The sequence below is a fragment of the Petromyzon marinus genome, chromosome 11 (genome assembly GCF_048934315.1).
Source record: "Petromyzon marinus isolate PM22_M1 ecotype Great Lakes invasive population chromosome 11, UKy_Petmar_22M1.pri1.0, whole genome shotgun sequence".
Classification (NCBI taxonomy): domain Eukaryota; kingdom Metazoa; phylum Chordata; class Hyperoartia; order Petromyzontiformes; family Petromyzontidae; genus Petromyzon; species Petromyzon marinus.
Window position 1 is genome coordinate 6,269,454 of NC_133677.1, and position 133,391 is coordinate 6,402,844.

The 133,391-nt window shown below is 42.6% G+C and overlaps 4 protein-coding genes across 13 annotated transcripts in view; 3 read left to right on the plus strand and 1 right to left on the minus strand.

The window, feature by feature from the left end:
* The first annotated feature begins 14,901 nt into the window (after positions 1 to 14,901).
* On the plus strand, positions 14,902 to 23,567 carry LOC116941296 (C-signal-like). Of its 4 annotated transcripts, XM_032952194.2 has the most exons (5): positions 17,196 to 17,531; positions 19,963 to 19,997; positions 20,092 to 20,497; positions 20,771 to 20,939; positions 22,846 to 23,567. In XM_032952194.2, exons 3-5 carry the CDS (start codon positions 20,141 to 20,143, stop codon positions 23,130 to 23,132), a joined length of 813 nt encoding a protein of 270 aa, XP_032808085.1. In that variant the 5' UTR covers positions 17,196 to 17,531; positions 19,963 to 19,997; positions 20,092 to 20,140; the 3' UTR covers positions 23,133 to 23,567. The 4 variants fall into 4 exon arrangements, with proteins under 4 accessions (XP_032808088.1, XP_032808086.1, XP_032808085.1 ...); XM_032952197.2 differs by lacking the exons at positions 17,196 to 17,531; positions 19,963 to 19,997 and adding an exon at positions 14,902 to 15,363; XM_032952195.2 differs by lacking the exons at positions 17,196 to 17,531; positions 19,963 to 19,997 and adding an exon at positions 16,520 to 17,178.
* Positions 23,568 to 29,793: 6,226 nt separating this feature from the next.
* LOC116941295 (uncharacterized) lies at positions 29,794 to 52,715 on the plus strand. 6 transcript variants are annotated; one of them, XM_076066338.1, is made up of 15 exons: positions 29,794 to 29,815; positions 32,461 to 32,559; positions 33,105 to 33,198; positions 35,096 to 35,440; positions 39,463 to 39,616; positions 39,935 to 40,019; positions 42,604 to 42,691; positions 43,688 to 43,923; positions 45,875 to 45,939; positions 46,574 to 46,751; positions 47,369 to 47,455; positions 47,877 to 48,044; positions 48,331 to 48,476; positions 49,375 to 49,507; positions 49,948 to 52,715. In XM_076066338.1, the coding sequence occupies exons 2-15, from the start codon at positions 32,482 to 32,484 to the stop codon at positions 50,062 to 50,064; spliced, it is 1,974 nt and encodes a 657-aa protein (XP_075922453.1). In that variant the 5' UTR covers positions 29,794 to 29,815; positions 32,461 to 32,481; the 3' UTR covers positions 50,065 to 52,715. The 6 variants fall into 6 exon arrangements, with proteins under 6 accessions (XP_075922453.1, XP_032808080.1, XP_032808079.1 ...); XM_032952189.2 differs by lacking the exon at positions 29,794 to 29,815 and adding an exon at positions 29,940 to 30,043; XM_032952188.2 differs by lacking the exon at positions 29,794 to 29,815 and adding an exon at positions 29,948 to 30,076.
* Positions 51,304 to 106,934, minus strand: PLA2G4F (phospholipase A2 group IVF). Of its 2 annotated transcripts, none has more exons than XM_032952187.2 (21): positions 106,342 to 106,934; positions 105,664 to 105,832; positions 97,265 to 97,334; positions 92,487 to 92,623; positions 81,682 to 81,810; positions 79,306 to 79,346; positions 76,017 to 76,059; positions 73,045 to 73,105; positions 72,334 to 72,512; positions 62,695 to 62,802; positions 62,407 to 62,444; positions 61,594 to 61,726; positions 60,520 to 60,656; positions 59,625 to 59,856; positions 58,891 to 59,005; positions 58,453 to 58,590; positions 56,849 to 56,959; positions 55,692 to 55,862; positions 55,329 to 55,495; positions 54,461 to 54,647; positions 51,304 to 52,981 (listed from the first exon to the last, which is right to left on the minus strand). In XM_032952187.2, exons 2-21 carry the CDS (start codon positions 105,829 to 105,831, stop codon positions 52,752 to 52,754), a joined length of 2,595 nt encoding a protein of 864 aa, XP_032808078.1. In that variant the 5' UTR covers position 105,832; positions 106,342 to 106,934; the 3' UTR covers positions 51,304 to 52,751. The 2 variants fall into 2 exon arrangements, with proteins under 2 accessions (XP_032808078.1, XP_075922451.1); XM_076066336.1 differs by lacking the exon at positions 106,342 to 106,934 and adding an exon at positions 106,041 to 106,148.
* A 20,983-nt stretch (positions 106,935 to 127,917) lies between these two features.
* The window catches only part of NPY2R (neuropeptide Y receptor Y2), a 12,617-nt gene continuing 7,143 nt past the window's right edge, over positions 127,918 to 133,391 (plus strand). Inside the window, exon 1 of the mRNA XM_032952185.2 lies at positions 127,918 to 128,111. The gene's annotated coding sequence lies outside the window, so the exon portion shown is untranslated. The remainder of the gene's footprint in view (positions 128,112 to 133,391) is intronic.

Here is a 133,391-nt window from a genome sequence, read left to right on the forward strand (position 1 = left end):
GGCTCCCCTTCTTTCAAAGTGAGTTGAGCGACTCGGGATGGAAGATGCATAGATTATTCAATTCCTATTGAAGAATGTATCACGCTTATCAACAGCAGCCATGACCAAGCAACTGCTGGATGAAACCCTCCCCAAGGCAGTTAATTCTGAGCGGTCCTGAAACGCAAAAATCATTGAGATCTAGCACACGACACCTCCACTATCTTAAAATCACAATGTAAACCGCTCAATCAATCCACCTGATGGATGAAGGCCACCCCACGCCATGCCAATCAGTAATGAGGGTTGTTTGTCCATACTTCACCACAATGGTAAATACGGGTTAATGAATGCATGTTGTGTATTGAGGATGGTTGTCCCCGGACCGATTAAAATATGTTATCAGTGGCGGGGAATCTATTCAGATCCCCGATCATTCATAGTGAGTGTGCTAACTCCTGCGCCACTGTTTATATCTCATCATCTTAAATAAGTAATATTTAAAAACACTTTTTTTAAACACGCTTTAATGAAATGTACCGTACGAGTAACGGCAGAACTCCACGACTCCAGGAAGTGGCCCCGAAGCTTGCCACAACGTAAGGGGGCCATGGTCAATTACAGCCAACGTCAGTCGACAGTGGACAATTAGAGCCAAGCCGAAGCATAAGCTATAAAAAAAGATTGCTTAAAAAAATATTTATAATGATAGAATGTAGTATTGTCATCAGTATGACATACGTATACCAAGTTTGCAGCCGATACGACGTTGGGAAGTGGGTTAAAATTGAGTTACGAGATTTGAGGATACAACAGACAGAGTTGAGGATACAACAGACAGAGTGAGTTAAATAAAAGCGTGTCAAGACAAACACGATAGAGCACGTACAGCACTCCGTTTTGTGTTCTCGGAAAATAAAAAAAAACGTGTTTTAGTCCTATGAGATTTCCAGACCAATAAGCAAGCGAACTCTGGACCGGTTTTCAACATTCTGGGTCTCATCAGTAGAGTCGGGCATGATATACAAACGCTGCTGCTGGATTGGCAGATGTTATTAGCAAGGGTACTTCAGATAATTGCCACAAATGAACCAAAATACCTCGCCGCTGATCTCGTCAAGGAGTAGAAACCATCATGCACACTCCCGGTCATCCTCGACAGAGGTTTTTGGCTCAGCCATCGAACTAAAACGGTGACTGCATCGCGCGCTTTCAAAAGCGCTTCTGCGGCCGTCTGGAACGCTCTTCTTTCCTATATTAGGAAGCCACTGGAGCTATGCGCTTTTAAATTCAGATTTTAAAAAAAAACTAATTTCTTTAGAACTGATATTCATGTTTAGTTTGTTGTCATTCCCCCGCACCTCCGATCCGCACGGTCGGCTTCGTAAGAGGTTCAACATACAAATGAAATAGTTTTTTTGGGGTTATTTTCTTTGAACCTATTTACGTGACTTTACCGAAAGCCACAAAGAAAAGAATATGAATTCCTGCAGTCACGAAAGCTTTAAGTCAAGATTTGGACCCAATACCCTACGGTTGATGCACAACAGCGGAGATCTGCATGGCTATACCACTGTATATGCGTGGCATCAAGGCTGTAGCCATGGAGTCAACATTGGGGGGGACCAAATCTTCCAGGTGGGCTGGGGTCCCCCCCCTAGAAAAAAATCAAAATTTGAAAATAATTTCCTGCCTAAAATATATAAAAAAATTCACTAACGCATAGGATGGACTTTTTATTTATTTTTTACAATAATGTCTAATAGTGTTATTGTATTACATTGCTCTGTTTTTATTTTCTTGTTTCATTGTATGTAATGGCACAGATTAGGGATTAATAAAGTACAACCATAACCACAATCATATAAACATAATCTATTTTATAGCAATATTTTGGGGGGGCATTTTGAGCATATTTGAATATTAGGGGAATGTGTCCCCCCCCAATATATTATAATATATTATAATTACGGCCTTGCATGGCATCCTCTCGCCATGCGAGAGGATGCCATAAACCTTGCGTGTTGACGTTTCGCCAAGATAAAAAAAAGGGGGCGAGCTTCTAATATTTGCCTGTTGCAAGTAGCCATGGCGACTGAAACGCAAGATACAAAAAAAACTATTTAAACCGCGTGTTGACTTGGCCTATCCAGCGTGTTGGTATCGGGGCAACCCGAGTTTTCTCTCGCCCCCCCCACCACCGTCATATCACCTACACTGGAGGTTGATTCGCCCCGTCAACAAGAAATATGACCATTGCCAGTTGTATGCAAACAGGATTTGTGTGTATGTGTGTCTGTGTGATGAGAGTGGGAGTGGTGGTGCAGCGGTTAGCGCGCAGCCCTATGAACCTGGCGACCCGGGTTCGATTCCCGCTCACGGCGAACACCGGTGGTGACGATGATTATCTGAGCCAGTCCTGGGCCTCCCCTAGGTCGCCTCAGCCTCAAATGAGTACCCGGTGCGATGTGCGAACATCGCCGCTAGGGAGACAAAGGCGGCCGGGCGTGGTGTTGGCCACCCACCAACTCGTGTGCCGTGTCGGTCTTTATAGGTGCTGCTCGCTAACAGCACTTGCCCCTACAGTCTGTTACAGGCTACACGGGGGATCTTTTTTTTTGCAATAAGAGAGAGAGAGAGAGATCTAAAGGTGGGGAAAATTACACAGTGGTTCGTGCACTACAAACCCAGCTGCCCCGCTTTAGATTTTCCTCCACGGCTAACATCAATCAGTGGTGATTTGAAATGTAATGCGCTACAAACCATGAATTCGATTACAGGGCCATGACCAACAGTGGTTCATGATTTGAACCGATCGACTCTGAATTCAATTTCCTGGATCTCCGCTAGGCCGACTCTGCCCAGTGTATACTCTTTGGTTCTATTCGGTAAGGTCACGTAGGTAAAAAATAAAACAACAAAATTCACGACGTTTCGGCCACAACACAATTGGCCTTCATCAGGTGAAGGGACCGGACTGTCTCGAGGACAGCGCTGGAGTGAACACAGCCAAGCTCAGACCGCGACCTTTAAGCTTGTGTGAGAGGAATTAAGGTGCCTTGAAAAAGGAATTAGCATAAAAAAATAGCATTTAATTGGCGGACTTAGCATGGTGAACGGTGTAGAGGAGGTGAACATGTGCAGACCGGCGAGGGGGAGAGGGGGAGTTTACATATTGATGGTGTGAAAAGGGAATTTAAGCTGCTGCCAAAGTTTGGGATACCACTACTTGAAAAAATATACTGTACCATTGAAAATTAGTTTAATGTTTGGTTCGATTTAGAACATCTTTCCAATGTTTGCTTAATTTGAAACCATCTTCTCGGCTGAAATTGTGTCTGTGTTTGTAAATCTGAATTGCCTCGTGAACAAATCTCTGATAAAACCCGTGGGGGTGTAAAACCATCAGCAGTGGGGAGACAAAGGCGGTCGAGCATGGTGTGTTGTACTGAACACACCACCCAACTCCTACGCTAATATGTGCTCGCAAAAAAAAACGCTTGTGTAAGAAGGCTGGCTCTCTAGTGTTTGAATACAAGACTTTACATAGTGAGGGAAAAAAGTATTTGATCCCCTGCTGATTTTGTACGTTTGCCCACTGACAAAGAAATGATCAGTCTATAATTTTAATGGTAGGTTTATTTGAACAGTGAGAGACAGAATAACAATAACAAAATCCAGAAAAACGCATGTCAAAAATGTTATAAATTGATTTGCATTTTAATGAGGGAAATAAGTATTTGACCCCTCTGCAAAACGTGACTTAGTACTTGGTGGCAAAACCCTTATTGGCAATCACAGAGGTCAGACGTTTCTTGTATATGGCGACCAGGTTTGCACACATCTCAGGAGGGATTTTGTCCCACTCCTCTTTGCCGATCTTCTCCAAGTCATTAAGGTTTCGAGGCTGACGTTTGGCAACTCGAACCTTTAGCTCCCTCCACAGATTTTCTATGGGATTAAGGTCTGGAGACTGGCTAGGCCACTCCAGGACCTAAATGTGCTTCTTCTTAAGCCACTCCTTTGTTGCCTTGGCCGTGTGTTTTGGGTCATTGTCATGCTGGAATACCCATCCACGACCCATTTTCAATGCCCTGACTGAGGGAAGGAGGTTCTCACCCAAGAAGTGACGGTACATGGCCCCGTCCATCGTCCCTTTGATGCGGTGAAGTTGTCCTGTCCCTTTAGCAGAAAAACACCGCCAAAGAATAATGTTTCCACCTCCATGTTTGACGGTGGGGATGGTGTTCTTTTGGTCATAGGCAGCATTCCTCCTTCTCCAAACACGGCGAGTTGAGTTGACGCCAAAGAGCTCCATTTTGGTCTCATCTGACCACAACATTTTCACCCAGTTGTCCTCTGAATCATTCAGATGTTCATTGGCAAACTTCAGACGGGCATGTATATGTGCTTTCTTGAGCAGGGGGACCTTGCGAGCGCTGCAGGTTTTCAGTCCTTCACGGCGTAGTGTGTTACCAATTGATTTCTTAGCGACTATGGTCCCAGCTGCCTTGAGATCATTGACAAAATCCTCCCGTGTAGTTCTGGGCTGATTTCTCACCGTTCTCATGATCATTGCAACTCCACGAGGTGAGATCTTGTATGGAGCCCCAGGCCGAGGGAGATTGACAGTTCTTTTGTGTTTCTTCCATTTGCGAATAATCGCACCAACTGTTGTCACCTTCTCACCAAGCTGCTTGGCAATGGTCTTGTAGCCCATTCCAGCCTTGTGTAGGTCTACAATCTTGTCCCTGACATCCTTGGAGAGCTCATTGGTCTTGGCCATGGTGGAGAGTTTGGAATCTGATTGATTGATTGCTTCTGTGGATAGGTGTCTTTTATACAGGTAACAAGCTGAGATTAGGAGCACTCCCTTTAAGAGTGTGCTCCTAATCTCAGCTCGTTACCTGTATAAAAGACACCTGGGAGCCAGACATTTTTCTGATTGAGAGGGGGTCAAATACTTATTTCCCTCATTAAAATGCAAATCAATTTATAACATTTTTGACATGTGTTTTTCTGGATTTTTGTTATTCTGTCTCTCACTGTTCAAATAAACCTACCATTAAAATTATAGACTGATCCTTTCTTTATCAGTGGGCAAACGTACAAAATCAGTAGGAGATCAAATACTTTTTTCCCTCACTTTATATATTTTTGGTATTTTATACGCTTGTGCAATTAAGTGTGCGCTGTTCAAATGCTCACAAACAAAGCACTTGAATTTTATTGCATACGAGCGGAAAGTACCCTGCGTTGCCCGGGGGGAAATATATTTCAAAACTTCTCTTAAAACCTATAACATATACATAAATACTAAGCTATCGTGAAAGCCCGGCGTGCCGTATGTCTGTCCTTTTGTCCGTCAACAAAATTATAAGAGGCTTGCAGGAGTCCAAAAAGTTATAGAAAGTGGGGGGTATATATTTGATCTAAAAGGTTTCCGAAAATTGTCGATCCCCACCCCACCTCAAAAATAATTTTACCCCCACGTAGGCATATATACCTATACACCATACATGTGTAAGGGATCTGCGAGCCACCCTTACGCACACGCACCATGCAGACACGAAATCTCCGCTCTCACGGACACGCACCAATCACACGCGCGGGAATACGCTGGACGGGGGTCAGGGGTTAAAGGGCAAATGACGGCACCCGGTCCAAAGGCGTACTAGACGTGGATGTGTATTGGAAGCAAGGGCGGAGAGGTTAAAAGGGGGCTGTGGGGCGTGTGTTCGGGGTTGGTTTGGAACGAGTGTTGCTGTGCGTTGTTGAATTAAAGAAGTGGTTCAACTATTATCCGACTCCTCTTCACATACAATAGATTGAGGAGTATCTAGTATATTCTAGTTGCTATAGTAGTATCTGGCTCTACAGTAGTATCTACTGACTCTATAGTGGTACATATTCACTCTCTAGTAGTATCCACTGACTATAGTAGTAACTACTAACTCTATAGTATCTGCTGACTCTATAGCAGTGTCTGCTGACTCTATAGTCATATCTACTCTCTGCAGCAGTATATACTGACTGTTGTGGAATCTACTGACTGTAGTATTATTGACTGACTGTAGTAGTACCTACCGACTCTATAGTAGTATCTACCGACTCTACTGTAGTATCTACCGACTCTATAGTAGTAACTAATGACTGCAGTAGGATCTAGTGACTATAGTACCTACTGAATCTATAGTAGTATTTATTGACTCTATAGTAGCAACTACTGACTATAGTAGTATCCACTGACTATAGTAGTAACTACTAACTCTACTGTAGTATCTCCCGACTTCACAGTAGTATCAACCGACTCTACAGTAGTATCTACCGACTCTACAGCAATATCTACCGACTCTACAGTAGTATTTATCGACTCTATTGTAGTAACTACTAACTTTGTAGTAGTATCTGCTGACTCTATAGTAGTAGATTTGAAGCTTTCGTGACTGCAAGGATCCATACTCTTTGGTTCTATTCGGTAACGTCACGTAGGTGAAAAATAAAACAACAATCTATAGTAGTAACTAATTACTATAGTAGTACCTACTGAATCTATAGTAGTATATATTGCCTCTATAGTAGTATCCACTGACTATAGTAGTATCCACTGACTATAGTAGTAACTACTAACTCTACAGTAGTATCTACCGTCTTTCCAGTAGTATCTACCGACTTTCCAGTAGTATCTACCGACTCTGTAATAGTATCTACTGACTCTAGAGTAGTATCTACCGACTCTATAGTAGTATCTTCTCACTATAGTAGTACCTGCTGACTTTATAGTCGTATCAACCAACTCTATAGTAGTATCCACTGACTATAGTAGTATCCACTGACTATAGTAGTAACTACTAACTATAGCAGTAACTACTGACTCTATGGTAGTATCTGCAGACTCTATAGCAGTATTTGCTGATGTTATAGCAGTACCTACTCACTCTATAGTCGTATCTACTGACTCTACGGTACTATCTACCGACTCTATAGTAGTAACTAATGACTGCAGTAGGATCTAGTGACTATAGTACCTACTGAATCTATAGTAGTATTTATTGACTCTATAGTAGCAACTACTGACTATAGTAGTATCCACTGACTATAGTAGTAACTACTAACTCTACAGTAGTATCTACTGATGCTATAGTAGTATCTACTGACTATACTCCTTGGTTCTTTCGGTAAAGTCACGTAGGTATAAATTAAAATAAATCACAACGTTTTGGGCGCAACACAAGCGTCCGTCATCAGGTGGGAAAGCATGATCTGCTGCTGAGGCAGACTGTTTTAAAAGGTTTGAAATGGGTGTAACCCAAGGGTCATAAAGAAGTGGGCGGCGCTAGTGATGTTAATGTGAGAAATTAGCATGTAAATAGAAGATCGGAGAGCGGCCTCCTCGACGAGGGCACGGAAGTGGCTATGTTAATGTGATAAATTAGCATGTTAATGTAAGATCGAAGAGTGGTGCAATCCAAAGGCATGAGAGTGCAACCCAAAGGGTGCAATGCAAAGGGCATGTGAGCATGAGAGTGCGATCCAAAGGGCATGTTAGCATGAGAGTGCAATCCAAAGGCATGAGAGTGCGATCCAAAGGGTACAATCCAAAGGGCATGTGAGCATGAGGGTGCAATCCAAAGGCACGAGAGTGCAATGCAAAGGACATGTGAGCATGAGAGATCTAAGAGAGAGTGGCAGAGAGTGACAGAGAGTCGGAAATAACAGCTGACATAGGCAGGTAGGATGGAAACATCACAGTCAGTTAAGACTTTACCTGGTTAATAACTTCCTTCAAATGATTGCTCAGTTTGTACCCATCCTCTCGGTTGAAGTTGCGTCTGTGTTTATATATCTGGATGGCTTCATGAACAAATCTCTGAAGGTAGCCCGAAAGGTTTGCAGAGTACCTCCGTCTTGGAAAAATCTATTTTGTATGAGCCCACAGCGTTAAAACAATGATCAGCAACGGCAGAGGTTTTGGTCCTACCGTGTTTCAGATCTTCCTTGTGTTCACGAACGCGGTCCGAGACATGTCGTTTCATTTCCCCAATTTAACTGTTGCTGCAACCACAATTCAGTTTGTAGACACCAGGGTATTGCATGTCAGGAATAACATCCTTTACAGATGGGATTAAATCACAGATTTTGTGTACTGTGTTGAAACGAACCTGGATGTTGTATTCGTTTAAAATATTGGAAATCTTTTTGGTAACCCCTGATATGTACGGTAAAGTGATGGTTTTGGTCGGATCCTCAGAAGGTTGTCTCCATATGGCTGGGGAGACAGCTTTGCGGATTGTACGCTCCGAGTATCCGTTCATCCTGAGGGCTTGGTGTACGTGCTCCAACTCACTGGCTAGGTGGTGCTAGTCGGAGATGCAATGGGCCCTATGGTGTAGTGCTTTGATGAGGGAATTCTTCTGGGCTGGATGGTGGTAGTATTTACTGACCATAGTAGTATCTACTGAGAGTAGTAGTATCTACTAACTATGCAGGAGTATCTACTAACTCTATAGTGGTATCTACTGACTGTAGTAATATCTACGGATTGTATAGTAGTATCTACTGACTGTAGCAGTACACTCACCCACCTTAATAACTATTGCTACAGCCTACATTATAGACTGTCAGTACACTCACCAAACTTAATAACCAGGCTACAGTCTACATTATAGACTCCCAGTCCACTCACTCCGATTAAGAACCAGGCTACAGTCTACATAATTGTTTATTTTATTTTAATTATTTTTATTCACTTTATAACTATTATTATTTTTCTCTCTACATGTCTTTACCGAAAGAACCAAAGAATATGAATTCCTGCAGTCACGAAAGTTTTAAGTCAAAGTCTAAAATAATACTACCTTCACAGAGTGTAGTGGTGAGGCCTAGTCCCGTGCAGAGCCGCCGGCCTCACCTAGATTGCCCAGCCGGCCGAGGTGGCACCTTGGCAGGCTGGGGCTGGGCTGCTACCCCGCACCCCCCACCCACCAACCCCCTGCCCGCTCTCGAGTAGTATCTACGGCCGATAGTAGTAGCATCTACCAACTCTATAGTAGTAACTGCACACATTGGGGTGGGGGGGAGAAGAGGACATCACACTGTGAAGAATTTACCTCAGTCTTGTGTGTATTTATTTAGCATTTTTAACGCAAATGAGAATTTTCCCCGGCCCCCACCAATCGCGTGTGTGTGTGTTGCTAGGGGCAACCACCGGTCAGTTTTCACGCGCATGCGCAGATACGTGCTCTGGCGCTCGCTCAGCGTAGTAATATAATAATAAATAGTACTAAATTGTTCATTTAACTATTTGAAAGTTGACGGAATGCGAAATACGAATAGCACTGGCTCATCCCCGGGCTTATCGCGTGGTACATGGGTACTCTTTTTTATATACGTATACCCCACGGTTCGCGAGTTAAATCCGTAGCAAGTTTCGTCCACACACAGACAGACAGACAGACAAAAATACTTTCTAGGTAAGATATTAGTTAATTGATTACTTTTAATGTATGCACACCATCTTGCATTCGTGCCAAGTATTGCATATCTCGCACACACAGACGGCTTGTATTGTTATACAAACAACGAAGTGTGACTTATTTACATTTCTAGGAACAAATAAACCATTCATATTTGATTGTATATAGTATATGGATTCATTGGAGTTATTATACACATACGCATTGATGTGGCTTTGATGTGTATGCAAAAAAGTGTTGGTCAACATTCCTCGAGCAAAATTCCACGTGACATTTAATTGTGGGCCTGATCGTCTGCCATTTTTGAATCGCTACTTTAATTGGGCCATTCCATTGCTTTCGTGGCCACGTAACGATTACTCTAATCATGATCATTAGCCATTATCTAAACACTGCTCTATGAAGGCCTTCCCAAGCCACCGGCACTGCCATCTACTCTCATGCTTTTGCTCCTTTTACACTTGAGCTTATTTCATAGCTCCAATAACCCACGTTGGACGTATTCTGGTGTGTTCTCTCCTTTGGCGACCACTCTGTCGTGAGTCTTGATCACCGGCCATCGTTCCTTTTTAAGCGACGTGTCCTACCCAAGCCCGCATGCTTTTCTCAATCGTCAATATAACGTTTCTAACTTGTGTTCGATCCACGATTAAATGTATCACTCTGTCCAAGCATTCACTTCCCAAGTGCTTATCTGTGCACTTTCCAGCTTTTGTAAAAATGTTGTTGTCAATATCAATGTTACTAATCCGTATGTCATAGCAGGTAATACAGAATTGCTTTTTTATTTCTGAGCTCAGTTTTACAAAAGCACTTCAACCTGTTCTGGCCCATCTCTTTATTTCATCATTTTTTCTCAGGTTGGCATACCATATGCTATCTAATTATATAGGATATATATGAACTGTGCTTTCGATAATAAAAAATGGGGTATTGTGTTGGAAATGATGCGTAAGCTCAAAAAATAACCTTGCCTCATTGGTCAAAAGCACTGCCTTAAATCATACAAATATAGAATAGGCTGACGTTTCGGTCAATGCCCTGCAGAGTTTTTAAATTGTTTCTGTGAAAACATTTATTGCATTGCATTTTGTTTGCTAAATAACAGATTGCCTTAAACTGAGTTTAGTGCTTATACTGTTTTGATTTGGGGATGAAATCAGAGAATGGCAGGGAAAAGACAACTTTCTTGACAATGGTAGGTTGGGAGTGCAGTGGTTTGAGCAACACGCCATGAACCTGGCGACCTGAGTTGGAATTTCGAGCCATGCTAACATCAGTGACCAGCATGGTGAAGTATGGTAAAAAAAAACATCTCCAACACAGCATGTGGAGGCCTACATCCAGCAGTGGATTGAGAAAGGGCTGGACATGATAACAGGGATATGTAGTGGCTCCAACTCAGTTTTTGTATCGAGTTATGGTTTAGAATTATGGGTTTGGATTTGGGTCTAAGGTTAGGGATAGGGGATACGGTTTAGGGTTATGATTTAGGGTTTATATTAAATAGATTGGGTTTATGGCTAAAGGACAAGAGTTAGGGATTATGGTTATTGGTTAGAGTCAGAATCTAAGGTTAAGGTTTAGCAGTTAGGGATATATGTTAGTGCATAGGGTTGGGGGTAATTGTTTAGAATGAGGGTTTATGAGTTAGGGTTTTACGGTTAGTTAATCGTGTCTTGGACTGATTTTTTCCCACGAATCTGTGAGGACAGTTTTCTTCACTGGCGGAGCTCATCTGTCGTCACTCTTCGTGGGTCAGGCAGTGCGTCACTGACTGACCCGGTTATCTAGTTCCTCGTTGTGGTCTAATTTATTCGTGGCGGTCACCACCTACGTCGTTATCGTTTATGCAGTTACCCTGTTGGGGTGTTAGAATAAACGTGTTGCCTCCAAGTTAAAGTGTGTGTGTCGCCATGGAACCCACTCCACATATATTAGTCACTATGCTAGCTACAAATTATGAGATTCATTGGGGTTATATATCATTGCCACACATTCTGGCTGACCACAAATTGATTCCCAATGTTTGTTTCAGTTGTTATCAGTGAAACTTGCGAAAGTAGCATATGCTTAAATGTAAGCCCTCCAATTAAGTATTAACGTGGCATTAATTAGTTATAGAAAAAAGATGTGCAGCCCTTTGTCAATCAAATGATGGATAAATGTCTCCCATGCTGTGTCAGCCGTGAGGGTTTGTTTGACCATACTACTTGTCAATGTGGGAGGAACGGTTTAAAGATCACTCGCCACTGATGTTAGGCATGGCTGGGAATCAGTCAGACCGGAGGGCTCAGAGCACAATGCAAACCTCTGCACCTCTGCTCCCCCCAATTAATTGAATGCACACCCTAAGATATAGAATATATAGAGATCCTGCAGATGTATGTGTAAATGGCAGATGCATTGGTGCTGACATGAATAAAATAGGTTCCATACTGCTTAATTTGCAGATATGATTTGTGAGAGTACAGTACACAAGTAGCTTCCCTGTGCAAACGGGAATTGGCTGTAGAGGTGGTACTGTATGATGCAAAGTCAATCTTGTCATCATTCTGAATACAATTTAGATTGGCAGCACAAAGTTTCGAGTCAATTCAAAGGTGTGTATATATAGATAAGCTGCAAATGCGTAGAGGGATTTGATCATGATGGGCGTTGGTAAACAACACCTCTGCATGCTGGATTCTGCTGGCCTGATCAATAAGTGTTTTCACTGGTGTTTGTTTACTTTGTGGAAAACAAATAAGTATTCATAGCTTTTAAGAATGTGGCTGTTTACTAGCCTGTATATCGGAAAGGGAGACGGGGGTGGGGAGGCTGTGTTATAGCAAGCGGTGCAGTGGTTAGCACTGTGCATTGAACCTTGGGAGTTGAGTTCCCCATTCCTGGCCACAGTCAACATCAGCGACGAGCGATATCTGGAATAATTCTGCCCCCTCTTTTACACCAGCGAGCACTGACGAGTCTGATGAAGTGTATTTAAAAAAAAACACATGACTGACATGGCATGGGGAAGCTATCCATCAGTGGAATGACAAAAAGCTCTGAATGGTTAATTATAGTTTCGATTTGACTTAAGACTACATAATAAACGTGAAATGAAGCAATATCACATTTTACATTGCCAAAAATTCATAATTTAGGAAATGCTGCAATGAATGTGTCCCTTGTTACTAAAAGCTGCTTTTACTTCTTACATTTTTGAAGTGCACTTCCATGAGATGGCTTAACTGCGGCAAGATGTAAAGCGGCTACGATGGATAGATATACAGCCTCATGTTCTACAATATCTGACCTCTGGCTCTCAACTCACAAACTGGGAAGAGGCTTGGGATTGCATGACAAGGTCTCTCCACTGCTGGATGGCTCTGTGGTTACCCAACAATGTATGAATCGCTGAAGAACACAACAGTATAAGCCCCTCTCTTAACTATGTGTCCGGTGTGCTTGCGTTGATGTCACTGACGTCTGTTGCGTGATGTCCACAGCATAAATAGGTCCCTTAATGAATACATAATGTAAATAACCTATCTTCGTCCTCATGGTTGATCGTGTAGAATATTCCCATACGCATTGGGAGTTGTGTGAAAGTGATCATCATGTAAATCGATCACGTGCAGTGTCAGTGATCACTGGCTAAATGTCATCATCATCATTGTCCAAGAACTACCCACTGCTGGATCTCTGTGGGCTCTGGCTAAATTGTCCTGGCGGTTAATTACGCGTTGGAATTGTTGCTAGCTCGTTGTACTTTATTTATAGTGCATTTATCAAATGACAATGTTATGTGGGGTGCCTGAGCACCCGGTACACCTCGATTCGAACACAGAGCGCTCGTATGTATGTAGAACTTCTTTCGCGCCGTACCTAGCAAACCGTGATCGAGCACAAGGACGTTGCAGAAGGATGACAGCAATGGGCCAATTGATGAAGCAGAAGTCACGGGAGCAAAAGCTTCCCTCGGCAGGAAATTCCACCCTCAAATGTTGTCCAGTGATGTTGTGAAGTCTGGAAAAATATCAAAAAGCATTTGCAAATGTAACGATCGTAGCCTGTGGTGAGAAAACGTGCTATGTAAACTAAAGCTTTTGGGGTAACGGGACTGGAAGTGATAACATAATGGTTGTTGTAGTTGTTGTAGTTGTTGTTGCTCATGGTGGTAGTGGCCGGTGTGATGCTATGGTATGGGTGTGCGCGTTTTGTGTGCTTAGGTTGTAAATAAACGTAACGTACTAAACAAAAATTAAAATGTTGTGGATTCACTCATCAACACACCGCTGGGATAAAGCAGTGAACTATTTTGTCTTTTGTCAACGTGACATTTTTTTTACTGATTGGCCGTGTCGGGTGGTGGAGGGTTACGACACATTTATAAATAACGCGACCCAAAAACCTTTTATTATGAAACGTAACTTTTTGTTTCATAACTTGGACCCCCATCTGTCTGAGTTATTACACTTTTATGGCATGCCCACGTGGTTCCTTTACTGCAATGTAAAGTCCCATTTACTACAGCACCATATAGCATGCTCACATTTGGCTCCAGGAACCTTGAATTGAAATCCAATTTCGACCTCCTGTAATGTGCACTGCAGGTACTTTATCAAATGAGTGCCTGCTCTTGTTCTTTTGCTACGAATAGCATGTTGTGGCGAAGAGTAATCTATTGTCGTATATTGATATTGCCACACGAGATAAGGACGCCCATTTGCACGTAAGTTAGATATCAGGTTGTATTTTAAATGTTATTGTTGCTCGGGCAGAAATGTACCAGAACCGCACTGCAACGTGTAACATCCCTTGTTTCAATCCACCACTACTGGACCACAGTCTCCGAATAGAACGACAGGGGAATGGTTTATTATTGTTTGGCCGTACATGTACATCAGCACGCTCCGTCAGTGCGTGTTGAAGGTTTGGGGGAGGCATAGACGTTAGGGGCTTAGTACATTGCAACGATAGTGGTGGTTTCGATTTAAAGCTTTCGTGACTGCAAGGATTCATCTTCTTTGGTTCTTTCGGTAAAGTCACCACCACGTAGAATGAGAATAAAGTAATAAATTGATAAAATAAAATAACACAATAATACGGCGCTGGAGTGATTTCGGCGCTGTCCTCCAGACAGTCTCGTCCCTTCACCTGATGAAGGCCGCTTGTGTTGTGGCCGAAACGTCGTGAGAATATTATTGTGTTATTATATTTTATCAATGTATTATTTTATTCTCATTCTACGTTGTGGTGACTTTACCGAAAGAAGCAAAGAGGATAGTGGTGGTTTTTGTTTAGTCCCCACTGGCCTCTGCTGACAATGTGTTTATGCATGTTTGGCTTCACATTCAAACACTACCCAGGCTCTATAAAGGTGCATATGACAAAGGTGATTTAATCATAGTCACAGCGTCTTGACCAGCGACTCTACCCCTCGAGCGTCGCCTCGGGCATCGTGACATATAGCGCTGGGACAAACAAAAATATATATACATGATATATATATGTGTGTGTGCGTGTTATTGAAGTAATTACGGCATATCAGATTGCCGCTAGGCAATGTTGTTAGCCGTATTACTTTAAGGCTGTAATCGAGTGATGTCATTTAAAATATTCGAGGAGTACTAGAAAGCTGAAATCTGGCACAATTAAATTTGCGAACATTACGCACAATCGGCAAAGATCGGAGGTTCCAATCATTTTCGATTGTTTTTGTGCGCCCTCAACCTGTGGAACTGAGAGACGTGTTAGTCAAGCCTGTTGAAATATTTTATGATCTTATCGTAACATGGCATCGGGTTCCCGAGTGCAATAACCACGGAGTTCTTGGGCTCCCGTAGTTTTTGGAGCAAACATTTCGATCTTGGTGTTGTTGTTTTTTGTCATCTCAAACCGCAACCGCTGTCTGCAAGATACTGTACGTGTGAGATACTGCACGTGTAAGATACTGTGAGATACTGTACGTGTAAGATACTGTACGTGTAAGATACAGTACTGTAAGATACAGCACGTGTAAGATACAGTACGTGTAAGATACAGCGCGTGTAAGATACTGTACGTGTAAGATACAGCACGTGTAAGATACAGTACGTGTAAGATACAGTACGTGTAAGATACAGCACGTGTAAGATACAGTACGTGTAAGATACAGCGCGTGTAAGATACTGTACGCGTAAGATAAGCACGTGTAAGATACTGTACTGTAAGATACAGTACGTGTAAGATACAGCACGTGCGAGATACTGTACGTGTAAGATACAGCACGTGCAAGATACTGTACGTGTACGATACAGTACTGTAAGATACAGCGCGTGTAAGATACTGTACGTGTAAGATACAGCACGTGTGAGATACAGCACGTGTGAGATACAGTACTGTAAGATACAGTACTGTAAGATACAGTACTGTAAGATACAGCACGTGTGAGATACAGCACGTGTGAGATACAGTACGTGTAAGATACAGTACTGTAAGATACAGTACTATAAGATACAGCGCGTGTAAGATACAGTACTGTAAGATACAGCGCGTGTAAGATACAGCACGTGTAAGATGCAGTACTGTAAGATACAGTACTGTAAGATACAGTACGTGTAAGATACTGTACGTGTAAGATACAGTACGTGTAAGATACAGCACGTGTAAGATACTGTACGTGCAAGATACAGCACGCGTAAGATACTGTACGCGTGAGATACTGTACGCGCGAGATACAGTACGCGCGAGATACTGTACGTGCGAGATACAGTACGTGCGAGATACTGTCCGTGTAAGATACAGTACTGTAAGATACAGCACGTGTAAGATACTGTACGTGTAAGATACAGCACGTGTAAGATACAGCACGTGTAAGATACAGTACTGTAAGATACAGTATTGTAAGATACAGCACGTGTAAGATACAGTACTGTAAGATACAGTGCTGTAAGATACAGTGCTGTAAGATACAGTATTGTAAGATACAGCACGTGTAAGATACAGCACGTGTAAGATACAGTACGTGAAATATACAGTACTGTAAGATACAGCACGTGTAAGATACAGTACTGTAAGATACAGTATTGTAAGATACAGCACGTGTAAGATACAGTACTGTAAGATACAGTATTGTAAGATACAGCACGTGTAAGATACAGTACTGTAAGATACAGTACGTGTAAGATACAGTACTGTAAGATACAGTATTGTAAGATACAGCACGTGTAAGATACAGTACGTGTAAGATACAGTACGTGTAAGATACAGTACGTGTAAGATACAGTACGTGTAAGATACAGCACGTGTAAGATACAGTACGTGGGCACTGCCCACACCTTACACACCGTGCCGGATATTTTTTTTCACCTGAGGACGGTCCCTTGTGTTGCAATGGAAACGTCGTGATTTAATATTCATTTTCTTCTTCTATCTACGTGACTTTGACCGAAAGACCCAGAGAGTATATTTGACCATACTTCACCACGATGGTCAGTGCGGGTTTGTGAAGGTGGTGGTTGTGCTGAACGACAATGGATTTTGTCTTCCAATTCCTCCACCAAATAAAACTCAAAAATCCGATGTTTTCCATAACTTTTTTCCCGGTACTTTTATATATATATTTTTGGGGGGGTGTTTTTTTGTATTTGAAGAGTGTGTGCGGTTTCTGAAACCAGCAATGAAGCGACGAAGCAACGCCACCAGACGACCGTGCCTGGAATCTGGAGGGTTGAACACTCGGGTTGCCAAACACAAGGTTTGTTAGCTTTGGGGGGACCCCTTGACATCCATCGGAAGGGATACATTAGACATTTACCCTCCTGCAATAACCATCAAGGACAACGGTGGTAGTCGGCGGACGGTATAATCGCGCACAGGGAGCTCGGTTTGGCACACGGGGCTTGGGTTAACTAACGTTGTCTGGCTTTTCACCACTTGCACCGCTTTCGGGTGCCTCGCTTTTGCCATTTGCGGGCTCCGTGCCAAAGTCACCGTCACCCCACTTTTACGTAACGCGCGCATTCGTCACCCCTTGAGCTTTACACAACCGAGTTACGATCATAATTCGCCTGCCCCTGGGAAGCCGCGCTCGTAACTTGCCACGGGAAGGTACAATTAGGGACCGTCTGGCTCCGGCGTGGAAGGGCTCAAAGTGTCGACGGGGAATCTTTTTTTGGGCCCTCCCTCGAGTGGGGCTGTTGGGTGGTGGGGCTGTTGGGTGGTGGGGCTCTTGGGTGGTGGGGCTGTTGGGTGGTGGGGCTGTTGGGTCGTGGGGTTCTTGGGTGGTGGGGCTGTTGGGTGGTGGGGCTGTTGGGTCGTGGGGCTGTTGGGTGGTGGGGCTGTTGGGTCGTGGGGCTGTTGCGTGGTGGGGCTGTTGGGTGGTGGGGCTGTTGGGTCGTGGGGCTGTTGGGTGGTGGGGCTGTTGGGTCGTGGGGCTGTTGGGTGGTGGGCCTGTTGGGTCGTGGGGCTGTTGGGTCGTGGGGCTGTTGCGTGGTGGGGCTGTTGGGTGGTGGGGCTGTTGGGTCGTGGGGCTGTTGGGTGGTGGGGCTGTTGGGTCGTGGGGCTGTTGGGTGGTGGGGCTGTTGGGTGGTGGGGCTGTTGGGTGGTGGGGCTATTGGGTCGTGGGGCTGTTGGGTGGTGGGGCTGTTGGGTCGTGGGGCTGTTGGGTCGTGGGGCTGTTGGGTCGTGGGGCTGTTGGGTGGTGGGGCCCTTTTTTGGGCCAGCAGTGGCCCAAGCAAGCGCAGTGGTCGCAATTGTGCAAGTCCTGCCTTTATATATATCCTTGGCTCTTTTGGGTAAAGTCACGTGGAAGGGGAAAACAGTATAATAATAAAAATATATTGTTTTATATTTTTTTATTATTTTATTGTTTCCCTTCTACGTGGCGGTGACTTTACCGAAAGAATCAAGAATATGAATCCCTGCAGTCACGAAAGCTTTAAATAAAAAAAAATTCAAGTCCGCCTTGTTCATCAAACCCGAGTTGGATGCCTGGCCACGGCTAACACGGGTGGCTGAAGCGGGCCTTAGGAGGGGTGGGGGTGGGCCTTGCTTCGTTAAACCGGACTGACCGGCGCGGTGAAGTATGGTCAACGATCCCCCACGACCGACCGACAGCGTTGGAGAGGCCTTCGTTTATCACTGTATACCATGCAGCACGACGATGTTTACAATGGGCTGTGGTAACCGATGCAGCCACTGGAAGCGCTACAATTAACTGAACCACGACAAATCGAACCTGGACGGTTAAATATTTTCTACTCGGTGGACTAAGAAAGGCCGAAATGTCTCAGTACAGTATTGTGTTGATTGGGGAGGCTTTCATCCAGCAGTAGGATTATTTAAGGCTGAATGTATTTCCACGACAAATCTAATCTTCGTTGCGGTTCTAAACTTGCCCGAAAGAGCCTCGCGGTTCAGTGCCATGCCAGAGGAGTTCAAATTCTGTTCACGGTGACAAGCGTGGAGCGTGTGGGCACGGAAGAGATAAGTGCCCAAATGTTACCGTATTAACCGGATTATAAGACGCACACTTCCCACTGTTCTATGCTGCACTTGTAATCTGGAGAGTACGGTAAGCGTCTACTTGAATGCAACAAATTCGAGTTTTTTGCGTGGATTCTGTGTTACTCTAATTGATCGTAAGATGGTAAATGGAGTGTATATGACGGTAATCTATTGATAGATGCCCCACTGATTTTTTTTCATGATCTGAACATGCTATTGAATATTGTGAAAGTGATGGCTTTATCTTACAGAGAAGTTGTTGAACTATTTATCAAGTGCATTAACACATTTGATAATGCTCGGAGATGTGTAGAGGCATTGCATTTTTTCCCCCTATAAATATATCCCTATTATTTTCGTGAGGTGTATGTATAAACGGACAACCTTTGTGCTTGTTTTTGGGCTGCTAAACTAATTTACTGACATCAAATTACAAGTACACTGTGGGGAAGATTGCCACTCACGCATCGGTCTTGACAGCCACAGGCACACGCACAGGACTTACTGTCAGCATCGTCATCTTCAGCCTTGTAGAACACCAGGCTTTGGAAATCCCTCTGAGCGTTACGCATGAATGTAGAGTTGTTGGCCAGCATAATTTTTCGGGGTGAGTAAAATGCCAGCATTCTCTGCAATTCCTTCCGGTTTATCCATGTTGGTTATACAGTCGCGAAAGCGGTGCTGGGATGTTGCCCATGGTGTAATGGTTACCACAATGGACTTGCAATGCAGAGGCCACCGGTTAAATCTCCACCCAGCAGTATCGATTAGTACACAGTCGATCGGCAGGTCACATGTCGTGGGGTAAAGTGTGGGTACTTCCACTTCTTTCAAAATATATGGCCAGCATGGAAGAGGAGGCCAGATATTCTCTAGTGGGGGCCCTTCTGCCAGCAGTGGCATAAATAAGCCATTGCAGGGATGTACTTTTACCTTTCACCTTTACCTACTGGTTTGCGAATTAACAGATGGCGAGTAGAGAGATGGCTGTTGCTCTAACACATTTTCATCGATTAACTTGGTTTCGTTGCAGAAGACATCACAAGAACATTACACTAAAATCACAAGGTATAAATATCGATGACCTTTTTCATAATCATGAATCCTGCATGAGGTCACGGGCAATTGTGACTTACTGCTTGTCGTGATATACATTCTGCAGCCGAGGAGCTGACTGAGCCTGCAGGTGGAATTGAACATTGCGGGAGCTGATGGCTGTGGCACTGATACAAGGCGCGAGCCGTGGCCTTGGTCTGGCTTTCTGCCGCCATCTCCTCGCACGGCCTGGCTTTGGCTCCCAGGGAGAAGAACCTCAAGTTGTGACTGTGATCGCCACCTGCCGAGACCCTGATGGTGCTCGTGAACTGCAGGCGCTTCAGCACCCATCTAGCTCATCTCACAGCCGTCTGCAGATGCTCAGGCTGGACGTGACTCAAGAGGATGAGATCCGACGGGCGGCGGAGATGGTTGCCCAGCAGCACGGCCACGTGGATTTGCTCATTAACGTGGCTGCCATGCTTCACCCAAGCGGCAGGGGAGAAACGAGCCTGCGGGATGTGACAGCTGAGGTTGGCATGGCAGGCGCAGCATGTGGTGCTTAACTTTGCTCTGACGAGGGTTGCTCTGTAGGTGAGAGATGAGTTTTTCAACGTGGGGTTTTTACGTTGAAAATAGAAGGCTGGACAAGCTGCTTTAAAAGACATTGCTGAATTTGAGAGGTCATGCAGAGCAGACATAGTTAAGTGATGTACATGTGGGCAATGTGATGAATGTGACATTTCACCCGAAGTAAAACAAATGTACTTTGTAAATTAATGTAAATTCATCTTTTTGACATTAAGGGGCTGACAGCGACTCTGGCTGTGAATACATTGGGACCCCTGCTCATGGCCAAGCATTTTGCTGGGCTCCTGCAAAAAGGGGGTGGGCACTTTGGGCAGCAGATGGGCAAGGGCCACAATGCTGTGCTTGTGAACATTTCTGCCAGAGTGGGTTCCATCGGAGACAACGGTAAGCATTGGCCTGAGACACAGAACATATGCTTCTCAATCTATCATATTTTGACATGGCATGATATTTTGCAGAGCACTTAAATTATTTATGAACAATGTGTACATTAGTGACAGCACTTGGTAGTACATGCCCTGGACATTAACATTATGCTGGTGGTTTTTTTGCAAAAGAGTGTGCATAATACCCATATCTTTAAAAAAGTATTCATTCTCTGGAGACAACAGTTTCAGTGCCGTTAATTCGGATCTGATCCAAATGTTCTCCGTGACTAACTACTGCCGTTAACAATAAAAAATAGAGGGAAAGCTCCTCAATGAGAAGGAAATAAATATGGATATAAAAAAGCAGGATCAGCTGTTATAACGAAATTAGTGGATATATATACCAAGCAGTTACACACAAAATAAAATACCTCAATTGTGGAATGACGGCTTAATCATTCGTAAATTCAAACAGGGACAAAACATTTTGATTATTATAGACCCATTAACTTACCACACAAGTTTATGAAGATGTTAGGAAATTCATGATTGGACCAGAGGCCAACCATCCACATGAGAAAGCTGTATTTTAAAAAAATCCTTTCATTTACATATACATCACAGATTAACATTGAAATAAATGAGCAAAACAAAAGGCAAGTACGATAAGTTGGCTAAACCAAAGAAAATTGTTGGAGGTACAATACTTAAAAATACAGCTGAATAGTGGAATTATTTAAGGCAGGTCAGGGTAAACATTAAATAAGACGACTTAGAGCAGATTGGAATACTTTTAAAAACTAAATTTGAAAATATCCAAATACCAACGAATACAGTTTTAATCAATGTTGTACTCCCTGCTTTTATATATCTGAAGCATGGCCAGAACATGGAACAAGAGATGAAAATGCATATTGAAAGCATCGGGAGGTGCATGCTAGCAATTGAACAAAGACAGGAACACATAGATTGGAGAACATGCAAATTAAAGACATTTACTGTCAAGAAAAGTAAGTGGGCTTGGGTAGTATGTAACTTTGGAAGGGATACTGGCCGATGAGCGAGACTGGTCATAGAGTTCAAACCCAAAGCGGGAATGTCCGAGTGGATGCTCATCACGGAGAAGAAGTGAGATCAGCCCATGCAGGAGCGTGAAAGTGTGGCATCGCTCGACCTGGAGAGATGGCATTGGCGAGGAAAGGTCTTATCAGCAGCAGATAGATTAGGGCTCATAATAATTAATCTATATTATTAGTCGGTTGAATCTTAAAACATTTTGGAGTATGGTTAGGTAATTTGTTTAATGGATCTTTCCAACCTATTCCATTGCCTTCCAGTATAAGGGTGTATGGTTGTGGATATTTTTTTTACCCCACTATCAAGGCCACTACTTATTTTATATACAGTATGTGCTTCAAATCTGCCACCTACTGGATTAAAAAGGAAATGCACCATCCGTCTGCAATGCTCATTAAATTTTTCGTATGTACAGTAATTACCTATGGTGACTTCGATTGCGAATATTTTTCGCTAAATTTAAAATAATGTTTTTATCAAGGAAAATTCTTGCTGAGCCTCAAGATTTTTTTCAGAGGTCGCAACATTTGGATCTTGAGCCAATTCATTTTGAATGATTGGAGAGAGCCTGAGCACCCAGAGAAAACATATATAGGGGATAATATTTAAAAGACCACACATAATGTTCACAGACCAATTGCTTTACTTCCATTTCCTAGCTCCATTGCAACCTTTGGATTTATGAGTTTCCACAAATCTATGGTCCACCAACTCTTGCCTTCAAAGCGCTAAAATCTTGGGGCGCACAAGCACACCCACTTTCAAAACATCCGCACCTGAGCCACAGGTGCCACCACTGGTTGCATTCTTCTGCCGTTGACCCTTGTCATTTGTTCTGTATGCAGCATTGGGTGGCTGGTACAGCTACCGTTTGTCCAAGGCTGCTCTTAACATGGCCACGCGTAACCTCGGCGTGGAACTCAGCCGCGGGAAAGGACGTGTGGTCTGCATCAGCGTCCACCCGGGCACAGTTGACACGGACCTGTCTCGGGCTTACCACCGCAACGTCGCACCAAACAATCTGTTCACGCCTGAGAAAGCTGTGCAGCACATCATGAATACAGTGAACAAACTCGGTTTTGAGCAGACAGGCAAATTCTACGCATGGGATGGCACTGAAATCCCATGGTGACAGAGGGGACGAAGATATTGTCAGTTATTACATTACATTCTTTGTTAAATAAATGTGGCTATGGTGCTGGTCTGTCAGCCTGCTTAATTGCTTTTCAGCTATTCTAATGAGTATATATTAGTTATAATAAAGGATTCTCTCGACCTTTTGTATCAGACCACCATGAATAATGTTTAGTATGTGTTGAGTACAATTCCATTTTTTATTGAGCAATCAATTTGAAATTTGACATTAAGTAATAAAGAACAGTTATACAGGATTTGGTATATTTCTGTATCATCATGACACTGACATGGTACTTTCGCAGCATTTTATGAAAAGAAAACCACATTTCAAGTGTCCATTGATTAAAGATGTGTGTTTACTAATACATACTGATGTGACTCCCAAATGCCAGTGTTTTTGCTGAAATATAAAAACTGCATATATAAAATGTTTTTTTTTACTTCGAATGTGTATGTTTTATAGATGTTTTGTCTTGATTTTGACTCGACCCTCATTCATATTACACATCTGTCCAGTTGAAACATTGACCAAATAGACAAACATTTATTATTCTATTTGATGTAGTGGAAATATTACCATATCTTTTTTGAGGCTTAGGAAAATTGGCAAAAATTTGAAGTGATAAACTTACTCTGCTTAGAAAACTACCTCTTTATTCATGCTCTAGGTTATCATCAGTCATAGATATTATGAATGAACATGTTTTTTTGTAAGCACTTAGATGATTTTGGTAAGAATACATGAATGTCATTGGATGGCTCTACAGTGAGGGAAAAAAGTATTTGATCCCCTGCTGATTTTGTACGTTTGCCCACTGACAAAGAAATGATCAGTCTATAATTTTAATGGTAGGTTTATTTGAACAGTGAGAGACAGAATAACAAAAAATCCAGAAAAACGCATGTCAAAAATGTTATAAATTGATTTGCATTTTAATGAGGGAAATAAGTATTTGACCCCCTCTCAATCAGAAAGATTTCCGGCTCCCAGGTGTCTTTTATACAGGTAATGAGCTGAGATTAGGAGCACACTCTTAAAGGGAGTGCTCCTAATATCAGCTTTACCTGTATAAAAGACACCTGTCCACAGAAGCAATCAATCAGATACTAAACTCTCCACCATGTCCAAGACCAAAGAGCTCTCCAAGGATGTCAAGGACAAGATTGTAGACCTACACAAGGCTGGAATGGGCTACAAGACCATTGCCAAGCAGCTTGGTGAGAAGGTGACAACAGTGGGTGCGATTATTCGCAAATGGAAGAAACACAAAAGAACTGTCAATCTCCCTCGGCCTGGGGCTCCATGCAAGATCTCACCTCGTGGAGTTGCAATGATCATGAGAACGGTGAGGAATCAGCCCAGAACTACACAGGAGGATCTTGTCAATGATCTCAAGGCAGCTGGGACCATAGTCACCAAGAAAACAATTGACTGACAACGCCGAGAAGGTGAAGACGGTGACGAAGACTCCAGCAGCCCGACGGGATTCCACTCCAAGCAACAGCCCCGAGCCTTTGCTCGGGGTCGCCTTTTATCCTCCGAGCGTGGCCTCGCTCCGCCCCAGCCACGCCCACCTTCTAGAACCTACTCACGGGTTCCCGGGTTTACCTCACGTGCCCCCTCTATCACCTTTCCCCTACATCCCTCTCTCTGACTTATCACGTGACCTGCTGACAGGGCTGCTGCAACTGCAGATCCCCTTCTCTGCCAGGAACCCGCGCAATGCTACGTAGTGACCCATTCCATGTCACTCCACATGTAAACCATGTACGTATACAGGTTAATGCCCACTGAAGACTTGGGTAAGGCCTCTGGGTCAACTACATTAAAATGCCATTAGGTGTAATTGCATGGACCATTGCCTTTTATGGAAGCATTAATTGCTGTAAAAGTTGTGAGTTTGACGAATTATAACTAAATCTAATTCACCAAAGCAGCAATTTTAACTGAATTAACTTTTTGAGGGATAAAGCAAAACAACTTAATCCCATAGCATGCAAATTATTTAAATTATTATTTGCTGAGGAAATATGTTTTCTATTTAACTCCTGATGAGCCTGTATGCCAAAACCAGTCCAGAGTTTTCTTGTACTAAACCAATGCTGCCGAAATCATGCACTCTCAGAAGGCTGTGGGGCTGATGGGTCGTGTATGAAATGCTTTAATTTTTTATATGGAGAGACAATCAGAATTTTTGTCTTTATATTGTTACTTTTTGTTTGTGTCTGTTATCAAAACAATAATAAGTACTTTGTAAAAGTATGTTAAACTTATTTCGCACCGTACGAAGCCAACAGTGCAAATTAGAGGTGCGAGGAAAGGACAACAAACTAAATCCAAAAAGCAGTTCTGAAGAAATGAGTTTTCCATCGAGACTTAAAAGTGCTTAGCTCCAGTGGCTTCCTAATAAAGTATACATTGTAAGTAAGATGTTTCTTCCATCAGTACAGTATAATTAGCCATGACCATTCCACTGCTCCATCTGAATCCTCTCCGGAGTGTCCACTTCTTTAGCTGTCACCATCCCTTCCAGCAACGTGCCTTGCCCAAGCCTTCTTACTTTTCGTTAACCTGCGAATGTTCTTTAATCCATCCATCCTTTCCTGTCAGTGCAATCCCAAACACGCATTTTCCCATGCTTCTTTGCCTTTGTTCCCATATTGTTCACTGTTTACTAAACAGTATACATTGCTCAAGGACGTATACAAAATGTTCTGAAAAGTATTTCAATTTGCTCATTTGCATGTGCATATATAATTATTAATTTTTGTACGAAATGTTTGCTCTATCGCCCTCCACAAAAGCCCCCAGCCCATGTCAACCTGGTGCAAACCCATTTATTTTAATACGCTGATGCAGTATAGGCTTGTCATTTTAAGTTTTATTGGTTGGTGTGGTTAATAAACATGAAGGATATTGTTCGTTCTGCCAGGATGTAGTTGGTCATTTTTCAAAATGCAATTACTGTAGTTTTTTTTCCTTCTACGTGTTAGGTGACAGTGATGGTGTGGGAGTGAATGCTACAAAAATGTAATTGAACTGCGATTGTTTCCCCTGACGAAGGTTTACCAGATGCTTGCATAAAGTGCAGTGCAAGATATGCAAAGCCATATGTATTAAGAACGTTAATATTAAATATGCAGAATTAGTCCTATACATTATGTAGAAGTACTAAGGAAACCGCACATCCTTGTCGGTATTATGCCAGCTGCATTGGAATATTTAAAAGAACAATGTGTATCGATGTAAGAAAGGCTGTCCGTCACTTCTTAGATTTTTATGTATTTTTCATCACCACCCTCTCTGCTTCTCTTTACACTGCAGTTTGAACTTTTTGAACCGAATGCACAAAGCTACCCAAACAATTCAGTATGGTAGGGATGTCTCGTAAATGTATATGTGATGACTATATAATACCCTTTATGGCATGATGCACTTTAACCTGCCACCATATCGTATCAAACAGGTGTACATTTTTTTTTTATGGAAATGAAGCTATATTTGAGATCAAAGAATCAATACTTTTGTATGCATAGCCAAGTACTGACAAGCAAGTGGATTATTACTAGTGGTTTTATGATTCGCACCACCGCGACTTTCGATCTGTCACGATGTAAGGTCCATGATTCGACTCATAATCAAATCGTTTTCTTTAAATATTGTGCAGATAATCGTGGAGTGGTCACGCCGACTCAACGTGAACGCAATGCCACCTATACACTACAGCCATACCCCGATGTACGTCTCCCATGTTTTACGTCGTTTTTTAAATACGTCGTCACTTCATTAATACCACCACCTGATTTGCGTCGCCTCTCAAGCCTTCGCCTCCCACCTTCCTGTTAATTGCTTTGATTTACGTCGTTTCGATATTCGTCGCACCTCTCAGGAACGCATTCCCGACGCAAACCGGGGTGTGACTGTGTACACACGTATTAAACGACGTTTTAGATTTGAAGCTTTCGTGACTGCAAGGATCCATACTCTTTGGTTCTATTCGGTAAAGTCACGTAAAAGTATACAAAAATAAAAAATTCACGACGTTTCGGCCACAACACAAGTGGCCTTCATCAGGTGAAGGGACCGTGGTGTCTCGAGGACAGCGCTGTCCTCGAGACAGTCTGGTCCCTTCACCTGATGAAGGCCACTTGTGTTGTGGCCGAAACGTCGTGATTTTTTGTTGTTTTATTTTTTACCTACGTGACTTTACCGAATAGAACCAAAGAGTATGGATCCTTGCAGTCACGAAAGCTGCAAATCTAGAATTAATTTGTCTGCTTTTATACATTTTCACGCGATGATGATAAGCCACTTCGTTGAGCTATCATGCCCGTGTAGCCCCCAGGATATAGAACACTCTTCCACGAGACATCAGAGCGATCTCCCTACAGAGAACTCGGTCCGCTGTGGCCAGTCCCGCCTGTGGTAGTGCACCTTGGTGTCCCTGCTGTCCCAAAGGCAAAGATAGCAGGGAAACTTGGTAAAACCGCCTGGGAGACCTATCAGGAATGCCACCATTTAGAAGTCTCCGATGACCTCCCAGCCATACTCATCATACTTCAAGGCGTCCAGCAAGGTCTTGATGCTGTTGTAATCCTCTTCGAGGTGCACCGAGTGAGCCAGGGGAAGAGACGAGTACTTGTTACTATTATGGAACAGCACGGCTTTGAGGCTCCTGGATGAGCTGTCAATGAAGAGGCGCCACTCATTCTGGTTGCAGGCAATTCCGATTGCCTGGAACATACTGGTCACATTTGTGGCAGAAGCAGAGCCCATCTTGACGGGTGAAGAAGCTACAAAAAGGTCGGTGACGCTTCCTCTGATCTGCGACTGGCACACTTTCATTAAACAAGTTCCGCTGCTTGAGCCTAGACGTCAAAAGCTCGGCATTGGACTTGGTGAGACCAAGATCTCTGATCAAGTCGTTGAGGTCTTTTTGCTTGGGGTAGTATGGGTTTCTCTTCTCAGCTCCACCTCTGAAATTATCATCTGGATCTACAACGTCTTCCTCGCTCTCTGACTTGCTGCTCTCTTCTAAAGACGGCTGCTCTCTCTCTGGAGGAGTGGGTACGGGGAGCTCATGACAGGCATGCCGAAATATGCCTTGTAGGCTTCACACATCTTAGCAGGTGCTTCCACGGAGTACTGTTTCGCTCTTGTCTTGATAAATTGGCCGCGGACATAGCAAAATGCGTATGCGGGATGTTTGCAGCCTCTTGATGCCATCTAAGAAAAATGCAGATATGTATCCACTTAGGCAGCTGGAACTAAACTGAGCTGGTGGGCTTAATGCCCCTGTGTTTATACTACTATTTATATTAGTGGAAAGTTCAATCTTGATTTGAAGATTTCGTGACTGCAGAAATCCATACTCTTTGTTTGGTTCTTTCACGTAGTTAGAAATAAAATAAAATATAATAAAATATTTTATTTCTAACTACGTGACTTTACTGGAAAGTTCAAGAATGTTCTAGAAGTTACTCCAAGTTTACTCAGCACTGAATCTATCTGGAATGTTCTGGAAAATAGGTAAATTTCTAAATATCACTGTCCTGGTCAGAATAATAGACATTTTCTGTACGTTTGAGGCATAAGCAATTAGGAAATAACACTTACTACCCAGGAACAAAAAAAAATGTTACACAGTGTTATTATTATTTGGTAAGGTAAAAAAATAGTCAAATACGTAGGCTTTCGCGACCAAAATCCATAATAGAGGTGTTTTTTTTTGGGGGGGGGAGAGGGGGGGTTGGATCGCGTAAATGTGTCGTTAAACCCGCCACCACCCTCTATTTAAGGAATGAAACAGGAGGATTTCTCCACAAATCTGGCTATCCGCCTGATGAAGCCAGCTGTAATTACTGGCGAAACGTTGTACTCAGATTGTAAATGTCGTGGCTTTTCTCTCCAACACACAACCGGTGTGCTTGTAACTGGTAACGAATTGGCCACGTTCTGTTTACGTGACGAAACATGACTAAATTGGCTGTGTCGGGTTTAACAACACACTTCTATATTTACGTGACGATCTAACCCACAAAACCCTCTGTACTATGGATGATATTGGTGGCGAGAATCTACCCTTGTGTTACGAACACCGCGGACTCCTCTACCATGGGACCACTGGCGAAACGTCGTACTCAGATTGTGAATATTGTGGATTTGCTCTCCGTTCTGTTTAGGTGGCGAAACATTACTAAACTGGCTGTGTCGGGTGGTGGCGGGTTTAACGACACATTTTTATTTTTACGCGATCTAACCAACCACCCACCCCAGGAAAAATCCCCCCACCCATATTATTAACAGTCAAATACTTACATTTTGATTTAAAGCTTTCGTGACTGCAGTGATTCACATTCTTGGTTCTTTCGGTAAAGTCACGTTGAAGGTAAAACAATAAAATAATAAAATATATATAAAACAATAAAAATTCTCACGACGTTTCGACCGTAACACAAGCAATCATCATCAGGTGTGAAAAACCAACGGTAAGAAACATTTGAAAGAAGTGGCGGTTTGTATTTATTTATTTTTAAACGGCGTGTTTAACTATTTATAAAAACCGTAAGCACCACGGACAGCGATTTGACAGTTTGTTTAGAAGGACGAGTCCATCTATGTTCTCAAAAGAGGAGGGGGGGAGACGAAAAATTAATGTATGCTGTCTGAAAGCCACCGTAAGCGTGAACAATCAATTAAGACCCGAAATACTTAACGCTTCATCCAGCGGCGGGTATAGATTTAGAAGAGATTATTTAGAAGAGATTATTTAGTAGAGATTTAGATTTAGAAGATCGGTCGCCGTTGACGACGTGGCGAGCGGTGGTTGCCTAGCAACCGCGGGCCTGCACGGAGACGCCATTGGGGTTGTCGGCGAAGGCTTCGCGCTGAGGCGGCGTTGGGGGGTAGGCCGCGCGCCTTCGTTTCGACTATAGATGGTTTGTGTTTGCGTGCTGTTTATATCGCTGTGTTCAACAAACAAACAAACTGAAACGGATCGTGCTTTTAAACTCGCGCGAAGCCTGTTGTGTATTGTGGAGTTGATTGTCCGATGGGGTTAACTGAAGCCGGGCCTCTGACGAGCGATGGGGGTGGCAGCCAGCCGTTCGTGTTCCTTACGTTTTGTTTACGTTTAAACCTTTTTACGCGGATTTTTTTATACGTTAGTTCTTTATTGCTCGATGCCTTTAATAAGTGGGCCTCGCGTTTATATTGTACTGTATATGTGTGCGCTTATACACAGTGAAGTACTGCACCTCGGTTGAACGCCGACGTAACATTCACGCGTTATCAACACCCCCGTCACTTCCACTAAGCCTGTGAATGAGACTTGAGGTTAATATTTCATAAGCAAATTAGATATTTATTTCAGGCAGGTAATAATTACAGATTCATATTAATGCCCTGCTCTTCGTACTGCATCGCTTGTGCTATGATTGTTTGCGCCTGCTTAATTGCGAAGGACTAATTCCCCAAATGTCGCCGATTATGTATATATATTTTTTATTTTAAGTCGGTGTTATTGACGAATTTGTTGAGTTTGTACAAATACTTTTAGGTCATTTTTGCATGTCGTTTTCAACAACATTTAATCATCCGCAAGGTAGCGCCATTGCTACAGCATGGGACCCGTCCCGTGAACATTTGCGAGCTGAACTGAAAACTCAATCTGTGGTTTCTCTGATATTGGATTTCCGAGATAACCTATTCACGTCTTACAATAAAACAAAAACATCCCAATGTTGCCCTTTTCTAAATTTATGAGCCTCGGAAAATATCCTGAAAGCTTAAGAATCCTCACGGTCGGGTAAGCCGCGTTTCCATCGCAACAAGTGGGAAGTTTACCGAACTGCTGGGCGCAGCCTTTAACTAAGTCCCTGCAACATTTACATGGTCAGCCCTGCACCGAGCAGATCGTTAACATACAGGTTTTAGTAAACACACTCTCACCCGTGTGGCCCTCGCAAGCAGTCGTGACGATAAACAACGAAAGGAGAGATATATATAAGTTGCACATAAATAGCGACCCCCCACCCCCCCCTCGCTCTAAGTTCAGTATCAGGGAAGGATTTTTGTTCGACCGAAAATACAACGGACGTTTGCACACAAAAAAAATGTTTTGCCTGAGAAATCCTAACATAACCTAAACCTGTATGAACTACCATTCAAATGCACGTGTACTTAAGATCACTTCCCGACGGGTTGAATGATGAAGATAAAGTTGGGGAACAGAGTCCACGGGTACAATGACCGTGCCCAGGTCGCTGAGTTTCCACACAAGAAAGAACAATACATTACAAACGAGAGACAGTACGGACAATACCTAAATGAGACGGAAGAACATTTGCAAACAAGACGGTAGACTAGACGAGATGATACAAAGGAGAACAAAAATGAACGGAATGGTGACTTCATCATAGCGAAGGAATCATGGGGACAGTGGTTAAACTTTATACGGCCATTAACAAATTTAACAAAGTAATGGAATAAAGAGGGTTGTCAATGTTCTCGTTTCCCATTAGACGTCGTTATTGTCTGAAAGTTAAAGAATACATTAGGAACATTTACTTTATATATGCTCTTTTTTTCAGAAGAAGCAACAGTCACTGCTTGTGTAGTAGTCATACACAAGCGGTGACTGTACAGCAGGAACACTTTGCTACCTCGTGATGGCGTAATAGTTCAGCAATTTTTTTGAAGTAGCAAAGATCAAGGTTGACCCGTGATCCGAATTATATTTAAGATTGTCAATCCTAAAAGCAATTTCATGGATCAAGGTGATCATTTAGAAAGAATATTACTTTTTGAACAGTTATTTTCCCGCGCGAAATGTTCGTGATAACTGAATGTGTGACTTCCCATACATATGTAATATTTATACAAGTCATAAGGTGAAAGGCACTGCAGTCTATTCTGAATTCAACCAAATATTGTTAGGAGTAATATATTTGCATAGGTCTTTAAAGAATAACCAACAATGTCATCTTAAAATGCTCATCATTCAACTTCATGGAATGGCTTTGCTCTTCTTGACCTACAATGCACATTTTGGTTCAGAAAATGTAATATGCCAGCATTTGCTATTAAATTCTCCATAAAATATGGCTTGTGCGCCACTGTCAACACAGGTCCTTAATATTTCATGTTATTATTTCCATGTATCTATTGAAATTACTATATATATGTTCAAGAACTGTATGAGTATATGTAAACATTGTATGTTGATAAAATTGCATTGATATTATCAACCACACAATATGGTTGGCCAAGCAATACCTCTTAAGAAGAGTGACATAATGCCCTTTTAAAATCCATTTCAAAGCTACCTGGTTTGCGGTGAAGAATGCCTGAAAATGAAATTTCCAGCACAAAGCTGGCCCATACTAAGAGCCCCAAACAGTCAAAGCGGACATCATTCCAGGTACGAACGTCATAAAAATTTTAAGTCTTTTGAAAATGCTTTCTTTTTTTCTATTGCCACTCCAGAAAGTTTTCAACATATTTTATAAAGAAATGTAGCTTTGCATGCATAATCAGTAGTATAAACGTGCTCCGGTTTATTTTGTTTCTGTTATGGGATATTTTTAGTAGAAATGATGTGTTCACTTATTCATGCTGAAGGGATTTAATTTTATTGAAATTTGATATGGCATGTTAGATATATAACATGTCAGTATTGCCTTCATAAATTTTACTGGTGTGGAGTGATTACACCAACCAATTTATTTGACTAATTTTGACATGTGTGTCTTATATGCTTCGTGACAGTAATTTGTCTCAAATGTGATGATTTTAAATACAATTTCTACACTACACTGCACTTTTATAAATTACATAAAACTAACAAGTGAGAGCTCATAAATAATGTGTGAGAGTATCAGTGATAATAAGCTTCCAATTACAGGAATTCATGGAGCGAAGGATTCTTATGTTAGATAAATCATACGTTTCACACTTTGCCTGCAGGATGAACTAGAACAGACCATTGCTGGCTGGAAAGGCAGAGGGTTGTTAACAGATGAAGGAGAAAAAGAGCACGTAATTGATGAAGATGATGAAGGTCAGTTGTGAATGGTGCAGTTGAACTAGATTGTGTTTAAGTGTATTAATTTGAACAAAAAATGGATCATTCCATAAGTATAGTTACAAGTATTATTGATCCATCATGAAAACCTAGTATTTTTTTCTGTTTATGTTTAGGTCACTTCAGTCCTTAATCCCTGTCTTTTAGTAATTTATTTTCTCTTTGATTGATAAAATGTGAAGACTTATTTTCCATCCCATATATTAATATTAAAAGTACAATAATATGTCTTCTTTGGTTCTTTCGGTAAAGTCACGTAGAATGAGAATAAAATAATAAATTTATAAAATAAAATAACACAATAATATTCTCACGACGTTTTGGCCACAACACAAGCGGCCTTCATCAGGTGAAGGGACGAGACTGACTGACAGTCTGACTGACAGTCTGACTGACAGTCTGACTGACAGTCTCGTCCCTTCACCTGATGAAGGCTGCTTGTGTTGTGGCCGAAACGTCGTGAGAATATTATTGCGTTATTTTATTTTATCAATTTATTATTTTATTCTCATTCTACGTGACTTTACCGAAAGAACCAAAGAAGATGAATCCTTGCAGTCACGAAAGCTTTAAATCGAAATACAATAATATGTTTTAGTCATAACTTTTTTTTTCATCACCTTTTATTTTATCTTAATTCATTTAAATGTTTTGTTTTGTGCTATATTTTACGTAGACTTCTGCCGGTAATGGAAATAGTGGTGTTATGTGCTTTTTTCCCTCTAAATAGCACATATAGTGTCTAATATAATGTTTCCACAGTTATCGCATGCCGTGATGGTGGATGTGGTGATTCTCAGAGACTGAACTTGTCTGAGCATGCCCCCACTTCTGCAGTGTTCTACTTCCTAACACAGCACAGCACACTTTCTGTGTCGCTTGCCACAGCATGCAGTATTTTAGCTCTAAAATAAGAGGCAATTTTAGATATATAACAAGGTACAAGGAGTAATATGAAAAAAAGTCTAAAAGTGATATTGTGAACCCTGTAAGTTTATCGCATATCAATTGTCTTCATTATTTCACCTATTCTTTTTACCAAAGGTCATCAAGGAAATTAGGATAATGGCCATCATAAGTATTCATGAGCACTTTTTTATATGTAGTATACTATTTTGAAGCATTTAATGATTGAAAATGGTCTAGAATAATTATGGAAATGCAGCCAAAGGATGGAACGTGCCCGAGAGGATTTTTGCCACAGTTTGTGTGAAGAAGCTAGATGGATTGTTGCATCTCAAGACTGCTTGGAGGAGGCCTTCATCCAGTCGTGGATAGATCATGGCTGCAAATGTTACCTTTTGGTATAATCTCCAATAATTTACCACCATTCATACAAAACAATTTTCTTATTTGTCTTACAAACTAGTGGCATATGAACGTGCCACTTAAACTAAACATTATGTATTGTTTTAGATTAGGCGTACTATTCTGTTTTGAAACACAATTTCGTTTGTAAATATAAGTATACCATTTTATGCGAATAATGTATGCAGTTATCTTAAAATTCTGAAAAGAAAATTTGTTTCATGTGTACTGCAAGCATAATGTAGCTAATGCACAAAATTTGAAATTTATTCAGCTGTTGATGGATGCAGAACCAAATTAAATTATAAAATAGTACAGCCATTTTTTGTCAGTAAGCGAAATGAAAATTGGATTGATTACTTTTGCTTCCATATATTACTAGATACCTGATGTACTATTTGTCCTTTTATTTATAACTTTTTGATTATGCCTTTTTAGCAGTAAAAAATGCGAATATAAAATGTTCTTAGGATAAACTGCTACCACTCTTACATAGTTGTACGCATATCAAACTTTCTGTGTATGCTTGAACGTGTATATCATGAAGCATGTTTTTTTTTTTTAGAATTGCTGGCGATGTTTGACAAAACGATAAAAAGGAAAGGACGTGCATCCAGAAGGATTAACAAACGTGACAAGCTTTCGAGTTTTGCATTTAACTTTGAGCTGTCGGATGACGAAGAGGACAAAGAAAAGGAAAAAAAAGTTGCGGAAGGAAAACGATCATCTTTCCTGAAACGGGATCGAAAGGTCGAGGAGCATGTGGATGATCAAGTTGACTCCGTGATGGAACCACGTGTCACTTCCCAAGGGCAGGTGGAAGACAGCAAGTTAACGAACAGGGAGGGCCATCACAGACCCAGGTCGCATGACAGACAAGTCTCATTTGCAACCTCTCCTTCTTTAACAGGTGAGAGCTGTTTTCAAATGCCTGTGCTGTGACTGAAATACTCTAATGTTAAATTACCTTTGTGGTTGTATTTTTGTTAACAATTTTGTTTTAAGAGTTATTAGGTCATCTTCATATTTTAATTTAGTCCAGTACATGTGGGCAGTTTGTTAGACGATAATTTGCATGGTTTGTGACTGTCATGCTAACATTTGGCAAATCGACAACACATTTTGTAAAAATATCAATCTGGCTGAATGTACACTGTGGACAGATTTGTAGAAAGTCGGTCCATTGGCTATTAAAAATATCCTGTTCCAAACATCCCCTTTGGAACTGTTCTTCAGCTTAAGATTTGAGAATGATTCTTGCTGATTCAGAAAACTTTAACTTTCAATATATTATATTATTTGGGTCTTTCGGTAAAGTCACATAGATTGGTTCAAAGAAAATAACAAAAAACAAAAACTACGATGTTTCGATCGCAACACAAGCAGTCTATGTGACTTTACCAAAAGACCCAAAGAATATGAATTCCTGCAGTCATGAAAGCTTTAAGTCAAGGTTCCATTATATTGATTTAGATTTTAAAAAAAACAAGCTCCTGCAGACACCTTTAAACAGCATTGTATCTCTCATGTGACATTTCAAAACTTATTTTCTAGACATGCGTTTTGTTTAGAGGAGAATAAGAGTCACAACGAAGCATGATGCCATCAGACATGAGTTATAAGGATTGATTGTCTACAATGACCAATCCCTCCTCCACAATCAATATAGGCAGACAGTTGTCACTGGTATTTCAGTAATTAAGCTTTGTTGCCTTTTGGCATAACAAAGGTTGTTTAACCAATGTATTTTGTGTATACCATTAGTCTTTTGCTTGTTTACTGGCTGTTATGTTTTTATTAAAGTTATTTTATCTGCATGCAACAAAAAGCCCCAAGATTAAACGTTGCCCTTAAAGTTTACTTGGGGCTGTATGTGAAAGGTATGGTTGACAAATTTGTGAATAAGGGAACTATCAGCGTGTGTACTGCCCAGGCTATATGTTGGGCTTTTAAAGAGATTAAAGCTGAATCTATTAGAACCTGCCAAGGAAAGCAAGATTTATTTGTGAACACAGGAAATCAATTTGTCACATGTAAAACCTCAGGCGATTGCAGTTTTTGTTGGAAGCTTACGTTTAGTGGATTGCATTTCAGCACCTAGAGATGGAACTTTAGGGCAATGCTCTTCAATCGTTTTAATTCTACGGCACATGTTCATGCTTGCTTGAACTTAGTGGTACACCATATCAAGAAATCGGTCCTACTGATTGCCACATCGTACTACAGGCGATCACAGATTAGCTGCAAAGTACCACAAATACCCCTCCTCCCTGCTCGTCCTAATCCACAGGCCGGGGCTTGAGAAGGTTGTGCGAAGGAGAAAGGATGGCTGGGAAGGGGCTGTGGATTGGGGGGAGGTTTGTGTTTTACTTTGGAATATATTTATGGGAGTTTGTGGTATTTCGTCATAAATTTGTGGTTCTTTGCCATAATTACTTGGACCCCCAAAAACACTGTAAGCCCAGGTGGTGGGTGGGTGGGAATGCATTGTAGTTTGGCATTCACAACCCCTTATATTATCAAGAACAAGAAAATTAAGTGGCACTGCCAAAATCATTGACAGGAATTCGCCCAACTGCATGTTTGTGTAAATGTCTCCTTGTCAGTGTGTGTCTCCATGTCTCTGTGTATTGCCATTTCTATGTGTGTCTTCGTTTGTCTTGTCTGCGTGTCTTTGTGTTTGTGTGTCACTGCATGTGTCTCCGTATCTCTGAATGTGTCTGTCTATGTGACTCTCTGTATCTCTGTGGATCTCCATGTCTGTGTACCTGTTCACCCAACTCAGCGTGTGACCGGGGCAGTTGAGAGGGCTAGAGGTAGGGGCTAACGGCAGTCCACCGTACTGCACATGAACGACCAATGGAGAGGGAAGGGCAGAAGTGGGGGATGGGCGCTTGAGGTTCTATCCATCCAATGGAGTTTACATGATTGTTTCAAAAGTGCTGCAAGTCCATAAAATGTGCTCATCATCATTTCTGCAATTGTATGTAGTTTGATCTTCTGTCACACCGTACATATCCAACCGTAATAATCAGAGGTGCATTTGGCCCTCGAAATATAGATGAAAAGGTTTGTCATGTACAGCAGATACCAAACATTGATTTGTGTTCTGAGGCAACTGGTCCCTGAAGGAACATATCTGCTACATTAAAATAATGTGATGCTGTCACACACACCACTATTTTGAAAATAATGTTATGTTTCACTTATAAAAGGCATCAATATAAGCTGGTCAGTGTGGGTTGGTGAAAGGCATACTGGGGAGGGGATCAGCACTCACCATTGGTGTTAGCCATAGTCAGAAATCAAACTCAAGGCTGTCAAGGTTCATAGTACAATGCAATTATTTTATAGTACAATGCAATTATTTTATTTTATCAATTTATTATTTTATTATCATTCTACGTGACTTTACCGAAAGAACCAAAGAAGATGAATCATTGCAGTCACGAAAGCTTTAAATCGAAAAATATGCATACTTAAATTGATTCATTCAAACATGTATGTGATCTTCATGAATGTAAGGGTTTCATTGATGGAATCGTGTTATAGATGTGTAATTGCACATTCTTAACTACATCTTGGCCAGGGTAAATTAACATGCATATAGCTGAGCTTAGATTAAGTTTTCGACATTCATTTGCAAGCGAGATGATTGTCTAATTTATATAGCGCCTTAACCAAAACACTGAACAGAGAATCAGCAATGGTACAGCAAAACAGTGTGATGAGATCAGTTGATGAGGATGGGAGTACATGAATATGATGATGCGTGAAATAAACGATGATGAAAGTGAAAATGAGTGGTTAACGATGAGTGAGTATGATGAATGGGTAGGGAGTTGGAAAGAGGATGTTGAAAATAATGAAAAAAAACATTGTATCAGACGCTGCTGCTCAATCATAGTCCAATTTCAACACTTTATTGTTGTAAAGAAGTGTTCCAATGTGAAACATTCTAATTAAACTTTATACACTTAATATTTCCTCTGAATTGTTGCTTAAACTGGTGCATAGACAACATATTTGTAATATTTATGCACATTGTCATATAGAGAAACTGGATCCCAACCCTGGAATTTACATCACTGGCTAAGTGGTGCCAAAAGAGATGAGTGCTACCATATTGCTGCACAGGCAGACACTGCCTTTTAACTTGCATATTTTATAAAGCATCATTTAGAGTACATGATGGTGAATACAATAATTTGGTGATAAAACAGAAGCATAGGCTTGGAGCCCTATCGTTTTAAAAGGCAGAAAAGAAATAAACACGCTTTTTTCTTCTTGGTTCTTTCGGTAAAGTCACGTAGAATGGAAATAAAATAATAACAAAATAAAATTCTCACGACGTTTCGGCCACAACACAAGTAGCCTTCCTCAGGTGAAGAAACAGAACTGTCGGGAAGACAGCACTTGAGTGAACACTGCCAAGTTTGGAAGCGTCTTTTAAGCTGGGTGGCATTGCCTCTTAGTACCTTTCACACAACGGTCAATAGTATAGTTTATAGCATTTTGAAGCTTTAAATAGAAACACGCTTTTGTTAACAATGGGTAACCACTACGAACAGTATAAATCAATGTGTTTCTAAGATGTTGATGACATAAACATCACAAAATACAATTTTTAAAACATAACCTTCATGTGAGAATTGCTGCAATGTACAACATTTTTAAAGAGTAAATATATTAATCTTGGTAAAGATGGTCAAGGTGCAGCCCTGCAATTACTTGCTCACACCACAGCTGGGGAAAGGGCCTCCATGAGAGGGAGCCCGAGAGCACCACTCTATTTTGAACTACAGTACTCTTCCACACTTGCCAGACATCTCAAAAGAGGTGGGAGCATCCACACTCTTACCTTTACAGCATGTGATCTTGGTCAACTGGAGGTGACTAATTTATTTCCACGCTTGTGTATTTATACTGCAGGCAATGAAGGCAGCTCAACGCCAGTACCTATGCCACGTAAGAGGGCATCCACAGGTCGGAGCTCAGCGGAAGGGTATTCGGATGACTTCTCTTCAGAAATTACCAAAAGTAGCCGTTCTCCTTCTCCAGCTCGGACTCTGTCATCAACCTCAAGGTCATAATTGCATTGCACATGTAGTGTCCTTTAATTAAGAAATGATTAGTGTGTAAGATATGTATCTTTAAGGATCTTGTTTACTTCAAGTGTTAAACCTTTTCCCATGATTCGCATGTGTATATTCACCTCTTTTGAGCAAAATCCAATGCAAACCCTGCATTAAAGACTTTATATATTTGAAACATACATGCTTGTTATTTGATGGAAATTGTTTATATTACCCGAATAGTTTAGGATAAAATTATTTCACGTAATTACAGTTATCAAACACAAGGAGTAGGAAACATTGTGGTTTTTTTTTCTTTACGAGTGTAGGGTGTCTGCCTCGACAGAACGTCGATCATTGTCTCCATCAGAAACACCTGCACCGACTCCAGCATCGCGCCATTCTGCTCGGCAGGTAAGCCCTTAAGCAGAAGTTCCTGTACTTTATTCACCAGACATTTGTTTAAGCTTTCTGGCTAAGGCTAAGATCATTCATGGATTTCCTCTTTCCATCTATCTGTCCATGTGTTTGTAACATGGGTCATAAATCTAAGTGAAAGATGCTTTTCTTTTCAAAGTAGAGATCTACTTGAATACTTTTGAGCGACCATAAAGGTTAACATTGACCCGCTCATGAGTAATAAGAGGAGAGGTGCGGCATGTGGAGTGACGTCACCCCCTCATTATTAATGAAGGGAGGGGTGCGGCAAGTGGAGTGACGTGACCCGCTCATGATTATTAATGAGGGGAGGGGTGCGGCATGTGGAGTGACGTTACGCGGGGGGGGTGGTGGGCCTCATGTGGAGTGACGTCACGTGGGGGGGTGGGCCTCATGTGGAGGAACGTCACTGGCGGGACAAACATTCTTGGCTTATTCTAGTAGTAATTTTTTTAAATATTTTATCATAATTTAGAAGCAAAAATTTGACTTACCTTTTGTTACAAGTGCTGAAGAGACACCAAAAACCCTTTGTTGCTGCGTATAATTATTTATTTGTTTAACTTCTTCAATAAAATAAAAAAAGAATATATCACGACGTTTCGATCGCAACACAAGCGGTCCTCAGGCGGGAAAAATAATCCAGCAGTGGAACTGCTGAACCAGGAAGAACACAGCGAGAGAGCTGTTACAACAAGGAGGTTATATATGTGGCGAAGAGCAAGCAGGCGGGGTGTGAGCTGGAAAGGAATTCCATCCCCGCACGCAAGCATGTCAGTTGTGTTAATGGGGGAGATTAGGGAGAAAGAGATTAGCATGAAATGAGCTTCCGTCGCCGCATCAGAGTATCGCCCCCGCATATGCGCACAACAGCAGTGTTAATGGGAGATGTTGATTGAAGAGATTAGGCAGAGAGATTAGGGGGATTAGCAGATTAATGTCATGTCTATGTGTAACACAAGCTGCGGCCCTGCCAACTACGCCGTGAGAGGCAAGCGCGTCCACGCAAGAGAACCACCGCAACGGTGGTCGCGCCAGTGAGACACACAGCCCATCACACAGCCAGAACCATCGATACATCGAGGCTAAGGGAGCAGAAGTGGCCATGTTAGTGAGACCCCAGCCCGTTAATGCAGAGGTACCTAACAGGGCAATGCAACTCAGAGAGTCAGAGATAACAGCCAAACGGCAGGGAAGAATGGAAGCACCAAAGCAAGTTACGACTTTGCTTGGTTAATAACGTCCTTCCAATGATTGCTCAGCTTAGACACAATTTCAACCGAGAAGACATAGTAATGTAGGTAAATCTTAAGATGGATCGTTAAAAATGTACTTCCGAGCTGCATATATTGAAATGTTTAGTGCTTTTGTTTATCCTTGTGTTCTCAAATTTCCACCTGATCACATCAGTTTAGTTTGTGACAGGGGACAAAGGCAACAGTTATGTTGAAATATGTAATTACCTTCATTATTATACATCCTAGCTCTACTCTTGTTTCAAAAGAAGTAAACAGCGGTATGAGTAGAATCTCATGTATTATACATTTGCTATAATTTTGCATTCTATGTCATTTTACCATTTCACCAAGCCTTATTTTTGCATGAGCATTCCATCACTGTATGAAAATGAGCACTGGGCGGTCACAATTTCATCATTTTTCAGAGACACTAGATCAGCCACAATGGCATGCTGTCAGAACGGTGGTTGAAAATTGTAGAAGACGGTCGCACATGCCAGATCCTTGTGCTCCCTGTCAGTGATTAAATATAATTTTTTTCCTTTTCGATTTAAAGCTTTCGTGACTGCAGAGATTAATCTTCTTGGTTCTTTCGGTAAAGTCACGTGGAATGGAAATAAAGTAATAAAAATAAAACATAATAAAATACGATTCTCACGACGTTTCGGCCACAACACAAGTAGCCTTCCTCTGGACAGTCCTGTTTATTCGCCTGAGGAAGGCTACTTGTGTTGTGGTCGAAACGTCGTGGGAATTTTATTTTATTACGTTTTAGTTTTATTATTTTATTTCCATTCCACGTGACTTTACCGAAAGAACCAAGAAGATATTTTTTAGTGTTTTTGCCAAACATCTGTTGCCTGAAGGAAAATAATTTCATAGTATGAAACACGATAGACATATATAGAAGTATTCATTAATTTGGTATTATCTAGACATCTTCAAAAGCATTTCTGTGAAGAATTTTATTTTCAAAATAAGCTGTTTTCTTCATTGACCTGTATGTTGAGTATTTCGATTTAAAATGTCAAATTTGGATCCCAGGATTTGTATTTGTTTCACACATTGCTACTCATGAGATCTGACGTTGTAATTTTAGTGAATGGTGTTGTAATTTTAGTGAATGGTGTTGTAATTTTAGTGAATGGTGTTGTAATTTTAGTGAATGGTGTTGTAATTTTAGTGAATGGTGTTGTAATTTGAGTGAATGGTGTTGCTGCATATGTAAAGTGTAAAAGCCTTGTTTTGACTGGCATTACATCTGCTGTAGCAATCTACACACATTTATACAAAGCGAACTGATGATGGCATTTACCTTGCAGGACATGCGACGAGAAATCTCCGGGGATATTTCACTTCGACCACCTTCTCCTGACCCCAAACCAACCGACAATGGAGCATTACCATCTGGTACAATCATTCTTGATCATTTTTTTTTTCAATTTAAGGAACCAATTTCATTCTGTCCATTTTTTTGTTATCGTTATATCTATACTTTTTCTTGTCAGTGTTTGATTGAAAGGGTATTGATTGTTCCTTAATGTTTCTTTATGAATAAGTTGGTTGAAATAAAATATGTATCTCAAATGTGACGTAACCTATCACTGAGTCTTGTAATTATTTAAATTTCCTCCATTATAAGTCTTGTCTGAATTGCAGAAGATTTTCCAATGTACTTAAAATCAGTACATTATAACATGAACAAGAGTTCACTTAGTTTGTAAGTTTTTGTTATTTTCAAGTATACAGTATAAAAAAGTCCCTTTGAAAGAAATATAAAACCATTGTAAATGTATTTTGATTAAAGGTTTTCTTTTAACTACAAATGTATGTGCATCAAATAGAACCACTTTTAGGACATCAAACCATTTTTTGTATGATTTGGTTTCAACATATTCTTAGTTCTTTTTTGCCGTTGGCTTTAAGGTATGATTAAAATTGTATTATAAATCTTGTAGCATCCTGTTATTAAAAATTATTTGTTGCAATTAGTGCTTCACTTTGATACTGCATTTTAGTAATAATACATTCATTGAGTAAAATTGATTATGTTCACAATGCAGAGAATTGTGTGATTACATTCAATCGTACATGCTATATGTTATTGATTCACGTGACTTTTGCATTCACTAAATGCGATATATTTACCTCAAAGTCATAACATTAAGTGTATTTGAATCACATTGTGACCCCAGACTGTGACAATTCATCAAACCGGGAGGGGGTGAATCCTTAAATTCCTATATCTTTTAAATTAGTTTAATGTGCTGGTAAATATGTTAATGTATAGCCCTTTGTCAGTCCTTTGCTGGATGAAGGCCTCGCCATGCCATGACTAGCACAGCATGAGGAAGCTTGCATCCAGCAATGGAATGATAAAATGCTGAAAAAAATTCTGATTGGCAGGCAGGGACTCAAAGACACTTACTGACGGACCTCAATCAATGGGCAGACGAGCCTCATCAGAGTCTCTGGTCACATTCATTCCAGAGGAGCCCGTGAAATATGGCCAACCCCCTTACAAGCCAGAATCACACCGGTCCACCGCAAAAAACTCTACAATTGACCAACAGTCAACAGAAGGTCATCTTTTTGACAACACACTGGCAGAAATCTCCCAAGAGAACTACAGTGGCGGAAAGGTACGTGCAGACAAGGCGCCGAGGAGCATACATTCAGACACTTGGCAAAAATGGAATTGCATCTGAGAAGTGGTACATTCCTAAAATGTCAGTTGCATTTCACATTTAGCGACACATTCATGTGTTCTGCAGCACTGCATTATAATAATTAGTGTAAGTTTCGCCATATAATTTTAATTCGGTGATCCCAGCGTGTTTGCCGTCATCTGCCATTTAGGTAGAAAATAAATTCAAGTGGAATTGCGACTCTTTGTGAGGATTGAGAACAGATTTGTGTTCGACATTGCAAACTTGATTTTATACCAATTGTAAGCCATTACTGCTAGATGACCCGTATATGCTACTAAATTACTTGTAAATTGCTGGATAATAAATAGTGCATAAAAAAACTTAGCACTCAACAGATGTAGCCCATTTAACTGACATGATTTGACATCCCATACATGTCCTGAAAGCACACGCACTTTTGTTTTACGTGGTTCTTACTAAAATGCAGCTACATATAGAAAAGTGCATTAACACTTATTTTCAGAATAATTGTGGAGAGAACAAAACTGACATCTCACTCCAGTATGTGTAATAATCCTGGAGTTTGTGAACATTGTTGTGTTTCAGATGTTATATTTGTTGAGCACACATTTTATCATACAGTTAATAATGCTGCCCATAAATAGCTTTGAGTGTGCGCATGGGCACTACTTATATGAGTGGAGCATAATGGTTTTAATGCAGAATATAATTGTCAATACATTTTTAATGAGTGAAATTATCTTATCCTACTCAAGCACACTGCCAAATTCTTGTCATGTTGACATAGTATGTACTCGGGATTCATGGTTTCGATCTAATTGGCCAGGATTAGTTATTTCATAAATAATCCCATTCTGAACCTATCTGATTAAGCAACATTTCAGTGGATTCATTCAGGATAAGTCCTTTGAGCCAATCTCAATCAGTTGTGGTCATATTTAAATGTATTGCATATGAATACATTCTGCAATAATTGTAGACTGTGATAACAACAGAAAGATAAATTAAGCTAATTTGTTTAAGAACTGAAAATGCATTTCCATAAAGCATTTCTGAGTCTAGATTGTTGTTCAGGAGGGTCCTCCATTCGGATTGCTGGCAAATTCCTTTATGTATTCGTGTTTTGCTTTCATGTGAGAGCAGGCTGGAGTACACATATAAAACCCACCACACATACGATGGGATAGTACACATAGGTTCTTTCAAATTGGTTTCACGAACCCAGCTATGTATTGATGTCTCCTGGCCATCTCTCAGCCCAACAGGTGTGCAAATTTCACAAATTACGGCTGTAGACAGGAGATGAGCACCACCTCAGTGTTCATATAATCATGAAATCAAATACTTTTTGATGTTCTTAGCTCTTTCGGTAAAGTCACGTTGAAGGGAAACAATAATATATATAAAACAATACAAATTCTCACGACGTTTCGACCATAACACAAACGGTCATCATCAGGTGTGAAAAAACAACGGCAAGAAACATTTGAAAGAAGTGGCGGTTCACATTTATTTATTTTTAAACGTTGTATTTATTTATTTATAAAAAACGTTAGCACCACGGGCAGCGATTTGGCAGTTTATTTAGAAGGACGAGTCCATCTATGTTCTGAAAAGAGGAGGGGGGAGACGAAAAATTAATGTATGCTGTCTGAAAGCCACCGTAAGCGTGAACAATCAATTAAGACCTGAAATGGTTTATCAAATCCTTCCAATGATTGCCAAGCCAGAATCCATCTTCTCGGTTGAAATTGTCTCTGTGCTTGTATATGTGGATAGCCTCATGAACGAATCTCTCATGGTAGCCAGATGGCTTACAAAGAACCTCTGTCTTGGAGAAGTCAATGTTTATGTCATTCTTAACATCAGAATATCACCCTATCGCAATTATTCACCTTGCTGGTCTCATGTCTTCTTGCAGGGCACTGGAGGTGGAATGGACTCAGAGACGATTGATGACCAGTTGGAAAAAATGTCACACACAAGGTACAAAATATGCTTCACCTTTCCATGAGAATTTTCACCTGGCCTGCCCATCTATGTTCATAGTCCAATTAGGTAACATAAGAATATGGTATAATTATATATGTACATTATAATAGGACGTCAAAACAGCTTTAAAATGTGTTGTTCAAATATAAATCCACACTGCAGCAACAGTGGTATAGAAGGAAGTTGAAAATATTCACCATTAAAACTTAAAACAAAAATAACTGAAAATATTTTGAGGCAAACAATCTTCATAAATTCGCAATCGCTCAATGTGCAGTTTAAATAAGTAAAGGTGCAGCCCTGAAATTACTTGATCATACCACTAGCAGAAGGGCCTCTCAGAGGGAACTCGAGGTAACCTATCTAGAGGGGTATTCTGGTCTCCTCTTCCACGCTGGCGAGACTAACCGTAGTGTAGCCATTTATACTGCCGGGTGGATGGGAGGCGGGGGTGGATTTGAAATTTTGTTTCCCATTGTTTCCAGGAGATCGAATGGGCGACCTCTAAATTGCATGTCCAGATTTGATAACCATTACACCACAGCGGCATCCCTGCACTATATGTTTCAGAATTAAACGGTGTAATGCGCAAGTGTTTCTTTGTGCACGCATGTCCGTTTGTGTGCAGCCAAACAGCAAGTTCTCTGAACCGCACGTATGTGAAGTCCCAGAGAGGACGAAGCCCTCGACCAATCTCTGCACAGTCGCGTTACTTGGGCACACTCAAGGTGCTTGATTCCAGGTCGCAGCTGAACGTCAGTTTGAGCCCTGAATGTCCCGATACCATCCGTGCATCTATCTATCAGGTACTTACTGAGATAAAATGCAAATACACCTGTATAGGTCTTCTAGGTTGTGCCGTCATAGCTCTATATGTGTGTTTTTTTACCATTCTAACAATGGCAAAAGTGTGTTCAATCTACTGTGTAGAGTATCTCATTGATTTATGATCATATTCTTGGTTCTTTCAGTAAAGTCGCGTAGAAGAGAAACAATAAAATAATAAAAATATAAAACAATTAAATTATCACGTTTCAACTGCAACACAAGCAATCATCAGGTGTGAAAAACACAGCAAGGAAATTTGAAAAAAGTGGCATTTTTTTCTTAACGTTAGCACCACGGACAGCGATTTTGGCAGTTGTTCAGATGGACGAGTCCATTTATGTTCGGAAGAGAGGAGGGGGGAGAGGAAGAGAATGGAATGCGGTCTGAAAGTTTTTATTGTTTTATATTTGTATTATTTTATTGTTTCCCTTCTACGTGACTTTACCGAAAGAACCAAGAATATGAATCCCTGCAGTCACGAAAGCTTTAAATCATGATTTATGATCGTTTTAAGGATGTGACAATGAGAATAGATTTATGTCTGAATTGTCAATCATGACTTAAGGAAACATGTTCTATTTGTGTTTTGCATTAGGAGTGGTTAAAGAGAAAGACTGCATCAATAAAGGAGCAAAAAGAAATTCAAGAACGATTCAGAAGGGAGAAAGAGATAAAAGAACAGGTGAGGACTATCACTAATCACAACAAGGAGTGACTTGCTAATCATCATTATTTGTATTTTTAGTGTTTGCTCTTAAACTCACAGCACTGATTAAACGTTAATCAAAAATAAAAACGAACACTTTACAACGTCAAATAGGTAAATCTTTCCTTCTGTAGACTTCATATTTATGCAATGAACTATACCGTAAAGCATACATCCTTATTACAAATAGTTTGAAAGGTATATGTCACTTCTATCATGTACATAAAAGTCCATGGCCTATGTTTTCAGTCTATCAGTCAAAACATTCTCTGTCAAAGCCAACGCAAATAATGCATAAGGAATACAGTCACTTGGGAAATGAATAAAACACATTCAAAAATGCACTGGTTACGCAAAATAAACAAACATTTTAAAAGGTGTGAATTTAATTTTGCAGAAAGAAAAGAAGGACAAGAAGATGGAAGTGGAGAGTACTTTCCAGGCGTGGAGCAAGCAGAAGAAGCAGTACATTGCAGAACAGCAGAAGAAAAAAATGGAAGAAGACAGAGAGAAACAGGAGGCCGAGAAAGCAAAGGAAGAACGCAATGAAGATGCAAAAAAGGCAGTGAGGCCAAAATACGATTACTCACATGAACGTTATTAAATAGACAGCAACATAATTACTGATTTAATGTATAGTGCAAAGTTAATTTTGTCTTCCTGTAATGAAAACTGTCATCGTAACTTTTGCAATCTAATTGTCATTATCTTTCAAGTGTTGATTATAGCCGACCGTAAGAATTAAGGGACAAAATGTTAAGGTTAGTTGTCTATTTCGGTGGTTTCATGGTTATAAGTAACTTTCTATGTGTTGCTAATTTTTACTTTTTTCCACATACTGACCTACACAGGCCTTTGAGAGGTGGAAAGAAGACAAAGACAAGCATATTTTGAAAGAATGTCTCAAAGAGAAATCAGTTGAGCGAGATAGGCAACGCAAGGAAAACGAGAAAATGGACCAAAAGAAGGAGGACGCAGAGAAGTTATACGACATATGGTAAATCCTTCTGACATGTAGGCAATGAGTGCACATTAAATATGATTAAAACTAGGTTCTTAACTCAACCTGACTTTCACTGGCAGCCATCGCCAGGTCCCTTCACCTTTTCAGCACCATTTAGTGCCCAGCAAAGCTTCAGAAGTATAAAAACCTAAAGCTTACGACACATTCTACCAGCTGCATCACACTGGGGCCCCAGGTACATGGTTAACATGGCCCACGTCAGTAAATTCATTTAAGTAAAGCTCAGTGTGGACAACCGATAACTTTAACGTAAAAATCCCTCCCAACTTGGTGCTTGGGATTGAAGTGACCCAGAAGACCTCCTGTTGATAGGTTGCTCTCAGAAGGTCATCATGTCAGATCATCTCCCACGTTCCTGGATATTTGCACCATCTCTTGGGGCTCTGTGCAGTGTCCCACTGCCTCAGAAGCACCACTGTAGACTCCCCGTGTGAAGTTGTATCCATTGCTCTGTCGACACTGTAGCCACCAGCCGTCCGCAACAAATATTAGGAACCTCTTGTGCTCCTGCCATATCAGGACATTACTATATGCATCTGTCAAGTCTCGATAAGCCATTCAGTTGCTTTTTGTGACCACTCACATAATGGAATGCACTCTTTCTTGAATCTCCCGACAATCTAGCGGGATTGCACGCAGGGCTGATATGCAATGAATAAAGTGACAATAAATATATTTTCCTTACCATTTTATCTTTTACTTAACTGGAAATACGATTCCAGTTTTTATCACTGTCGTAATAATTATCCTTTGTTACAAATGTACATGCATGAGACAATTTGATTTATGTTGAACTGTTTAAACATATAATAAATTAATGTACTTAGGTGTGTTGTGAGACTCAGTGGTTTTAATATGCTGCCTATTCTAGGAAGAAGAAAAAAGACGAAGAATTGAAAGCTATGAAAAAGAAATTAAAACAAGCAAAGAAAAGGGATGTGGAGGAGAGGGCCATTAAGGAATGCAAAGAGAGGCAAGCCCAGGATGAATATGAACACTGGATGGTGAGTAACCTTGTATAAAGTACAGTTTTTGTGCATATGTAAATGCAAAATATGTGAAAGTACTCTACACCTGGGAGCCACCCCGATGATATGGTTGGCATACGCAGTACTGTGCTCTTTTTACTTCAGAAAGAGCGAAAGGTTCTTCTGCATACGCAGTACTGTGCACGGGAGGAGTTCCTTAACGTCAACAACTTAAGCCTATTAAAACCAAGAACACCCAGCGTGTAAGCCTTGCTATAAAAAAAAAAGTCCAGTTGTTGAGGAGTGGAACTGAAAATGGAAACTCGCTGCATGTCCACTGCTCGAAGCGTGCAACACATTAAGACCGACGACTAGTGTCGACGATGATCAATACGTGTTGGTTTTTCAAGGTTGTGGAAGTGTCTTTACAGTGGTTTGTTGATGTGAAAACATGATCATATTTCATCCCATTACAGGACAAAAAGGAGTCGCAGCAAAAGCTGGATCGGAGGCTGCGGAAGAGCCGTTCTCTTTATCAAGAAGAAGTTCCACCCTGGAGTCCACCTAACCGTACAGTTCCTCATGGAAAATAATGCGCTTACTCCAGATGAGAAAGCCTGATATACTTCAATATTTACACCCTATACAAAGCTTAATATCTATTCAAGTTTCGTGTAGCTAGTGTGTAGATATCTTGTGTGTATATAATTTCATATGGAATGTGGTAATCACAGTACTTATCGACTACTTATAATTCCATTGTACAATCCTGTTGTGAAAATGTGATCACCTCATGCTTACCGATACATTTTAATGGAGTAAATTATCCCGTCACTTTGCCTTTCACTTGGTACTTATCATTTCAGTGCAGTTGAAACACATCTTAAAATTTAGTTAAACTAAAAAAAACTGCATAATGCAATCGTCATTTTGTTGTGTTAAAAAGTCAATGATTCAACGACACTCTTTGGAAGCTAGAAAATCATAACTTGTTGGCTTTAAATGTAAAAAAAATGGACCTCATCGTATGCTTAATGTGGGAAAAAAATATTTGAGCTTAGTGGTAATAAGACATGGGAGAGATATTTATGGGCGCTAAAGAAATGTAAGTAGCATCTCAATGGGATAATTGACATGACAATTATTTTACACGAAGTGCTAAATGTAAGAAAGGCCAGCAAAAGCTGACATGTACAGGTGCAGTTTCCATGCAGATCTGTCTTCTTCACTTTGTGGCCAACAATGCAGTGACCCACAGACTGCATTAATCCAATAGTTGTCAGCCTCCCTACTGGGGGCGTGACGCGAGCCCCAGGGGCAACTGCATTCAGGGATAAGCTAATGGAGCATGACGTGCCCAAAGAAATATATTCGTGGGAATGGAAGGTTGGGATTATTCACTTCATCATTTTGACCACAGCAGGCACATGATAAGCATCGAGTTGATGGGGTCCATGACTTAATTCTCCAATTATCACTATCGCCTAGATAATTATTATAGTAGAACAATTTCCATTAAGTGGAGATTTAAATATGAACCTGTTTTGCTCAATCATGCAATTATTTATGGGGGGGGGGGGGAGGTTTGCCTCAAAACGACCATTCTAACCTTGTGTTTTAATCGGTGATGGCCATAAATTCCTTTTTTAAAAATACATGGATATGAAAAATACATTTTACTCGATGAAAATTGTAAACTATTTCCCCAAAAGTGATAAACCTACAATTGTGACAAATCTATAATTTTCCATGATAAAATTATAATCGTTTTGTCCTTGGAAATATATCCAAGCTGAACGAATTGGCCATCAAAACAAACACACTTTTGCATCTTAAAGTACTTGCAATATTGCAAAACGTGTTTTATTATAACAAAAAGAATCATACATTACAGCTCAGAGCAAAGCCTAACAGGTGGATCAGAACCACCTACCTGCTGCAGAGCTCATAAAAAAAACCTGCAAATCATATTGCTCTGAGCACCTTTGCACCGCATGTGACCCTTAGGAGTAGAATTGGGTAAAGCAACCTGGGCAAACAGACGCATGAGTTTTCAACGAACTGCAGTGACATTTATTATATCTCGGGACCAAATTAGATTCTACTTTGACATTCTGGGCAGAAGCCCTGCCTGGTTACAGCTATTTTACGTTATTTTAATCACTTTTTTGGTGTATCCAATCTTTTGGTCATGAATATTGTCTGTGTGGAAAATTCAAAAAGCAATTTTGAACACGTAAAACATGGGTAATTATAATTGGTTGAGAAAGTTGTTGAGGTAGGATCACACTGCATATTTATAACATAAATGAGCAACATCACAATTGACAGATCATTTTTCGATTTGAAGCTTTCGTGACTGCAAGGATTCATCTTCTTTGGTTCTTTCGGTAAAGTCACGTAGAATGAGAATAAAATAATAAAATAACACAATCAAATTCTCACGACGTTTCGGCCACAACGCAAGCGGCCGTCTTCAGGTGAAAGGTACAGAACTGTCGGGACGACAGAGCTTCAATGAACCTGCTTAAAAGTCGCTACGAATTTTAACATCGTTCATTGAAGCTCTGTCGTCCCGACAGTTCTGTACTTTTCACCTGAAGACGGCCGCTTGCGTTGTGGCCGAAACGTCGTGAGAATTTTATTGTGTTATTTTATTATTTTATTCTCATTCTACGTGACTTTACCGAAAGAACCAAAGAAGATGACAGATCATTATGATAATACATGTTCTATGACATATCTATCTGGTAAACCATATATGGCCATTCTATGTGTATATTTATTTTGTTATTGCAGAATGTAAAACATGTAAGTTTTTTTACTGATCAACTCATTGGGCTACATTGGGAATTTTACAGGGTATTTTAACATTCGCTTTGCAACAAGCAGTTTCTTTGATAATTCCCTGCAAACTGGATTATTGGTGAATGTGCTGTTAGGATGTTCAACCTCACAAATACAATGATGCACATTGAAGAATGTATTTTACCTGATAAATTGTTTGTGATGCTTTTAAAGTGTTTTAGACTTCCATACCGTTTTAATTTTTTCCGATTGCCTTTTTAGTGAGAATTTTTATAGACATCTTGTATGCACATTTCTCAGAATTAAAAAAACACATAGCCCAAATTGCAACACACACATCAAATATAATAACCCGCATAAAATAGCGTACATCTTGACATGTATTAAAGATAATGTACTATTTAATATTGTGCTTTAAATAAAACCAGTAAGATTATCCATGCCTTCCTGAGATTACTGGGATCAGTTTTGGTCAAATTTCGCTATTGGCCGGCAACGCCCTTCGTTTAGTGCGCTTAAGGGCACTTTGCAGTGCCTGCCGTATTGCCGGCAGATTGTTGACAACATTGTAGTGGTTGAGTGCGATCAGCCTGTCGAACTCTAGCTCCGAGTAGGTGAAGTTGAAGGTCCTGTAGGGCGAGTTGCTCATGTAGACGTCGAAATCACCAAAGGAGCACTCCTCTTGAGTCACCCGCGGATTGCCTGGGCGCACAAACGCACACGTCACAGGCGCTTCCGTGTGGCACCAGATGCCGAGAACTTCTACCAACATCTGTTATATTGCTTTATAACAGCGGTGGGAAATCTGCGGCCTGTGGAGTCCCTCGTGGTGACCTGCTCAAAGTGTGTCTAGGGTGATGCGTGGGGTCATGGGTTAGTGCACAAGCACGATTTCAAGCTTGCGGCCCACAGGTGAAGGAAGGCCACTCATGTGGCCCACTAAGTTGCCCATCACTGCTTTATAGGCATTTACGCATCGATTGACACATTAAAAGTGATTCTTATGCTCTCAATATGGACGTTGAAATGTGTATGTAAGAATCACTTATTTACAAATCATGAAATAACATGTGAATTAATACCTGTTCCACTTAAGCGTTTGGAGCAGACAAAAACAAATGAGATATGAAGGTGAAAACAAAAGCAACATTTATGATTGAAATGAAATTGCCATCCCAAATTGTGCCAACTCAAATAATTGCCGTTTGGAAATTATAACACTTCTTTATTCTATAGTAATGTTATGTGTGCCTTTTGATATCACAGAACTTTACGTTAATATTAGTGGTTCCTTTGAAACGTTAATAATACTTCATCTGCTTATTGCCCAGGGCCAGTGATGGAAATTACTTACATCGGGATTCAGTTTATCCTTTAAAAATGCTGTCAATACCACTGCCATGTAGATAACCAATTAGGTACACATAACAAATAAGTATACACATGCCACTGGCGATTCACAATTTTTCAAACATTTAGAATTATATGCATATACTGTAGTTCTACAGTTTTACCTACAGATCTGTTACTTCGCTAGCCATATAATGACCGGTCTTCATTCGTCAAGGGCATAATACTTATCCATGCCAGGTACTGACGTTATATATAAACAAATACACCTTCACAATTATTAAAAAAATAAGCGACACCACTGAACCAATGATTCCTTTAGATGTTATTAAGAAAATGTAAAATTTGTCTAATTGCTTTTCACAGATACAAGCCATTCATTTCAACCTTATCCTTTCTGTGCAACCTTTTTAAATGAAGGCCAAAAGATGACAATTGTGAAATGGTAAAACAGATTGTGCTGGGTAGGACATGTGTAGGGTAGAGGAGGGCCGGTTATTGAATCTGGTGACCAAGGGGAAAACCTAAGACCAGATGGTGGGACAATGCTATAGCAGATCTTGGATGTCGCGTGTCTCCGATGCATCAGCTGCGATATCTGGCAGAGGGTAGAACACGTTGGCGAGGTGTCGTGGCATCAACGGCATTGGCCATAATGACGTCCCTTGAACTTTGATTATCTTGAATGTTATATATTAGGATGTGTATATTCCCGTGTACATTAAACATGTGCCTCAACAGCTCATTCAAGCACAGACCTCCAGCTATGATATTTTCAACTGAAGTGCGCATCATGGTGTAGGTGTTATGTTGCACAATGCAGGATCTCACCAGGAGTTTTGAATTTGCGGAAGCTGTTGTTGATGAGCGGGAAGTGCAGGACAATGGGTGCCCGTGGATCTGACTCATCGGAGAAGATGTAGCACTCGTGCAGATCGTCAAGATTGCACGACGGTATATCGATCTTTGGGAATGGGATGCCATGCTCTTGGCAGTACTTGCTGGTCAACGTCAGGGTCTGCGTAGCAAGGACAGAAAATTAAAGCTAAAGGCACTGACACTTCTTGTCCGTGCCATTGCTGGTAGAAGGGCTTCCACCAGAAGGAGCTCTGGAAAACCCCCCTAGAGGGTGTTTTTGGCCTATTCTTCAATGCTGGCCAGACATCTTTGAAGAGATGAGACGAGCCACACTTTACCCCACCGCACACCAACTACCAATTGACTTGGTGTACCCATTTATACTACTGGGTGAACAGAGGCACTCCATCTACATCGTTTTTCATGCAATAGTAATTGCTAATTTTCTCTAGGATGCTGCCGTGGTATAGCACACTGGACACAATCCTGAGGTCGCCAGTTCATTCTCCCGGTGTGGCAGTTGAAACAAAGGGTGAGTTAATTAATATTCCCCTACCTCTGTCCACTGAAGATTATACAGAGGCACAGAAATAGGTACACTACAGGTAAGGGTCTGTAGGTCCGGTGTGGTGGGTTAAGGTGTGGCTACTCCCATCTCTTGGAAGACCTCTCACCAGTGGGTTAGATGTCTTGGAATATATAGCTCTGAAGTGGAGGCCCTTTCTCCAGCATTGGCAAGAGAAAGCAATTGCATAGCAGGACCTCACCTTTACCACCTTTGACAAACTGTGCAGGTGGTATAAGCACAGCCCTCTGTATCATCCATGCTGCTAAAGTTTACCGTGAATGGCGTCTGCCAGCTGAAGTCAAAGGAAATTATGACATCCACATTCCGCTGGGGCCGCATCACGAGTGGGAATGCAGAGTTCAGTTTGAGTCCAGCATCCACAAGGAAGATATTATTCTCCAATGGAGTAAGTTGGTTGGGTTGGCTATCAAAGTTCGCCACTGCACACCACACCAGACCCAAGCTCGTCATGTTTTATCTGGTTAAAATGTAAATCAACATTTACTTTTCAGCACGCGTTTAAACGTAACGAGTATGTGAATATATATTTAAAAAAAATCAGTTGACATCTAAACAGCAATTTAAGGGTTAAAAAATCCGAAATTACATTGAATAAAATAATGAAGTTCTCCTCACCATCCTTGGTTAGAAATTGTGAGGACGTCGGGTAGTTGCGACTCAGGAAGCATCCAGAAAGGAAGTTAAAGTTCTGTCCTGCACGATGCTTGGAGAAGATGTTGCCGAGTGCGCTCGAGAGCCAGCTCACGGGCGTCACCACTTTGGTGGCAAGGTGACCTTGCGCCTTGTCTGCAGGACAAAAGCAGAGGCGACATGAGTACGCATTTGTTTAACTTATAAACATGGAGGAGAAATATAGAAATTGAGGGAGAAAACGGGGATGTGTTGAAGGAAAGGAATTGCTGCATTCAGTTTATAAGATGCCCTTTCCACCCCTAGATGTGTGTGACAAGACTTGTATCAATTTTTTTTTTTACATGGGGCACAAGTTTGGGGTACATCTTACTTTCTGGAGCATCTAATAATCCAGAGAATACAGTATAACATTTTTGCAACTAAGATGATGACAATTAGAAATGTTGGGATTTAGATAACACAATTAAGCATGTTTTACTAATCTACAAATGATACGATTTGATGTTATGCCACTGGGATTCAATTCTCTCTGGGGAAAAAAAACCTGAGAATATCCTCTTGTAAAAAAATATATATTCTGCATAATCCGTTAATAAGTTTAATAATCCCAGTAAGAATTGTGCTGGAGTCAGGTTTCATATAAATTTATTTGGAAAAGCGCAGGAGTCATTTGAAGCTTTATTGACAGTTAAATGCATTGGCAGTGAAAATGTGAGATTTTTGTTTGACATTTATTGAGTTGAAATATACACTATACTAAAATGTGTTCACAAAGGATATTTTTCAAAATTGAGTACTATATAAAATTAGGTACAATAGTTCGGACCTTAAGATATATACTATTCCTCAAATTAACCAAATTGTTCTCATCATTAATAAAAAATATTTTAGCAGAGTAAATTTTCAATGAGTAAAATTTAAACAATTTACAATGAATGTAAAAATTATTCCCGCAAGTGTTTTGAAACGTTAAATTAATTGGCACCACAATCACATAGTACCAGCAGGTGTTTGGTTACACTTGTTCAAGAACATTCCAAGAAAACTTGATAAATCCTCTAGCAAAGTATACCTATTCATGCATATAATTGGATTCAGAGTGAAAATGTGGCTTGTTAGATAAAAATCAAAGCTCTTACCATCCAGTGCACTGATCTTAGTTTTAAAAGATTTCAGCAATTTCAAGCTGCTTCCAGTTGCATCCAGGTAAATGCGGTCCAGACTTGCTGCAAATGCACTCCCCCACAACCCTGCAGAAGAGAAGAAGAATCATAGTTTGGGGAGGGAGGCTGAAACAGTGGTACAGCCTGGTGCAGATGACTTGTGACCCCCAATTTATTGACCCCTAACATTTTTTTCTAATGCCTATTAATTGCTGTTTTAAATAAACCTTTAAATATATAAAGTTTTAGAAAATTAAACGGGGATCACAAGATATCTGGAACACCTAATAAAACACACCGTTTATTTTCCATTCCCAAAGGGATTATTCTAGACCCAAACATCTCCAGAAATATGTAGGGCAACTGCGAATCCACAGCATACTAAGTAGGGTGCATTGGTTCACCCTCCCCCTGCGATTCAATGCATTTTCATGATGCAGGACCACGATTCGATAAAAAAAACTAATTGTAGTGCATGTATTTGGCGTCTAGTGGCTGGAGTCCTGTAAATCCATCACACATAAAACATGCACACATCTGAAAAAAACATGTATTTCTTCACGTGGGATTCGGACCAGATATTGTGAGTTTAAGAATAATTTCATCTATGTGTAATGTAGCTCTCAGAGACACCATCTTGTTCAGTTATATGTATATTTATTATGAATAAAGTCCGCCGACTCAATAACTTAACCAGTAACCGCGAGTGACTATATACACTTGGGCAACTTAGATAACTCTATTCTGAGACAACGTAACTCTAAGCCTTCCAAGACTACCAGGTGCCCACTTCAGGATGATGAAGACGACCCGCTCCAAGGTGACGACGGCGACGGCAGTGCCCCCACAACAGCAGCCCAGAGCCCCGGTTCACGCCGGCTTTTATCCCCCTCACGACCCGCCCCCCCCTCTCTCACCGCACCTGGCCCTGTCTGTCTCTGCCCTTATTACAATTAACGACCGTCAGGTCCCCGGCTTGTTGCATCAATCATTATTAGCGACCACTTAGGTCCCACATTACCCTAACGTGACCCTGTCTGTTCCCATTACATTAATTAGTAACCATGGCCACGGGGAGCCGTACTGTCCCTATATCACCCCGTACTGTCCTCACATATGTATCATTCCACTGAATACAACGTGTGCTAGAGAAGAACCCAGCACTCGTCTGGCTGTTTGTGACCCAGCTGTCTAATAGCCTCTTCTCCCCTCTGCGATAGCGTAGCGGTTAGCGCGCTGCACTGTGAACCCGGCGACCCGGGTTCGATTTCCGCTCACGGCCAACACCAGTGACGATTATCTGAACCGGTTCTGGGCCTCCCCTAGGTCGACTCAGCCTCAAATTAGTGCCTGGTGTGGTGTGTAAACATCGTCACTAGGGAGACAAAGGCGGCCAGGCGTGGTGCTGGCCACCCACCCCCTCGTGTACCGTTCCGGCCTTCATAGGTGCTCGCTAACAGCACTTGCCCATACAGTCTATTAAGGCTATACGGGGATCTTTATGTTTCTTTGATCTCCCCTCTGCAGTTGCAAACAATCAACCGCCCCCTATGTCATCCAATGATCTACCCATGGCTTACCTTGCAGGTAATGCAGTGGTAGTTCAGCATGGCGCCTCACCAAATTGCCCATGTAGAACTCACTCCCAAAGTCAGCTGTGCGCACAAAACCACCATATTTTGGCATCCCCACCTCATGTGGCGTGAACTCTACCCACTCTGCAGAAGGAGCACACAGTTCAAGATTGCATCACTTAAACACTAGACGCATGAACAAACAGCAGAACATGAACAATTTCGCCCTTTGTCACAATTACCAAATTACGTTTTTCTCCTACGATGATATATTTCATTGTTACATTGCGAATTAAAATTGATTTGTGAAGGAGACGACATGGACACGCTTCGGAAACGCATGAAAAAAGTAAATTACAGCTTATTCATTTTTGTAAAATAAGCCAGCAAAACAGAATGTAATGTCTTGAGAAAGATGCATATTATGCACGCTTGTACTTTTACCTGCAAAATCGTCCGTGCTGACAGTGGACTTTACATTGATTGCAGAGTAGATTGGGTATGGCACCTGTCCAGTGCTAACCACTTTCTGCTGATCTGACAGCCTGACCAGTTTTTCCTAAAGGGCACAGCCAACACTTCTGGTTAACATTTCTCATTCAGCCTTTCTGCTTCCTTCTGCAGCACACATACAAAGTTATTAGAATTATTGTATTCACCACGATTGTTTGCCCAGGAAAGCCTCACTAAATCTCAACACTCTTTCAGGAGGGTCCTGCCAAGCTTCTGCAGTAGGGGGTGATGTTGCTGTGTATAATCCAAATTGAATACTTTGGAGGTAATTTTGAGCTTCGCGGTGTTCAGCCAACACCAGTTGGATTGTATGATTTTTTTTATTAGCTACGAGAGGAAACTGGAAAACCGAGAGAAAGCCCATGCAGAATGGGAGGAGAAAAAACTCCATACAGAAAGGTGCCCGAGTTGGGAATCGAACCAAAGCAATTGCTGTGAGGTACAAGTGTTACCTCTGCACCACCCTGCCACCCAGAATCATCATCGGCCATAATCAATCCAATGCGAGATTTAAAAAAATCTCCCCCCTAAGCAGTCCTCCATCTGTCACGGTCCTGCAATGTAGCCAAATCGACCAAGCACCTCCACAAGAGATGATTTCAGAGCTCCGTCCTTAGTCACGACCACAAATAGGTCAGTGCAATTCTCCCAGGCACACTACGCACCTGTTTGCCAAAGATCCACTGCAGCACGAGGCCCCAGAGGTCCGTGAGAGAAACGAATTGGTTGTCTTCCTTCTTGTCAGTCATAGCATTCCGGAATTTCAAGAGGGTCTCCGGTGAGAAGGCACCATACTTAGGAGCTATGGTGCATGCCTTCAATTCCTGAATCTCTTGCGCGATTCCACTTGTCTCTCCCTTGCCCCAGAGCGGTTGCTGGTACAGATTGGATATACACCTGTGAGCAAGAGTTTCCAAAAATTCAGGAAAATAACAAAATTAAAAGAATTACAGCAGTTGGGCCACACTGCTGATACGTTCAGCAAATGCTGCCCTTCCAGGAGCACATACATTAAACACAATTTAACTGCTACGATTTGTGACATGGCACTCAAAGAAACTTTTTTCAGCGCTCTGATGTGTTTTTTGGTTGTACCGTGTGAGTTTTTTGGTACGATGTCCAACGTTTTACTCCATATTTTGGGGGCTTCAGGAACTAAATTAAGAGTTTCTTCAGGAACTGAATTCTGAAGACGCTACCGACATGTGGCAAAACCCGAAAATACCGTGGGGAGCTATACAGCACAACAGTGATATTCTAGGCAGTACACTTGATATATACAGGGTGCTTCAAAAACATTTTAACACTTCTGAGAATTTACAACAGCACCACAAGAAATGTGCCTCCGAGCGCTGGAGATCACCCGAAGAAGATTCCATGCATGTGGACAATGATGGTTTTGAAGCTATTTAACATACATTTGTTATCATGTCACAGTGCATAATTATCCATTCTTTTTCCATTAAAAACGATAGGCACATACAAGTGTTAACATTTTTTTTAAGCACCCTGTATATAAAAAAAATTGACACTGGCAGAAAGAAGTAAGTAGTGACTTGCCAGGTGGATCCAGAGACACCGTTCATGTAGGTGATGCAGTCGAGTAGACCTTGTTCCTCGAGGGCCAGGAGGCAGCCAAGCAGGGAGATCGTGGCTCGCAGGCCACCCCCAGAACCCAACACTGCCACCACAGGCACCTAAAAGGCCAAAGTGGTTTTTTTTTTTTACTCGGCAGCACAACATCATTTCTTGACTCTTAAAAGTCACACATTCGTATGTCGTATATCTCGTTCTGTCATTGAAATCCATCGAGTTTTAATTTTTCCCTTGCATGCCATTCATATTTATTAACAGAAAACTATTGAGCGATTTTGAAGCTGGAAATTACTTGTCAGTGGGGCTGCCTCTTAGCATGGCCAAGGGCACGAACACACGTCAGAATGTGGGCTGTAGGGACACAACTCATTTCACACAGACGACCACAGAGCCGAGTTCCGTTATTTGCACGTACATATTACTTAACCCTGTGGCCTGCAATTCTCAGCAAACAAGGTAGACATTTTATTGAACAAGTAGGTTTTATACTTTGATTTGTATTGACCAGTTGCTGTGCTGCCAGTTGGAATTATGAAGTTAGCTGTAGTTGTTGCAATCAAAGAGGGAATTGCACTGATGGCTCCAGATTTATTTTATTGAGTCATTTAACAGCACAGATGACAGTCCCTTACCATAAAATATTGTGACGCACTGACCGATCTTCCTATTAATTTGCGATCTAAAAGTCTATAAATGTATAAAAACCACTCTAACTAAACACCATTATGGGAAGCATACAATCATTTTATAAGTACATGTTAACATTTAACTCAATGTTTAAATGGATATCATTCTATTGTGAAAGATGTTTAATTCAAATAGCCAGACAGCATAAGTATATGGGGTATTGGATCATTTAAAAAGGTTTTTTTAAGTGAAACTAAAACACTATGAAGGAATGTAAGTTCTTCAGGAGTAGCCTTAAACACAAACGTTGAAAATAAATAATGTGGATATTTAAAAACTCTTGCTATATTCTGTTTTGCATCAGATTATGGTGTCGCGAGGTCATTTATTTTCAGTCTTCATGATCCTTACGTCCTTTTCTTGTGGTGTCACCTTGAGATTAAGAAACTTTTGGAAAGCTCCTGGCATCACTTTCATCCTTTTTTGCAGAAATTCTTTCTCGCCATCTGAGAGGTCAAACCCAAGGCGAAGAGCAGGTACGCCTCTGAAAATGATAAGATCGATACGCTGCTGACACCACGCGCGTTATGAAAACGCACCACATGGCGGCTGCGGTGATGGCCCAAATATACGGATCCAAATGGATTCTCGTCTGGAGTAATTCACAGTGGCTCTTTGCCCATTGGAAGGTGCTGAATAGAGCAGCATCGATGCTTGTGTTGTGGTCGTGACACTGTCAGCCAATGCAGAGACAGACCCTTCAATATTTAATTTGACCAATGACAAAGACAAAGATCCCCGCGCCCCCCCCCCCCCCCCCATAGCCTTAACAGAATGTTGGGCCGAGTGTTGTTCGCAAGCACCAATGAAGGCCGGCAACAGCACACGAGGGGGTGGGTGACCAACACCACGCCCGGCCACCTTTGTCTCCCCAAGTGGTGATGTTTACACACACCACCAGGTACTCATTTGAGGCCGAGTCGACCTGGGGGAGGCCCAGGACCAGTTTAAATACTCGTCACTGTTGTTGGCCGTGAGCGGGAATCAAACTCGGGTCGTCGGGTTTGTAGCGCAGCGCACTAACCGCTACACTACCGCTCCATGCACCGAGAAATGAATGTAGATTGACGAGATTTGACTCGGTTGAAAGTCACGCATTCGGACTTTTGCTTCTAAGCTATTAAAACCAATTTCCATAAATGTTACTGACCATATTCATATTACCTGGATTTATATTTTAAGGTAAGGTCCACTTCCGTTTCCTGAAAATAAAAGAGAAAATCAAAAGTACAATTGACTGCGGCAATATTTTCTACTCAAGTCGTATTGTTTTTAAAACACTGCAATATTAACATTGCTTCAATATTGCAAACGATGAGGCATCTAAACAGCACTTAAACCAGTAATGAGATGTAATAATTATCCAGGGATATTTATATTCATTGTGGAAACACATTGTTTGGTTTCCACTTGGTTCCAGTGACACCGATTTTTATTGAGCAACAAGCTCACCTCGTCTTTGCCAAGTGGCACCTGCACTCCCACGTTTTCAATCAGATTCTTGTAGGTGAGGGGCACCGATCTTGTGCCAAGCACACTCTTCTCTGGGAACTGTTCACTCTACAGGCAAAAAAATAAACAACAGTGGCACATTTACAAATTATTGCCCAGTTTACTGATGAGAGGCAAAGGATAAAACCCTGCGATTGTCTTGCTCACTCCCCACTGCAGGCGGAAGAGGGAGCTCTAGAACGCTCCTCCAGAGGGTATTTTTGTCTACTCTTCCACGACGGTCAGACGTATGGAATTCGGTGAGCACACCCGCAATTTATCCCACCACGCACAACCTGCTGATTGACTGCGGTGCCCCCATTTATATCGCTGGGTGGATAGAGGCAGCAGAGTGGGGGGGGGGGGGAGGGAGTTAAGAAACTGGCAACGTTGTTTCCACTGCCACGCCGGGAAATCGTACTGGGTTGCAAGTCTGAGAGTCCTAACCGTTATACAACAGCAGCATCCCCGGTTTACACCTACAAGACATTTATCTTTGGGTGTGTGCAAGGGTTACGGCTTTATGGAATGCAAACGTTTTTCAGCTGTCCGAATGAAACACGTTGATTGAAACCCACAGGACCCCAGTTACCCAGTGGCACCTACTGAAACCCACAGCACCCCAGTTACCCAGTGGCACCTACTGAAACCCATAGCACCCCAGTTACCCAGTGGCACGTACTGAAACCCACAGCACCCCAGTTACCCAGTGGCACCTACTGAAACCCACAGCACCCCAGTTACCCAGTGGCACCTACTGAAACCCACAGCACCCCAGTTACCCAGTGGCACCTACTGAAACCCACAGCACCCCAGTTACCCAGTGGCACCTACTGAAACCCACAGCACCCCAGTTACCCAGTGGCACCTACTGAAACCCACAGCACCCCAGTTACCCAGTGGCACCTACTGAAACCCACAGCACCCCAGTTACCCAGTGGCACCTACTGAAACCCACAGCACCCCAGTTACCCAGTGGCACCTACTGAAACCCACAGCACCCCAGTTACCCAGTGGCACCTACTGAAACCCACAGCACCCCAGTTACCCAGTGGCACCTACTGAAACCCACAGCACCCCAGTTACCCAGTGGCACCTACTGAAACCCACAGCACCCCAGTTACCCAGTGGCACCTACTGAAACCCACAGCACCCCAGTTACCCAGTGGCACCTACTGAAACCCACAGCACCCCAGTTACCCAGTGGCACCTACTGAAACCCACAGCACCCCAGTTACCCAGTGGCACCTACTGAAACCCACAGCACCCCAGTTACCCAGTGGCACCTAACTGCAGCCACACTTTGGGTTTGCGCAATCTATCAGCAGATACAAATGTGAATAACACTGCTGAAAGAATACTAGATAATGAAATACCAAATTGGATAAACACAAACCATACAGAGGTTATAAAAAAAGCAAAAGGTATTAACTAAACTACATTACAAATACAAAGTTACATTTCGATTTAAAGCTTTCGTGACTGCAATGATTCATCTTCTTTGGTTGATGAAGGCCGCTTGTGTTGTGGCCGAAACGTCGTGAGAATATTATTGTGTTATTTTATTTTATCAATTTATTATTTTATTCTCATTCTACGTGACTTTACCGAAAGAACCAAAGAAGATAAATACAAAGTTTCCCGTATAGCCTTAACAAACTTTTGGGGCAAGTGCCGTTTGCGAGCACCAATGAAGGCTGGAACGGCACGAGGGGGTGGGTGGCCAGCACCACACCCGGCCGCCTTTGTCTCCCTAGTGGCCATGTTTGTACACAATGCACCAGGTACTCATTTGAGGCTGAGTCGACCTGGTTCAGATAATCGTCACCGATGTTGGCCGTGAGCGGGAATCGAACTCGGGTCGCCAGGTTCGTAGCGCAGCGCGGCTAACCGCTCTGGCGTAGCGGTCAGCACAACACCAAAACATCCGCACCGAGATAAACTACGCACCCTCATTTCGGACACTTGCCTTGCAGCTGTGAACAGCCAAACAATTAATCTATAGCGGCCTTATGGCAGCCTAATCAGCTGCTCAAGTCGGTGCAGGAAACGTAGGAGGGAGCGTGGGAGCAGGAAGTTCATTTCGGAAAGTACAAGTGTAAAAAGCATTGCTCAATTTCAAGCTGCCTGCCAGTATCGTTTCATAGAAAAATCAGCAGAAATTGTTTAAAAACATGCCAGGAACGCGAGCTTTCAATATGCACCATCGTGCATAAGCGGTGTCTGATTTAGACCATTTTAAAATCAATCATAGGGTTACATTTTACCCGTTTCATGTATTTCAATAATTGTATTACTCGTAAGTAAACGCCCAATTAACATTTGTTAATATCGCTTATAAAAGCAGTGACCCTCAATCCTCTATTTAAAACTATTTGAATGCTCTCATCTCTGAATAATATTTACATGTATATATGTTTTTTCTATATAAATGCTTGGCAAACATGCTCTTTAACAATTTAAATGAAAGGTCCAACTAATCACAATGTTAAAATTAAAGTTAATAACATACCAAGTACCAGTGTATTGTAATAATACAAAAATATATACAATAATTACTAATATAAATGATTTTGTATTATTCACAAGTTGCACATACAGTGAAATGTATATTAAAACAGGATGTTGATAACAAATTGTAAACGCATCGGAATGTTTTCCAAAACCAGACACATTTTTTCCACTTTTTGTTTCAGTGTACAGTATATCATATAAATAAACCACAAAAAATTTCTCCCACTGTAGACCAAGCAGCTTGAAAAACAGATTTAGCAACGTGGAAATGTGTGTTAAAATCCCTGCTGAAATCAAAGCCACTATTGTATCATTAAGAACCACCCCCCATCTAAGGCCAATGAATTGTGTCCACTGTTGTGTCAGTGACAACAGCCCCCACAATACTTTCTCTACAACAAAGCTGCTGCGTATGCCAGTGTTGCCACCAAGTAGATGACTTTTAATAGGAAACAAGCTGCTTCAATCTCCACACACTAGACCCAGGGGGAGAGGTTTTGGGTGGGGAAAGTTGGAGTAGAGTTTTCCCAAGGATGTTGTATGATGGATTAATATTACAGCATTGTTGTATTATTATTTTACACAGTTGCCAAACACATGCGTAAATGCCCAAAACTTTAGGTGGCCAGTAACAAATAGCACTGTCACAAAGTTTCTTTAGGTTAGAGTTAAACACGTTTTCTTGAATTGTGCTCGGTAATAAGGGCTTGGGTAAAGAGACAATGGGAGGAAAATCCAAAGTTGAGCAGCATTGGACTTTGGAAAAAGTCACTCAGAAACAGATGTGTTTCGAGCAGCAGTATTGCAGGGTTGAACACAGTAAATAGATTGGACTAAACATTGCGAATGATGTGGTACAAACACACAAACCAATAAAAAGGTAACGAATACCAGAAATTGTATTTAATAGTATAGATAACGCATGTGTGAACATGTCGAATGTCTGGATTTCATTAAATTGTCTGTATGGCAAAGACACAGATGTCAAGTGGTGTTAGCCTTCTGGTGACGTTGAGAAAATACGTATTGGCAGTGTGTTACAAAAAGGCCAGAAGCTAGTGAAAATGTACGTTACAAACTATTCGTTTACAGTACATACAAACCGATCATAGATTGCCATTTAATTTCTCCACAAAGTAAAAGCCCGTGTGTGTTTCAGAGGCAGCTTGTGAGCTTGCCGCCAGTCACATTAAGCATTATCTCAAGAGTCCAGCTGCAGCTGTTGGAATAGCGGTGTAGCCAGGGCTTGCTTGGCATTTGTGTGCGTGAGCTTAAATTCCCACAGCAAAAAAAAAATATCTGCCCAAAAAAAAGATAAATATTAATAAAAAAAATGGGTCTGCTTCCAAAAAATGCATTGAACCACACGACCCAACAGCAAGAGCTCAACACGAGGCAATTTAACCTGGTCAAAGACTTGCATCTTGGATATATGATTAAGTCTTAGGAGGGGCTCAAGAAATGTCCAGATGAGAGGTACCCACAAACATATTTTAATTTGTTTGGCTTACAGTGCCACAACATTGCTTGCACAAGTTGTAAATGGGTGACTGGGTGGCGATGTGGTAACAATTGTACCTCACAGCAAGGGCCTGGGTAAAATTCCTGGTATGGGTGCCGTTCTGTGTGGAGTTTGTAAGTCCTCCAGCTTCTCTGGTTTACTTCCATAGCAAAAAGATATAGAATTTAACTGAAATTGGCCAAAAATCACAATTCTAAAAAAAATATTCTTTGGTTATTTCGGTGAAGTCACGTAGATAAAAAACAAAAAATAAAGTGAATAAAAAATAATAAAAAACAAAAAAACACTAATGTGTACTCTAGCCTGGTTCTTAATCAGTGCGTGTACTGGCAGTCTATAATGTAGACTGTAGCCTGGTTCTTTAAGCTTGGTGAGCGTACTGGCAGTCTATAATGTAGACTATAGCAATGGTTATTAAGCTGAGTGAGTGTACTGGCAGTCTATAGTGTAGACTGTAGCCTGGTTATTAACCTGAGTGAGTGTACTGGCAGTCTATAATGTAGACTGTAGCCTGGTTATTAACCTGAGTGAGTGTACTGACAGTCTATAATGCAGACTGTAGCCTGGTTCTTAACCTGAGTGAGTGTACTGGCAGTCTATAGTGTAGACTGTAGCCTGGTTATTAACCTGAGTGAGTGTACTGGCAGTCTATAATGTAGACTGTAGCCTGGTTATTAACCTGAGTGAGTGTACTGACAGTCTATAATGCAGACTGTAGCCTGGTTCTTAACCTGAGTGAGTGTACTGACAGTCTATAATGTAGACTGTAGCCTGGTTCTTTAAGCTTGGTAAGCATATTCGCAGTCTATAATGTAGAGTGTAGCAATGGTTAATAACCTGAGTGAGGGTACTGGCAGTCTGTAATGCAGACCGTAGCCTGGTTAATAACCTGAGTGAGCGTACTGGCAGTCTAAAATAAAACCACGACGTTTCGATCACAACACAAGCGACCGTCTTCAGGAGAGAGGTCACCACCGATGGCGACCGTTAATCAGGTTTAAAAATGGGCGTGGCACCAGTGAAGTGGGCGGGGCATACGTGCCCTGGGGTAAGCATACAAAGAAAACACGAAAACAAACACAAATCAAGTCGTAACTTTAGCTGTGCTACCTTGACAAGAAAACAAATCAAATATTGACCCAAAGTGGTTGATGACATGTAGACTGAACCAGTCTACATTATAGACTGCCAGTAGGCTCACCAAGCTTAAGAACCAGGCTACAGTCTACATTATAGACTGCCAGTACACTCACCAAGGTTATGAACCAGGCTACAGTCTACATTACAGACTTCGAGTACACTCACCAAGGTTAGGAACCAGGCTACAGTCTACATTATAGACTGCCAGTACACTCACCAAGGTTAGGAACCAGGCTACAGTCTACATTATAGACTGCCAGTACACTCACCAAGGTTAGGAACCAGGCTACAGTCTACATTATAGACTGCCAGTACACTCACCAAGGTTAGGAACCAGGCTACAGTCTACATTATAGACTGCCAGTACACTCACCCAGCTTAATAACCAGGCTACAGTCTACATTATAGACTGCCAGTACACTCACCAAGGTTAGGAACCAGGCTACAGTCTACATTATAGACTGCCAGTACACTCACCCAGCTTAATAACCAGGCTACAGTCTACATTATAGACTGCCAGTACACTCACCAAGGTTAGGAACCAGGCTACAGTCTACATTACAGACTGCCAGTATGCTCACCGAGGTAAATAACCAGACTACAGTCTACATTATTTTAAGGTTTGTATTCACTTTATTTTGATTATTATTTTTTTATCTACCTGACTTTACTGAAAGAACCAAAGAATCTTAATTCCTGAAGTCACGAAAGTTTCAAGTCAAAATCTAAAAAAATACCTGAACATTACATAGAACAACAAAACACCTCCTACCACAAGAACTTGGCAGGACCCTCCTGAAAAAAAGTCCTGAGCCTCAGTGAAGTTTCCATGTGTAACAGGCATCGTGATAATGTCCCGTGTGTCACAAACATTAGCATCATCTGAATATTTAAAACCCCTTCACTTTTCATGATAATTTAATTATTAAAGCTTGTTTCTAAATAAACTTTGGACGGATTTCTATCAAAAAGATAAGTTTGTCAATATATTTTGTTAACGTGTGTAAAGTACAAATATTTGTTTTTACGAATAATAAAAATGATACTTTTTGCCATAAGCTTTTAGGATGAATATTGTAAAGAACGGGATATGCTAAAGCAAGTCCTATAATATAATCAAATATATGCAAATCGCGCATCTATTCTTGCCAAAATTGGCACAGTGCTGTGCATCATAACCCTTAAACTGCCACTCAAAGGCATTGAACCACCAGCTCCTTCTGCCAAGTATGCACTTAGGTCTCTTCACCCATCCCGCACCTTCGATTCGCACGGTTGGCTACGTCCGGTGCGAAAGAAGTTCAACATACATACATACATCCCATTTCGTGTTACTGCAACGCGTTTTATAGACATCTGCTATAAACATACGACTCTGACGTGTCTTGCAGGCTTGACTTTTGAGTCCCTAATGCATAAGAAGGCAGCTAATAATTCAAGCCCATGCCAGGAAGGAGGATGAGCATGAGCATACAGGGATATGTCTTGAAAAATATCAGCACATTCGTTGCAGCAGATGTTTCCTGCACTTCTTATGAATTGTATAAACTAAAATTTCTGTTTCATGCTAAACCCCAACATTTGCATAACAATAATATATTAATAATTGAAAAAAACCCATCTCAAAGCCCCTTTGTAGAATGGGAACTATAATTGAACATGTATTATTCTATGCTTTGAGTACTTTATATATCGATTTAATTCAAATCACAAATAAACCATATGGTCACCTTTAACGGAACAAAGCATTTGGCTGGATTTTTGCCTGCTGTCATCGGCCATATCCTGCTGGTAAATATATAGCGGCTGTTTACAACAGCAGAGCAGCAAAGCGATACAGAGAGAATGCAATAAAATGCAAAGTAAAATATGTGAACAGCAGTAATGAAAATAAGATTAATGGGGATATGTCGTGACACGCTGTGGCATTAAGAGTCAAGCTGATAGCGCATGCCGTGACAAGCTGACCTTGCACGAAGAAATGTAATTGAGAGACAGTAAAGACAATGATAACGGTGGTTACATCGTAAGCGTTATGGACAACCCCAGGAAGCATGAAAATGACCTACAACCCACTGCACAACACCCTTAAAGAGACGTGGCACCAGGCACACACGTGTAAACATTCACGCAATTATATTTTAGTGTAAACGGTCAGTATCATCAGCTCCCGATGAATTCGGGTTGTGGACATGCTGCATATGTGGTCAAGACTTTGACCAATCGCATGAGGTTTCCAATTATATATATTTAAATAAGTGATGTTTATTTATTTAAAGCAATAGGATGTGTTTATCGAAAAATATGTCGTTCCAAAAAAATATATTCTCAAACAGGACGAACATGTATACACCCTTCAATCTTTTTTGAATAAAGGGAATTTAATTTTTTACTTAAAACTTTCGTGACAGCAGGAATTCATATTCTTTGGCTCTTTCGGTAAAGTCACTTAGATAGAAAAAGTAATAATAAAAATAAAGTGAATAAAAATATCACGACGTTTCGATCGCAACACAAGTGGTCGTCATCAGGCAAAGGAGTCGGCCTCAAAAGGCAAACTGTTTATAAAGGTTTGGAGATGGGCGTAGCCCAAGTGTATCAGCAGCACCAGGAGCATGGACAGTGCCGCAATGCCAATGCAGCGGCAATGCCAATGCAGCAGCAATGCCAATGCAGCAGCAATGCCAATGCAGCAACAATGCCAATGCAGTAACAATGCTAATGCAGCAGCAATGCCAATGCAGCAACAATGCCAATGTAGCATCAATGCCAATGTAGCAGCAATGCCAATGCAGCAGCAATGCCAATGCAGCAGCAATGCCAATGCAGCAGCAATGCCAATGCAGCAGCAATGCCAATGCAGCAGCAATGCCAATGTAGCATCAATGCCAATGCAGCAGCAATGCCAATGCAGCAAAGGGCCGCCAAGAAATCCCTGCACCTTGCTCCACACACTACACTGCTGACGGTGGAGGTTGATTGACAAGAAAACACAAGTCAAACCATGACCCAAAGTGGCTGATGACATCTTTACAATTATTTCCGAGTCTATAACCTTCCTCTCGGTTGAAATTGTGTCTGTGTATATGGATGGCTTCATTAACGAATCTTTGTTGATAGCCAGTAGGCTTGCAAAGTACCATCATCTTAGAGAAACCAATTTCGTGTGAGCCAGCCGCATTAAAATAATGATCAGCCACATCAGAAGTATTGGTCCTACCGCGTTTCAAATCTGCCTTGTGTTCACGAACACGGTCAGAGACATGTCGCTTAGTTTCTCAAATGTAACTGCTGCCGCAGATACAGCTTACTTTGTAGACGCCGGGATATTGCATGTCAGGAATCTTGTCCTTCACAGATGAGATCAGATCACGAATTTTATGTACTGCGTTAAATCGAACCTGGATCTTGTGTTTGTGATTTAACTTGAGTTGTGTTTTCTTGTCAATCAACCTCCACCGTCAGCAGTGTGGTGTGTGGAGCGGGGTGCAGGGATTTCCTGGCGGCCCTTTGCTGCATTGGCATTGCTGCTGCATTGGCATTGATGCTGCATTGGCATTGCTGCTGCATTGGCATTGTTGCTGCATTGGCATTGTAGCTGCATTGGCATTGCTGCTGCATTGGCATTGCTGCTGCATTGGCATTGCTGCACTGTCCATGCTCCTGGTGCTATTGATACACTTGGGCTACGCCCATCCCCAAACCTTTATAAAAACAGTTTGCCTTTTGAGGCCGACTCCTTTGCCTGATGACGACCACTTGTGTTGCGATCAAAACGTCGTGATATTTGCATTCACTTTATTTTCATCATTATTTTTTCTATCTACGTGACTTTACCGAAAGAACCAAAGAATATGAAGGGCATTTAGGGAAGATATTTAAGTCGGTAAAAGCTACGCACGAGGGTCTCATCTAATTACATGCAGTTCTCATCTGGCCAGTGTGGCAGTGTAGGCCAATTGCCCTGTTCAGAAGAGGCTCTGTCGAGCTTCCTCGAGTGGAGGCCCTTCCGCCAGCTGCGGCTTGACAGAGACATTTCAGGACTGCACTCTTACCTCGCCAGAAGGCCACCTTTAATAAACAGTACACGATGCCAGTAATATCAATTGAAGAGGCTATTATTCCGCATTGGTCGGCCGTGACTCAACTTGCACAAATTGACGCAAAAAAATGGAAATGCGTCAATGCATCTGTTAAAATGTCTGTGGACATTTTAGCTGCTGTCGTCGTGCAATAGCAACCGACGGCAACTGTGAATGAGCAATTTACATAAGCCTCCTCTAGAGCATTCACATCCTGCAATCGAGGATCACTCATGAGCTGACGCAGTTGCAGAGAAGGGGGTGCAGCTGTGACTGAGGAGTTACTTGAGCCTTGCGCTCAAAGCTCAGCACGACTCTCGGGTTTACGCAGAGTTAACTCACGATGTTGTGGTCCTTGTAGAGGCCCACGTTCAGCTTGGCCGACTGGAAACCAGAATCGACGTGGAAGGTCAGGTTCTCATCCAGAACAGTGACCAGCGGTGACCAGCACGGGGTGAGCCTCTCGCGCTCGTATGACGGCGGAACCGACACGGATAAATACTGCATCTTTTCTTCACACTCTGTGGGGCCACAACAGGTCACATCAACATGTGGGAATGCACCATATTGAATATTAACACTGCCGACTACCCTAATGACAAATTATGTCAGTCCATTGGCACCAGGAGTTCATTCAAGGCAGAGCGAAACCTCGGGTGTTCAGCTCATGTTGAGATACTCAAATTGTTGGGCCGCGTTCGTGCATGCCCATAATAATCTTGCAATAAAACGAATACATACACTTTACGCTACACCAAAACAAACCCACCATATAACCTTTAACAGACGGCTGGGGCAAATGCTGTTGAGCGAATACATATGAAGGATGGCACAGCACACGAGGGGGTGGTGTGGCCAGAACCTACTCCAGTGCTGATATGTACACATCACACCCACGCCAGCAGTGGTTCACACATCAGTTGCCACCGACGGAACCCATGGCCCGGAATCCATCTCTCAAGGTCGCTGCGTTTGAAGTGCAGTGCACCAACCACTACGCCACCACTCCCCACCTGCACGCCCCACCCCCAGCACACGACAACAATCGCCTACCCTGCTTGCCTTTCTCCTCCACGTGTTGCAGAGCGACAATGAGCTCCAAGCAGGGCCGAATCTGATGAAGGGGTGGGGGGGGGGGGGGAGAGAACACAATCTATTTTCATTTCTCGCGTGCCGTGTGCTTGCTACAAATAAAGGGGGGGGGGGGGGTGCGGGGAATGCGCACCCCCCCCCCCACCCCCCCCCCGTTTCGAGCCGCGTTGAACGAGCCGCCACCACCACAAGCGGAGCTGGCAGTGTGATTGTAAACAACACGGACAGAGACACAAATGGGCAAGTGCTCGTTTCACACCGTGCAGGTGGAACTGCATGGTGGGGGACGTCGTCAGGTCCCAGAGCGCCCGCCAAGGGGGGCTTCAAAATTGCGTATCGCGGCGATTCATAACACGGTCCGTCGGGGGGGGGGGGGGGGGGGGCTTCGAAACTTCAATTGGTCGGCATTGAGAAAATTTCGTCCATTTGCGTCAGATGTATTTTTTCACGTTTTGTTTATTTCTTGAATTATTCGCGATGAAATACGCCTGCACGCCAAGCCATGGTGAAACCTGTACGAGTCACAAGGGAACGGGCGGGGGTCCCGAAAACTGAAAATGCCTGCAGTCACTAGTGCAGGGGGAAAGCTTGAGAAAACACGAGGGCCAAGCTGAAACAGTCACTAGTGCAGGGGGAAAGGTTGAGAAAACACGAGGGCCAACCTGAAGCAGTCACTAGTGCAGGGGGAAAGGTTGAGAAAACACGAGGGCCAAGCTGAAGCAGTCACTAGTGCAGGGGGAAAGGTTGAGAAAACACGAGGGCCAACCTGAAGCAGTCACTAGTGCAGGGGGAAAGGTTGAGAAAACACGAGGGCCAAGCTGAAGCAGTCACTAGTGCAGGGGGAAAGGTTGAGAAAACACGAGGGCCAAGCTGAAACAGTCACTAGTGCAGGGGGAAAGGTTGAGAAAACACGAGGGCCAACCTGAAGCAGTCACTAGTGCAGGGGGAAAGGTTGAGAAAACACGAGGGCCAACCTGAAACAGTCACTAGTGCAGGGGGAAAGCTTGAGAAAACACGAGGGCCAAGCTGAAACAGTCACTAGTGCAGGGGGAAAGGTTGAGAAAACACGAGGGCCAAGCTGAAGCAGTCACTAGTGCAGGGGGAAAGGTTGAGAAAACACGAGGGCCAAGCTGAAGCAGTCACTAGTGCAGGGGGAAAGGTTGAGAAAACACGAGGGCCAACCTGAAACAGTCACTAGTGCAGGGGGAAAGGTTGAGAAAACACGAGGGCCAACCTGAAGCAGTCACTAGTGCAGGGAGAAAGGTTGAGAAAACACGAGGGCCAACCTGAAACAGTCACTAGTGCAGGGGGAAAGCTTGAGAAAACACGAGGGCCAAGCTGAAACAGTCACTAGTGCAGGGGGAAAGGTTGAGAAAACACGAGGGCCAAGCTGAAACAGTCACTAGTGCAGGGGGAAAGGTTGAGAAAACACGAGGGCCAACCTGAAGCAGTCACTAGTGCAGGGGGAAAGCTTGATAAAACACGAGGCCTAACCTGAAACAGTCACTAGTGCAGGGGGAAAGGTTGAGAAAACACGAGGGCCAAGCTGAAACAGTCACTAGTGCAGGGGGAAAGCTTGAGAAAACACGAGGGCCAACCTGAAGCAGTCACTAGTGCAGGGGGAAAGGTTGAGAAAACACGAGGGCCAAGCTGAAACAGTCACTAGTGCAGGGGGAAAGCTTGAGAAAACACGAGGGCCAACCTGAAGCAGTCACTAGTGCAGGGGGAAAGGTTGAGAAAACACGAGGGCCAAGCTGAAACAGTCACTAGTGCAGGGGGAAAGGTTGAGAAAACACGAGGGCCAACCTGAAGCAGTCACTAGTGCAGGGGGAAAGCTTGAGAAAACACGAGGGCCAACCTGAAGCAGTCACTAGTGCAGGGGGAAAGGTTGAGAAAACACGAGGCCTAACCTGAAACAGTCACTAGTGCAGGGGGAAAGCTTGAGAAAACACGAGGGCCAACCTGAAGCAGTCACTAGTGCAGGGGGAAAGCTTGAGAAAACACGAGGGCCAAGCTGAAGCAGTCACTAGTGCAGGGGGAAAGCTTGAGAAAACACGAGGGCCAAGCTGAGGCAGTCACTAGTGCAGGGGGAAAGGTTGGGAAAACACGAGGGCCAACCTGAAGCAGTCACTAGTGCGGGGGAAAGGTTGATAAAACACGAGGCCTAACCTGAAACAGTCACTAGTGCAGGGGGAAAGGTTGAGAAAACACGAGGGCCAACCTGAAGCAGTCACTAGTGCAGGGGGAAAGCTTGATAAAACACGAGGGCCAACCTGAAACAGTCACTAGTGCAGGGGGAAAGGTTGAGAAAACACGACGGCCAACCTGAAACAGTCACTAGTGCAGGGGGAAAGGTTGATAAAACACAAGGGCCAACCTGAAACAGTCACTAGTGCAGGGGGAAAGCTTGAGAAAACACGAGGGCCAAGCTGAAACAGTCACTAGTGCAGGGGGAAAGGTTGAGAAAACACGAGGGCCAAGCTGAAACAGTCACTAGTGCAGGGGGAAAGGTTGAGAAAACACGAGGGCCAAGCTGAAACAGTCACTAGTGCAGGGGGAAAGGTTGAGAAAACACGAGGGCCAAGCTGAAACAGTCACTAGTGCAGGGGGAAAGGTTGAGAAAACACGAGGGCCAACCTGAAACAGCCACTAGTGCAGGGGGAAAGCTTGATAAAACACGAGGCCTAACCTGAAACAGCACAGTTGGGAGTGAGACAGCTGCTTTATGATAGTGTCGCTTTATTTTAGGAGGTGCGTAAATGGATGTGGAACGTCAATAGGATCGTGATAAAAAAAAAACACGTAACACTTGCATGATGGTTTAATGCTACGTACACAAATGAACATGTGTCCGTGTATTCTTGCTGGCGACGTATGCCTGAAAAAATTGATATAGGTTGAACAAATAAAACGACACAAATCTGTTTTCTTACCGAAAGGATCCCATTGGTATACACAGGGCAATCTGGAGAATCACTGGAAAGAAACAGAAATTAGGCATATTCATGGTGGCATTAGTTGTTTGGATAAAACACAAACACATCCAATTTATACATTCATGTTATATATTTCATCAATGCAAATATATACTAAAGTATGAAGTTAAATATTGCATTTAAAATACAAAATCAATATTCATAGTTTATATTGAGGAATTTCTACGCTGGGGTGCACTGACTAACAGTGAAGCAGTCAAATAACCCTCCCTGCCCTGCCTGTGTGGCGTTTCGAGACCCCTCACTCTGCAGTGGGTTGATAAATGGGCTTCTGCATGCATGTTAGAGGCAATAATGGTTGTAAGTGGCACAAAAGGCTGTTGATATCAAAGCAAGTGGTCTACTGCGATGGCCGTGTGTGCCCTATTAAAACACTGGCCCATGCATTCACCGAGTTCGTGGGCAGGCGGCAAACGGACGTCGATGTGAAGATTCTCTATTCGGCTGCAATCGCTGAAATTAGCTATTGTGCAACTAGTTTCACGGCAACACTAATACATTTCACTCCCATGCACAGGAGGTTTCAAACTAAAACAGCGTCAAGTTCAAGTATATTTTCAGAGAACGTCATCTGTAAGGCGATAGTGGAGCAGCACAATCCAGCAATTGATGTTGTCTTCTTTGCTTGCATGTGGCAATATGTCCAGGAGCTTTATAACAATGTCGAGGTCTGCTAGCCACGAGGAGGGCTTCAGCAGAGAGTTCACGTAGGTGGACTCTTCCTCCTTCTCCGCAGAAGGAGGGCAGACTACAGTGCTTTAGCCATTGACCTTCAACAACTCAAAACAAGATTCCTACGTTCAAGGTTGTACAAAGTAATTTCCCAAATGCCAATTGCAATAGCTTAACACGCAGGCTTTTGCAGCCAATGTCACGATTCGTACTTTGATTTTTGGGTTAGGCCCCCGTAATAGTCTGACCAAATTTGTGTCATTAAGACCCTCCACTGTCCAACACAAGCACACACATTTAATTGTCACGTGGTGTAACGAGCATTTATATAGCCCCAGTCATTTTTGTTTCTGCTCAATGGTAAGTTGAAGAGCAATTCTCACAACCAAAAATTAGCAATTCTGTCAGCAGTGGCCTTGAAACTACATATCAAACTGGAATCATAATTAATTATTGAATACTTAATGAGACATCCTGGATATTTTCCTTATGTTTAAAGGAGTTACAAATGAAACATCGTGCATATATTCGCTACATTTGGTTGTGAGAATTGTTATTTAACTTACCGGTGGGCTGAAACAAAACACTTGCACACGACATGACAATTTAATTTGTGTGGCCGAGTCGGGTCTTAACGACACAAAAATGGTCAAAAATTGTGGCCTAAACCAAGAATCTATTATGAATGCTAATTGCTTTGTTTGCAAATTGATAACTGCCTCAAAGAAAGTGTAGGAAATGCTTATCGCATTTGGACAACAACCATTGACCGCTGAGTCATACGCCACATTTTATTATTAATGTCCGTACACACGTGCACACTTAAGGAAACTATAATGCACTGATTTTATCAAATGTGAAAAAATGTTAGTCCTACTGTGAGCATCGCTAAGTGATTTAGACTCCATATTAAAAATAAAACCTTTATACCCTCTATGATAAAAAAAAAATTAATACTGTAAGCACGTAATATTCGACAGATCGCAGCACGTGCGTTAGCCTGCCCAGTCCACACTGATCAAAATCACTTTGCAAAGAAAATAGAATTTCAATTTAACAGAATGCAATATACTTGATAATCTCGGCTAAGATATTCCTACGGGACTTATGGAATATACTGTGGTTTAACCCAGCTTGACTCTTCAGTGCATCTTCCCTCCGCCACAAAATCTATCACCCAACCATTGTTGGGTTCTACATCCTGTTAGTGGTTGATTAAATGAGAGTAGACAATCAGCTACAGAACAGTAAAGTCAATTTGAAATTGGGTATAGTTTAGGTAATCACAAGGCATATAAGGAGAGTGGCAGCATTACAACCAGGGAGGAGGGTACATAGCAAAGAGACAGTGACAATGATTTTACAGTGGGATACTGAGAGCGCGAGGGGACATGTGGCGTAGTGGCAAGCGCACTGCGCTACGAACCCAGATGACCAGAGTTTTAGTCCGAGTCATCGCTAACATCAGTGGCGAGTCATACCCGATCCTGCTCTGATAACTCCCCATTCTGGACAAACCAATACGGCAAAAAGGGGCAATGTTCCAAACGTCCCAGACTAAGCTACCTCGAATTTTCTTTAAAAAAAAAAAAACAGAGATACTCTTGAGAGATTTGAACACGATTCAAATTTCAGGTCCCTGTAAATTGTTCGATGGGATATATGATTTCAAACTATTTGAGCCATGACCTCCAAATTACAACCCTCAACTAAAGTAGGGGCTTTCAAATCACCATTTAGGTCCTTCATAATTAAGCTAAACCCTTGACGCTTTAAAAAATAAGTGTGTTCCATTTCAGAAATGTGTTTAGGCCAGCTGGCTGAGTGGTAAAGTGAGCGGCTTGCAATCGGGATGTTGCTGCAAGTTCAAATCCTGGTTTTGGTGTTGACTGTACCCACCCATCCCTCCGAGGTTGATAAAATTGTTATCACTTTGTGGGGAAGTCAAAAGTGTTTATGCTATGGATAGACTCTCCCCCACCATGGGAATGTGGTATTTCCACCACTGGCTCAGATCTGTAAATGAGGAAAGAAGCACCGCCTGAATGCTCAATTGAGCAGGAAATCACTTTGAATTAGATTTTTACTATCTGTTTAGAGTGAAATGGTGAAAGAAAAAAATGGCAAAAATTAGTAACATTTATGTCCTCAGATTTCTGCATGCATATAAATTCCCAAAGTACGATACCCATGATAAAAAGTTTTAACGTTTCTGCATGAATTGTCGTCACTTTTCAATGGGTTTTTGAAGTGATGGTCTCCTACGCCTCATATTTCCCCCCCCCCCCCAAAAAAAAAACACATAAAAAATGGTTACAGAGATAAAACTGCAAAAATGCGCAGAAATGTTATGACCTGACTTGGTGATGCAGGAAGTGAGCAAAAATTACAAACTTCTCACAGCAGTAGTCCCTCAAAAAAATGGCACATTCACATTGAACTATCGATACACAGGTATGGATCCAAGTTACAAATCACATTTGTAAAATGTGGCTGCATCTAGCACTAATATTCTGCTTCAGGATATTTTTGAAGGGATGCATGCCAGCCTCACCTCTCTTCCAACTTAAGCTCCACCTCAAGCGACGTTTTGTCCTACAAATGAGAAAACAGTCATTGCGTTTTGCAACGGACAGGCACAATACAGCCATCTGAATAAATTGCTCAATTATCTTCCATGCTCCATTGGATAGATTATCCAAAGTGGTCAACAGCAGATGTTCTTTGGACAAGAGCCCGTGAGGTCCTCCAATGAGGTCCAACTATCTGAAGATTTATGGACAGAGGACACCATGTATTTGGTGAAAAAAAGTTAAATACTACTGCATCATTCGTAACTGATTTTTTGGAGGGGTGGGGCCACAATAATTTGACCAAATAAGTGTCTTCAGAAAGCCTCAACACTCAACACAGCCAAACAAATTGTTACATGTACAAGCGTTCAGCATGCCAGTTATTACTTTTTCAGTGCACTGTTAACTTCCAACCAAATTTAGCAATAAAGAAGATCTGATTGCTAAATTTGGTTGTAAGAATTGTTTGGCTGTGTCGGGTAGTGGAGGGTTCCTAATGACATATCTGGTCAGAACATGACATGGTCCAACATAAAAACCAATTCCGAATCGTAATATTGACTACAAAAACATACGTGTTAAGTTTACCACTGCGTAGGTTTTTTTTAAATTGTGTTGAACAGCTTTTCAATGGATTTTCATGTTGTATTTTGTGTTGTTCATGATATTCGACGATTCAGTCTACATGCTGAATTCAATTGCTGAAGAAGCTCCCAGCATGCCGAGCGAAACATCGAAAATTGTGAACACGAAATAAATAATTGTTTTTAGAAAATTCCAGCTCTGCTACAACTGTTGATGAATACGATACAAGGATGTTACACATGTACACTGTGCACATACAAAATGTTTCATTTCAAAAAGAAAAAATATGCAGTCGCACACTGTGTTCAATTGACATCCACGCAGCGTGCTTCTAAGAACACAATTATATTCGCTCCAATCCTCTTTCACCCCCTCCCAGAGAAGATTACCTTTCTTTTACTGTGGGTGGTTAATTTGGCCATGGTAACAGCCTGTAATGGCCCACTTTTTGGGAAGAGCATTACGGGATCATTAACCTCCAGAATCCACATACACAGCTTCTTCTAGATGGCGCCAAACAAATCACCAAGGAAGTCCAAAGATACGGGGGCTATGAAATGGCTGGCCTTTAACAGACATCGGGAAGGAAAACATTCACTTTTTTTTAATAGAGACCATTTTGTTTTCCCCCATATATAGGTCAATTTAAAAATGCCAAGCCACAAAATAAAACAATCTGCAATAATTAATTGATATGGTCCGCTGTGCGTTTTCTCTCTAGGCCTGATGCGTGCCTTGTAAGCCAATGGCTTTAAAATATTTGGAACACGCGTGCATCCAAAGTGATGGAAGAATTCTTTTGACCGTAAAAAAAAAGATACCCATTGTTTAAAACTAGGCAAGAACCCATTGAGGCCTCCGTCTCATTTTCGACGGAGGCCTTGTGCCATAAAAGCAATACAATATAGTAAACAATTATTAAAAATCGTTCTAAGAGAACTGCACATTGACCAGCATGGTGAAATGGAGTCAAATAACTCCCATGACCAGTATAGCATGGAAAGGCCTTCATGCAGCAATAGATTAACAATAGGCTGTGTATACATATATACCATATAATATAGCTATAATTAGATATATTTAAAAAAAACATCAAGCAAGGTCGTGATATGAGCATACCATTTCAAGTAAAAGGTATTTCAGGATAAGGTATAAAATATTATTGAGTAGCAATTGCATTCGTAATGTCCAAACAAGGTGACTGCTAGGAATCAATGGCGATCCAATATTGTTCCATGCACACAGTGTTGTCATCATCATTATCTATCTACTGCTAGATGAAAGGCTCACCATGTTGCCACTCGGTTTATGATGCCACAATCAATAATCGCTCCCACGTATCAACTTATAACATCGCTCCCATTCTGCAGCTGTCATCCTCCTGGGCCATCAACCCTTCTAGCAATGAGTCCTGACCAAGCACACTTGTCTTGACAGTCATCCAACCATACGTATCTAATTTGTTTGTTCTGCTATCCACATGTTCCTCTTTCCATCTCAGTTTAACTCATGGCATGCATCTCTCTATGCTGCTTGGTGCACCTTTCAGCTTTTAATCCATTCTCTTTGTCAATGTCCATGCTTCTGATCTGTGTCATAGCAGGTGATATACACCAATTTAAAAAAAAAACCCTTTAATAGTCACACAGGGAAGAGTAGACCAAATACACTCTAAAGGGGCTCCAGAGGTCCTTCATGAACACTGCTACCGCTTCTGCCAGGAGTGGACTTGGGCAAGCAACTGCTGTGATGCACCTTTTCACAATGCTCACCTTCTCGTCAAGAATGTAGTTTTTGTGGATTTTCTCTCCAACTTCCAAACTTTCGACGTCCACCAGCAATTTTGAGATGATGTCATCCTTCATCATGTCAGCATCGTACACGGTGAGCTCCAGCACGTTCTACGGTGGTGGTGGTGGAGGAGGAGGAGGAGGCGATGGCAACACTTTATTCAGACACTGCACCAGCCCTGCCTGATCAAGGCTAACAACACGTGCAACATTATGAGACCTCCTTTGCCAGAAACAAGATATAGGAATAGGTTTTACCCTTTTAACTGGCACAAAAAACTGACACCTGCAGCACTTGAAATTTCAGCAAACACAGCAATCTATTTATACGGATAATTTTCAAGGAAAAGAAACCTCCAAATTACTCCCACTAATCTCAATACTCTGTGAATAGTTTAACTCTCGCCTCTTAGATATGGATGTCTCTTTTTTTAACCGTCTTCAATCGCCCGTTGAGTAAAAAGGAAGAGGCCATTAGAAATTCCAGCAATGGCCACACGTTGTGCAGAAGACACAGGACATGTTACACATTCGAGAATGCCACGATTACAAAAAAAACATTTTATACAAAGCAATTATTCTTAAGGATAACTTCATACAAATTTAGATACAACGATTATCAAAAGCAGCACTAAGAGATCCAGAAGTAACAAAATGGTTATCATCAATAAATCATTTTCAACCTTAACAAGTGCCGTTTCCGTACTATGCATCGCTCTAAAGCCCGCCTGAAATGTCTCAAACAACTCGAATTCTGAAAGCTGATATTTTACCTGCCGAGCCACCACATGCTCAAAAATTTTCGACGAAAAAAGGGTAAATAGAGAATATTGGTCGAACATTTGTGAGACTCAGGGTTCAGATTTGGTTTCTTTAGTAATGGAATGGTTGCCAATTTAAAAGAACGAAGTACCACACCAGTGCTAAGGGGGTGATTACATGAAAAACTGACACCACCAAGAGAAGTTTAAATGGCTGCTACCATTGCACCTACGATTAGCACGGTTGGCTACGTACGGTGCTAAAGAAGTTCAACATAAATACATAGACTCGCACAGTGACCCAGTTCTTTAGAACTGCTTTTTGTATTTAGTTTATTGTCCTTCCCCTGCACCTCTGATTAGCACGGTTGGCTACGTACGGTGCGAAATAAGTTCATCATGGATACATACAGACGAGGCCGCCTCATATAGGTAATAACCAAAGTAATAAAACTAAATAACGAAACTTAAATATGTCGAGAAAATGAGTCAACCAAACCTGTCAACCCCTTATCAGCGCCCTACCTTATTACAGACCAATTCAGACCTCATTGGTCACCCCGTGCCCTTATAAATCTCAACGTTCATCCAACAAAGCCCCATCACGAGGGAGAAACACAAACAAATAGACATTTTATTTTGCCCGCATTGAAACGGCTGTACGCCGTATGGACCTGAAAACTCAATTTCCCTGTACAAGAATACGGGGTAAACCGTGTGGGTTGATAGGTATGGTCAATTAATCATTATATAAAAGGATGAAACGATTTAAAATGATTTAATACGTTCCAAAGATAGATTGCAAGATAAAAGATACCGTTCGCAAGCAGCACAGTGCGCCAGGCATGTCAACCAATTCCCCAACACAAACACAGAGTACACATCCACACAAAGACAAATACAGATGATCGCCTACCCTCGTTAAGCTCAAGTCAATGGATTCATCGTGAAGTTCACTAACTGCACCGTGTTGCTACCCCCCCATCCCACCATTACATTACGCAGCTCAAAACACAACTATCAATCTTGCAACTCACTTGTATGATCGGAGGAAAGGAGTAACATGACTGGACAGTTTTTAACGGAGGCAAATCAACACTCTAAAGATTTCACCACCTAAGTGCGTGAATATATCCCTTTAAAGCAGTGGTTCATAACCTTTACTGGAGCCTTGCGCCCCGATTTGGTTCTCAATCATTAAAACAATGTTTATTAATAGATACATCGGGTTTGATGAAACAAAGTAGTTGCACTTACTGCCCGTGCTTAATCTGTCTTTCGATGATTTATTAACCTTCTAAAAACTATCTGGCCATGTCTCGCACCCCCAGAAAGGGCATCTCGCACCACCAATCGGAAGAACCACTGCTTTAAAGGAACACACACACACACTCTCGTGAATACACGTGTGCTTTCTGCACATTTAGTTACTGTAATCGGGTTTTTTTTTAATCAGCATCTGGTTAAAATTCTGGCAAACAACGCTGCTGAATGTCAAGTAGGATGCGAGGCCAATGTGGCAGGTAATGCATGGCCCATCTGTATGGAAAACAAAACTTGTAATTATTGCCACTTAGTGGAGCCATTTGTCAGATGATAAGCTCAAGGAGATAAGCTGATAACCGTGTCAACGTTGGTGCCTGATGTGTTTTTTTTTAAATTGGGTTTTGGAGACGCAAGGCGCATTCTAAATGTCGTTCCGTAACAATCTATGTGACCACACTGCAAAGCAATGTTATCGCCACTTGCGGGGGGGGGGGGGGATAATAATAAAAATACAATGTTGGCATTAAATTTTGATTTAAAGCTTTCGTGACTGCAGTAATTCATATTCTTAGTTTTTTCGGTAAAGTCACGTTGAAGAGAAACAACAAAATATATATAAAACAATAAAAAATTCTCACGACGTTTCGACCATAACTCAAACGGTCATCATCAGGTGTGGCGGTTTGCATAAATTTATTTTGAAAACGACATATTTATTTATTTATATAAAAATAACGTTTGCGTCACGCGCAACGATGGCAGTTTGCCCAGGACTAGTCCATCTATTTTTTAAAAAGAGGAGGGGGGAGACGAAATTTGTTTTTATGTATGCTGTCTGAAAGCCAGACAGCATACATAAAGCCTACCGTGTTTAAAAAGCCTACCGTGTTTAAGGTCTGCTTTATGTTCACGAATGCGGTCCGAGATATGGCGTTTGGTTTCTCCAATGTAACTACTACCACAGAGGCAACTTAGTTTGTAGACACCAGGGTATTGTATGTCCGGAATCACATCTTTTACAGACGGAACCAGATCACGGATTTTATGTAATGTGTTGAAACGGACCTGGATCTTGTGTTTATTCAAGATTTTGGAGATCTTTTTTGTGATCCCAGCAATGTAGGGTAAAGTGATGGTTTTGAAAGGCTCCTCAAGAGGGTTCTTCTTCATGGTTTGAGTGATAGCTTTGCGGATTGTATAGTCGGAGTAACCATTAGCCCTAAGAGCTTGGTGTACGTGCTTGAGTTCACTGCTTATGTGTTCCTGGTCGGATATGCATTGGGCTCTATGATACAGAGTCTTGATGAGAGAATTCTTCTGTGATGGATGGTGGTGGGAATCCGGTTTCAGATAAGCATCCGTATGGGTAGCTTTCCTGTAGACAGAGTGGCTCATTGAACCATCAGGTCTCTTTTTAATTAGGACATCCAAAAAAGGTATCTTGCCATCTATTTCGACTTCCATGGTAAATCTGATGGCTGGGTGTATGGAATTGATGTGGTCGAAGAATTGGTCTAGAGCAGGCCGGCCATGTGGCCAGATGACAAAAGTGTCATCCACGTACCTCTTCCATAAGGTTGGGCGCAGAGTGGCAGTCTGGATGGCGTCAGTCTCAAATTTCTCCATGAAAATGTTAGCTATAACTGGAGAAAGGGGGGAGCCCATTGGGGTGCCCTCAGTTTGTTTGTAGAAAGTTCCATTCCAAGTGAAGTATGTATTGGTTAAACAGTGTCTCACCAGGGGGGGTACCTCAGTGTTTAGTCCTTGATGAACCAAGTCTTCAATGATTGCAATGGTGTCAGGTACAGGAACCTTGGTGAATAAGGAAACTACATCAAAACTGACAAGCAGGTCGTCTGGGGACAGGGAAATACCCTTGATTGTTGATACCAGGTGAGTAGAATTTTGTACCGCAGAGGTGGTCTTTCCAGTGAAAGGACGCAGGATTTCAGACAAAAAACGAGCTAGTTTGTAGGTGGGGGAGCTGATAGTAGAGACTATGGGACGAAGAGGTGTATCAACTTTATGTATTTTTGGTAAGCCGTATAATCTTGGTGGCCTGGCAGCAGAAGGTTTCAACGAAAACTGTTTAGATTGATCAATTAATGCGGTTGAATCAGAAATTATTTTGTTGGTTTGTGTGACGAGGCTGTTGGTGGGATCTCTTTTTATTTTTGTATAACTACCATCGTCGAGTAATTCTTTAATCAGACTTATACGCACAGAACTAGATCAGTTAGACAAGACACTCTACAAATCACACTTATCATTGACGGCAATAATGTCCACATCGGATTGGGAACATGTAGACAATATGACTGCCTCTTCAGCTGCTACTATGTCGACCAAATGTAAGGAAAACCTGATTTCCAAATTTAACCTCCTCTTCAACAAAAGACCGGACCCACACACCAAAAAGTTAGACGTTAATAAAGTCGTAATTAATCGCAGTAACAGTTCTATTTCCGATGGTCTGAAATCCGTTTTAGCTAAAGGTCTAAACTTTGCAGTCACACCTAAACACATACCAGTTAATGATATAATTGCCCAAGTAGACGTTGCTCTCAGGGGCCTGGGTCACATCGCTGCAGACGTAGCAAGATCTGAAATCGCTGCAACCCTCAAAAACGCTAAGATGCCAGCTAGCAACCTCAGCAAAGATGAGCGTTTTGAATTATATAAATTAAAAAAGAGGAATGATATTGTAGTTCTCTCAGCTGACAAAGGCAATGCTACTGTTATCATGGATAAAATAGAATACAACAACAAAATTAAAGAATTACTCGACGATGGTAGTTATACAAAAATAAAAAGAGATCCCACCAACAGCCTCGTCACACAAACCAACAAAATAATTTCTGATTCAACCGCATTAATTGATCAATCTAAACAGTTTTCGTTGAAACCTTCTGCTGCCAGGCCACCAAGATTATACGGCTTACCAAAAATACATAAAGTTGATACACCTCTTCGTCCCATAGTCTCTACTATCAGCTCCCCCACCTACAAACTAGCTCGTTTTTTGTCTGAAATCCTGCGTCCTTTCACTGGAAAGACCACCTCTGCGGTACAAAATTCTACTCACCTGGTATCAACAATCAAGGGTATTTCCCTGTCCGCAGACCTGCTTGTCAGTTTTGATGTAGTTTCCTTATTCACCAAGGTTCCTGTACCTGACACCATTGCAATCATTGAAGACTTGGTTCATCAAGGACTAAACACTGAGGTACCCCCCCTGGTGAGACACTGTTTAACCAATACATACTTCACTTGGAATGGAACTTTCTACAAACAAACTGAGGGCACCCCAATGGGCTCCCCCCTTTCTCCAGTTATAGCTAACATTTTCATGGAGAAATTTGAGACTGACGCCATCCAGACTGCCACTCTGCGCCCAACCTTATGGAAGAGGTACGTGGATGACACTTTTGTCATCTGGCCACATGGCCGGCCTGCTCTAGACCAATTCTTCGACCACATCAATTCCATACACCCAGCCATCAGATTTACCATGGAAGTCGAAATAGATGGCAAGATACCTTTTTTGGATGTCCTAATTAAAAAGAGACCTGATGGTTCAATGAGCCACTCTGTCTACAGGAAAGCTACCCATACGGATGCTTATCTGAAACCGGATTCCCACCACCATCCATCACAGAAGAATTCTCTCATCAAGACTCTGTATCATAGAGCCCAATGCATATCCGACCAGGAACACATAAGCAGTGAACTCAAGCACGTACACCAAGCTCTTAGGGCTAATGGTTACTCCGACTATACAATCCGCAAAGCTATCACTCAAACCATGAAGAAGAACCCTCTTGAGGAGCCTTTCAAAACCATCACTTTACCCTACATTGCTGGGATCACAAAAAAGATCTCCAAAATCTTGAATAAACACAAGATCCAGGTCCGTTTCAACACATTACATAAAATCCGTGATCTGGTTCCGTCTGTAAAAGATGTGATTCCGGACATACAATACCCTGGTGTCTACAAACTAAGTTGCCTCTGTGGTAGTAGTTACATTGGAGAAACCAAACGCCATATCTCGGACCGCATTCGTGAACATAAAGCAGACCTTAAACACGGTAGGACCAACACCTCGGCCGTAGCAGATCATTGTTCTAATTCAGTAGGCTCACATGCCATTGACTTTTCCAAGACGGAGGTTCTTTGTAAGCCATCTGGCTTCCATGAGAGATTCGTTCATGAGGCTATCCACATATACAAACACAGAGACAATTTCAACCGAGAAGATGGATTCTATCTTAGCAATCATTGGAAAGATTTGATAAATCATTTCACTTCTTGATTGATTGTTCACGCTTACAGTGGCTTTCAGACAGCATACATAAAAACAAATTTCGTCTCCCCCCTCCTCTTTTTAAAAAATAGATGGACTAGTCCTGGGCAAACTGCCATCGTTGCGCGTGACGCAAACGTTATTTTTATATATATATATAAATAAATAAATATGCCGTTTTCAAAATACATTTATGCAAACCGCCACACCTGATGATGACCGTTTGAGTTATGGTCGAAACGTCGTGAGAATTTTTTTATTGTTTTATATATTTTGTTATTTTGTTGTTTCTCTTCAACGTGACTTTACCGAAAAAAACTAAGAATATAATGTTGGCATTGTTGACGGCTGTTGATTGAATGTTAAATCACACTACATTGGTAAACGTGTAAGACGTAAAAAAAGGCCCAGATGGCGGAGGCTTTACATGATGCAATGCTGCAAGTCTGAGCGCAAATATGACGCTGCATTCACAACAATGAAGGCTCAATTTTGATTTAAAGCTTTCGTGACTGCAGGGATTCATATTCTTGATTCTTTAGATAAAGTAATAATAAAAATATAAAACGTAAAAAAATGCTTTATATTTCTATTATTTAATTGTTTCCCTTCTACGTGACTTTACGGAAAGAACCAAGAATAACAATGAAGGCGTTGTGGCAATGAATGCCTTCACATTTCTGCATTTAAGTTTGCGTCAACCACTAAACCCACTTGTTGCCGTCGTCATTGAATACCTCCATCCCTCATTTTCCTCCATTCCTTCAGTTAGTTCTTGTCCAGCAGTGGTCTATGAATTATTATTTGAGCTCATCTCACTGCCGGCCTCCACTTTTTTCGCCTTCTCTCAATCTCTACGCCGCGTCCATTGTTGTTCGCCAGTTGAATCATTTGGCGGGACCCCGGGGTCCCGCAAAAATCAGGTCAATAATTATAATTATTGTTCAGTCCGCCCACTCGTGATCCCGACAGCAACGCGCCGCCCGCCCAGACTCGCGCCAACAAGCGCCAGCAGCAGCAGGCGGCGATCACCACGATGGGCGCCACCCCACCAGCCAAACGCGAGCCCGGGGGGGCGTCCGCCGCAGTCGCGTGCGGCGACGACGCCCTCCGGTCAGCCGTCGATCCTCAGCTTCTTTGCCAAGGCGAGCCCGCCGCCCCCCCAGGCGGTGAATTTAACGTGTTTATGTAATGTTTCAACTTTTTACGAAACGTAGTGCCCCGAGTAGCTCTCGACGAGGCCAATCGATTGACCACTAGTTTTGTTGTCGGTAAAGGCGACAAGACTCGTGTCGCTACGCGGGTTTTCCCACCCCGGGGCAGTGATGGGACCCCGGGGTCCCGCCAATTAGCTTCAGTTGTGCTGGAGATCGTGTCGTGCCCATACCCACTTGATTCATTTTGATTTAACAGCAGCATTGGTGACCCCTGTTCTCTTCCCTTTATTATTCATGCCTTACCCAATCTCTTTGACTCAAGGCCATAATTATAATATATATTGGAGGGGACACATCCCCCCCCCCCCCCCAATATTCAAGCTCAAAATGTCCACCCCCAATATATTGCTTTAAAATAGATTTCTGTTTATATGAATGTGGTTATGGTTGTACTTTATTAATCACTAATCTCTGCCATTACATAGAATGAAGAAAAGGTAAAAAAGATAAAAGAGCAATGTAATACAATACACTATTAGACATTATTGTAAAAAATAAATAAGTTAATTTCTTTTTAAGTGTTAGTTAAGTTAAGTGTTAGTTCTTTTTAAAATATTTTAGGCAGGAAATTAGTTTTCAAATTTAGATTTTTTTTCTGGGGGAGGACCCCCAGACCCCCTGGAAGATTTGGTCCCCCCCCCCAATGTTGACTCCATGGCTACAGCCTTGCTTTGACTTACTCCTAATGTAGACTTAAAACGTTCGTGACTGCAGGAATTAATATTCTTGGTTCTTTTCGTAAAGTCACGTGGATAAAAAACAAAAAATCAAAATTTGAAGCAAAAAACCCACGACGTTTCGATCGCAAGGCTTTTAATTTCGATTTTTTTTGTTTTCTATCTACGTGACTTTACCGAAAGAAACCAAGAATATATTACTCCTAATGTAATTATTTTCGTAGGTCGTTGGCAAATTGTGTAGCTTTACGACCGTATGTGCCATCCGTAAAATGTGCACTGCCGTGCGATATGCGCTTTGCACACCATCGCTTATTTGAACAGCTACTGGGGAAGAGAGATCTGCTGACCTAGGAATTGTCCACCAATAGCAGTTTGTCATCTCCAGCGTTAATTTTGTTCGTGAAATTAGTGATGAAAATATTCTTCAATTAATGAAAGTGCGTTTTATCCCAGTCAACGATGAGCGAGTTGTCGGAATTCGTCAAAGTGCGACGATGACTGCAACTGCCCGCAAAGGCGTGACTTTGACGATATTGAATTAGCACGTCTGAATAAAGGTGAAGATAATTTAGTTGTGCAATTAGACTGAAGTTCATTGAGGAAAGACGACCTTTGTAACTGTGCGATATATGTTTGTACTGTAAAGGGATTTATTTAATTTACAGATTCACTGACCTGAAAGTATTTGGGAGGGGTATAAAATGGCACACAAATCACAACAATATTTAACAACCAAGAGCGGTAATAGGTTTTTACCCTTTTATCTGGCAACAAAACCGACACCTTTTTACAAGGGATCATGTTTGCATTAACCACAATACTTGCGGTCAAAATGCAAAAAAACCAGCACTCTGATAATGTATGCATTGTCCTTGAAATTGATTGGTCCACACCAGAGACAGCTTTTGTTAGAACCCAGTCCATATGGTGTCCGACCAGATGACGCCAAAAGGCACTATATAACAAAAGCTGTCTCTGGTGTGGACCAATCAATTTCAAGGACAATGCATACATTATCAGAGTGCTGTTTTTTTTTGCATTTTGACCGCAAGTATTGTGGTTAATGCAAACATGATCACTTGTAAAAAGGTGTCAGTTTTGTTGCCAGATAAAAGGGTAAAAACCTATTATCATATTTTGCTACTGGCAAAGGAGGTCTCATGATGATGATGATGAACCAAGAGTGGCTTTATTGTGGCTGCTTTAGCCAACTGAACCAATATAACGGCATTTCAAACCGCAGACTAATACTTGATTGCAATGCCACATGTTGTCATTGAATAGACCAACAGCGATTCAAATATATATAATGCTACGTTGACACTGGAGTGTCTCTATGCTGGTCGAGCCATTAAGACTCCATGTACTCAGCCTTTCTCATGCTTAACCTCCTCTCCCTGGCATCCTCCATAAATATGGCAGTGGTGATTAAAACGGTGTTTTCAAAACAAGTTTAACTGCTATTACAGCAGCTTAACAGGAACCGTAATGGTTTTGTAATTATTTGTGGAGTGTGTATTTTTTATCATAATCACTGCCGGGTGAAGTCAAAACGAAAAAAAAAACAAGTTCATGGTATGCCGCATCTTCGCATTTGCGTTCACCCCATGACGTCACGAGCTGGCCTGGGTGGTGGGCCCAGCTCTGAGAGTGCGTGACGTTTGGTTTTCATTGCAGAGATCCGAGAGCCCCATGATGTGGAGTTAAACAGCAATGGTACGACTACGTAGGTGTCCGCGGTGATGCCGTACAGCTCTCCGATGACGCGATGCGTCTTTGGTTTGCACCGTGCGTCATTCGGCATGATCAACCGATGTTTGGCTCCACATTCTGGAAGCTTTTTCAGGAACGGAATGGAGGGGCTAACTCTTATTCAGTTCAGGAGAGACCGGCTAACTTAATTCAGTTCCTGAAGAAGCGCCCAACGCGTGGAGCGAAAAAACGTCTGACGTCGTGCAAAACAACACGCGGTACAAACCCCCAAAACACAAACTGAGAGCTAACCAGAAATGAGGGGCTGCCTCTGAGAACAAGCCGCAGTGAGGACAGGTCTCTTGGGCCCGGCCTGGTGCAAACATCGTGCCGGGTGGGGTTAGGGGGACAGGGTCAAAAGTCAGATCTGGAATTGGAGTTGTTGATGGATGAAGGGGGCGAATTTTGAGGCGGACACAAAACTTATGATGGATGGGTGAGAATACAAGAGTGATGAAATGTCTAAAAGCACATCACTTTGGCAATTCGGCTCACCACTGGTCATGACAGAAAAGCATCAATGCATAGTAAAATGTGGTCAATAAAACGCGAGCTTCACACGTGTGCAAACCTTGTACAGTTTTTTTTTACACGGGTGATGCTTTAACAACCATATCTTTCATGCAAATAACAAAAAAGTCCGTGAATCAAGGGAGGACAGTGTAGGGGACATAACAGATTGCCAGTACTACAGATCCCCCCCACCAATGAGATGTGAAACTTGTGATAACAATGGAATAGGAGACTGTGAGCAAACGGATCTTCGTGAAGTGGAATGAGCTGTACCGTGTCCGCCCCGACTCACCGTAAGTGCCGTGTGGACCTGAAAGAAGAACGTCTCATCCCATTGTGGATTGCTGGAGTTGTTGATAATTTTGGTGGAAACCGGCTTGGCAGACGCGGTGGGAAGATTCAGCTGCACGTAGCAGTCGGGTTTGCTGACTGCAGCCGCATCCCAAAAACAAAACACACAAATGTAGTTATTAGTGATCTGCTGAGTGGACCATTACATTGCAGGATCGTGAGAGGTCGTGGGGACTTTAGGGTGACCTTCATTCGGCAGTGGATTGACGAAGACGATTAATAAACATCATGAAGAAGTACGTCTTCCAAAACACACATCACAAATACATAGATACTACCTAAAAAGTAACACCATCTGTCTGCAAGCTGCATGCTAATTAAAAAGGGACATTGGCATTTCAGAGTCCAGCAGTAGTAGAGTGATTAGTGCGCAGCGCTATGAAACTGGTGTTCCGAGTTTTATTCCCTGCCATGGCTGACATCAGTGACAAGAGATATCAGTGCTAATGCCACCCGCACCCCCTTCACCAACCCACATTGACAAATGTGGCGAAATATTGTCAAAACCCCATGTCTGGAAGAAAATAATTTCTAAACAGTAGTGTGTAGAAAATTATCTTGCACGTGTCACGATGGGTACTGCAAGATCTGACTATATCCGTCCAGCGCTCGTTCAGCGGCATTGGCTTTCGGTTGCCAAACGAAAACATAAGGTCGCACTCGTTACACACAAAGGGGCTTGCCACAAGTGAACCACAATACTTTGCTGATCTCGTCAAGGAGCATAAACCATCACGCAAACTCTGGTCATCGTCACAGCAGCTTTTGGCTGGCCATCGAACAATGAAAGTTACCACATCATGCGCTTTCAAATGCGCTTCTGCGGCCATCTGGAAAGCCCTTCCTTCCGATATTAGGAAACCACTGGAGCTATGCACTTTTAAATCTAGATTGAAAACTCATTTCTATTGTACTACTTTTTGTGTTTAGTTTGTTGTCCTTCCCCGTACCTCCGATTAGCACGGACGTATGGTGCAAAGGAAGTGCAACATACTGTACATACATTAATAACTTGGAGTTTTCTATAGTTCCTGAGTACAGGCCCAAAATGTCAAGAGGCTAGCAAGAAACAACGTGGTGTGGGAAGGTCTTCATCGGTGGATTAAGCATGGCTTCAATAGTTTTTTTTTCGAATTTCAACAGAACATTCAACCAACGTGCCAAAACACGGTCTATTGCAACACAAGTACAAATATAATGGACATGAGTTGCTCATCAAGTAGCGCACTGTATGTGCGGGAGCTGCAATATTGCTTGAAATTCCTCACCACCGACTGCAGTGGCTCCACTCCCACGAATGCCTCGTTGATTGAAGAGCTGTTTTTTTTAAGGTAAATTTTTTCACCAATGACAAATTCGTTGTTCGGCAACGCTGCTCTTGATCAGACACCACATCAACCTTTCCAAACGTAAGGTAGAATTGCAATAAGGCAACCTGCTAAGTTATCCCAATTAGATTGTAAGATTATTTTCAGACGCCTCCCATTATCATCATCAGCTATGATCGGTACAATCCTGAACTTGTTAAAAGTCTTGCAAAATCACCACCATCCGTAAAATTATAAAATAGCACGGATCCAAATGTGTAATTATCTAAAACAAATGATAAGCACGTTGTGTTTTTTAAATGTTTTTTTTCCATGAGTTTACACGAACATAAGTCTAGGCAAAAACATTTTTTTAAAATTTATGCTTTCTATACTCTGTGTACTATTGCTTAACCGTATAAATAATACTAATTTAGGAGATATTAGTCATTCAACAACTGGTTGAAGGCCTTCCCACACCATGCTTGTCATGGTGATCTAATGACCACACTTCATCCCACCGGTAAGTGGTGAAGGCAGTAGAGTGGTGGAGACTCAGTAAACATGGAACGTTGGGCCAATGTTGGATCTCGCCAAGGATCCCAACCATATCACAATGCTGGCACAACATTGCACATTTTCCGGATGATTGCGTGGGGGCAGACGGCAGGAGCAGCTAAGATATGGCATGCCACTGTGGCCAGGAACTTAACTCGGGTCACCGGATTCATATCACAGTGTGCCAACCACACTCCAACTGCTTACAGTGCCAACCACACTGCAACCTCCGATTAGCACGGCTGGCCACGTACAGTGGGAAAGAAGTTCAACGTAAATACATGCTTCATCTTCAAATTGTAAACGCCACAAAACCTACTTTGCAATTTTTATCGAATGAGTGAATAATCATGCAAAGTCGAGGCAATAGTGCAACAACTTTTTTTTAAAAGGTACTTTACATTCTACGTCTTGATGTTGCTTAATACTGTGTGCATATAACTGGTGAAAATCTAAATAATATTCAAGGTTAAAAAGCACAAGCAATCCATAACAATGAAACCTGTGCATGATTCATAATTACAGACGTCACGACGCCCGACTGAAAACAAACAGAAAATATATTAGGACTAACCAAACCAAAGCTTATTTCAACACGGGTTTTGCAATACCGTATTACTAACATAATGAGTCAACAATGTGTGTCCCGCGCATGACGACACATCACGAGCCCCCCCCCCCCCCGTCATTAATAATCATGAGCGGATGACGTCACTCATGTGGGCCCCGCCCCCACCCCAATAATCATGAGCTAATGACGTCACTCATGTGGGCCCCGCCCCCGCCCCCTCATTAATAATCATGAGCGGATGACGTTCCTCCACATGCAGCTCCCCCCCTCACCAATAATCATGAGTTAATGACGTCACTCATGTGGGCCCCGCCCCCACCCCCTCACCAATAATCATGAGCTGATGACGTCACTCATGTGGGCCCCGCCCCCACCCCCTCATTAATAATCATGAGCAGGTCATTATTTTCGATTGAATATTTCAGATTAACTGCAATACACCCGGTCCTTGGACGGGCTAGAGGCTAGTTCTCCTGAATATCAGAATATAAGGACGCACTTTCCCCCAGCCACCCAATACTTAAGTAAAAAGTTGTCTTATAATCGAGAGAATACATTCGCCTCCTGGAAGATGTGTTTTAATCTAGTGGTTCAGAATATGGTTCTCCGTAGCAAGACATGACCACCCAGAGGACAAAAGGCACCACCAGTTGTTCATAATCATCTTCCACAAGACATATATTCCCATTTTGAAGCAGCACGTTCACAATCATCTTCTGGAAGGTGGGCGGTCCACGGTACCGAATCTTCAAATTATAAAACGGACTTTTTAATTTCTGGAACGTCTTATAATTCGGATAAATAAAGTGTATACAGTAATGCCATGCCATGGATCTCAAAAGCTGAGCTTGATCTTTTGGATGCAAGTTCAAACAGGGTCTAATATCTGCCTGCAGCTATATTGGGGCACATTCCACCCTCCCTCCACCACACAATTACAAAAAGCAGTTTCTCCACTGCCATTCTGAAATAGACCTTGCCATGGGTTAAATTCGACCTTGCTTTGTAACGACATCAATTATCGAGCGGAGAACACTTAAATGTGAATTTGCTTGGCTGTTTGCACATTGAACTTCTTTGGCACTGTACGTACCCAACCGTGCTACATTGGAGGTGCGGGGAATGAACGCCAAGGGATTAAAACAGGAGACGATGTCCTTTGGAAGATGATTCAGAATGACTGGTGGCTAAATGATTGAGATTCATGCAAGAAAGATTTTCAGTTTTACGATTAATGTACCTTTTAAACACACGTTTGGATTAACACACCTCTGGACAGCCAGCTGGGGATATATTAATACCAATTAAAACACGTCGGGGAGCATTAAGCCTTCTAAAGCTACAGTTACATAACAGGAGTTCGGATTATACATTGACATGTCCACACGACTCTCCTCTTTCCTCCACCAAATATTACATCATCAGACTTTGCTTACTTGAGCCAACGGAATTTGTGGGGAAATTTAAAATCAACCAGCAAGCTTTGTTGTGCCCCAACTTGTTGTGTAAGCATTAATATTCCCAGCTCGCTACCCTTAGGTGTATTGATCACAAACGTGTGTGTGTGTGGTTTTAAAACTGAAAACGTCCCTGCACGATTCCTGATCATTTCACTATCAGCCATTCAGAATCATCTTTCAGCAGCAAATATGCTTTGAAGCTCACATTTGTTAAAGGAGTGTTGTACACAGTGCACAACGCATCAGCATCACGCATTCCACATTGCATACATACACACAGTCACGAAACGTGTTGTGGCATGAATATGATTACATTCATGATTATGGAGCAGGGCCATCTATTATGGAAATCCTCACAAGGTGCAGCCCTGAAATGACTTGCGCACGCCCCTGTTGGCAGAAGGCCCTCCATTAGCAGGAGCTCTAGAGATCTGCTCCAGAGGGCATTGTGCCCTATTCTTCCCTTGGAAGATGTTGGAGGACCCACATGTAACACCACCACAAGCGACCTGCCGATAAGACTGTGGTGTACCGATGGACACTGCTCGGTGGGCAGCAGCGGGCGGCAGGGGGGGGGATAAAATAACGCACCTATAAAGAGTTAAGAAATAACACTGACGATCAGCAAACATGGTTGAATTGTGTTTTAACTATTTCTATAAAAATGTGAGAATGATTGAACAAATTCTCTAATTCAACAAGCTAATCAATACAAATAAATAAACAAAGAATGGCTAAAGCTATTAGGGTACAAAATATAATACGTAAATATCTGGAATACAGTTTAAACTGGATTTGAAATGTAAAAATGGGTTTTACTTACATATGTCATTTCCATGTATGTTCACAGCTTTGATCACTCGTACAGACAGTTTTCTGTAAGGATAATATTCCTGCGTTGAAACGACAAGAACATTACTTAATCATTATTCAATTAAAAAAAGCGCATCCCACCTCTGCGGTAATTTTACTTGCCATCATTCCAAATTGTACCATATGAACACTTTTTTTTACGCCAATTCTTTCTACTTAAATTACTGGTACATTTATCAACACGACAACTAGAAAATAAGATAACACACTGCACATTTTTCAAGTCGTGCCTTTATTTTGAAATTTAAAGTCATACATTGCCATGTTTTTTTTTTGGGGGGGGGGTTCTATTCCTTTAATTTATTCCAGATGTGCTATCGGTCTCGCACTATGAGACAAAGGATTTGTCTGGAAATCTTTCACAGCGGTTTGCTGCTGTGCAAAAAAACATTCTCTCAAGTGGCTTTTCATCGTTTGTACGGTAGGGGGCACACTTTCAAACACACTCCGCTATTATTTTGAATTTTCAAAGTTGGAATTTTGCTACATTAAGTGGAAAAGCAACTTTAATTATTGTTGTGTATGCTGTCAATGGTGACCAGGCTGAGACAAACAACTTGATACACTTGAGGGCACCGTTCCATCTCGGATGACTGCCGATGTGCCAACCTTGTGTCCCGGCAATGTCTCCTCATCACTCTGACTTCCAACCCACCCAGGCACCACGAACAAAGTTTCGTGTTTAATCCACGTCCGTGATAACCCTAGCAACATTTGATCCGCATACTTGAGCTGTTACAATTACAGCAACAAGCAAAGATGACACTAACTAGATTCGAAGCTTTCGTGACTGCAGGAATTACTCTTTGGTTCTTTCGGTAAAGTCACGTAGAAAATAAAATAATAAAATAATAATAGAATACGTTTCGGTTTCAACACAAGCAACCATCATCAGGTAAGAATGAATGATAAAACACAGACACGGAAACACCACAGGCAGACACACATGCAGAGAGAGACACACACAAAGACACACGCCAAGACAAACAGAAGGCTTTTTTGTATTTTCTACGTGACTTTACCGAAAGAATCAATGAGTAAAGATGGCACTAGACTGAGTTATAAACAGTCATGGTGGAATTTGATCAAGTATGAGCTAAAAGCCTGCCAATTATCACTCGACTTCTGAGGCATTAAAAAAAATCTTGTAGTGCTGCTTCAGTGTAATCTTGCTGCAATATTAGAGTTGTTATCCCAATACTGCAAGCAGTTAAGTGCGGATGTTTTCATCTTTGTTACACAATGAATTACCAAGCACCAAAACACATGCTCATCAAAGAAAAAAAAAATCAGCATTTAGTTCTTTGGTAAATAAATGCATCAACAGATAGACCTCAATTCCACATTTTCACAGAAGCATATTTTGTCGATTGCTTTATTGGACTTCCAAACAAATTTTCAATCAGTGCTTATTGTAGCTACGACATGTAGATCATAAATAAGGACACTGGCAAAGAGAAACTAAACAACAAATGAACATTGCACAAAAAATCATTGAAAGACGGGTACTCTGAATAACACTGAAGACAAACAACTTGGGAAACGTGAATCAAGTAACCAATGCAAATTAGACGTAACTTGGACCGGTGAGAGAAGTAAGTGCGCTTCGGGAGAAAACATTGCTTGATGGAATGATGGCTAGCGGACAAGACCAGTGACGGAATAACAGCCAACAGCAGAACATTCCGTAGAGGGCAACCACCACAGAGATGGAGCACAGATATCGTCATCCAGCAGTTTGGTAGACAATAGTTAATAATAATAATATATGAACCTCTCGTCCACGACCAAAAAATACATCCGATTACACATTTGAGTGCACAACTGCGAGGCACAGCAGCCCATGACCCATAATGTGCTCGGGCATTAAAGTGTGAAGGCAGTGTCAGCTGTAACAGCAACGTGCAGCACACGGGGTGGTGACGAGTCAGTCGGCTGCCTGTCTGAGTGCCAAGCCACTCGGCAATGCCTTTCTCTCGCAAACAAGAAATACGAGCTGCCAAATGAACGCACGTGGCGCCGCGCCAGCCTGCTCTCTACTCTGCCACGTCCGATGACATGTGTCGCCAATTCAAATGTAGCCACACTTCTTTCCCCTTTGACACAATTTTCTATTTCTGCCGATCACGATCAGGTTAACCCCTAACATTATGACTGTTATGCTGTGAAAGACGGTGGAACAGACTATGATTCAGCAACTACACTTGTAGCTAAAATAGCCATAGAGACAATAACCATCTGCAAGTGGTCTCCCTGTGCGTGCTAGTTCGCTGACAATGTCATCAAGATGACCGAATGCACAAAAATGGCCTCCTGGTCTGAAACGCATGAAAGCCCAAACATGTCAAGCAAAGGTCCATACCAGGACCAACCAACGTTGAAGGCATATCCAGATCAAAATGTGGGGTCTTGTAAAAAAAAACTTATTATGTAGACGATCAATAGTTTTGCCATCCAAGAAACCCACCTACCTGAACCCAACCCATGCAGGATGAATATCTACGGATACCACATGGTAGCCTGCCAATACCATATGAAACACAGCATGGCCACATACGTCCAGGCCAACCTAAGTACACAAGCAGAAGAATTCCTGCCCACAAGCAGTTCACTGTTTTCCATCACAATTCGAGTGGGCAAGCTGACCATTATATTCTTAGCTCTTTCGGTAAAGTCACGTTGAAGGGAAACAATAAAATATATAAAACAATAACATTCTCACGACGTTTCGACCATAACACAAACGTCGTGAGAATTTTATTGTTTAATATGTTTTATTATTTTATTGTTTCCCTTCAACGTGACTTTACCGAAAGAGCTAAGAATATGAATTACTGCAGTCACGAAAGCTTTGAATCAAAATTTAAGCTGACCATTGTTAACGTCTACAAGCCTCCAACTACATCGTGGCTAACCACTGTCCTAACAGCGGCTAACCACCCAGCCATCTGCATGAGCGATTTCAACATCCACCACCGTATGAGGGGCTACCAAAAAGAAGACCGAGCAGGTGAACACCTCAAAGACTGGGTGGTAGCCTCTGACACCCACCTCGTCCTCAATGCCAAATGCCCGGGCACCTTCTTCTTAGCCCGCTGGAGGAATAAATGCCCACCGGACCTCTGCTTCATGAAAAGTGACAATAAAGGATGGCTGCTCACCTGATCCTGGAAGGTTCTTAAGAACTTCCCCCACTCACAAGACAGGGCCAGCATCGTACTTGTAGGGATCAAAGTGCCGATAGTCGCTTCAGTGCCAAAACCAAGATGAAAGTTCTGAAAGGCCACATGGCCCACCTTTGCAAGCATTGGCGGAATGACAATCCAGAGAATACCACTTTCTCCAAAATATGGCCATTTTGCTGAAAGTGATAGCCACCAGAAACATCCCGTGCAGCTACAGAAAATAAAATGTGACTTGCAGGCCCGGTCAGAGCTACGGCACGCACTGATTCCCGAGATTAAGGCAGATTTGCACTTGGTGAGAAACCATGGAAAACCTGGAATTCTCACACTCCAGCAGGAAACCTGCAAATCTCTATCGCTGGCTTGGTGCCACCTCACCGCCCCCACCATAGGTGCCACGGGTCAGTGCCGACGCCATTGCGGGTTGCCTCCTAGCCAATTCAAAGATCCAACTACTCCCAAAAACAAACGTAGAATGAAAAAGCACAGCTACAACACTCCACAGTGCGTGCAACAGGGACCCGCATGTACTTTGCTGCAGAATGCTGCTTTGCCTCATGTTCTAGTAACCGCCACACTAATATCGTAGATGTACAGATAAACTCTGCAACGAGGTCGGTATGAGGGATGCTTAAGTCCACTCCAATTGAAGCGGCTTCCAGTGCTGTTCCAAATTATCCTACCTGCCATCCGCCGCAACGCCACTGTGCAACGCGAGATGGGAAAAAATGGAAAGCAATTCAGACCCTCCAATTCACGAAGACCTGAACAAAGGCATCACGAAAGTGCTTAAAATCACGCCGGCCATTCGGGGAACAGGAGCCAATATTCACGCAGCTGGCACCAACCCAATTATCCACATGGATGGGAAATGTGGGATGCATGCAACGTCCATAACCAATGCCTCGTCACTGACCGGCAGGGTCAACCACCCTCGAAGAGTGGACAGCACTGAATGGAATCCATAGAGGATACGGGCAATGTGGCCACATGCTTCACAAGTGGAAGATGAGGGATGACCCCAAATGTGCCTGTGGTCATGAGTCCCAGACTATGCAACATATCACATCAACCTGCCCACGCAAATCTGTTGCTGGAGGCAATCCTTATCTCCACTTCATATCTCAGGAGACCACTGATTGTATTACCAAACTATGCATCCCATTTAAAGCTTTTCTGTCATATGAAAGATAGCCATAATATATCATGAGGCCTCCTTTGCCAGTACCAAAATATAAGAATAGGTTTTTCCCCTTTTTTCTGGCAACAAAACTGAAACCTTTTCACAAGGAATCATGTTTGCATTAACCACAATTCTTGTGGTCAGAATGCAAACAAAAAACACTCTGATAATATGATGCATTGTCTTTGAAACTGATTGGTCCACACCAGAGACAGCTTTCTTTTGAGCCTAGTCTCAAACGGTGTTCGACCAGTGGACGCCAAAAGACGTACTGTACAGCTCAAAGACAATGCGCTATCAGAGTAATCAGTTTCAAAGACAATGCCACATATATTATTAGAGTATGTTTTTGTTTGCATTATGACCACAAGTATCGTGGTTAATGCAGACCATGATTCCTTGCAGAAAGGTTTCAGTTTTGTTGTCAGAAATAACGGGAAAAACCTATTCTTATAGCCATAATAATTTTATAAAATTTTTACAAGGCGCGAAACATCGGACGTAAGGCCCAACACCATTCCGTACAAACTGAAAACACATTATAGCTGGACTGCAGAAAACATATCTGCTGAGACCCAATTGTCACACTGCATGACAACCCTTACAATGCACGTTTATTTACAAAGCAGTTCAAATATCCCCAAGTGCAAAGAGTTTTGCAAAAAGCTACGTGAAAAGCCAAAGCCAGGTCAGAGCAATTTGAGCTTTTGTACAGAACTTGTTGTAAGTTCTGCTTTGCCTGATAACTCATGGTGTGCGTCTGCCTAAAACACATCAACGATTTTATTGAACAACATCCAACTCCCACGCACTCCATCCCCATGAACAGATTATCGTGAACATCTTAGGTCCTGAAAGAAAGAAAAAAACTTCCCCCATCAATAACAAACGATTTGCCAGTTGCTTCTGCGGCAGTGCCAAAAACAGCGAGCTCAACCCACATTTCAAAAATGTACGTGGCGAGCTGCTTTTCACACTGCAGTTTGAAAAGGGGAAGTTTAAATCAAATCCAGAGCTGCACAAGAGGTCATGACCGTCATTTTAACAATTCTGCAAAACCTTTGGTCACCATGTGACAGACACATTGACGTATCGCAGTTGTCCATAAGAAACATCTACTTAATATATACACAGTAGGCACGTGTTCCCGATATCGGTTTTAAAACACCAACAATCTGAAACTCCAGCCTAGATACAAACTGCAATTTCAGAAAAAAGTACGTCACTTCCACGACTTACTCTATTGTAAATCGACCAAGTTGATCAAAGGGCTTCCCAAAATAAGGGAGATGACCCAGAGCAAAAAGGACGAATTGCATATATGCACATTATTTTTTCTACGATAGCTAGCTACCTGTAGGCTTCCATACTACTGCCTACCTATTGGAATGCATAACATATTCCACGTGAAGGTGAGCTAAGGGTCCAACGTAAACTTGGTTTTCAGTGCCCCCCCCCCCGCTACACCTCTCAAATAGCCTCTCCAAAGTTTCCCTCAATTCCATAACCTGGGTGGGCTCTCATTTTTCAAATTCCCTCAGCCAATCAGGCTTTGAATCACCCTTATGCTTCCACCAATCCAGTAAGCGCTTCCAATCAGTCCATCAGACCCAACGCAGAAGATCCCTGGGCTTGATCTTCCACGAAGCTCATGTTTCACCCTAAACTGCATCCACTGCACAAACCATGGCAGACGCGGATACCTGATGCGCAAATGGAAAATTAAAAACCCTCCGATGTGCGACTGTGGTCATGCAGAACAGACCGTACAACATACCGTATAACGATGCAATGCCCCGATCCTCAAATACCAAGGAGACATTACGGTGACACACTCCGCTACTCCTGATGCGGTAATTTTGCTTGAACCACCTGAATGTGAAATTGTAGTTGTTTCTCTCTGTCTACATCAGCCATACGAAAGAAGATCGGCCGATGGCATGAGCAAAGCCGGTACCGCTGACAGCTTTATAGCCTGTAGCGCCTTATTGATGCCCACTTTGAATAACAAAGCCGTTGAGTAATGTTGTTCGAAACGGCTAATTGATCAATTAATGAGGTACGTCTCCCGACGACCTCTAACTCACAGGAGGTTAAAGTGTATGTGCAAGATGTGCCTTTTTTGAGCTTCCGTTTTGTATGTGTAATGTGTGTGTTTGAGCTGCCGCTCTCTCTCTGCCCCCCCCCCAACCGTATTTCCTATTTAAGCTTCTGTTCTTCCCTGTGGCCCCCCCTCTCTCTCTTTCCTTGCCTCCCTGTCCGTCTTTCCTCCCTCCTTACCTCTTGGTGGACTTGTATATGTATTTCTACTGACCGTATACCTCGTATTTTTTTCACTTTTATCACTCTTTCTATGCTGGTTTGTGCAATCCAGAGGTTGAACACGAAATTTAACACTTTTATGAAATTCGTGGTCCACCAGGAAGTGTCTAACTGTGTTGTTGGCCTGACTGGCTGTGCTTCACATAATGTTTTTTCAGGTTTGTTGCATGCTCGTCTCTCATCTTTTTGTGTTGTATTTACCTCCATGATTTGTTCTTGACACCTGATGAAGATCGCTTGCGTTGTGATCGAAACGTCGTGATTGATTTGTTTTAATATAATTTTATTGTATTTCTACATACGTGACTTTACCGAAAAAAAACAATGATTCACAAGAGGTTGCCGGTGCGAGCGTGTGGTGGCGGCAATTTGGCTGGACGGGGAGAGAGAAGATGTATGGGTTACACGGCCAGGGTGGAAAGCCAGGCCACTTGGTGGCAGTGATTGTGGTGAAGTTCTGTTCGTGTACAAGTTCCCCTTTCAACGAGCTGTATTCCCTCTGTATTGTTCTCATAAATAAACCCCAAATTAAGCCGGTAATAATACGAGTATGGGATTTTTTTATCATTAAGCTTTGCTTTATGCACATGTAGTTTTCCCTAACTTGTTATTGTAGTTAGTCTTAGCTCTTTCGGTAAAGTCATGTTGAAGGGAAACAATAAAATAATAAAATATATATAAAACAATAAAAATTCTCAGGTTTCGACCATAACACAAACGGTCATCATCAGGTGTGAAAAACCAACGGCAAGAGCTAAGAATATGAATTACTGCAGTCACGAAAGCTTTAAATCAAAATTTAAAATACATACTCTTTGGTTTTATTCGGTAAAGTCATGTAGACTCTACCGAATAAAACCAAAGAGTATGAATCCTTGCAGTCACGAAAGCTTCAAATCTAAAAAAAATGTTTACAAAAAAAATCACTGAGTCTGCAAAGAGAGAGAGAGAGAGCCGTTTCCACTTCCAAAACAGTCAACGTTATAACGTGAACAAAGCCCGGTCGCTGATTGGCCGCGGGCATGGCTCAGCCCCACTTTTTGAGCGCTCGGATTGGCCGACAGTGGACGCCCCGCGTGAAAAAAACGTAAAAACCGTAAACCAACATTTTGAACGTTAAAATGGGACCTCTTTTGCCAGTATCAAAGTGTGAAAAAATAAGAATAGGGTTTGGCCCTTTCTGGAAATAAAACAGGTGTTAAGATGCGTATTCTTTATATGAATCACTGCAGTCACGAAAGCTTTAAATCAAAATTTAGGTGTTAAGATGTTCAAATACTTATACTGTATTTGAATGCCGTTTTAAAGCTTTCGTGACTGCAGGGATTCATATTATTGGTTCTTTCGGTAAAGCTGTATTTTTTAAAATTATTTTATTGTTTCCCTTCTACGTGACTTTACCGAAAGAACCATGAATATAAACCTATGTTTTGTTATTTTAACGGTCGTCGAAACCATGGAGACGTTAACCGAAACAACTGTTAACCGATGCGACCGTTAACCGAGAGACGAATCTACACGTATTACATTGCGTTCCTGTAACATCCATACATCTATAGTTTCACGTTAATCCGATCACAGCCATTGAGTCAAGGGAAGGGGGAGACATTCCACATTCCTTGAGCATGTAATATTACATTGCATGCGTGACGGTACTACCTTTGCGAGTTCCGATGATGTTGGTGATGGTTGTGGTTGTTGTTGTGTCGAGGGTGCACGTCTGCCGCCCTTCGCCGAGTCTCTTCGGTTCCTCGTCTCAGAATCGGCGACGAAGGCAGCGCTTGTCATGGCTGGCAGGGCACGGCGACTCAAGAGGTACCGGAACATGCTGAAAGAAGAAGAACAACAAGAAGAAGAACAAGATGATGATGATGATGGTGCCAGCAAACGATTTGCTGGCATCCAACGACACCTCGACTTGAAATACAACACGCGCGCGCAGACACCACGAGAAAAATAAATAACAACCACAGTTGACTTTAAAACAAATAAACAAAAGTATAATGTTCTGGGCAGAAAATTGTTTAAACACGCACGCAAGTCGGATGGAACAACACAACAAGTTGAGCAACCGTTGTACTACGACTGTTGGTTTTCTTCAAACTGCCAAAATCAACACTGATCGCACGTTGATCACACTGATCGCACGTTGTTCACGCTGATCACACGTTGTTCACACTGGACACACGTTGTTCACACTGATTACATGTTGTTCACACTGGACACATGTTGTTCACACTGGGCCTAGCGTCTCCTGCGTGTTAAAGTGTGCAGACAGATGCCGAACGATCGATCGATCAGTAGATCAGCAGATCCCCCGTATCGCCTATAACATACTTGGGGGGGCAGGTGCTGCTGGTCGCGACTTTCACCGAATGTAGAGGCTGGGCACGACGCCACACGCAGGCAGGGGTTGAGCCAACCAACGCTGCGAACTCGGTCACCTCTCTTGGTCTCACACCACCGTTGATGTGGGGGTTTTTTTAAGGCCGAGTTGACCTAGGGGAGGCGCACGAACCGGCTCGGATGTAATCGCCACGCGGTGTTAACCGCGAGTGGGTATGGGGGGGGGGGACCCGGGTTCGGAGTGCCAAACGGCTCTCGCCACTGCGCTTCAGCTCACTCCGAAATAAAATACTCAGAGGGAGAGAGACAGAGAGAGAGAGAGACAGAGAGAGAGAGAGACACAGCAGGAAGACAAGTTTAGGCTACCAACCACGAGACTGCGCGACTACCGTCACCACTTGTGACTCCACTCACGCACTCGCAAGACTTGCGCAAGGGTGGTGGAGGGTGGTGGTGGTGGTGGAGGGTGGTTGTGGTGATGGAGGGTGGTGGTGGTGGTGATGGAGGAGGGTGGTGGTGGTGCAACAAGAGGAATTATGACCAAACCGCTCTAACGTGCAACGCGTGTGTGTCCCTTGAAATATATATATAAAAAACCGGCCAGACCCGAACCTTAAACTCCACAACAAGTGAATAAGTAACAACCACCCCCCCCCCCAACTGACGCACGTGCCGTGCACACACACACACACGTGCCTGTGTGTGTTTGCACAGACGGCGCTCGCTGGCACACGTCTATATATACACACATACGCACGCTGCCTCTAACCCTGAGAACCCGGATTACAAGCCACGTGTTACCCAAAGAGGTCTTCTTCGCAACCCGCTGTGATGACGAACACTCAAATGAGGTCACTTTTAACACGTAATAAACTTTCATCGGCCAATATTGTTCAGTTTCGATTTAAAGCTTTCGTGACTGCAAGGATTCATCTTCTTTGGTTCTTTCGGTAAAGTCACGTAGAATGAGAATAATAATAAATCATATTTTAATAAATAATATTATATTTTTTATTCTCATTCTACGTGACTTTACCGAAAGAACCAAAGAAGATGAATATTGTTCAGATTTAAAGTTTTTCTTTGGGGGGGGGGGTGTTAGATCGCGTAAATATAAATGTGTACGCGATCTAACCTTAGTTAGGAATTGATTATGAATTAATTGATAATCTTAATTACGAATTCAAACGTCATGGATAAGAATGTAACCCGCCAGCGCTCCATCCGAGGCTGGCTCGACGTTTGTCATCATCTGCGTTAAGGCCTGTCCATAACATGGCAGTGGAAAATTTTGATTTAAAGCTTTCGTGACTGCAGTAATTCATATTCTTAGCTCTTTCGGTAAAGTCACGTTGAAGGGAAACAATAAAATAATAAAATATATAAAACAATAAAAAATTAAAAAAAATATTGTTTTATATATTTTATTATTTTATTGTTTCCCTTCAACGTGACTTTACCGAAAGAGCTAAGAATATGGCAGTGGAAGTAATATAGCCCTATTTAAAGTGTACCCTATACTGTGCTTATGCCTATAACACTTTGATTGACAGGGGTCTTGGATCCAGGGGCGGAGCCAGGGGGGTGACAGGGTAGACAATTGTCACCCCCGAAAAAAATAAAAAAAAATCTGAAACATTCTGCGTATAAAGTGTACGACACTCGGTCTGGCGGACTTCGCGCTACTGCATTGTCCAGAGAGTGTCCGCCAAACCGATGGCGTCTAGTTCAACAGCCTGACTCTCTCTAAATCATTCTTGAAATTAACATTTGTTGAATGTCACCCCCGGGCTGAAAATCCTGGCTCCGCCCCTGCTTGGATCAGAAGTTCTCCGTGACTCGAACACAAGGTGCTCCAAGCACGAAACTTGTCATAACGTAATTACCGCTCATCGATACACTGACCCCTAATAAGTCATTTCGCCACCCACCCAAGCTCCCGGCTATTGTGGTGAATGCAGGTTTTCCCATCTCCTTGTGCCGTTGCCGATGAGTTTCCAAGATGAAATGGACACGACGAAGTGAAACCACACGGAGACGACCGAGCTGTCTTGCCAGGTTGAGCGAACAGTACAGAGTGAATTCAACCCGCATGTAGAGAGGCTTTCGTGGAGAAATGTGGTTGGCGTGTGTGTATATATATACACGCCAAATCGCACGAACCGAACCCGCAAGAAGCGCGGGAAACCTATAATGGATGTTGTTAGATTCTCTTTGGGTAAAGTCACGTAGATAGAAAAATAAAAATAAATCACGACGTTTCGATCGCAACCCAAGAAATCGTCTTCAAGTTTACATTGTTGGTGACTCGTGTTCTCATACCTGTCGACCCCTTATCAATACCTGCCTTATTACAGACCAATTCAAATCTTACTGGTCACCCCGTGCCCTTATAAAATCTCAACTTTCATCCTACAAAGGTCCCATCACAAGAAAGAAACACAACAAATAAGACGAAAACGTGTTTTTTTGCCCGCATTGAAACGAGTGTACGCCGTATGTACTTGAAAACTCTTATTTCCCCTGCACAAGAATACGGGGTAAACCATCTGGGTAGACAGCTGTGGGTTCTCGTAGCGTTGACCGTGTGTGTGAGCAGGTATGCCGCGGTAGTTGTCGAATTGATAAAAGGGCACACGGTCAATTAAATAAAATATGAACAGGCACAAAGGCGCTCGAGACATCAACGTACTACCATTTAGATAGACGCTGAAATGAAACTCAAAGCCAGTTGAATTAAACAACAGACACAAAACACGCAGACGTCAAAATAAAACCTACATGCAGGCAAAGGCATTGAAAGAGACGTAAAAAGCCGCAGCTTCAATGAGCACGGTTGGCTACGTTAATACACTAGGGTGCAAAAGAAATTCAACATATATACGGTACATACAAATAAAACCATAAAATACACGGCTGTTCTAACCATATATTGGCACGTAAAATACAGATTGATTGAACCATTACCAATTAAATACACCGACACGCATATACGTGCGCACTGACACACAACACACACAACACATACACAACTTCCCCGCTCTGAGTTAATTCGCTCAGCCAGGTTCCCAAGACGAGGTTCACGCGTGCCGCGGTTCTAATTGAGCCGTAACCTTTATGACCCCGGGGGTGACACGCGGGCGATCGCCTGCTGAACTTCTTTCGTAGCCAACCGTGCGAATCTGGAGGTGCGGCGGGATCGGGCAAAGACAAGAAACTGAACTGCGAAGGGGATGTTCTAATCTAAAGAGATGAGTTTTCAATCCACATTTCAAAGCGCATTGCTCCCCAAGTGGCGTTAACGATGGTTAACGCGCTAGATTCAATTTGCGCACCAAGGCGGTACCAACCCGTCCGCAGCCTGCGTCGTCACTTGACAGATAGCACGCGTTGCCGTCATCGGCCACGATCAATCCACTGTTGGATGATGGGCCCACGGTCGGCGAAGTTTGGTCAAATGCCACCCATCGCGACCCCGCAGGGCAGAGTTGAGGCCCTCGCTCGTCCAGGAGTGGATTGACAAGAGGGGTGTCGGTCAGTCGGTGTACATTGCGTGTGCATTTCCTCTCCCCCCGTCCCGTCCCGTGACGTCTGATCTAGCACGAAGCAAGCTTACCCTAAAGCTGATAATATAATCTGCCTTGCCAGACTGGTTTATGGCGCGTGTGAACGACACGTGGGTGAGAGCACACACCTCCAGCCGAGTGCGTCTTTGTCCCCAGATTGACCTGGGCCCGGCACGAGGGGAGGTGGGAGTCACAAGGGGGTGTTACAGTAGTGGGGAAAGATGTTGTTAAAGGTGAGGAGGAGGAGGAGGAGGGGGGTGATGGAGGACCAGGGGTGTGGTTAACAGGTGATGTAAGAGGTGGGAAGCATGGGCAGCGTAAGGAGATCGAGCCTGGTGCCAATGATACCCGTAACTTTGTGGTTTGCTTTCCAAGCCAGACCCTGTGGAAGAGGGAAAAGTCGGCAATTGATTCCAGCGAGTGAACTTGAGCGAATGGAGAGCGGACACTCCGTGTACAGTAGCGCCACGTGCGTGGGGGACCGTGGTGGAAATTTCGGTGGTGGCAGCGAATATTTTGTGGTGGAACTGAATTCGTACTGCATGCTGCAATGATTGCGGCTTTTATAAAATGTGCACAGAAATAGTGCAATGGCGACCACACTCGATCCAGAAGGTCGCCGTTTTCGATCTCCCGGTCTGGCATATGAAACAATGGGCAAGTTCAGATCCTCTTCTTATTACACAGCGGTATAAGCGGGTATCCCACATTCCAAAGGCACACAGGATCGCGTGTGCGTGTGGAAATGAAATGCGGTTCCACCTACGTCTTTCAAGATGTTCGGCCAGCCAGAATGGAGAGAGAAGGCAAATACCCTCTCGGGAGGATCTATGACGCTTCCTATTGAGCTCCCTCTGGTGGAAGTCCTTCTATCAGCAGCTGTGTAAGAATGGACTGCAACTTATTTTGTATTTTATTTTATTATGTTGTATTTGTATTATTTTATTATCTCCCTTCTACGTGACTTTACCGAAAGAACCAAGAATAAAAATGGACTGCAACTTAGCCTTAGTTTTTACTGTGCATTTTCATCCGCTTGTGAATTCACTGCTGGATTCAGACAAAACGTCACCACGCTGATCCATGGTATTCTGAAGATAGAGGGGGCCCAGGTCAGATATCACTCAGGAATCAAATACCGCTGGTCCGGTCCACAGCACAGTGCACTAACCGTGCTGCACCATCTCCCCCTGGGGCGGTTGGCCAATTCCATTAATGGGTGTTTGGCATGAGGCGTCAATATATCAGCATGGGTCGCAAAAGCGTGTTACTCTCGTGACTTCTTCAACCAGTTTGATTAAATATTCTAGACTTCCTTCCCACCCCCTTCCCCTCCTCTCCCATGTCCCCCCCCCCCCCCCCCCCCCGTATGCTAGTTATTTCCCCCCCCATTATTTTCCCCTCCTCGTAATGAACTTTCATGTGCCCGGCTAGTGGTCCCGGGGCGGTGAACCCAATCCTCAACATTCACCCAGGCCTGGCGCGCCGAACTCGGGCTGCTGCTGCTGTGCGCGGAATTTTTGTCCCCCCACCCCGATCTGTGATCGGCGCTTTGTACCAGGCTCGCGTTGAGTTGTAATGAAAATAATTAACCCCCAAAAAACATATTCCAGACTTCCATTGCATCAAACTACCTCGTGTGAGTCCTGTGAATGAGCGCTCTGAGCCATGGATCATCATTGACCACGAGCGTCTGAACCGTTCCTAACCGCCTCCCTGCCCCTTCACTCACCTGCACCGACTGGAATCAGGGAAGTACGGTCAGATAACCCCTATGACCTGCACGACGTGAGGAGATCCTCATCCAGCAGTGGATTGACAAAGGCTGGTTGTGCATTTTCTGCTTAATTTAATAAATGAACAATACTAACAAAATATTGGCCAACGTACTGTATATTGGTTTTTTTTTATTCCGCACGGTACGTAGTGGCTTTTGCCGTGGTTAAAATAATGCATATGTGATGACTGATAAGGGGGGGGGTGGCTTATCGTTAAAAGTCTGTTTGAGCCTGTTAGCGTCACGAACACACGCGTGTGCTGAGAGGTTAAAGAATAGCTGGTGTATGTTTAGCTCACATGTGCACTGCCAGTGCTCCAAATGCATGCATTCGAACCCAATGAATAGCTGAAACTTAAAGTACAAAACAACGTGCCACATGACGCCTTTTTTTTGTACAATTTGTGTTCAATGCGACTCAATCGTGCAGATAAGAGTTGTCTTTTTGAAGTTTGTGCGGCATTTGATGAGGCTTTATCATCATCTTTGGTGTAGTTGTGACAGTGGTGCATGTCCTACACTGTGTACCCGGGTAACTTTACCACCAATCCTGGCTGTGGCTAACATGAGTGATGGAGTGATATGTTAACCGGTCCCAGGCCAGCCCTTCATCAATCCGCACTGACAAGCATTCTAAATAAAACAACAAAGTAAAAACGATGTCTTGCTGGATTAAACGTTGCAGCAGTGTTAATTTCCTGTTTACAGCCCTGAAGAGACGGTGGTGGAAACATTCCGATAACTGGGGCGATCTCTCCGGAGGACAACCACTGTTTAATTCCTCGCAAAGTTTGGCTCACTTTATCGACCCCAGAGGTACGATGGGCCGAGTCATCCCCCAATCGTCCGACAAATCCAAATTATTGTGTTGTTTGGCATTGTACACACTGCAATACAACCTTACCGCTTCGTAGTATTGTATGAAATATATGTGCTTTTAAAATTGTTTTGGAGGTATAAGGGTTTAAAAATTCCATAGCCTACCACTCAAAGTATGATACTCCAATATGGCCATATACTCATATAAGTCACAAAATACAAGTAACATGATTTTGTACTGGAAGAAAGTTGGTATTTTATTCTCCAGGGAGACTTAAGAGCTAGAACGTTTGTTCCTATCATATACGTTGCTATCACAAAAGGCTAAAAGGCTACAGTTTCATTGGTGAATTGCACGGACAACTCGTGCAATGTTAGATAAACAATTCATGAGAATCATCACGAGCAATGACTGACATAGCCTTTATTGTAAAAACAAAAACTTCGCTGCTCAAATCTGGACAAATCCAATAAATTCTCCCCCAGTAGAAAACTGGGATGGCAACTTCCAATACAATCTTCCAATAAAATCACTTCCAATAAAATCAATAGCTGTGGGTATCGTGCTCTGTATACCACTATTCATCAAATACATTTGTCAACAAACCCAGTTTTTTTATTGGCTAGATAGAGCTATGTTGCTCTATGCCAGGGTTCTTGAACTGGCGGCCTGCAGGCCACATTTGGCCCCTTCGGGGGCTCTTAGAATGGCCTGCCAAGCTATAGTGGGTCCCAAACATACCGATTAAGATTAGTGATCTGCTAAAGTCAAAATGGTATCCCGCTTAATTGAGCATTGAGGCAGTGATCATCTCCTGTTTATAACCCTGAGCCAGTGGTGCAAAGCCAACAATCCTATGGTGGGGGCGAGTCTATCCAAAGGACAGCCAATGTTAATTCCCCTGTAAAGTTGTTGATATTTTATCGACCTGAAGGGATGATTGAGACAACCCCCAACCAAGATATGAATTCGCAGCCTTCCGATTTCAAGCCACTTGCTCTACTGCTGAGCCACATGGCTGCACGTTGAGACTAAAGTGAGATAACACATGAAACACTCCGTTCAAATCAAAATGCATGGCTCGCTTTTAATTTCGGTAGCCTACGGCCACCTTATTCTAGCTCCTGCATATGGTTTCTTGTCGCTTCCCGCCTCGCCCGTCGCCCCCACTGATGTCTTCTCTCCCCCCCCCCCCCATTTGTGCAGATACTACTGACTTTATTGTATGTAGGGTGTGTATGCATATGTGCCTACAAAACTACAAAAGGTATTTCTTTTTTGGTGGAGGAGGGGATTGTTTTTTTGGGGGGGAGGGGGGGGTCGAAAATTGTTGTAAACCTTTTGGATTAACGTTTTAGCCGCCCATCTGGGTTGGGGGTCCACTTTCTATAACTTGTTGACTCAGACCTTCTGAAAGGCTCTCATAATTTAGTTGACGGACAAACGGAACGCTTTTATAACAGATAGCTGTACTGTCAAATGGCATTATGTGGCATAGGGAGACAGCGATTCCTCCTCTCCCACTCCGGAGATTGGTGATTTGTCACGATTCGGGAATACAATTTGATTCAATGATCAAACGTTTGTTGTCGCATTATTACCACCTCCTTTGTAAAAAAATAATAATCATTTCTTCATGTCTCGCTTGTGCAGCTTTGCCTCATTCGCATACATACTCCACTAGTATAGAGAATGTATCAGAGTTTGTTTCCATATAATCACAATTGATTTTAATCAATGAGCCACGATTTAGTTGTATGCCTACTGTATGCACACATCGGGACAAACTTAAATATATCTCATGTAGCCATTCACAGTTTGGGCAAGTACAATTAGTAATCACCTAAGACGGTAAGGTTGCCACAGCATGAGGGGGTCGTGTGGTCAAGGACCTCATCCAGCCACCTTCGCCTTGGCAGTCCTGACACTTCCACACCACACCAGGCTGACGTAATGAAGGGGAGACTCAAGACAAATTCTGATATCGCTCGTCACTGATCTTAGCCGTGCCTGGTAATCAAACTCAAGTGTCTAGGTTCATAGTGCAGTGCATTGACCATTGTGCCACCACTCCCCACGTATGCATCACACACATATAGATGCGTTTCTAGCCTGGACAAAGATCCCCTGTGTAACCCACTGAGATTGGGGCAAGTGCTGTTGGTGAGCACCCACGAAGGCCGGCATGGCATATGTATGAATGGTAATATGAAGGCAAGCATGCAATATTGCATGCATATGCATACACACACATGCACGAACACATATATATATTTTAAAAACTATATATTTGTATTTTTAGACATGGCCTTGGCAGAATTGTGCAATCTCATACTTTACTGTAGCACGCGCGCATATCATTTTTGTCCCATCCTGCTGAGTGAACTCATGCATGCGTAATATCTGTGCAGAAGTGTCACGGTGCAACACCTTATTTGAATAAAAAAAAAACCTCAAAAGTACATTTATCACAGTTGAGGGTTATTGAATAGCGTGCAATAGCAATACTTTGTGTTTTTTGTTTCCCGGAGGGAATCGAATATTGTCACCCCCGCTGGTTTGCATTGGAGGATCGATGTCTCTGCAGGACTTGCTGACGTTTATGTACGACTCTCTCCTCGTCAATGCTTGGCGTGCATTTTGTTCATTTGATTTCAGCCTGAACGTTGTTAATTGTTTACATAATTAAATGGCACGCTACCAGCAACAGGTGCCACGCAAATGGAAATTACTTTGCCGTCGATAAGGTACGCAGTGCTACATCACAGTGAGTGAATATCCCAATTGCCCTGTGGATTTTTCAAAGCCGCGAATTAAATAGCACTTCAAAGACTGCATTTTCTCATGGCATATATATAGTTGCAGGCAGACAATATGTCATCACACTACGTTTTGACTGCCATATAAAGGATTCTTCTACATAGCAGCGATAGCAATAATGGTAGCCTCACGCTTGACAAGTGAAACGATATTAAGTATCATATTCTCCGAATTATAACATGCTCCTGAAAGTAAGACGCACCACCAAACGTGTGCTTCGGTGTCAAGAAAGTGACACAAATCGTGTTGTACACAAACAGGCACACGCATCTACGGCCTTATAGGAAGCAGCCCCAACTTTTACTGTAAATACAAGGGCGAAACAGGCACGTCATATAATCCAGTGATTAGGGTACGTGTGATTTTAAGGCAGCCTGCGAACTAAATATGGCGTTGTTGCACATACATAATGCAATGCCATTGTTTAATCAGTGAGGTGACTTTCCATTGCATGCGCACGTGATAACCTTGTGCACCACAATGCTTTTCCATCAGAAGGGATAGTTTAATTAAACCGTTTTAATGTGATTTGATGTCATTCGAGGAAACTGTATATATTGCTGAGCACTCTGCAATATCAACAGCTTGTGTTGGAGTGTCACAATGGAGATATTGAGATCCTTTTTTTACGACAACGCGGACACTCAAAGGGCTTTTTACGTTATGATACGTTTATTGAAAATTCCAGTACGTTTATACAGTGGCAGATTAGCTAATCTATATGAAGCACTGAGTGGCAATGAATATTTTGGTTCTTGGCAGGCATTTCTTCAAAAGGATTAGTAATGGAGGTATATAGAGAACTAAGCGTGCTTATTATCATCATTGTTCTTTCAATCTACTGTTGGATGAAGGCTTCCCCATGCCATCGCCATCCCTCGTGGTTATGTGATGCAGAGCACCTGTACCGAAATTAGTCTGGCACCTATTCTTAGCTCTTTCGGTAGTCTGGCACCTTTATCGATTTGCGTGTGTTTACGTCACTGTTCTATTAAATGTGGAGCTTACTTACACATGTACCTACGTTGTTCAAATTACACTTGCACTGGTTGTGACTCGTGTGTGTGTGTGTGTTTTGTTTATGATCGTTAAATATCTTGTTTGTTCATTGTGCGATATTGCATTCGTTCGCTGAAAAACATATATATTGATTTTTTTTTGTTTGCTGTGTTCAAATCAAAATAAAGTCATTCTCTCGGGAGGCATTCTCTCCCCTGGCTGCTGTTCCTTCGCCAGTATCGTCGTCTGTCGGCCATCACAGCCAAGCTGACGACTCTGGGTTGCGTTTGTTTCCTGCTCCATTCCTCTAAAGTGTAATTCCGTGCGTGCATTCCTCCATGGTTTTTCTCACTTTTTCTCTTTTTGTTCAGTCTTCTTTGCCAGTGTCCATGTTTCTGTTTCAGATTCCAAATTAAGCACAAATCCGAAATCTAATGTCAGTGCTTTGTGCAGACACGGGTGACCGGTCTGACATCATCAACTCGCCACACTTGAGAACCTGGTCTAATCATGAGTGGCTGTCTGTATTTGAACCCATGACCTCAGCAGTGACAGCTTAGTGCCCCGACACACCATTAAGTCCCCTGAGCCACCCAGCCACCTCAAGTGTACAACATGTTAAGGAAATTGCCATGAGATTTTGTAATATATGCATCATTGTGCACACACACGCATAGTTAATTGTGCCGGTTAGGAAATTAGAATGACATGCCTGTATTCATTAGACGTTGCACAGATGATACAATGTGTATCGGATGAGCTGCCACGCATAAACAATGATACCCTCACTGTGGCTTTCATTACGGTTCCCTATATGAAGTCGTGTGTGAGCATAGTCATTTGGGAACACATCTAAACGCGCACTGGGGAAATGAAGCTTCGTTTGAATGATCCTGCCACGCTTCCACCGCCAAGGGGAATATACGTATATTGTGCGATGCCTTCGCACCTGATTGGCTCATAAGTGACGACATCAAATGTATCTCCTTTATTTAAGACCGAAATAGGAGGATTTCTCCACAACTCTGGCTGTCCGCCCGATTATGCTAGTGGTAAATACTGGCAAAACGTCGTACTCGAATTGTAAATGTTGCGGGGTTTGCTCTCCAACACACATTTGTCCTGTACTAGTAACGAATTGGCATGTTTTGTTTACATGCCAATTGTTTCCGGTTTAACGACTCATTTAATATTTAAGCGATCTAACCCAACAACCTCTGTTCGAGATAACATTGGTCGCGAAAGCCTACTTACGTGTTTAACGAGAAGAACACGTGGACAACCCTCACACGGTGGTCGCAAGACTCTCTTTCAGGAGGGGGGGGGTCCCTGCATTATCGAAAGTTTGGCCATTGTCCTTAAATGAATGTTTCGCTTCGCATGGGAGGAAGCCCGGAGGAAACCCAAACAAACTCGGCTTGCCCACACCACGCACTCCTCCCACATCGTCAGCGGGTGTTGTGGTTCAGGCTATGTTTCCTCCCAACTTTATTTACCACGCACATTAAACAATGTCGCGTTTGATTATTTTTTTTGCTGTCTCCAGATACATTGAGAAACAGAAAGACAAACGAATGAGCCTGAGATCAATTCTGACGCTAGGAAAAGTAAAGTTGGCTTGGACAGGACGCGTCGCCCGAAGAGATGAGGGTCAGCGGGTAGGAATAACGATGGAGTGATAAAGCGGCAGCCGGGGAGTTGGGAATATGCCCGGTCGAGGTGGAAATTAAATCAGCTCGCGTGCATGTGCCAAGGTGATTGTTACATCGTAGAAGCGTGAGAGATGGATGCTTTCGTGCTGCAGTGAATTAACAACCATGGCTGGTGACTAATTCGTTAGTGGAAGAAAAGACAGTGAGCCACACGCCTTTTTAAAATATTCCAATAACTCCAGTCAATGGCCATTAATAATAACCATTCATAATAACCATTAATAATAACCATTAATAATAACCATTAATAATAACCATTATTAACAACCATTAATAATAACCATTAATAACCATTAATAATAACCAGCTTGTTTGCCCGTCCTAGGACGGAAGCTGTAATGTTTACGAAAAAAAATAGCAGAGTATAATTATATATTGTGTAAATTTAATGACAGTGAATATTGCACAAAAGAATATCATCAAACACTTCACTGCATTTCACTGTAGCACTGTATATAACTGACCTTTAATTTGTTCAAATTCACTGCTGTGATACTTTATTTTCTTCTGCATTTTGATTGCTGGGGTTGAAATCAATTGGAAATCGATACAATATCTGGAAAATCAGCGAGAAATGTCTATTTTACCATAATGTAGAAGCATAAATTAGACTTACCTTTTGTCTCAAGTGCTGAAGAAATGTATAAATAAAGACACCAAATGAACTTTGTTGCTGTGTAGAATTAATTATTAGTTTAGCTTTCAATAAAGAAACGTCAAACTTAAAGCGAATTTGCGAATAAATGTTTTTTTCTTTCCGCTCGACCTTCTCCGTGAGTGCAAAAATCTACCAGCTCATGAATATTCATGAGAGGGAGTGGGGGGGGGCATGTGGAGTGACGTCACGCGCGTGACACACAGACATTCTCGGCTCATTATAGTAGTAATTACATTCACATGAGTACTTTTCATCAAGGATCTCAAAGCGCTGTACAGGTCACAGCAACAGCAGACACTCAGCATAAAAACAAAAATGTTATAAATACATTTTGAGAATAATTAACGAAATGAACTAAAAGGTTTTAAGGCGCATTTAAAGAATGTCCACAGACTCAGGGATCCTGATATCTCGCGGAAGAGCGTTCCGTAGCCAGGGGGCTACACGATAAAAGCTCGGTCACGCATATGCAGAGAAGATCTGCATCACCAGATCTTAGGGACCTTGATGGGACGCATGGGGTGCAGCACGTCAATGATGCAGGCTGGGGCAAGATGGTTCACTGCTTTTCCAGTTAATAGGATTTTAAACTGTGTGCTATGTGAAACTGGAAGGCCAAAACGGGTGTAACATGATGTGAAGAAAGTGTTCTGATTAACACCCAACCAGCCGCATTCTGAACATGATGCAAATTGATCAGCACCTGCTTAGCCACGCCAAGGAGTAAGACATTAGTAACGCCGTTGCTGATCTCAATGCACTGCCTTCTTGCCCCACGCGAAACGTGTACGCGTTGACAAAGCTACTGGAGCTATGCACTTTTAAATCTTAGATTGATCACTAATTTCTTTAGAACTGATTTTTGTGGTTGGTTTGTCGTCGTTCCCGCGCACCTCCGATTAGTGCGGTTGGCTACGTACGCTGCGAAATAAGTTCAACGTACTGCACATACATCTTTAGCTTTCTCACCAGAACATGTCTATGTCTTATCTCTCTCATTATCTCTTTCTGCGTCTCTCTCTCTCTGTGTCAGCATGCATGGCCATACATCAAGCTCCACTTAGTGTTGAGACGGCTGTGCCTGCGTCGAGACGATGCATGCATCAAGATCGAGATGGTATTAGGGCGATTGCGTTCTTTATCCGCTAGATCCTGAAGCTGCCACACAATAGACACACACACACACTCACCTCCAAGATGCGTCCCCACAGAATTACTCCGTCCACTCTTAGGGTATTCCCATTCATTCGGGGCAAACTAGCATCTTGACATACGTACACACATACATGAACGTACACTGCGAACATAGCCTACGTTCGTGCAGTGCCTCATTCAGACTTCAATCTTAATCGTTCTGCAATAACTGGAAAAGAGAATGTTTCTGACCTTACATGATAGCAAGTGAGCAATGACGATGGTGATACGCGTGTGTGTGTGTGTGCTCGGTAGCTTGTCCGCGTTTCCCGTTTCTTGAATGTCACGGCCAATCTCTCGATCTGCCAATACGCTTCGGAGAGTATCAAGGTGCGTGTGCATTTTATTACACACACCGTCTGCTCGACAAGCCTCACATTGTTACTCAGTCATTTCCCACACAGCACGGAGATCTGTTGTCCTTCCCCCGCAAACCTCCGACTAGCGTGGTTGGCTACGTACGGTGCGAAAGAAGTTCAACATCCATAATAGTTCAACATTGGGTACATAACATCTGTAGCGTTGCAATACTCCGGCAAAAACGCCCAAAGCGTAATGGCTTATCGCGTCATCCGCACACCTGTTCACTGCAGTAGTACCATGCGGTTATAATATAATCGTTGCCTCATTTAAATGTGTTTTTTTTGGTAATCTAGCGATACATGCATTGCAATATCGTTGCAAAGAATGCAGCGAGTCTGTACAATACTCCCGCAAACACCCAAAGCATGACACCATATCACCTCATCCACACACCTGTAGACTATAGTTGTACAATGAGTCGATAATTATCACCTCATTAAATTGTTTTCAGAGGGTGTGGCAATCACTACATTGCAGTAATGCAGTAAAGAACACCGAGGTTTTTACACTGCAATTATCATGCTTATGCCCTACGCGTAAAGCCTCATTGCATCGGCCACTCACGTGGACGGCGCAATAATTGCAATTAGGAGAACGGTCGTTGCCTCGTTTGCAATACTTACGCGTTTTTTGTTTGTGAAATCTGTATTGGAAGGACGGAGGCAGCTCTACAGTACTTAAAGCAAGGGCTCAATTCACGAAGCACGCTGTTTGCTGTCACCCTGCCTCGCTTTGGCAGAATTGATGACCGTTTTTTTTTTGTGGAGGAAAATCCGCTCCATTCTACAATTTTCACTTCATCAGTGTCCAATTCCTCCATTGGCAGAACCGCTTTTCATTCTGCACCACCAAAATTGGTCAAAGTATGTATGGATATGGCAGAGTTGCACTTTTTTTTTCCAACAAAGATTGCTGTCACGTGATTCTGCCACTTTTAAATGTGTCATCAATCCAAAGTGTACGTGCTTGTTTGTTATATTTCACACGTAGGACATAATTATTAACAATTAGCTTTCTGAACCAATTTTGAAAACTTTGAAATTCCACACGAGTCTCCTGCACTTTCTCGGCGCTCCATTTAGTGGCACCCCTTAAATATTATTGGTGTAATTCACATGGTGGAAGGTGTCCACGACTTCTCGAAATTCCCCATTGGCGCTGCCTTAACCCTTCACAATGTTACACATTCCTGTGGGTGCGCAGTTATTATTCTTGTCTTTGTTTACCCAGTACAGCCTCACTGAGCGCGCCACGGCAGTGGGTGATGTAATCTTCCTCGCCTGGCACGCAGGAGTTCGTGGGTTCGATCCCGACCTTGACGACTGTTGTGTATTTGGAGTTTTGCATGTTCTCCCCTCCCCATGGTGGCGTGGATTTTTTTTTCTCCGGGTCCTCCGGTTTTCCCCCCACATTTAGAAACATGCGTTTAGATTCATTAGATGATTTTGCTGCTATAAATGCCCACGTGATAAGCCACTTCGTTGAGTTATCATTTGTGGCCAGGTCGCTTCTGAAAAATAAGCTACTGTAACAGCTCAGCGGGCTTTTACTTGGTAAGATAAAACATAGTTTACTTTTATTTGTATATTTTCTAAGGTGAATTGCTTACGTTTCCTATCATGTTGCACTCCTTTCGTGTTTTCATATTTGTATTGTTGTTGGAATGTTCTGACCTGCCCCTACTGGACATCTGTGAAAAAGAGCTTTACAGCTAATCGGATTCCTCAAGTACAAATACATATACTGATTTTGAGTCTCATGTTTTTGTATGAAGGGGTGACGATTGCACGATGTGTTTTCCAATTAATTAATTTGCGAGTTCATTTTCATACTTGAAAAATCATCATCAGTAAGCATTATACGTTTCCACAGGTTCCATCCTCCTCTTCCGATATCCCATTGTACCATTTTGCTGTCGGCTACACCTTACCATCTGGTCGAAGGTATTCCTTGTTTTATCTTCCATATGTCAGTTTCCAGTGCGTTCGATTTTGTGGAAACTTCTTTGCAGTATCCATCTTTTCCATCTTTTAGTAGAATGCACACCTTCAATGGCAGGAAAAGGCCTTTTCTTTAATAAAAAAAAAAGTGGAATCGGACTGAGTTTACGCTGAAAAAGGCCGTCACTGCTAGAATGCTTGTGCAATGACAGCAAAAGGCCTCCATGTGAATCGGGTCCCCTATGTTTTGGGTACAACTTGAGATTTAGTTCATTTAAATGCAAGAAACGTACACACTGAGAATATCTGCAGGCACTTCGCAAACATCCAGGGCAGCGACAAAACGTTATTCTATTGTTGTAAATTGACAATGGCTCTGTTAGTGGCAACATACAGTGAGGGAAAAAAGTATTTGATCCCCTGCTGATTTTGTACGTTTGCCCGCTGACAAAGAAGAAGGTAGATTTATTTGAACAGTGAGAGACAGAACAACAACAACAAAAAATCCAGAAAGCGTATGTCAAAAGTGTTATAAATTGATTTGCATTTTAATGAGGGAAATAAGTATTTGACCCCCTCTCAATCAGAAAGATTTCTGGCTCCCAGGTGTCTTTTATACAGGTAACGAGTTGAGATTAGGAGCACACTCTTAAAGGGAGTGCTCCTAATCTCAGCTTGTTACCTATATAAAAAACACCCGTCCACAGAAGCAATCAATCAATCAGATTCCAAACTCTCCACCATGGCCAAGACCAAAGAGCTCTCCAAGGATGTCAGGGACAAGATTGTAGACCTACACAAGGCTGGAATGGGCTACAAGACCATTGCCAAGCAACTTGGTGAGAAGGTGACAACAGTTGGTGCAATTATTCGCAAATGGAAGAAACACAAAAAAACTGTCAATCTCCCTCGGCCTGGGGCTCCATGCAAGATCTCACCTCGTGGAGTTGCAATGATCATTAGAACGGTGAGGCATCAGCCCAGAACTACACGGGAGGATCTTGTCAATGATCTCAAGGCAGCTGGGACCATAGTCACTAAGAAAACAATTGGTAACACACTACGCCGTGAAGGACTGAAAACCTGCAGCGCCCGCAAGGTCCCCCTGCTCAAGAAAGCACATATACATGCCCGTCTGAAGTTTGCCAATGAACATCTGAATGATTCAGAGGATAACTGGGTGAAAGTGTTGTGGTCAGATGAGACCAAAATGAAGCTCTTTGGCATCAACTCAACTCGCCGTGTTTGGAGGAGGAATGCTGCCTATGACCCCAAGAACACCATTCCCACCTTCAAACATGGAGGTGGAAACATTATGCTTTGGGGGTGTTTTTTCTGCTCAGGGAACAGGACAACTTCACCGCATCAAAGGGACGATGGACGGGGCCATGTACCGTCAAATCTTGGGTGAGAACCTCCTTCCCTCAGCCAGGGCATTGAAAATAGGTCGTGAATGGGTATTCCAGCATGACAATGACCCAAAACACACGGGCCAAAGCAACAAAGGAGTGCTCAAAAAGAAGCACATTAAGGTCCTGGAGTGGCCTAGCCAGTCTCCAGACCTTAATCCCATAGAAAATCTGTGGAGAGAGCTGAAGGTTCGAGTTGCCAAACGTCAGCCTCGAAACCTTAATGACTTGGAGAAGATCTGCAAAGAGAAGTGGGACAAATCCCTCCTGAGATGTGTGCAAACCTGGTGGCCAACTACAAGAAACGTCTGACCTCTGTGATTGCCAACAAGGGTTTTGTCACCAAGTACTAAGTCATGTTTTGCAGAGGGGTCAAAAACTTATTTCCCTCATTAAAAGGCAAATCAATTTATAACATTTTTGACATGCGTTTTTCTGGATTTTCTTGTTGTTATTCTGTCTCTCACTGTTCAAATGAACTTACCATTAAAATTATAGACTGATCATTTCTTCGTCAGTGGGCAAACGTACAAAATCAGCAGGGGATCAAATACTTTTTTCCCTCACTGTATTGTTTTTGCTTGTCGGAGCAATACAGCCCAGGTGTTCGTGTATACTTAGTGCAGAGCTTAACGAATTGCAGTAATTCTCTCCACCTTAAAGTGTGCCCTATGAATTATTGAACTGCTAATTAACACCGCACGCTTGTGTTAAGCGTAAATGATGTCGTATATCACCCACGCATGTTCGTATGGTGTCACCGAGCGCGAAACGCCGAGCGCTTTAGGAAAAAAATAATTCCACGTCGCCCGCTCGCGCTGCTGCCGCCTTCTGCCGCGGCGAGGGTGTATTCAATTTGGAGTGAAGGTGCACAGAGGTGATGTCTGGAATGGAGTCAACACACGTGTTTCCCACGTCCATCCCTCTCCCAGTTCACCGCTGCCATGCCCTCCCCTCCGCGGCTCCGTCGTCAAAACCTGCCCTGATTCCTGGCCTCCTCCTCCTCCTCCCCTCCCACCTCTCTCCCATTCTGTCATGGTGCTACGTCTCCGTAATGACTTCTGACACGAACATCGCCACCTAAATTTTGATTTAAAGCTTTCGTGACTGCAGGGATTCATATTCTTGGTTCTTTCGGTAAAGTCACCACGTAGAAGGGAAACAATAAAATATTGTTTTATGTATTTTTTTTATTATTTTATTGTTTCCCTTCTACGTGACTTTACCGAAAGAGCCAAGAATATATATCGCCACCTAAGTTCTGCTTATTCATACGAGCGAGAAATTGCCGCCCTTCGCCGTTGGAATCGGGCGTCTGAATGCTAAGTTGTGATCGCAATACACTGTACGTGCAGCCGGTATCTATATATATCTAAACATCCTTATATATTATCCATCATCATCATCATCGAATAAGTCAAAGCGCTGCACTGACTGTTCAGCAATGAACAGCTCTGTTATCAGTACCGTTCTGACCCGCTCATTCTGGACATCTGTGAAAAAGAGCTTCATAGCTCATCGGATTCCTCCAGCTTAAATACATATTCAGATTTTGATATTGGTCGCGAGCCAGTGGTAGAAGTTGCATAACAATTTGACCAGAACCAGTCTATCCGCAGGACAATGTATGTAGGTTGAAATTATTTCCCATCGTACGTAGCCATCCGTGCTAATCGGAGGCAGATAGATTTGGTAATAATTGCACTGCAAATATTGACAACTCAATTTGAATCAATGGTATAAATAGATATGCCCTTTACCCAGGAACGCTTTGCCTAGATTCAAGGAGCGTTCTGTATTGGCATGTTTGGCCGATTACGTAAATGAGGGTTTGAAATGCGTAAAAAAATACCGGAGTGTTATAGCACTCACATATCTTGGCTACCTTGCATTAAAGCTCACACACACAGTGCGGTCTGGGAATACCTGGTATAGGTATACCTGGTATACCAGGTATACCTGGTATTTGGATGGGTGACGGTCTGGGTATACCAGGTATACCATCCAAATACTTGCAAAGGTGCAAACATATCTCGCTTCTCAGGCATTCATAATAATTTGGTCAGAAATGTGACGTCACATCAAAATGCGCAACTTTAATTAAATATCGACAACACTTTCTACTTAATTAAATAGAATTTTTTAAAAATAAATGTGTTCTCCTACAACATCAGAGTGCAGCGGCACATTAAATACGCACTACAATGACAATAGTTTAAAGCGATTTGAAGCATGGCATATTTAAATTTTTTGGGGTGGGGCAGAGCGTTGTGACGTCATATTTGGGGGGGGGGATCGGACTTTTTATGACGCCTTGTGACGATGGGCGGGGGGGGGGGGTCAAAAATCGTCCAAAATCGCGTGACGTCATTTATGGACGGCCCCAAAACCAGTTTGCCCTGCAGCAAGCGGTGTTCATTTATCTGGCCCCCTTCGGTAACAATAAGGAAGGGCTTCTGCGAACCGTGTCTAGGATTTGAACTCATGACTGGTAGTTGTGCTACTCTACCAAAGTCATATACCCCCAAGCAATAGTCATGTTATACACCGAATGGGTACGTCTTCGCGGTAGTGCAGTACAACGCTCCGATGTCTTTTCGGTTTGTTCCAAGCATGCGCGAACAACCCCCACCATGTCTTCCGAACCAAAAGGATAACGAGAGTGAGTGGGGCCCTCAACTGATGAAACCAACGGCGTTTAATTTACAACAATTTGGCAAGACCGTATAGGACGCAGCGCCCCTGTGGCGCCACCTTTCGGACGATGTGGACACTAACACAGTTTAAAGGTCCGCTGTCTGAGCGTGGTTGTGTTTCGCTAAATTCTCCTGTTTGATGAGTACTAGGTGCCTCGGTGAATGTATATGCTCTGACTTTAACATAGCTATTTCTGTGACCAGTTACAAGCGAATCACTCAGCTATTTCAATGCTAAATTCTATGCTAATTCCTTTGTCAAGGGGTACCTCTGCGGATGTGTATACTTTAACTTAGCTATCTCAATAAGCCATTTCAATGCTAAATTATATGCTAATTCCTTTGTCAAGGCGCTTTGTTTCTTCTCACACAGCTTAAAGGTCGTGATCTAAGCGTGGCTTCTCCCACTCCAGCGCTGTCCTCCAGACAGTTTCGTCCCTTCACCTGATGAAGGCCGCTTGTGTTGTGGCCGAAACGTCGTGATTTTTTGTTATTTTATTTTCACCTACGTGACTTTACCCAAAAGAACCAAAGAGTATGGATCCTAGCAGTCACGAAAGCTTTAAATCTAGAATTAACTTGGGTATCTTTGTATTGTGCCAAAGGCTGCAAGTCACTGAGCTGCACGTGCTTGGTTTATCCGCATTGAAGGTGGGCGACATTTGTCCCGAGATGTGAACGCGTATTTTTTTTTTAACTTGAGAAATTAGCACAGGGACAAACGCAGATTATGCACGAACTTTCAAATTAATAGATTTTATTGCACAATTTAATTTTTGCAGGCGATATTCAGAATTGGTACAATTGGAGCTATTACAAAAGTGATAATGAACTTCAATTGACACTCACCAGGTCAAAGAGTTAAATGAATACATTTAATTACGCGAGTGGGCCCTTTCAGATGTATTCTGCCATGGATTAGCAGTCACGATTTAAAGGTTCACCATCAAAGGCGATGTGTGTTTAATTGTCACGAAGCAGGCATGCAGTTTGATCGACTCCGTTTTGTGTCGTCCTTACCACACCGCGTGTATTTTTTCTCGTGTCTTGGCCTCCTTGGTACACTGACATATCAACGAATACGTTTTATTGAGAAAAAACTCGGCCGAACAAAGCTGCATAAATGAGATGGATGTAAAAGATAAAGCAATACAAACGAGATGGTCAAAACGACACAAAAATGACCAAATTTCTGGTGTTGGCGGTAGTGGGGAGGTGGTGAATCATAACAGCCCTGCAAGGTACAGGATCATATGGACAAGGCAGTGAGGAGCAGTGGATGTGAAATGTGGGTGTACCCAGGCTGTGGGTGGCGGTGGATAGTAGTGGGTGGCAGTGAGTAGTAGTGGGTAGCTGTGAGTAGTAGTGGGTGGCTGTGAGTAGTAGTGGGTGGCTATGGGCAGTTAGTGGGTGGCTGTGGGTAACAGTGGGGCGGCGGTGGATAGAAGTCGGTGGCTATGGGTAGGAGTGTGTGGCTGTGAGTAGGAGCGGGTGGCCCCTTGGGTTGCTGTGGGGAGTCGTGGGTGGCTGTGGGTGGTAGTGGGTTGTGGGGGAGCGAGCAACTGGGAAGCGGTGTGGGGGCGGGTGGTGCCACGGTGAGAATTGGACGGGGCTCCAAGGGGGTGTACGTGCGGCTCGAGTCGTGCCGTTTGTGCGCGCACGCGCGATGCGTGAGCCTGTGGGAACGCATTCTCGCTCGCGCTCTGCCCCGCGGTATATTCCTGTGCGAGGCCACTCCGAGGCGATCCGAGAGAATTCGAGAAATCTCTCCCGAGGTGAAAGGTCACTGTGAAAGTGCTCGAGGAAGGTAAGCCCCATGCGTTTCACCTCCGTAGGAATTGTGACGTGCGTAAATGTAGTAGTGTTTGTGCGGCCGAGATTGAATGGTGCGTTATACTCATGAATGCTCTGCACGGTTGTGCCTTAGTTAACCGACATGTAGAAGTCTGTCACACGACAAGAGTACGGTGTCGCATTGAGACTCGCGAGCCAGTGTGCGTCTTTGTACAATTCATGTCAATCGGTTGAATTACCTAATATCGGGCGAGGAATTAATAAGAGTCTTGAGGCTATGAGATATCGATCAATGTTTTTCACCGCTGGTGAGTTCACAGATGTTAACGTGTACACCGATGAATTTGTATTCTCTTTACAGAAGTGGATAATTTATTTTAATTCTGTCTCCATTTAAATAACGATTTGAGCCGTCAGAGAAAGTTCGTGCAATGTATGTGGCAACGGTCGAACCAAAAAAGGCATCGGAGTGACAGAAAAGGAACAAAAGGATGAGAGAACGCTCACGCACGAAAGGATAACGGCATCATTCAAATTGTTCAGGAAAGTAAGTGGGCTTGGGCAGAACACGTCGTCGCCTGGAACGGTTGATGGCTCACGGGCAAGAAAAGTATTACTAATAGGGTGACAGCCAAGGAATAGAACACTTTCACACGGAGATGGAGCGATCAAAACCGCCAACGCGCTGGCACTGGGTGGAATTTTACGTCGCATGATCATGAGAGGCGGCGGCTTGGGAAGACTTTCATCCAGCAGTGGATTGGCCATGGCTGATGATGACGATGATACAGAAATGGTGATATATTAAGAACACAACACTGCTTTAAACTTCGTATGTTTTTTTTCGATTAAATTTTCAAAATGCTTCAATTACCTTTTACAATTGTACTCTGTATTTTAGGTCTCCCTTGCAAAAAGACACGTCTACACTCAATGGGCTCTTACCTGGTTGAAATAAAAGGGAAATGAAGGAAATAACAAATTAAATGCACCAGCCTCGGAGCAATAGATGCACGTGAAGAGGCAGAATAAATAAATAATATTTTATCTGGAAAGTGCTGGACGCCAGTTGGAAAAAAAATAAAGAAAAAAAAACCTGACTGCCATAAACGAGCACTCTCTGATGCTTTTACCTCTAATCTATATTGAGAAGCTTCCCCTTAGATGTTAATATTTCAAAGGCAATATGCAGTCTGTAGCGATATCGTGCCATGGTCAAGAAACATTCCTGTAAGAATAAATCCAACTAAGTTCAGTGCCTTGCTGTAGGAGGTAAATTTCAGGCTGCGTCATGGATCGTTGTTTGTTCAACTGATTGCAGCGAATGCAATGTGTGTGTGAGCTTTAAATGCCATGAGGAGATGCACCGTGGTGAAAAGAGCCTTTGTGGTTTTTTTTTAGTATTGGTATTTTTCTTTTTACCGACTTTGCAAACGTTATCGAAAACCTTTCATTTCCCCCCATCATCATCATCATCATCTTCTTTTTCAAGGTGTGGAACGTCCGTTACCGACCACCTCTGTCACCATCAAAAATCTTTACCCGAATCAATAACCATTACCATCGAGTTATTATGAACGGCTGATCGCACCAGATTGCTTATCCACATTGAGAGAGGCAAGATGGATATAGGCGGCATGAGCACGCAAAGGAAAAAAAAAGCTGATGGTCAAAACCACGCAGTTTTAATCCCCAAGCCAGTCGAACCCATCTCTCCTAATTAGTCTTCCGGTAAAGTCCAGCGAGCGCCGATGATTAACGACACTTTAGGACCAGGGGATATTAACGGCCTATTTGTTGAGGGTTTTTTTTTGCTGACAGCTGCCGCTCGCTTTAATCGCAAAGGTTTGAGAGATCAATACATCGCTCAGGGCGGCCCTTCCTCTGTCAATGCTGGATATCACATGTACAGAGCAATACCGCGGTGGGCAATCTGTACTGCAGCTATTGCCATAGATCTGTGATAATGTAATCTACAACATATCCAATTTTTTTTACGACAAAATCTGGGTTTAAACATATGTGTGTTTTGGACCGTATATTGGCTGAGGATGTAATGCCATTGCATGTTACCGAGAAAAGTCTGGGGACTTTTTTTGTTATTCAGAGGACCTGCAATTCGCATATTTGGCCAATTTCATTAGTGAGTGTTTGGATTCATGTGGGAGGAAACCAGAGAACCCAGAGGAAATCCATCATGCATACAAGGTGGTAACGCTCAATGAACTATCCACACAAGTAGATTCAAGAATAAATTATTCAACCGCCATCTCCTGACCACCTCGCAGCCGAAACGTACAACACGTGGTATCCCCAGGCAGGTTCCCATCCTAAAATACTAACCAGGCACAAACATGCTTAGCCTCTGAGAACGGAGATAAGCATGATTCAATGCAATGTGCGTCACATTCAGGGTGATTTGGTTATAGGCTATTTTACATTCAGTTAGCGGTGCGTGTGAGTGTGTTCGTGTAGAATGTGAACATTACCTGGGCTTCCCGTATATCGACTCATCCTGAAACGACGGCTCCGTATTTTGTGTCTGCATCAGAAGTTTGGAAACAAAGGCGGATGGGCGCAGTGTTGTCCTCTCCACCTAATGGTGCAAATCTAAATATAGGTCAATGCCAACATTCAAGGAGTCTAAATGGGAGATATCTGTCCTTTAATGTTTGCTATTTGGAATAGCCACTTTCATGTTGTCAGAACCGACTACAAAGCCGATAGGGTGCACAGAATGTATAGCCCGCACTTCTGTGCCGAAAATACATGACAAGCGAAAAAGGTTGGCAGGTAAGGTGAGTTGAAAAGTGAGGAGCTACCCTGCATAAATGAATGTGAAGATGCTGGCTGAAGAACCAAGGAATGGTTTAGACTACAGCGGGTATGTTAATGCACTTTCACAATTGCTATTGGATTGCTACACAGTGAGGTATGCAGAGTATTCCCCGCATTGTGATTGATCCAAATCATTGAGTCCAATGACGCTAAATGGCCCATTATCTTAGATCACTCACAGACGTTCTGCATTGCTTACTCATATCCAGTTTACCAATTTAATGCATTTTGTTTGATCTCATGGAATGCCATATTATCTGTGTAGGATATTATGCAAGTTAGCCGTAATGCGCAATGTAATATCATCATCATAATCAGCCATGGTCAATCCAGTGCTGGTTTGAAGGTCTCCCAAAGCCTCTGCCATCTCTTGCAATCCTGTGACGTAAAAATTCACCTGCACATGAGCCGATTTCGTTACTCCATCGTTCACTGGGAAACGTTCCACCCATGAAATATAATGTATACGTTATACTAATATAATTTCAACACCGTCTACCAATATTCTGCACGGAGGGAGCAATATTTCAGGGCTTTTTGTACTGCACTATGAACCCCCTGATGATAATCGTTCAATTATTTGTCACGGCTAACATCGACGTGAACTGGTCCCGAGCCAACCCCCAACCTGAGCAATGTGAGTTGACCAGCCAGGTGAAATATGACCGAAACAACCCCCAAAGAACAACTCGGCATGGCGAGGGAGGCCTTCATTCAGCCTGGGATTGACAAAAGGGATTTAGATAATTGATTGGAATTAGCGTTTTTTTATTATTGCAAAAGTTCAAATCCCCCATGCCTCTGTCCACGCAAAGGTGTTAATGGGTACACCGCAGTTCGTGCGATCTGCAAGTCTCATATGCTGGGATGACGTGTGGGCAATAAAATTACCCCCTCCCTCTATCTCTCTCTCTCGTGGAGGGCCTGCTGTGAGTAGTAACATGAGCAAGCAATTACAGGGCTACGTCGTTACCTTTTAACGTGTGTATATTCTGCATGGCTGTCTGTGCATCGCTCATGATCTGAAAGATTCGAGATTTCCAAGGTGCAGAGCGGCAGGAGATTTTGTGTTCCGTGTGACCGCGTGCGTTCGCTTCGATGACGATACATTTGCTTTAACAATGATCGCAGTCTGTGTCTGCACATCAGGTGCTCATGGTCGGATCAATAAAGCCGTTGTCACAGCCTACACGGCCAAACATTTGCAGTGAAACAGCCACAACATGCAGGCGGTGGTGCAAAAGTGACCTAGAATGTGTGTCTGTTTTTTTTCTGTTTCTCCCTGCCCAGCTCCCATGCACATCGTGATAAGTGAAATAATAGTTCATAAAATGAGCCTTTCTTCAATTTCCATATATTTACCACATCTGGTGTAGATAATAGCCCCGTGCTGCGTGACAATTGAATCATTGTGAGAAGCATTTTCAGCCAGCGTTGTTGTGTGCCACACTAAAGTGCATCTCACGCTGCAAATGCGCATCTTTGGCAGTGCGAGGGGACCCATCTGTGATATTGAGTGCGGGTGTCTTGGTCTGTATGCATATGGGAAGCGGCAATGCAGTTGTTGGCGCACTGCGCTACGAACACGGCGACCCGAGTTTGATTCCCGCTGACGGTCAACGTCAGTGACGAATATCTAAACCAATCGTGGGCCTTCCCTAGGTCCACTCGGCCTCAAATGCGTGACTGGTGCGCTGTGCCAACATGAGCACTGTGGGCGAGCCTGGTGCAGAGCCGCGGAGTGGCGGATGCGGGGGTTGGGATGGGTTGGGATGCATGAGACAATCAATTACCCCCCACCCCCCCTCGCCCTCTTGAGACCTCGAACATTTGTATTTTATTGATACCTACGTGAGAAAATGTTTTGTTTTATTATCAAAAGCGTAATATGTTGGGACTGTGCCCCCCCCCCCCCCAGCCCTTCCTTGGGAAGTTTCTCGATCAGCAACATCTCTGTGGATACCACCCAGCTACACCGTGCTCTACGACGAGCACGGTGTAGCTGGGTAGAGTGCGGAAGAAGTTCAGCAAGAAGTTCAACATACATACACGCGCGCATACATACGCTCCGGCCTCAATAGGCGCTCGCCAATCGCACTTACGTCCGATCACCGCCACCATATACATTGACGAGACTTCACGGGGATCGCATTAGGTTGTGTGCGCCAGAGTAAAGAGGTGAACACATGGCGTAAATCGCAGCCTGCAAAGTGTTGTGCGCGTGTGTGTGTGTGGGGCGATCGCGCATGACCAGCTGCATCGCGCGGGCGCTTCGCTGTCGCGTGTGTGTGTGAGAGAGAGTGTGTGAGAGAGAGTGTGTGAGAGTGTGTGTGTGAGAGTGTGTGTGTGAGGGTGTGTGTGTGTGTGAGAGTGTGTGTGAGGGTGTGTGTGTGAGGGTGTGTGTGAGTGTGTGTGAGAGTGTGTGTGTGTGGGTGTGTGTGTGTGAGAGAGTGTG

Excerpts from the sequence above, each read along its gene's own strand:
- LOC116941296 (XM_032952197.2), top strand. The coding sequence starts at position 20,141 with ATGGCTGTGGCACTGATACAAGGCGCGAGCCGTGGCCTTGGTCTGGCT. Across the intron at positions 20,498-20,770 it reads TGCGGGATGTGACAGCTGAG|GGGCTGACAGCGACTCTGGC; the intron begins GTTGGCATGGCA and ends TTTGACATTAAG. Across the intron at positions 20,940-22,845 it reads GGGTTCCATCGGAGACAACG|CATTGGGTGGCTGGTACAGC; the intron begins GTAAGCATTGGC and ends TTCTGTATGCAG.
- LOC116941295 (XM_076066338.1), top strand. The coding sequence starts at position 32,482 with ATGCCTGAAAATGAAATTTCCAGCACAAAGCTGGCCCATACTAAGAGC. Across the intron at positions 48,477-49,374 it reads GAGAAGTTATACGACATATG|GAAGAAGAAAAAAGACGAAG; the intron begins GTAAATCCTTCT and ends TGCCTATTCTAG. Across the intron at positions 49,508-49,947 it reads ATGAATATGAACACTGGATG|GACAAAAAGGAGTCGCAGCA; the intron begins GTGAGTAACCTT and ends ATCCCATTACAG.
- PLA2G4F (XM_032952187.2), bottom strand. The coding sequence starts at position 105,831 with ATGTTCCGGTACCTCTTGAGTCGCCGTGCCCTGCCAGCCATGACAAGC. Across the intron at positions 62,803-72,333 it reads TCTACAAGGACCACAACATC|AGTGAACAGTTCCCAGAGAA; the intron begins GTGAGTTAACTC and ends TTTTGCCTGTAG. Across the intron at positions 55,496-55,691 it reads ACAATTTCTAACCAAGGATG|TGGCGAACTTTGATAGCCAA; the intron begins GTGAGGAGAACT and ends TGTGGTGTGCAG.